The sequence below is a fragment of the Anomaloglossus baeobatrachus genome, chromosome 8 (assembly GCF_048569485.1).
Source record: "Anomaloglossus baeobatrachus isolate aAnoBae1 chromosome 8, aAnoBae1.hap1, whole genome shotgun sequence".
In the NCBI taxonomy this organism is placed as follows: domain Eukaryota; kingdom Metazoa; phylum Chordata; class Amphibia; order Anura; family Aromobatidae; genus Anomaloglossus; species Anomaloglossus baeobatrachus.
In genome coordinates, this window is record NC_134360.1 from 9,375,737 (window position 1) to 9,519,915 (window position 144,179).

The 144,179-nt window shown below is 48.4% G+C and overlaps 2 protein-coding genes across 3 annotated transcripts; one reads left to right on the top strand and one right to left on the bottom strand.

Annotated features, from left to right (window-relative positions):
* The first annotated feature begins 24,066 nt into the window (after positions 1-24,066).
* Positions 24,067-79,016, top strand: NINJ1 (ninjurin 1). Its single transcript, XM_075321294.1, has 4 exons — positions 24,067-24,233; positions 70,841-71,060; positions 72,645-72,825; positions 74,928-79,016. Exons 1-3 carry the CDS (start codon positions 24,165-24,167, stop codon positions 72,794-72,796), a joined length of 441 nt encoding a protein of 146 aa, XP_075177409.1. The 5' UTR covers positions 24,067-24,164; the 3' UTR covers positions 72,797-72,825; positions 74,928-79,016.
* Positions 79,017-83,675: 4,659 nt separating this feature from the next.
* Positions 83,676-101,814, bottom strand: CARD19 (caspase recruitment domain family member 19). 2 transcript variants are annotated; one of them, XM_075321295.1, is made up of 6 exons: positions 101,711-101,814; positions 88,211-88,353; positions 87,200-87,353; positions 86,914-86,973; positions 86,397-86,468; positions 83,676-84,303 (listed from the first exon to the last, which is right to left on the bottom strand). In XM_075321295.1, the coding sequence occupies exons 1-6, from the start codon at positions 101,730-101,732 to the stop codon at positions 84,191-84,193; spliced, it is 564 nt and encodes a 187-aa protein (XP_075177410.1). In that variant the 5' UTR covers positions 101,733-101,814; the 3' UTR covers positions 83,676-84,190. The 2 variants fall into 2 exon arrangements, with proteins under 2 accessions (XP_075177410.1, XP_075177411.1); XM_075321296.1 differs by lacking the exon at positions 101,711-101,814 and adding an exon at positions 97,998-98,139.
* Positions 101,815-144,179: the final 42,365 nt, after the last annotated feature.

Below are 144,179 nucleotides of genomic sequence, written 5' to 3' on the forward strand. Positions count from 1 at the left end.
AGCAAGTCTGACTGAAACCAATAACAGGTCGTGTCTGTGGGCCACTTTCGTAGTATAAAAAAACATAAAAAAAATTGGCGTATGGTCCCCATATATTATGATATCCAGCACATATAAAGCATTCGGCTAGAGGCTGTAGCCCCCAGCTGTGTGCCTATCTTGGCTATGTATCAAAATAGGAGGAACCACATGCGGCTTTTTAAAAAAGTATGTAGATAAATCATTTTTAAAAACTGCGTGCGGTCCCCCCCAATTTTTATAACCAGCCATGATAAAGCCGACAGCTGGGGATGGTATTTTCAGACTGGGGAGGCCCATGGTTATTGGGCTACCCCAGCCTAAAAATAGCAGTGTGCATCTGCTTAGAATTGTCACATCTATTAGATGTGACAGTCCCGGCATTTTACCAGGCTCTTCCTGATTGCCCTGATGCGGTGGCAATTGAGGTAACAATGGCAGCTTCACTGTTCTCAATAGTATGTTGTCTTGTGTAAATAGGGAATATGCAGACGAGAACAATGACCGTTTATGTGCACAGAACCATCCATTACTGATTATTCTTTGTGCATGTTGTCCGGTCTAAATAGGCTATTAAATCACAGCTAATTGGCAAGTATGAAACAAAACCATAAGTCGGATAATGTAAACCCGCCTTCACTGGAGTGCTTCCATGGATCTCCAGTATGTAGGAAGAACAATGTGCAAATTAAAGAACCGATTTACAAAATATCTACAATATTAAAACCACTGCAGTGATTCATAATGTGTACTCAAATTTTAAGAAAAGTACAAAATCCAAAAAGTTTATAATTTCAAGCAATAGACAAAGTGTATAAATGCTGGCGAGGTGGTGACCCTGTTACAGAGATTGATTTAAGAGACAGTTACTGAATGTTTACGTTGCAGAACTTGGAGCCGAAACTTCTAAATGTCAAGAATGACCAAATTTGTTGGGAATTCAGATTTGTCAGTGTGACGGGGCTCCTTCTCCCATATCACACAATCAACAGAGCGAGAGATGATGGAACAATCCAAAGAACATTTATTCCAAGCAAATCAAACGGTCCATAACATAATCCACAAAACAGAGGGTAAAATTAGTCCAGAAACACAAATATAGTCCAGTAAGGGATACATGTCCAGGTCTCTCTGAGAAGCCTCAGCTTCCCACAGACTGCCCCATTCTTCAGGTTAGCAGAGAGTTTAGGTGGACTCCAGGCCCCCTCTCCCACACCTAGGGACAGAAGCACTTCAAGGAGTTATAACCCTGCAGACAGGATAAACAATACATCAAATAAACAGCCCACCATGCCCAAAACATGAACCCACACAAAATGGTACATGACCCCACAATATCCCACCATCACAGTCCGGTTCACAGAATATTTCCCCAAAATTTTATTTGCAACAAATCACAAGGTCTCCTTGAAAAGACACGAACGGCATTCTGAGGTCTGCCGACGGTTTCATCCCTTATCAAGCTTTTTAATGCAAACACAGCCTTAGTAATGTCATCGTATATGGCTATGGCTGTCCTCTGACGTGCTGTCACTCATTATCTGTAACATTTATTGACATGGGTTGCGAGCTTGAGTATTTTAGCCAAATATACTACACTAGACAGCTGCCCCCCCTCCATTCCCCCATGTGAATGATCTGGTGAGTGAGTGGTTGTTTCATCAGTGTTTCGCACCTTTGCTGCTTCTGCCTTTGTCATGGGCTGCTGCGTTTTGAAGCACATTAGTGTTGTGACCTGATGCTGGTAAATACGGCTGACTCTTTCCTGTTACCTTTTATTGAATTTTATGTCCTATTTGGTGAGTTCGATGTGAACACAACTTGTAACAAATATAATACTTTTTTATTTTTTTATGCAGTTTTCATTTTTTTAGATGTATTTATGATATACATATATGATAAATAAGAGGTGGTAAGAGAGTTTAGATACATCCCTGAAGAAGCCAATGGTGGTGAAACTTGAGCCAGGCTTGATGCAATTGAAACGTTATACTGCTGCTTTTCTGATGAATCTTTTGTAAAGAAGCTTTATTCTTGTGGTTCTTCACTATTGTGGGCTATCGGATTACGCATTGTTCATTTTCCACAAGAAGATGAGAAGTGTAGACCGGCTTTCTTCCCACAGATGAAGTTTGACAAGTTAATGAGTAACCTATGCTGAGTTTTGCAACATCGGAAAGTGAACTTGCTAAATAAGTGCACCCTGTGTGCTAAGCTTGCATATTACCCTAAAGCACATTGCTGATTTGGAGTGTGATCAAATCTATCACGTTATTGCTGCTGCTTGGAAATATGTTTGAAGTAACTCACAGTTTAGAGCAAAAGGGTAACAACGTTTTGAACTTTTGACTTTCAGACTCTTTGAGTATGCGACGATCTTCATTTTATAGACAATCATCTCGGCTTCTCATACAGAAATGTGACTGCAGATATTTAGCAGATGATTAGTTCTGCAGATTCTTATCATGCCACTGCATTGTTACTGTTTTGTTCCTAAAAAAACTGAATTAAAACTTTTTTATTATTTTGTTAGTATTCTGTAAATCCACATTTGGCTTTCATCTCTGCCTGAATCCTTCTGGGTTCTCCATCAAATTGAAGCATGTATCAACCGAACTCTGACCCCAGGTCTCTTCTCCCCGTTCCCAGTGTTGGTGTATACTGGTCAGGTCTCTTCTCCACGTTCCCAGTGTTGGTGTATACTGGTCAGGTCTTTTCTCCCCGTTCCCAGTGTTGGTGTATACTGGTCAGGTCTCTTCTCCATGTTCCCAGTGTTGGTATATACTGGTCAGGTTTCTTCTCCATGTTCCCAGTGTTGGTGTATACTGGTCAGGTCTCTTCTCCATGTTCCCAGTGTTGGTGTATACTGGTCAGGTCTCTTCTCCATGTTCCCAGTGTTGGTGTATACTGGTCAGGTCTCTTCTCCATGTTCTTAGTGTTGGTGTATACTGGTCAGGTCTTTTCTCCCCGTTCCCAGTGTTGGTGTATGCTGGTCAGGTCTCTTCTCCATGTTCCCAGTGTTGGTGTATACTGGTCAGGTCTCTTCTCCACGTTCCCAGTGTTGGTGTATACTGGTCAGCTCTCTTCTCCATGTTCCCAGTGTTGGTGTATACTGGTCAGGTCTCTTCTCCACATTCCCAGTGTTGGTGTATACTGGTCAGGTCTCTTCTCCATGTTCCCAGTGTTGGTGTATACTGGTCAGGTCTCTTCTCCACGTTCCCAGTGTTGGTGTGTACTGGTTAGATCTCTTCTCCACGTTCCCAGTGTTGGTGTATACTGGTCAGGTCTCTTCTCCATGTTCCCAGTGTTGGTGTATACTGGTCAGGTCTCTTCTCCACGTTCCCAGTGTTGGTGTATACTGGTCAGGTCTCTTCTCCACGTTCCCAGTGTTGGTGTATACTGTTCAGGTCTCTTTTACACGTTCCCAGTGTTGGTGTATACTGGTCAGGTCTCTTCTCCACGTTCCCAGTGTTGGTGTATACTGGTCAGGTCTCTTCTCCATGTTCCCAGTGTTGGTGTATACTGGTCAGGTCTCTTCTCCACGTTCCCAGTGTTGGTGTATACTGGTCAGGTCTCTTCTCCACGTTCCCAGTGTTGGTGTATACTGCTCAGGTCTCTTCTCCATGTTCCCAGTGTTGGTGTATACTGGTCAGGTCTCTTCTGCACGTTCCCAGTGTTGGTGTATACTGGTCAGGTCTCTTCTCCACGTTCCCAGTGTTGGTGTATACTGGTCAGGTCTCTTCTCCACGTTCCCAGTGTTGGTGTATACTGGTCAGGTCTCTTCTCCATGTTCCCAGTGTTGGTGTTTACTGGTCTGGTGTCTTCTACACGTTTCCAGTGTTGGTGTATACTGGTCAGGTCTCTTCTCCACGTTCCCAGTTTTGGTGTATACTGCTCAGGTCTCTTCTCCACGTTCCCAGTGTTGGTGTATACTGGTCAGGTCTCTTCTGCACGTTCCCAGTGTTGGTGTATACTGGTCAGGTCTCTTCTCCATGTTCCCAGTGTTGGTGTTTACTGGTCTGGTGTCTTCTACACGTTTCCAGTGTTGGTGTATACTGGTCAGGTCTCTTCTCCACGTTCCCAGTGTTGGTGTATACTGCTCAGGTCTCTTCTCCACGTTCCCAGTGTTGGTGTATACTGGTCAGGTCTCTTCTGCACGTTCCCAGTGTTGGTGTATACTGGTCAGATCTCTTCTGCACGTTCCCAGTGTTGGTGTATACTGGTCAGGTCTCTTCTCCATGTTCCCAGTGTTGGTGTTTACTGGTCAGGTCTCTTCTCCATGTTTCCAGTGTTGGTATATACTGGTCAGGTCTCTTCTCCACGTTCCCAGTGTTGGTGTATACTGGTCAGATCTCTTCTCCACGTTCCCAGTGTTGGTGTATACTGGTCAGGTCTCTTCTCCATGTTCCCAGTGTTGGTGTTTACTGGTCTGGTGTCTTCTACACGTTCCCAGTGTTGATGTATACTGGTCACTCACTTGGGGATGTATACATCTTTATCTTCTCCCACAAGTGTTGGATTGGGTTGAGTAAGGACAATCCAGCTCCTCTACTTCATGATCATTGAGCCATTTCTTCTCCAATCTCGGTGTATGCTTCGGGCCGTTGTCCTGCTGGAACACTATGTCGTCCTTTTCATTCCTATAGTACTCGAGTGTATGAAGTAACTCATCTTGTAGGATCCTCACATATATCTCAGCATTGAGACCACCATCCATCCAAGTATCCAACGCCTTTGGCTGTAAACACCCCCATATCATCAGGCTTCCTCCACCCAACATAACTATTCCTTCAATTTCTCAATCCATTAGCCCCTTTTTCCCTTGTTTCTTTCAGACCCATTTCCCCCATCAGAGCCGTGTACTGACTTTTCTCCCATCGCTCCATATCACTTGCTTCCAATCTTCCACTTTTTGTATTTTTTTTTTTACATTTTGCCGATGCTTCTTATGATGATATTGAGATTGAGGCTTCTTCACCTTTTTTCGGGCCACCATTCCAGACTTGTGTAACGCGCGTCGCTCGGTGCTTGCATGGACGTCTGTGATCTCACTATTATGGAGCAGAAGAGCCGCCTCCACTGCCGGGTGTCACCAGAACTGATAGACCTTGTGATGAGCGACTTGTTGACTTGGATATTTTGCCTTGACATTACCTTTGTGTTTTGAATGAATGGACGGACTTCATGTCTTATTCTTCCACCTGTCATGGCCTCACATGATGCAGTTTGGCAATTTTTGTGGCCTAGAGACTACTATCGATGAGCTGGATTAGGCTGTCTCTCTTTTCTTTGGAAACTTCTTCATGGCGACTCCTTGATTTGAACCAGTGACTTTCACTTGAGAATCAGCCTAATAACACACTGAGCTATTAGGGAATGTGAGAACAGGGGGTTTCCCAGCACAGGTTCGAATCCTGTTCGTGATGCCAAGTTGTCGCGGGCTGGGAAGGACGCCGCTGCGCTCGCTAACGCTCGGGTCCGGCGCTGCTGCGATGGCTGCTCGGTGGCTCGAGCGGTGGGCCGGATCTGGGGACTCGAGCGGCGCTCCTCGCCCGTGAGTGAAAGGGGGGGTTAGTGTGGTTTGGGGGATTTGGTCCGTGACGCCACCCACGGTTCGTGGTGAGGTTGGAAAACCACCGCTATTGACGGGGCTCCCGGGAGCGATGGCAGGGAGCAGCTGGGATGTTTCTCTCCCCTCCGTGAGTAGGGGGGTTTGGTGGTCCCGGGGCCCGGATAGGTGACGGGGAGGCAGGGTTGGCAAGGTGCAGGGTCGCTTGGCTGCGCAGCGCGGTGCCGGATGGCATGGTGGTACTCACTCAGCCACAAATGGATGCAAGTCTCTGGTAAAACAAACGGCTGGATGGATGGGTCCCGCAGCCGGCTGCTGTGGTTTCTCCCAGACGGTTGGTGGTGGCTGCCTTTCCCTGCACCTTTTGTGTATCTTCGGTCCCAATGGCTTCCCACCGGTAACCCGCTCCCCAGCGTGTATATGGGCTGGAGGAGCCCTTTTGCCCTCAGGCTCTGGCCCTGGGAACTCTAGTTGTGGCGGTAGCTGTATTTCCCTTGTGCTGTTTGGACGGTTGCCTTCAATCGGGTCTTGGCTGTTTGGAAACCCCTGGGGTTCCGGTCACTAACGGATTTGATCTGTTTAACAGCGACTCCAAGCCTGGTCGGGGTCCACAGGCTCTGCCGGTTTGTGCTGGTTTCACTTCGCTCCGCGGTTCGGTACGGCGGGCCACCGCCTGTCCCCGGTCCTACGGTTCCGCGTCGATCTGCCACCACCGTCTGCCAACCTTGCTCTCGATGCCCGGGCCACGTACCCGGACACAGTTTTCTCCTCTACTACTCCTTCACTCCTTTTCACTTTCCTAACTCTTCTCAACTTCCTTCTGCTGCCTCCAGGACTGTGAACTCCTCAGTGGCTCTACCCCACCCGGTGTGAACATCAGCCCCTGGAGGGAGGCAACAAGGATTTGTGTCTGACTGATGTGCCTATCTCGGGGTGGGGGTGTTGTGCTGTAGTACCTGTGACGACCTGGCTAGTCCAGGGCGCCACATATACAGGAAGAAAAAGATTTATCCACCACCAGGAGCAAAACAGTAACAATGCAGTGACATGACGTGAATCTGCATAACTAATCATATGCTAAATAGCTGCAAGTTACATTTATATACGAGAGAGCCAAGATTGTCTATAAAATGAAGGTCGTCTCTCGCTCAGAGCTGTAGAAGGCGGTGAGATATAGAGCCTAACAGGCTCAAGTGCAAAACATTGTTACCCTTTTGCTCCCCAGTGTACTTTGCAGAGACAAACCCTTTATTAGTGAACAAGTATTCTGCTTGAGATTTCACAAAAACTTGTACACTATCTGTAGAGAAAATCAATAGCATAAATTGATCATCAGATCTACAATTGAAATCCCTATCATATTAATCTATGCTGCGGATATCATTATGTATTATACCCTGCAGCTTCTCCTTACTACGCAACTTTTCTAGCCAACTAGTCATATGCTGGTAGTTAGAAGATTTGCTGCGGTTGAGATTTCACAAATCTTGTGCTCCATCCGCAGGGAAAATCCGCAGCATCAGTTGACCAGGAATCGGGATGTGACCTCTCCAGTGTGTCGCCCGTACTGCAGATCACCGCGGATTTTACCAGCGATACAATGCATCATGTGGACAGGTGTCCATAATAGCAGGCAACGCCTGTCACCATCTTCTCATACCCATGCTGATTTAGGCTGCTTTCACACCTTTGGTTTTAGCAGTGCGGCTCAATCCTTCTGTGAAACCTATGCAACGGATGCGGTGAAAACACCGCATCCTTTGCATTAGTTTATTACATGCGGCCCGTCCGGTTTTTGCCACTTGCGGCATGCTACTGAGCATGCGCAGTGGCAAAAACCGCATGAGGCGGCCGGATGCGGTTTTGCCGCATCGCGCCGCATCCGGCATCCATAGGGATGCATTGGGAAAAGCGCCGCATCAGACGGATGTGGCGCGATGCGGTTTTATTTTGCCGCACAAAAAAAGTGCCAGGCAACGTTCCATCCGGCCGCCGCAGCGGCTAAATCTGCCGCATGCGGCAAAAACCGGACGGAACGCAAGCCCATGCGGCACAATGCGGCACTAATTAACCCCTTCAGCCCCGGGGCACTTTCCGTTTTTGCGTTTTTGTTTTTTGCTCCCCTTCTTCCGAGAGCCGTAACTTTTTTATTTTTCCGTCAATCTTGCCATATGAGGGCTTGTTTTTTGCGGGACAAGTTGTACTTTTAAATGAAACCATAAGTTTTACCATATGGTGTACTGGAAAGCAGCAAAAAAATTCCAAGTGTGGAAAAATTGCAAAAAAAGTGTGATGGCACAATAGTTTTTGGGATGTTTTATTCACGGTGTTCACTATATGGTAAAACTGATGTGTGGGTATGATACCTGAGGTCGGTGCGAGTTTGTAGACACCAAACATGTATAGGTTTACTTGTATCTAAGGGGTTAAAAAAAATTCACAAGTTTGTCCAATAAAAGTGGCGCACGTTTTGCGCCATTTTCCAAAACACGTAGCGTTCTTATTTTTTGGGATCTATGGCTCAGTGACGGCTTATTTTTTGCGTCTCGAGCTGATGTTTCTAATGGTAGCATTTTTGCGCAGATGCTACGTTTTGATCGCCTGTTATTGCATTTTGCGTAAAACTTGCGGCGACCAAAAAACGTAATTTTGGCGTTTGGAATTTTTTTGCCACTACGCCGTTTACCAATCAGATTAATTGATTTTATATTTTGATAGATCGGGCATTTCTGAACGCGGCGATACCAAATATGTGTATATTTATTTATTTTTTAACCCTTTAATTTTCAATGGGGGGAAAGGGGGGTGATTTGAACTTTTAGGTTTTTTGTTTTTTTTTTAATTTTTTAAAACTTTTTTTTTACTTTTTTTATTTTATTTTACTAGTCCCCCTAGGGGGCTATAGCGATCAGCAATCCGATTGCTGATCGCTATCTGCTGATCACAGCTATACCGCTGTAATCAGCAGATTCAGTCACTTTCTTTCTTCCTCTGCTCCGTGCCGAGGAAGAATGAAAGTGAAACTTCGTAGCACCAGGCGTCATCACATGACCCTGTGCTACGATGGCAACCCCCGAACGTCACGTGATCACTCACGTGACGTCCGGAGGGGGCGGCGGTAAGAAAAAAAGATGGCCGCGCGCATATAGATCTCGCTGCCAGACTTTGGCAGCGAGATCTAAGGGGTTAATGTTCCGGGTGGAATGCGATTCCACTCGGAACATGTAGGCACACATGTCAGCTGTTGAAAACAGCTGATATGTGTGCCGATCCACGCCGCCTGCCCGCGGCAGGGGGCGGGGATTACCGGGACACGATCCATGACGGAAAGATCCGTCCATGGTCGTGAAGGGGTTAAAGTCTATGCAGGAAAAATGCAACCGGCAGCAAAAAAAACGGTTGCGTTTTTCCTGTAAAGTGCCGGATTGTGCCGCATTGCAGAAACCGGAGGTGTGAAAGCAGCCTTAGGGTCTAAGCATTTTTAAGTGTTGCAATTATTTTCCTGGAAAGTTTGGTCACTGGTAATGTGGGGTTTTCTTTTTAACGTTTCTTCCTTTTTTGGTGTAAGGTAATTCTCAGAATTTCTTACATTGGCTCCAAATTGGGACATAACAAATGTGAAAAATCTCTAATAATAAAGGATATACAAAAATGAGGTCATATAATTATTGCACTTTAAATCTTAAAAAATAGAGCGATATCGGGTCTAATAATATATGGAGAAAAGTATTTAGAGAATAATAAATATTGTTACGCAGACGGTACTTTGTGATTGAATGCCCCTAGTGATGAGAGGGCTCTGCCAGATTTTCAGGGTTACCTTCCCTGATGGCCCTATCTATATTCCAGGCAGGCGGAGTCGAGGGTTAGCCAATGAGGAGTCGGGGTGCCACTGAACTTAGGGCTCAATCCTCCGATGTCAGGCAGGGACAGAGGTGTTTTGTTCTATCCGTTCCCTCTGTCCTGTGTGTATAATTGATTTCTGTATGACCTCCCTCTCCCCATAGCACTGCGCACTTCACATTAGCTGCGTCAGCCACCGGGTGATGTCTATCTGTATAACACATTGCACGCTTTCTTGTCTCAGGCCCCTTTCAGACGTCAGTGATTCTGGTACGTTTGTGCTTTTTTTTTTTTTTTTTTATACGTACCAGAATCTCTGACATAAGCAGACATATTATAATGAGTGGGCCTGCACATATATCAGTGATTTTTCCCTGACTGTGTCTCCGTGTGGCGTACACGCGTGTCCGTGATTGCCGCACGGAGACATGTCCGTTTTTTTCTGGCATCACTGATGTCCCACGGACCACACTATGGTGTGATCTGTGAAACATAGGCACATAGGCGTTTTTTACAAATCAGTGAAGAACATCTATGTTTTTTACTGACGTTTGAAACAGGCCTTATTGTGGTTTTCTAGTTTTGGAATTTTAGTAATTGATAAAATAAATTGTTTTTAAGGGTTATGCGTTGTTCACCTGTTTGAGAGATTTTTTATTTAACCCATTAATATTGTATTTTCTGTAATAAAGATTATGACGGTAGATCCACATGAATCCACAGGCTCAATTTCTATACCGCAATCACAGTTACTTTCCAGGGTAGTCATGTGTTTCTACATCAGACACAGGGATTACTCAGCTTCTCTTCTGCTGCTGTGCACAATCCTCACCACACAATTACCTGCAGCTGAGGCCCTGATATATACAGGAGCTATGGCTGCTCTCCTACCTTCCCCCTCAGCTTCTCTTCTGCTGCTGTATACAATCCTCACCACACAATTACCTGCAGCTGAGACTCTGATATATACAGGAGCTATGGCTGCTCTCCTGCCTTCACCCTCAGCTTCTCTTCTGCTGCTGTGCACAATCCTAACCACACAATTACCTGCAGCTGAGGCTCTGATATATACAGGAGCTATGGCTGCTCACCTACCTTCCCCCTCAGCTTCTCTTCTGCTGCTGTGCACAATCCTCACCACACAATTACCTGCAGCTGAGGCTCTGATATATACAGGAGCTATGGCTGCTCACCTACCTTCCCCCTCAGCTTCTCTTCTGCTGCTGTATACAATCCTCACCACACAATTACCTGCAGCTGAGGCTCTGATATATACAGGAGCTATGGCTGCTGTCCTGCCTTCCCCCTCAGCTTCTCTTCTGCTGCTGTGCACAATCCTCACCACACAATTACCTGCAGCTGAGGCTCTGATATATACAGGAGCTATGGCTGCTCACCTACCTTCCCCCTCAGCTTCTCTTCTGCTGCTGTGCACAATCCTCACCACACAATTACCTGCAGCTGAGGCTCTGATATATACAGGAGCTATGGCTGCTCACCTACCTTCCCCCTCAGCTTCTCTTCTGCTGCTGTATACAATCCTCACCACACAATTACCTGCAGCTGAGGCTCTGATATATACAGGAGCTATGGCTGCTCTCCTGCCTTCACCCTCAGCTTCTCTTCTGCTGCTGTGCACAATCCTAACCACACAATTACCTGCAGCTGAGGCTCTGATATATACAGGAGATATGGCTGCTCTTCTACCTTCCCCCTCAGCTTCTCTTCTGCTGCTGTGCACAGTCCTAACCACACAATTACCTGCAGCTGAGGCTCTGATATATACAGGAGCTATGGCTGCTCACCTACCTTCCCCCTCAGCTTCTCTTCTGCTGCTGTATACAATCCTCACCACACAATTACCTGCAGCTGAGGCTCTGATATATACAGGAGCTATGGCTGCTCACCTACCTTCCCCCTCAGCTTCTCTTCTGCTGCTGTGCACAATCCTCACCACACAATTACCTGCAGCTGAGCCTCTGATATATACAGGAGCTATGGCTGCTGTCCTACCTTCCCCCTCAGCTTCTCTTCTGCTGCTGTGCACAGTCCTCACCACATAATTACCTGCAGCTGAGGCTCTGATATATATACAGGAGCTATGGCTGCTCTCCTACCTCCTCCCTCAGCTTCTCTTCTGCTGCTGTACACAATCCTCACCACACAATTACCTGCAGCTGAGCCTCTGATATATACAGGAGCTATGGATGCTCACCTACCTTCCCGCTCAGCTTCTCTTCTGCTGCTGTGCACAATCCTCACCACACAATTACCTGCAGCTGAGGCTCTGATATATATACAGGAGCTATGGCTGCTCTCCTACCTCCTCCCTCAGCTTCTCTTCTGCTGCTGTACACAATCCTCACCACACAATTACCTGCAGCTGAGCCTCTGATATATACAGGAGCTATGGCTGCTCTTCTACCTTCCCCCTCAGCTTCTCTTCTGCTGCTGTGCACAATCCTAACCACACAGTTACCTGCAGCTGAGGCTCTGATATATATACAGGAGCTATGGCTGCTCTCCTACCTCCTCCCTCAGCTTCTCTTCTGCTGCTGTGCACAATCCTCACCACACAATTACCTGCAGCTGAGGCTCTGATATATATACAGGAGCTATGGCTGCTCTCCTACCTTCACCCTCAGCTTCTCTTCTGCTGCTGTGCACAATCCTCACCACACAATTACCTGCAGCTGAGGCTCTGATATATACAGGAGCTATGGCTGCTCTCCTACCTTCCCCCTCAGCTTCTCTTCTGCTGCTGTGCACAGTGCTAACCACACAATCACCTGCAGCTGAGCCTCTGATATATACAGGAGCTATGGCTGCTCTCCTACCTTCACCCTCAGCTTCTCTTCTGCTGCTGTGCACAGTCCTCACCACACAATTACCTGCAGCTGAGGCTCTGATATATACAGGAGCTATGGCTGCTCTCCTACCTCCTCCCTCAGCTTCTCTTCTGCTGCTGTGCACAATCCTAACCTCACAATTACCTGCAGCTGAGGCTCTGATATATACAGGAGCTATGGCTGCTCTCCTACCTTCCCCCTCAGCTTCTCTTCTGCTGCTGTGCACAATCCTAACCTCACAATTACCTGCAGCTGAGGCTCTGATATATACAGGAGCTATGGCTGCTCTCCTGCCTTCCCCCTCAGATTCTCTTCTGCTGCTGTGCACAATCCTAACCACACAATTACCTGCAGCTGAGGCTCTGCTATATATACAGGAGCTATGGCTGCTCTCCTGCCTTCACCCTCAGCTTCTCTTCTGCTGCTGTGCACAATCCTTATTACTCACAGCAAGTTGGGCTGCAGTGTGTACATCGCCCTGGCCAAAAACTGATGCTCTAGCAGGATACAGCTAAACCCCCACTAAGTGAAGGCATCACAGGTGCAGGAGAAGCAGATCACACACACACCTTCATGGAATGGAGGGGAGGTGACTGCTAGATGATAAAACTGCACACAAGTGGCTTGCATAGAGCGCTGTTCACATGCAGATGACACAGTCACAAACCCGCAGCCTATTAGGTAACGCCCTTCTATTAGATCAGGCGGGCTGCCAAGCCGTACTCCACTGTATATCATGCACGGACAGACACTCTACAGTGCAAGGCCCAACAGAAAGGGGCCTGGCTGTATCCTGTACAAACAAAAAAATATGAGGTTTTTGTTGGTATTTATGGCCATAAAACGTAAGCCTACACCCTCGTCAAGGGACCTCATGTCTGTAGGTCCCTACACTAAATATAAAAAAAGCAACAATAAGAGGATAATGTCCTCCAAAAATCAAGTATTACTCACAGCAAGTTGGGCTGCAGTGTGTACATCGCCCTGGCCAAAAACTGATGCTCTAGCAGGATACAGCTAAACCCCCACTAAGTGAAGGCATCACAGGTGCAGGAGAAGCAGATCACACACACACCTTCATGGAATGGAGGGGAGGTGACTGCTAGATGATAAAACTGCACACAAGTGGCTTGCATAGAGCGCTGTTCACATGCAGATGACACAGTCACAAACCCGCAGCCTATTAGGTAACGCCCTTCTATTAGATCAGGCGGGCTGCCAAGCCGTACTCCACTGTATATCATGCACGGACAGACACTCTACAGTGCAAGGCCCAACAGAAAGGGGCCTGGCTGTATCCTGTACAAACAAAAAAATATGAGGTTTTTGTTGGTATTTATGGCCATAAAACGTAAGCCTACACCCTCGTCAAGGGACCTCATGTCTGTAGGTCCCTACACTAAATATAAAAAAAGCAACAATAAGAGGATAATGTCCTCCAAAAATCAAGTATTACTCACAGCAAGTTGGGCTGCAGTGTGTACATCGCCCTGGCCAAAAACTGATGCTCTAGCAGGATACAGCCCTGATACAGTTAGGTCCAGAAATATTTGGACAGTGACACAATTTTCGCGAGTTGGGCTCTGCATGCCACCACATTGGATTTGAAATGAAACCTCTACAACAGAATTCAAGTGCAGATTGTAACGTTTAATTTGAAGGTTTGAACAAAAATATCTGATAGAAATTGTAGGAATTGTACACATTTCTTTACAAACACTCCACATTTTAGGAGGTCAAAAGTAATTGGACAAATAAACCAAACCCAAACAAAATATTTTTATTTTCAATATTTTGTTGCGAATCCTTTGGAGGCAATCACTGCCTTAAGTCTGGAAGCCATGGACATCACCAAACGCTGGGTTTCCTCCTTCTTAATGCTTTGCCAGGCCTTTACAGCCGCAGCCTTCAGGTCTTGCTTGTTTGTGGGTCTTTCCGTCTTAAGTCTGGATTTGAGCAAGTGAAATGCATGCTCAATTGGGTTAAGATCTGGTGATTGACTTGGCCATTGCAGAATGTTCCACTTTTTTGCACTCATGAACTCCTGGGTAGCTTTGGCTGTATGCTTGGGGTCATTGTCCATCTGTACTATGAAGCGCCGTCCGATCAACTTTGCGGCATTTGGCTGAATCTGGGCTGAAAGTATATCCCGGTACACTTCAGAATTCATCCGGCTACTCTTGTCTGCTGTTATGTCATCAATAAACACAAGTGACCCAGTGCCATTGAAAGCCATGCATGCCCATGCCATCACGTTGCCTCCACCATGTTTTACAGAGGATGTGGTGTGCCTTGGATCATGTGCCGTTCCCTTTCTTCTCCAAACTTTTTTCTTCCCATCATTCTGGTACAGGTTGATCTTTGTCTCATCTGTCCATAGAATACTTTTCCAGAACTGAGCCGGCTTCATGAGGTGTTTTTCAGCAAATGTAACTCTGGCCTGTCTATTTTTGGAATTGATGAATGGTTTGCATCTAGATGTGAACCCTTTGTATTTACTTTCATGGAGTCTTCTCTTTACTGTTGACTTAGAGACAGATACACCTACTTCACTGAGAGTGTTCTGGACTTCAGTTGATGTTGTGAACGGGTTCTTCTTCACCAAAGAAAGTATGCGGCGATCATCCACCACTGTTGTCATCCGTGGACGCCCAGGCCTTTTTGAGTTCCCAGCTCACCAGTCAATTCCTTTTTTCTCAGAATGTACCCGACTGTTGATTTTGCTACTCCAAGCATGTCTGCTATCTCTCTGATGGATTTTTTCTTTTTTTTCAGCCTCAGGATGTTCTGCTTCACCTCAATTGAGAGTTCCTTAGACCGCATGTTGTCTGGTCACAGCAACAGCTTCCAAATGCAAAACCACACACCTGTAATCAACCCCAGACCTTTTAACTACTTCATTGATTACAGGTTAACGAGGGAGACGCCTTCAGAGTTAATTGCAGCCCTTAGAGTCCCTTGTCCAATTACTTTTGGTCCCTTGAAAAAGAGGAGGCTATGCATTACAGAGCTATGATTCCTAAACCCTTTCTCCGATTTGGATGTGAAAACTCTCATATTGCAGCTGGGAGTGTGCACTTTCAGCCCATATTATATATATAATTGTATTTCTGAACATGTTTTTGTAAACAGCTAAAATATCAAAACTTGTGTCACTGTCCAAATATTTCTGGACCTAACTGTATATATATACAGGAGCTATGGCTGCTGTCCTGCCTTCACCTCAGCTTCTCTTCTGCTGCTGTGCACAGTCCTAACCACACAATTACCTGCAGCTGAGGCTCTGATATATATATACAGGAGCTATTGCTGCTGTCCTGCCTTCACCCTCAGCTTCTCTTCTGCTGCTGTGCACAATCCTAACCTCACAATTACCTGCAGCTGAGGCTCTGATATATACAGGCGCTATGGCTGCTCTCCTACCTTCCCCCTCAGCTTCTCTTCTGCTGCTGTGCACAGTCCTAACCACACAATTACCTGCAGCTGAGGCTCTGATATATACAGGAGCTATGGCTGCTCTTCTACCTTCACCCTCAGCTTCTCTTCTGCTGCTGTGCACAATCCTAACCACACAATTACCTGCAGCTGAGGCTCTGATATATACAGGAGCTATGGCTGCTCTTCTACCTTCACCCTCAGCTTCTCTGCTGCTGCTGTGCACAATCCTAACTTCACAATTACCTGCAGCTGAGCCTCTGATATATACAGGAGCTATGGCTGCTGTCCTGCCTTCCCCCTCAGCTTCTCTTTTGCTGCTGTGCACAATCCTCACCACACAATTACCTGCAGCTGAGGCTCTGATATATACAGGAGCTATGGCTGCTGTCCTGCCTTCCCCCTCAGCTTCTCTTCTGCTGCTGTGCACAATCCTCACCACACAATTACCTGCAGCTGCGCCTCTGATATATACAGGAGCTATGGCTGCTGTCCTGCCTTCCCCCTCAGCTTCTCTTCTGCTGCTGTGCACAATCCTCACCACACAATTACCTGCAGCTGAGCCTCTGATATATACAGGAGCTATGGCTGCTCTCCTACCTTCACCCTCAGCTTCTCTTCTGCTGCTGTGCACAATCCTAACCACACAATTACCTGCAGCTGAGCCTCTGATATATACAGGAGCTATGGCTGCTCTCCTACCTTCCCCCTCAGCTTCTCTTCTGCTGCTGTGCAGAATCCTAACCACACAATTACCTGCAGCTGAGGCTCTGATATATACAGGAGCTATGGCTGCTCTCCTACCTTCCCCCTCAGCTTCTCTTCTGCTGCTGTGCACAATCCTAACCACACAATTACCTGCAGCTGAGCCTCTGATATATACAGGAGCTATGGCTGCTCTCCTACCTTCACCCTCAGCTTCTCTTCTGCTGCTGTGCACAATCCTAACCACACAATTACCTGCAGCTGAGGCTCTGATATATACAGGAGCTATGGCTGCTCTCCTACCTTCCCCTCAGCTTCTCTTCTGCTGCTGTGCACAATCCTAACCACACAATTACCTGCAGCTGAGCCTCTGATATATACAGGAGCTATGGCTGATCTCCTACCTTCCCCCTCAGCTTCTCTTCTGCTGCTGTGCACAATCCTAACCTCACAATTACCTGCAGCTGAGGCTCTGATATATACAGGAGCTATGGCTGATCTCCTACCTTCCCCCTCAGCTTCTCTTCTGCTGCTGTGCACAATCCTAACCTCACAATTACCTGCAGCTGAGGCTCTGATATATACAGGAGCTATGGCTGCTCTCCTACCTTCCCCTCAGCTTCTCTTCTGCTGCTGTGCACAATCCTAACCACACAATTACCTGCAGCTGAGGCTCTGATATATACAGGCGCTATGGCTGCTCTCCTACCTTCCCCCTCAGCTTCTCTTCTGCTGCTGTGCACAATCCTAACCTCACAATTACCTGCAGCTGAGGCTCTGATATATACAGGAGCTATGGCTGCTCTCCTACCTTCCCCCTCAGCTTCTCTTCTGCTGCTGTGCACAATCCTCACCACACAATTACCTGCAGCTGAGCCTCTGATATATACAGGAGCTATGGCTGCTCTCCTACCTTCCCCCTCAGCTTCTCTTCTGCTGCTGTGCACAATCCTAACCACACAATTACCTGCAGCTGAGGCCCTGATATATATATACAGGAGCTATGGCTGCTGTCCTGCCTTCACCCTCAGCTTCTCTTCTGCTGCTGTGCACAATCCTAACCACACAATTACCTGCAGCTGAGGCTCTGATATATACAGGAGCTATGGCTGCTCTTCTATTTTCACCCTCAGCTTCTCTGCTGCTGCTGTGCACAATCCTAACCTCACAATTACCTGCAGCTGAGGCTCTGATATATACAGGAGCTATGGCTGCTCTTCTACCTTCCCCCTCAGCTTCTCTTCTGCTGCTGTGCACAGTCCTCACCACACAATCACCTGCAGCTGAGGCTCTGATATATACAGGAGCTATGGCTGCTCTCCTACCTTCCCCCTCAGCTTCTCTTCTGCTGCTGTGCACAATCCTCACCACACAATTACCTGCAGTTGAGGCTCTGATATATACAGGAGATATGGCTGCTCTTCTACCTTCCCCCTCAGCTTCTTTTCTGCTGCTGTGCACAATCCTCACCACACAATTACCTGCAGCTGAGCCTCTGATATATACAGGAGCTATGGCTGCTGTCCTACCTTCCCCCTCAGCTTCTCTTCTGCTGCTGTGCACAATCCTAACCACACAATTACCTGCAGCTGAGCCTCTGATATATACAGGCGCTATGGCTGCTCTCCTACCTTCCCCCTCAGCTTCTCTTCTGCTGCTGTGCACAATCCTAACCTCACAATTACCTGCAGCTGAGGCTCTGATATATACAGGAGCTATGGCTGCTCTTCTACCTTCCCCCTCAGCTTCTCTTCTGCTGCTGTGCACAATCCTAACCACACAATTACCTGCAGCTGAGCCTCTGATATATACAGGAGCTATGGCTGCTCTCCTACCTTCACCCTCAGCTTCTCTTCTGCTGCTGTGCACAGTCCTAACCACACAATTACCTGCAGCTGAGGCTCTGATATATACAGGAGCTATGGCTGCTCTCCTGCCTTCCCCCTCAGCTTCTTTTCTGCTGCTGTGCACAATCCTCACCACACAATTACCTGCAGCTGAGGCTCTGATATGTACAGGAGCTATGGCTGCTCTCCTACCTTCACCCTCAGCTTCTCTTCTGCTGCTGTGCACAGTCCTAACCACACAATTACCTGCAGCTGAGGCTCTGATATGTACAGGAGCTATGGCTGCTCTTCTACCTTCACCCTCAGCTTCTCTTCTGCTGCTGTGCACAATCCTAACCACACAATTACCTGCAGCTGAGCCTCTGATATATACAGGCGCTATGGCTGCTCTCCTACCTTCACCCTCAGCTTCTCTTCTGCTGCTGTGCACAGTCCTAACCACACAATTACCTGCAGCTGAGGCTCTGATATATACAGGAGCTATGGCTGCTCTCCTGCCTTCCCCCTCAGCTTCTTTTCTGCTGCTGTGCACAATCCTCACCACACAATTACCTGCAGCTGAGCCTCTGATATATACAGGAGCTATGGCTGCTCTCCTACCTTCACCCTCAGCTTCTCTTCTGCTGCTGTGCACAATCCTAACCACACAATTACCTGCAGCTGAGGCTCTGATATGTACAGGAGCTATGGCTGCTCTCCTACCTCCTCCCTCAGCTTCTTTTCTGCTGCTGTGCACAATCCTAACCACACAATTACCTGCAGCTGAGGCTCTGATATATACAGGAGCTATGGCTGCTCTCCTACCTCCTCCCTCAGCTTCTCATCTGCTGCTGTGCACAATCCTCACCACACAATTACCTGCAGCTGAGGCTCTGATATATACAGGAGCTATGGCAGCACACATCGCTGTGTATGAAGCCGCAGGAGCGAGGACCATCTCCTACCTGCGTCCTGGCTGCAATGAGAAGGAGGAGGTGGGTGGGATGTTTACGTCCCGCTCATCTCCACCCCTCTGCTTCTATTGGCCGCCTGTCGTGTGACGTCGCTGTGACGCTGCGCGACCTTCCCCCTTAGGAAGGAGGCGGGTCGCCGGCCAGAGCGACGTCGCAGGGCAGGTGCGTGTATGTGAAGCTTCTGTAGCGATAATGTTCGCTACGGCAGCTATCACAAGATATCGCAGCTGCGACGGGGGCAGGGACTATCGCGCTCGGCATCGCTACCATCGGCTTGCGATGTCGTAGTGTGCAAAGTACCATCGGCTAGCGATGCCGAGCGTGATAGCTCCCGCCCCCGTCGCACATGCGATATGTGGTGATTGCTGCCATAGCGAACATTATCACTACGGCAGCTTCACACGCACCTACCTGATCGGCGACGTCGCTGTGACTGACGAACTATCCCTCCTTCAAGGGGGAGGTGCGTTCGGCATCACAGCGACGTCACCACGACGTCACTAATCGACCGGCCAATAGAAGCGGAGGGGTGGAGATGAGCGGGACGTAACATCTCACCCACCTTCTCCCTTTCTCATTGCTCTCGGGACGCAGGTAAGGAGATGTTCGTCGCTACAGGAACGACAAACAATATCGTACCTGCGGTTGACCCGACATTATGAAAATGTCTGACGCTACACAGATCACCGATTTTCAACGCTTTTGCTATCGTTTATCGGCACATCTAGGCTTTACACGTTGCGATGTCGTTACTGGCACCGGATGTGCGTCACTAACGACGTGACCCCAACGATATTCAGGATGCGATGTTGCAACGTGCAAAGTGCCCCTTACAACCGCCTAATAGCAGGACATGACGGGTACATCACTTTGTGGAGATATAAACCACGTCTGTGCACAATTCACCTGTACGTTATCCTAAAGGCAGATACACAACTACTTTGGGGCATTACACCTCTCCCCATATCACCTCCCCGCCACTTACAAGAAAATCTATACGTAGATAATTGCAGATACCACTGTTACTAACACTAAAACACACTATACAAAACCAATATTGCTACTATACAAGGCCAAAATAATACCGCTACACAATGTCCACTACCATTATCACTACATAGTGAGTACATAATATTATAATATGACCATTATCGCTACATAACAACACATATTATACAGAGATCAATAATACCACTATACACCTGCCACTACATAACAATGGAAATGCATTAGACTGTTATTAAAGAAAAAAAAAAAAAAAAGAAAGAAAGAAAGAAAAAGTGCTATTAAAAAGACTGATATTACCATCCAAGCGCAGATTAAGAGTTATCGGGTCCGGGCAGTTGAGAATGCGCTGTACATAACACAGCACTATACATAAATAGGGGAAATAAAGACCAAAAGACTGAAATTTATTCTGCGTAATATTAACACATTAATTAGAATTCATATTAATATAAAATAATAATTCTATCACTTACTATTGAGCAGAAATATGTATGCTGACATCTCTACAGCCCCCTATATACTGTATAATGGTCTCTACAGCCCCCTATATACTGTATGATGGTCCCTACAGCCCCCTATATGCTGTATAATGGTCTCTACAGCCCCCTATATACTGTATAATGGTCTCTACAGCCCCCTATATACTGTATAATGGTCTCTACAGCCCCCTATATACTGTATAATGGTCTCTACAGCCCCCTATATACTGTATGATGGTCCCTACAGCCCCCTATATACTGTATAATGGTCTCTACAGCCCCCTATATACTGTATAATGGTCTCTACAGCCCCCTATATACTGTATAATGGTCTCTACAGCCCCCTATATACTGTATGATGGTCCCTACAGCCTCCTATGCACTGTATGATGGTCCCTACTGCCCCCTATATACTGTATGATGGTCTTTACAGCCCCCTATATACTGTATGATGGTCCCTACAGCCTCCTATGCACTGTATGATGGTCCCTACTGCCCCCTATATACTGTATAATGGTCTCTACAGCCCTCTATATACTGTATAATGGTCTCTACAGCCCCATATATACTGTATAATGGTCTCTACAGCCCCCTATATACTGTATAATGGTCTCTACAGCCCCCTATATACTGTATAATGGTCTCTACAGCCCCCTATATACTGTATAATGGTCTCTACAGCCCCCTATATACTGTATAATGGTCTCTACAGCCCCATATATACTGTATAATGGTCTCTACAGCCCCATATATACTGTATAATGGTCTCTACAGCCCCATATATATTGTATAATGGTCTCTACAGCCCCATATATACTGTATAATGGTCTCTACAGCCCCCTATATACTGTATAATGGTCTCTACAGCCCCCTATATACTGTATAATGGTCTCTACAGCCCCCTATATACTGTATAATGGTCTCTACAGCCCCCTATATACTGTATAATGGTCTCTACAGCCCCATATATACTGTATAATGGTCTCTACAGCCCCATATATATTGTATAATGGTCTCTACAGCCCCATATATACTGTATAATGGTCTCTACAGCCCCATATATACTGTATGATGGTCCCTAGAGTTCCCTCTATACATATATCCTTTTTTTTTCTCATTACGCCGTTTACCAATCAGATTACTTTGTCATATTTTGATAGATCAAACTTCTATGAAGGCAGTGATAGCAAATGTGTTTGGTTTTTTTGTTCTTTTTATGGGGTAAAGGAGGTAATTTGAACTTGTTTTTTGTTTTGTTTTTTTTTTATTTTTTTTTTATTTTTTTCACTTTTTATTGTATTTTATAGTTCCTCTAGTGCAGTTAAAGCTGCAATGCTCTGATCGCCTGTGCTATATAGAGCAGTATATCCAGTATATCATCGTCACTGTCAGCATCAGCACCACTGTACAGCAGAAATCATAATCCCCTGCAACTGTTAAAGTCACATGATGGGTGATTAAGTCAGCCATTATCTGCCGGGAAGATGTGCGCTTGGCACGGGAGTCGGCATCAAAGGCAGGGACACGACTTTTGACATCTGGTGAATCTCTGCCTTAAGGCCCCGTTATGCACAACGACGTATCTAACAATATATCGCCGGGGTCACGGATTCTGTGACGCACATCCGGCATCGTTAGCGACGTCGTTGCGTGTGACAGTTAGGAGTGACCGTTAACGATGGAAAATACTCACCTTATCGTCCATCGTTGACACGTCGTTCGTTTTCAAAAAATCGTTGATTGTTGAGGATGCCGGTTGTTCATCATTCCCGAGGCAGCACACATTGCTACGTGTGACACCTCGGGAACGACGAACACAGCTTACCTGTGACCGCCGGCAATGCAGAAGGAAGGAGGTGGGCGGGATGTTACGGCCGCTCATCTCCGCCCTTCTGCTTCTATTGGGCGGCCGCTTAGTGACGTCGCTGTGTCGCTGCACGACCCGCCCCCTTAGAAAGGAGGCAGATCGCCGGACATAGCGACGTCGCCGGGAGGTAAGTAGTGTGACGGGGACTAACGATATTGTGCGCCACGGGCCGCGATTTGCCTGTCACGCACAAATGACGGGGGCGGGTCTTTTCACCAGCGACATCGCTGCGTGTAACACCCAATTAAGCGAGAGACATTGGTTGCAAGATTTTGGACATATTTTTCTGGTTTAGGGAAGGTTAATTTTGAAGTGAAAAAAGAAAAGACTATATTTTTTCAATGCATAGAAGCCATACCTGGCCCCCTTCTGTCTTTCCTAAGATGCCTTTATAACCAGCCAAAAAGGCCGCCAGGGAAGACCAGAGAGCACCATGGACGCTCTGCCTGACCTCCCTCCGCTGAGCTGTGTAAGGCTGCTTTCACACATCCGGCTTGAGCAGTGCGGCTCAATCCGGCTGTGAAGCCTATGCAACGGATGCGGTGAAAACACCGCATCCTTTGCATAAGTTTTTTACATGCGGCCGGTCCGGTTTTTGCCGCTTGCGGCATGCTACTGAGCATGCGCAGTGGCAAAAACCGCATGCGGCGGCCGGATGCAGTTTTTGCCGCATCGCGCCGCATCCAACCTCCATAGGGATGCATTGGGAAAAGCGCCGCATCGGCCGGATGCGGCGCGATGCAGTTTTTTTTTGCCGGAGCAAAAAACGTGCCAGGGAACGTTCCATCCGGCCGCCGCATCGGCTAAATCTGCCGCATGCGGCAAAAACCGGACCGAACGCAAGCCCATGTGGCACAATACGGCACTAATTAAAGTCTATGCAGGAAAAACGCAACCGGCAGCAAAAAAAAACGGTTGCGGTTTTCCTGCAAAGTGCCGGATTGTGCCGCATTGCAAAAGCCGGATGTGTGAAAGCAGCCTAAGGATCTGTTGGATCCAAAACGCGTCATCTGTTTCCCTTTTAATGGAATCCTAAACATGGAATTTTAAAATGTGAAATAAAGTTTTGGAATTGTTTATCGTTTGGGATTGCTGGATTTTTCTTGGACTCCTTGTATCATGATTGATAACAACTGATAATAATTGATTATGATAATTGATAATGATTATTGATGTTGAATGATGTGGTGGTAATGATGGTGCTGATGTTGGTAATGATGATGATGGATGATGGATGATGATGATGGATGATGATGTGATGCTGCTGCTGATGATGATGATGTGATGCTGATGATGATGGATGATGATGATGGATGATGATGTGATGCTGATGATGATGGATGATGATGTGATGCTGCTGATGATGGATGATGATGTGATGCTGATGATGATGGTAATCCCTCTTGACATTGTGCAATGTTGGCTCCTCCTGTCGCTCCCAGTCCCGGCCACCAGAGGGCGCAGCTTCCTCCCGTTATCTGCGGCGCCGTCGCTCCCGGCTCAGTCACTTCCAGGAGGAGAAGCAGCGACAACATCCGACCTGCATCGTCCAGCGGCTCGTCCGATCCCGGCGCATGGTGCATCCACAATCATGGGGACCCGATCTGAGGAGATAGAGCTGAACGGCGGCCTCCGAGAGCACCCAGACGAGGAGGAGGAGGTAGGAGGGGAGGAGATGGCAGATGTCTGCCCCGTACCCAGTGGTGCTGTGCCCCCGTACCCAGTGGTGCTGTGCCCCCGTACCCAGTGGTGCTGTGCCCCCGTACCCAGTGCTGTGCCTCCCCGTACCCAGTGGTGCTGTGCCTCCCCGTACCCAGTGCTGTGCCTCCCCGTACCCAGTGCTGTGCCTCCCCGTACCCAGTGGTGCTGTGCCTCCCCGTACCCAGTGCTGTGCCTCCCCGTACCCAGAGCCACTGTGCCCCCATACACAGTGCTGTGCCCCCGCACCCAGAGCCACTGTGCCCCCGCACCCAGAGCCACTGTGCCCCCGCACCCAGTGCTGTGCCCCCTCACGCAGTACCCAGTGGTGCTGTGCCCCGTACCCAGTGGTGCTGTGCCCCGTACCCAGTGGTGCTGTGCCCCGTACCCAGTGGTGCTGTGCCCCGTACCCAGTGGTGCTGTGCCCCGTACCCAGTGGTGCTGTGCCCCGTACCCAGTGGTGCTGTGCCCCGTACCCAGTGGTGCTGTGCCCCGTACCCAGTGGTGCTGTGCCCCGTACCCAGTGGTGCTGTGCCCCGTACCCAGTGGTGCTGTGCCCCGTACCCAGTGGTGCTGTGCCCCCGCACCCAGTGCCCCTGTGCCCCGTACCCAGTGGTGCTGTGCCCCCGTACCCAGTGCTGTGCCCCCGTACCCAGGGCGGCCCCAGTACAGACTGTTTGCAGGCGCTGATCTCTACCTGCTGCAGACACTTTCTGCCATTGTCAGTTCTCATCCACTTGTCGCCTGTTCACACTGAGCGGCTCCAGAGCGCCATCAGCAGGTTATCAACGAGCCTCCCCCCGGGTCCAGTGTGCAGCACCCAGTGATGTGGTTCCCCGCTGATGTAATTCTGCCACAATAGTTTTGGTCCCAATTTAAAAATTTAGAACTTTTTCTTTGGTAAAATCTTTATTTTTCTGGACTGTGAGAATACGATGGTGATAAACATGCTGCGCCCCGCTCTGTCCTGCGCACCGCTCTATCCTGCGCCCCGCTCTGTCCTGCGCCCCGCTCTGTCCTGCGCCCCGCTCTGTCCTGCGCCCCGCACTGTCCTGCCCCCCGCTCTGTCCTGCCCCCCGCTCTGTCCTGCGCCCCGCTCTGTTTTTTACTTTTCAGCGCTGCTGTATTTTTGCTGTTTTTGCGTTGTCTGGAGAGCGCTACTGTCTGTTTTCTTCTTGCACTTTTGCTTTTTGTGCCGTCCGGTGGATTTCTGGACCTTCTCTGCAGATGATAATGTGATCGTGTGTTTACAGCTGCAGTTAGAACTTATTATTGGTGCAACGTCTGCAGCCGCCGGGGGCCAAGATCAGCGCCAAAGCTTCTGTCATTATGAGGAGATATTGGTCTGCACAGGGCCCAGAAACTTTGGATGTGGCCCCCTGACCTCTGGGCCCCTGTGCGGCTGCTGCGGTTGCACCATTGATCTGTCCGCCCCTGGGCCGGGGTCCCCACACATCGCTGCCCATTCCGCTGCCTTCATTTCTCCTTCCCACATTGCATGAGCTGCCTATCTTGGCTCAGGCAATTCAGTAGATTAGTTATTGGCATTAATCATTTACCACTAATAATATGGTGAATTTTCCCTGTGGACTCTGCACAGATCAGCGGCTCATGCACTGACCGGAAGCTGTGTATGTCCGTCCTGTGCACAGAACATCCCGATATTTGCAGCACAGATCCTGACTGCAGCGGCCAATGTGCTGCCGAGAGCGGCCGATGTGCTGCCGAGAGCGGCCGATGTGCTGCCGAGAGCGGATGATGTGCTGCCGAGAGCGGACGACGTGCTGCCAAAAGCGGTGATGTGCTGCCGAGAGCGGCCGACGTGCTGCCGAGAGCGGACAATGTGCTGCCGAGAGCGGACGATGTGCTGCCGAGAGCGGACGATGTGCTGCCGAGAGCGGATGATGTGCTGCCGAAAACTTCACCCAATGGACGAGCATTTGCTGGTTTGTTCGGTGATCGTCAGTTTAGGCCAATTCCTAAGAAACACTCATTATCTTCCAGTGCAGATCCCCTCTTAGACCATGTTCACACGTCCTAGTGTCGTCCGTTTATTTTTCTTTGACTACACACGGCCTATATGTATAATTGATCCATGTAAACATTAATAAAAAAACAGCAACAAATACATAAAAAAAATGAATGCAACAGGATGATACTAGAGATAAAACATTGTTTTGTTTCTCTGACGGTAACGCAGGGACGTGTGGATACCGTGTTCTTCCGAAAATAAGACGGCGTCACATATTATTATTTTTTCACAGAAATTGCCCTAGGACTTATTTTTAGGGTAGAACTTATTTTTGGGGAAACACAGGTTTGGGGTAAGGTCACCCCCCCCCCCCCCAAAAAAAAAGGCAGCCCCCCTCCCAGGAGAATCCCCCCCTCCTCCTCCCCAGGTCTGGACAAATGCATGGAAAAAGCAATTGTGCTAAGAATACTTCCAGTCATTCTGCATTAAAAAGAAATCCATAAAAAAGTCTGCAAAAAATGGCGTCATGTGATGGAATTGCAGATTTTGATGCAGATTTCTGCTAAATCACCATTTTGCTTTTCATGCTGTTTTTTTTTTGTACGTTGAGCCTTGGACTTATTTCCCCCCCTTGATTAGAGATTGAAACGCATAGCGTGACGAAAAATGTCCTTTCCCAGTCATAGTGCCCTGTCTCCAGCCCCCGGTGATGCTCCACTGATGGGTCATTTCTTCCAGAAGATATAAGATGTAATTCACTGAGCGCCACATACGTCATAGGTAATATACTGATTATTACACAGGGGCCTGCAGAGGGTGCGCACGGGGGGCATGCAGAGGGTGCGCGCGGGGGGCCTGCAGAGGGTGCGCGCGGGGGGGCCTGCAGAGGGTGTGCGCGGGGGGGCCTGCAGAGGGTGTGCGCGGGGGGAGCCGCAGAGGGTGTGCGCGGGGGGGCCTGCAGAGGGTGTGCGCGGGGGGGCCTGCAGAGGGTGTGCGCGGGGGGGGCCTGCAGAGGGTGCGCGTGGGGGGGCCTGCAGAGGGTGCGCGGGGGGGGCCTGCAGAGGGTGCGCGCGGGGGGGGGGGCCTGCAGAGGGTGCGCGGGGGGGGGCCTGCAGAGGGTGCGCGCGGGGGGGCCTAAAGAGGGTGCGCGCGGGGGGGGCTGCAGAGGGTGCGCGGGGGGGGGGGCCTGCAGAGGGTGCGCGCGGGGGGGGAGCCGCAGAGGGTGTGCGCACTATTTCTTTTTTGTCCATATTACTCATTATACACAGATGTGAAATTAATTCATAGATCCCTATGGAAAAACCCGTGATCCGCCCTGATTAGGTAATGGAGCAGCTGTGCCGTGTGCGGGAAGTGTCCAAATATGACACCGGCCGTGTGACATCGCGCATCATCCTACAAGCAATACAAGAAATTAGATAACTTTCACACATCCAGTTTTTGCTCTGCGGCACAATACAGCGCTCTGCAGAAAAAACGCAACCGTTTTTTTTACCGCCGGTTGCGTTTTTTTTGGCATAGACTTACATTAGTGCCATATTGTGCCGCAGGGGCTTGCGTTCGGTCCGTTTTTTGCCGCATGCGACAGATTTAGCCGATGACGCGGCCGGATGGAACGTTGCCTGCAACGTTTTTTGCGCCGGCAAAAAAAACGCATCGCGCCACATCCGGCCGCTGCGGCGCATTTTTCAATGCATGCCTATGGACGCTGGATGCGGCGCGATGCGGAAAAAACGCATGTGGTTTGTTCCACTCAGTAGCGTGCCGCAACCGGAAAAAAACGGACGGGCTGCTTATAAAAACTTATGCAAAGGATGCGGTGTTTTCGCCGCATCCGTTGCATAGGTTTCAGAGCCGGATTGAGCTGCACTGCTCAAACCGGATGTGTGAAAGTAGCCATAAAGTGAGAAACCTTTTCGGCAACAATTATGTTTTTGTCTTTTGCGGTTTGGAAATGCCAGAAGATCAGATTGGTGCCGTACATGTACTCGATTATGGCTGCAGCCATCTTGGCGGAGCTTTCCTACCAGCATTTACACATCTTCCATAAGAATAGTCCGGAGATGTTCTTTGTCCTCTGTATTTTCTGGGCATGCTCAGTGACCTGTGCAGAGGTCCTTGTGCAGGGAGAGAGAGGAATTGAGCTGTGACCATCATCTATTGTGAATGGTGGATCCTGCTTTACCTGTGCCTATGATGATAATGAGACTGCTGAAAAGTGCTGTGCACAGACCTGGACTTCTGTCTATTACAATGCTTAGTGTCTAGAGCATAAACAACATTTGAGGGGGTTTTTTAACAGCAATTTGACAAACTGCAATGAAAACAAACAAAAAATCTTTATAAATAAAACCTATATTTAGCATAAAAACTTTATTTATAGAAGGTAATTTTCTGATGACACTGTTATTTGTTATTTTTATATAATTTTCTGATCACTGTGGAAATGTGGTGAGCTGCAATACCAGACGCCTCCTGTGGACGAGGGGGGCGCTGTGGGAAAAATTATCATTCTGTTATTTTTCTTAGTTCTGTGGTTGATCATTTCCCTGTAACTAACATTTAAAAGATCTGTGCAGTAGTGTGTGTTATTGTACAAGTGGGCGGTGCCCAGAGAGAGTGAGGAAGAGACTGTCGGGGGACACAGGCTGTCATTGGGGACTCATCTGTGGTTATTAGGTTTTTTAAGGACCTTCATGGGCCTCTGAAATCTGTTTTCCCTTCTGTAATGTCGTCTGTGGCTCTTGGTTGCTGGACTTTTTTTCTCTGCAGAATTCCAGACGCCCCTTGTGTTATGTGATGAAACGGCAGGTTTGGGCTCTGTGCACACAGCCTAGAGGGGATTTCTGTGTTCGGTGGTCCATCGTCACATTCCCCAAATTCCTCACAATCAGACTGCGGCATCCAGAGCGTTCATAAGTGAAGAACTTGTACTCGGTGCGGAAATGAGTGATGATGGCACCGGCGGGAACAGACAGAAGAGGCCCCTGTGCAAGGACAGTATATGGGCCCCTGTGCAAGGACAGTATATGGGCCCCTGTGCAAGGACAATATATGGGCCCCTGTGCAAGGACAATATATGGGCCCCTGTGCAAGAACAATATATGGGCCCCTGTGCAAGTACAATATATGGGCCCCTGTGCAAGAACAATATATGGGCCCCTGTGCAAGGACAGTATATGGGCCCCTGTGCAAGAACAATATATGGGCCCCTGTGCAAGTACAATATATGGGCCCCTGTGCAAGAACAATATATGGGCCCCTGTGCAAGTACAATATATGGGCCCCTGTGCAAGGACAATATATGGGCTCCTGTGCAAGAACAATATATGGGCCCCTGTGCAAGGACAATATATGGGCCCCTGTGCAAGAACAATATATGGGCCCCTGTGCAAGTACAATATATGGGCCCCTGTGCAAGAACAATATATGGGCCCCTGTGCAAGGACAATATATGGGCCCCTGTGCAAGAACAATATATGGGCCCCTGTGCAAGTACAATATATGGGCCCCTGTGCAAGTACAATATATGGGCCCCTGTGCAAGAACAATATATGGGCCCCTGTGCAAGGACAATATATGGGCCCCTGTGCAAGAACAATATATGGGCCCCTGTGCAAGGACAATATATGGGCCCCTGTGCAAGAACAATATATGGGCCCCTGTGCAAGTACAATATATGGGCCCCTGTGCAAGAACAATATATGGGCCCCTGTGCAAGTACAATATATGGGCCCCTGTGCAAGAACAATATATGGGCCCCTGTGCAAGGACAATATATGGGCCCCTGTGCAAGAACAATATATGGGCCCCTGTGCAAGGACAATATATGGGCCCCTGTGCAAGAGCAATATATGGGCCCCTGTGCAAGGACAATATATGGGCTCTTGTGCAAGGACAATATATGGGCTCCTGTGCAAGAGCAATATATGGGCCCCTGTGCAAGAACAATATATGGGCTCCTGTGCAAGAACAATATATGGGCCTCTGTGCAAGTACAATATATGGGCTCCTGTGCAAGTACAATATATGGGCCCCTGTGCAAGGACAATATATGGGCCCCTGTGCAAGGACAGCATATGGGCCCCTGTGCAAGGACAGCATATAGGCCCCTGTGCAAGGACAGCATATAGGCCCCTGTGCAAGGACAGTATATGGCCCCTGTGCAAGGACAATATATGGCCCCTGTGCAAGAGCAATATATGGGCCCCTGTGCAAGGACAATATATGGGCCTCTGTGCAAGGACAATATATGGGCCCCTGTGCAAGTACAATATATGGGCCCCTGTGCAAGAACAATATATGGGCCCCTGTGTAAGGACAATATATGGGCCCCTGTGCAAGAGCAATATATGGGCCCCTGTGCAAGAGCAATATATGGGCCCCTGTGCAAGAGCAATATATGGGCCCCTGTGCAAGAGCAATATATGGGCCCCTGTGCAAGTACAATATATGGGCCCCTGTGCAAGGACAATATATGGGCTCCTGTGCAAGGACAATATATGGGCCCCTGTGCAAGTACAATATATGGGCCCCTGTGCAAGGACAATATATGGGCCCCTGTGCAAGTACAATATATGGGCCCCTGTGCAAGGACAATATATGGGCCCCTGTGCAAGAACAATATATGGGCCCCTGTGCAAGGACAATATATGGGCCCCTGTGCAAGGACAATATATGGGCTCCTGTGCAAGGACAATATATGGGCCCCTGTGCAAGGACAATATATGGGCCCCTGTGCAAGGACAGTATATGGGCCCCTGTGCAAGGACAATATATGGGCCCCTGTGCAAGGACAGTATATGGGCCCCTGTGCAAGAACAATATATGGGCCTGTGCAAGAACAATATATGGGCTCCTGTGCAAGGACAATATATGGGCCCTTTACAGCCCAAGAGATCATAAAAATGCACATTCCACCTGCTTTGGAGGCAGAAGCGGCCCCTGACCTCCGGGGTCCCGGTGCGGCTGCGCAGGTTGCTTGGATGACGGATTGATGTAGCAAGTGCATTAAGGCTGTGTTCACACTACCTTTTATAATGTGTTTAGCTCATGTTCCAGCCGCGTCCCAGATGTAAACCCCAAATGTGCGTATTAGGATAAATCACTGCAATCTGGGCAGGAGAGGGGACCTCGGCTTCCATTTGGCCAGTGGACCAGTGTGTGAAATCCACAGACTAATCTTATCCCTGTAGAAGTGCATTCCCCCCCCAATGCACCCGCACATTTGTCACAATCGCTCGTGGCCTTTTTTCTTTGCACGTGGTGATGTTTCTAACACCAATGTGATAAATGTATAAAGTAATTGTGGGGGGTTCTCTCTGTGCCCCCCGCCGCCCCCGCTGCTTCTGCTCTTACGTGGTGCCGGGTTTATAACACTTCTATTTTGGAGATCTGGGAGCAGGAATTGAAGCGATGGCTCCTGGTGGTCCTCGGCCTGACCTCACCCCGCCGCTTGGATTTTCCATTTTCCTGGAGATTTGCGCAGTTGCCAGTATCATCAGAATTTCCAGCAGCGAAATACTACTGGGACGTTCCCTGCTGGAGAGTAAACGGTGAGGAATATGTCACCGGCCGCCAGGAGAACGGGGCTCAGAGATTAGAGGGTTTATATATATATACAGTTAGGTCCAGAAATCTTTGGCCAGTGACACAATTTTGGCGAGTCGGGCTCTGCATGCCACCACATTGGATTTGAAATGAAACCTCTACAACAGAATTCAAGTGCAGATTGTAACGTTTAATTTGAAGGTTTGAACAAAAATATCTGATAGAAATTGTAGGAATTGTCACATTTCTTTACAAACACTCCACATTTTAGGAGGTCAAAAGTAATTGGACAAATAAACCAAACCCAAACAAAATATTTTTATTTTCAATATTTTGTTGCAAATCCTTTGGAGGCAATCACTGCCTTAAGTCTGGAACCCATGGACATCACCAAACGCTGGGTTTCCTCCTTCTTAATGCTTTGCCAGGCCTTTACAGCCGCAGCCTTCAGGTCTTGCTTGTTTGTGGGTCTTTCCGTCTTAAGTCTGGATTTGAGCAAGTGAAATGCATGCTCAATTGGGTTAAGATCTGGTGATTGACTTGGCCATTGCAGAATGTTCCACTTTTTTGCACTCATGAACTCCTGGGTAGCTTTGGCTGTATGCTTGGGGTCATTGTCCATCTGTACTATGAAGCGCCGTCCGATCAACTTTGCGGCATTTGGCTGAATCTGGGCTGAAAGTATATCCCGGTACACTTCAGAATTCATCCGGCTACTCTTGTCTGCTGTTATGTCATCAATAAACACAAGTGACCCAGTGCCATTGAAAGCCATGCATGCCCATGCCATCACGTTGCCTCCACCATGTTTTACAGAGGATGTGGTGTGCCTTGGATCATGTGCCGTTCCCTTTCTTCTCCAAACTTTTTTCTTCCCATCATTCTGGTACAGGTTGATCTTGGTCTCATCTGTCCATAGAATACTTTTCCAGAACTGAGCTGGCTTCATGAGGTGTTTTTCAGCAAATGTAACTCTGGCCTGTCTATTTTTGGAATTGATGAATGGTTTGCATCTAGATGTGAACCCTTTGTATTTACTTTCATGGAGTCTTCTCTTTACTGGTGACTTAGAGACAGATACACCTACTTCACTGAGAGTGTTCTGGACTTCAGTTGATGTTGTGAACGGGTTCTTCTTCACCAAAGAAAGTATGCGGCGATCATCCACCACTGTTGTCATCCGTGGACGCCCAGGCCTTTTTGAGTTCCCAAGCTCACCAGTCAATTCCTTTTTTCTCAGAATGTACCCAACTGTTGATTTTGCTACTCCAAGCATGTCTGCTATCTCTCTGATGGATTTTTTCTTTTTTTTCAGCCTCAGGATGTTCTGCTTCACCTCAATTGAGAGTTCCTTAGACCGCATGTTGTCTGGTCACAGCAACAGCTTCCAAATGCAAAACCACACACCTGTAATCAACCCCAGACCTTTTAACTACTTCATTGATTACAGGTTAACGAGGGAGACGCCTTCAGAGTTAATTGCAGCCCTTAGAGTCCCTTGTCCAATTACTTTTGGTCCCTTGAAAAAGAGGAGGCTTTGCATTACAGAGCTATGATTCCTAAACCCTTTCTCCGATTTGGATGTGAAAACTCTCATATTGCAGCTGGGAGTGTGCACTTTCAGCCCATATTATATATAGAATTGTATTTCTGAACATGTTTTTGTAAACAGCTAAAATAACAAAACTTGTGTCACTGTCCAAATATTTCTGGCCCTGACTGTATGTATGTGTATATATATATATATATATATATATATATAAACAAAAAATGATATTCCATCACCCACTGACCAATGGGCAACTGTAAGACAATGTAGCATTGTTCTGGGGTTTTTCTGCAGGTCCTGTAACAGCGCCAACCCTTTTTTTCCTTGTATTTTTCTTTTTAGCCTTACACCATAACTTTCTCTGGCTAAAACCCCCTTTTTAAAAAAAATATATTTTCCTGCTAAAATGTTCCATCCTCCGGCGCCTCCGGCTGTGATTGTGTCTTTCGAGTAGAACGAGGGGTTCCATAATATTTTAAAGGGGTTATTGAGATTGGGAGGTTTTTATTAATATTGTCACAAAGTATGAAATATGGTGAAATGTTAAAACAAAAATAACCTGGTAAATAAGTTGCCTTTCCGTTGGTCCTAATTCTACCGACACGTGACCGCTGCAGCCAATCACTGCTCTCAGCGGGAATATTGGGCAGATGACGCTAAAGCCAGCTTTACACCTTACAATTAGGGATGCGATCTCGTATGCGATGTGACACGCCCAGGTCGCATATGCGATTGAATGAGATTGCACGTAGGTCGTTCATTTGCTGTCACACGTGCGTTAGTAGCCTATGTTAAATTGATCAATTTTGTGTGCGATCCTTTAGATCATGTGATCCGTGACGTATGCATCGGGCACCCTTTTTTTTTTATTTATTGACTTGCCAAGCGTGTGTAATGTGTAGGGATGCGTTTTTACTATGTCATCTGCCGTTCAGCTCTGCTACATGGCCGCTAACAGCAGACACAGACAGCCATGTAGCAGAGCTGAATGGCAGATGACAGCAGACACAGACAGCCATGTAGCAGAGCTGAATGGCAGATGACAGCAGCCACAGACAGCCATGTAGCAGAGCTGAATGGCAGATGACAGCAGCCACAGACAGCCATGTAGCAGAGCTGAATGGCCGCTAACAGCAGACACAGACAGCCATGTAGCAGAGCTAAATGGCAGATGACAGCAGACACAGACAGCTATGCAGCAGAGCTGAATGGCAGATGACAGCAGCCACAGACAGCCATGTAGCAGAGCTGAATGGCAGATGACAGCAGCCACAGACAGCCATGTAGCAGCGGTGAATGGCAGATGACAGCAGACACAGACAGCCATGTAGCAGAGCTGAATGGCCGCTAACAGCAGACACAGACAGCCATGTAGCAGAGCTGAATGGCCGCTGACAGCAGGCACAGACAGCCATGTAGCAGAGGTGAATGGCAGATGACAGCAGACACAGACAGCCATGTAGCAGCGGTGAATGGCAGATGACAGCAGACACAGACAGCCATGTAGCAGAGCTGAATGGCCGCTGACAGCAGGCACAGACAGCCATGTAGCAGAGGTGAATGGCCGCTGACAGCAGACACAGACAGCCATGTAGCAGCGGTGAATGGCAGATGACAGCAGACACAGACAGCCATGTAGCAGCGGTGAATGGCAGATGACAGCAGACACAGACAGCCATGTAGCAGAGCTGAATGGCCGCTGACAGCAGGCACAGACAGCCATGTAGCAGAGCTGAATGGCAGATGACAGCAGACACAGACAGCCATGTAGCAGCGGTGAATGGCAGATGACAGCAGACACAGACAGCCATGTAGCAGAGCTGAATGGCAGATGACAGCAGACACAGACAGCCATGTAGCAGAGGTGAATGGCCGCTGACAGCAGACACAGACAGCCATGTAGCAGAGCTGAATGGCAGATGGCAGCAGACACAGACAGCCATGTAGCAGAGCTGAATGGCAGATGACAGCAGACACAGACAGCCATGTAGCAGAGGTGAATGGCCGCTGACAGCAGACACAGACAGCCATGTAGCAGAGCTGAATGGCAGATGACAGCAGACACAGACAGCCATGTAGCAGCGGTGAATGGCAGATGACAGCAGACACAGACAGCCATGTAGCAGAGCTGAATGGCAGATGACAGCAGACACAGACAGCCATGTAGCAGAGCTGAATGGCAGATGGCAGCAGACACAGACAGAGCCGCACTGTCAGAATGAACTCGGGTGAACCTCACCCGACTTCATTGTCATGCTGCGGCTGTGTCTGTGTCGCGCCCTGATTAGCGGTCACCTGTGAAGGACTCACCGGTGACCGCTAAACTCCTGAGTGACTGAATTGAGCAGCCCTCTCTCATACTCACCGATCCCCGTTCCCCGGCGCTGCACGGCGTTCACACTGCTCCGGCGGCTTTTACTGTTTTGAAAAAGCCGGCCGCCCATTAAACAATCTGGTATTCCCTGCTTACCCCGCCCACCGGCGCCTATGATTGGTTACAGTGAGACACGCCCCCCACGCTGAGTGACAGGTGTCACACTGCACCCAATCACAGCAGCTGGTGGGCGTGTCTATACTGTGTATTGAAATAAATAATTAAATAATTAAAAAAAACGGCGTGCGGTCCCCCCCAATTTTAAAACCAGCCAGATAAAGCCATACGGCTGAAGGCTGGTATTCTCAGGATGGGGAGCTCCACGTTATGGGGGGCCCCCCAGCCTAACAATATCAGCCAACAGCCGCCCAGAATTGCCGCATACATTAGATGCGACAGTTCTGGGACTCTACCCGGCTCTTCCCGATTTGCCCTGGTGCGTTGGCAAATCGGGGTAATAAGGAGTTATTGGCAGCCCATAGCTGCCAATAAGTCCTAGATTAATCGTGTCAGGCGTCTATGAGACACCCTCCATGATTAATCTGTAAATGACAGTAAAAAAACACAGACACATGAAAAAATCCTTTATTAGAAATAAAAAACACAAACACATTCCCTCATTACCAATTTATTAACCCCCGACAAACCCTCCATGTCCGGCGTACTCCACAGTCCTCCAGCGTCGCGTCCAGCTCTGCTGCATGGAGGTGACAGGAGCAGCAGAAGACACCGCCGCTCCGGTCACCTCCACGCAGCTAATGAAGACAGCCGGCGATCAGCTGAGCTGTCACTGAGGTTACCCGCGGCCACCGCTGTATCCAGTGACAGCGGGTAACCTCAGTGACAGCAGCTGATCACGCGGCTGTCTTCATTACCTGCGTGGAGGTGACCGGAGCGGCGGTGTCTTCTGCTGCTCCTGTCACCTCCATGCAGCAGAGCTGGACGCGACGCTGGAGGACTGTGGAGTACGCCGGACATGGAGGGTTTGTCGGGGGTTAATAAATTGGTAATGAGGGAATGTGTTTGTGTTTTTTATTTCTAATAAAGGATTTTTCAGGTGTGTGTGTTTATTTACTGTAACTTACAGATTAATCATAGAAGGTGTCTCATAGACGCCTGACATGATTAATCTAGGACTTATTGGCAGCTATGGGCTGCCAATAACTCCTTATTACCCCGATTTGCCAACGCACCAGGGCAAATCGGGAAGAGCCGGGTACAGCCCCAGAACTGTCGCATCTAATGTATGCGGCAATTCTGGGCGGCTGTTGGCTGATATTGTTAGGCTGGGGGGCCCCCCATAACGTGGAGCTCCCCATCCTGAGAATACCAGCCTTCAGCCGTATGGCTTTATCTGGCTGGTATTAAAATTGGGGGGGACCGCACGCCGTTTTTTTTTAATTATTTAATTATTTATTTCAATACACAGTATAGACACGCCCACCGGCTGCTGTGATTGGGTGCAGTGTGACACCTGTCACTCAGCGTGGGGGCGTGTCTCACTGTAACCAATCATAGGCGCCGGTGGGCGGGGAAAGCAGGGAATACGAGATTGTTTAATGGGCGGCCGGCTTTTTCAAAAAAGTAAAAGCCGCCGGAGCAGTGTGAACGCCGTGCAGCGCCGGTGATCGGGGATCGGTGAGTATATGAGAGAGGGGGTAAGAGGGATAGACTGACATGGACAGAGAGTGAGGGACAGAGATAGTGACGGACTGACAGAGATTAGTGCATGACAAGCTGCGCTCTGAAGCGGACCTTTTTTAAGCTGCGGTGCAGAGCGCACACCTGCGCACATAGCCTCAGACACCAAAATCGTATGAGGGATGTCACACGTTACAATTCACTAGTTTCGTACTACCAAACGTCCAATGTATGAGGAATAAACGACGTGTATGCCATCACCGTATTTTCGTTCAATATCGATCGCATGTAGGTTTCACACGCAAACACGTCACGAACGATGCCGGATGTGCGTCACTTACAACTTGACCCCGACGACGGATTGAAGGATTTATTGAAGTGTGTAAAGCAGGCTTTAGTGCAGTGATGTTGGCATCAGTAGTTGCTGTGGAATCACCGGATGTTTTGAATTTTTTTTGTCTTTAGGTTGCAACATAATCTCCATTGTTGCCCCCTGTATAGACCATAAAAAATGATCATTAGATAAAAAGGCCGCACCTCTGGAGCCATGCGGGGTGGGGGTGGGGGGGTGTATAGAAACAAAACCCCAGGAGAGCAGTGAAATAACCAAAACCAGCAGCTCCTGTGAGCGCTGCACATGCTCAGTGTAATGTCGAGGCCGCGTGTATTCAGTGCGGACAATGTGCACAGTAAGCGGAAGAAGTCATTTATTCCATATAATAATGATCCCTCCATAAAAACTATTAAATATAAAAAAAAATCCCAAGGAAGAGTCAGTGCATTCCTCTGTATTCACATGTTGCGATTTTGCAACATTTTTTTTACTTGTAGTCAAATTAAAAACTACATTGTACAGAACTAGCAAATATCCATTACATAGAAATCTCTCGCTCGCGCTGCTCTTTACACTTTATTATTAGTTTTGGGAACCTGGCGTACCTCAATCCTTGCAGTGTTTTTGTTGCTTTTTTTTCACCCCAGGAGAGCAGTGACACCGGGCAAACAACACAAACGTGTACTTTTCAAGCATAAAACTTATTTTTTTAAACATGCACCAAAAACGCAGCAAACCTGCTATTTATGAGCTGCCATAGAGAAATGGAAAAACGCATCGTGTGAACAAAGGCCTAGGATTGTGTGAAGCCTGAAGTCGTTGCTGCCCCTGGAGGCCATATCTGGTATTGCAACATTGGAATAAAAGCCTCGTCTGTGATCCAGATACTGTCCTCATGTCGCTATTTTATAACTCTTCTTATGTCTTTTTTTATTTTGCACTTTCTGATTTTGTGAACATTCAGCAATAGTCATATTTGCTCGGTGGTGAGTGACGGCGGGTGGTTTGTTGGGCCCATGCTGTGATGTGGCCCCCGGTGTCACTGCTCTGGTATTATCTATACATTGTTTTGTGTCTCTGATCCCAGGACGAGGGGTTTTAGGCTCCTGTTTCTGATTTATTTTATTCCATTCCTTGGTCCCGTGTAGTTTTATACAAGTCGCGGCACATCCTCTCCGCACGTGTGTCCACGATGTTCCCATCATCATTCCTTCCAGGTCCAACTTCATTTTTAAAGAAATTGAGCCTCTCTGAATGAAATACCAGATTGGTTTGGTCTTAGGCTGCGGCCAACATCCCGGTTCACAGAGGTTTGGCTGCAGTTTGTTTCTGCTGCGTCCAAAACGCGTTGTCAGTGCAGGCGCAGTGGAGGGATTTCCAGCCTCTCCGGCCTCTGGGCTTCTTCTCTCTGTAGTGTAACCTGACCTGCGGTGCCGATTCCCGAGCCCCAACATGTCATTTCTATGGGGCGGAGACGCGAGTGTTCTCTACAGGGAGAACAGAGATGAAGACCGCAGCGCTACAAACCCTGATTGTAGGTGCAAGCCACTGCGGAGTCCTGCAGAAAGCACTCGCATGTCCGCAGGGGAAGACATGCTGCGTCCAGGACCCTGATCATGTGCACAGATGCTGCGGTCCCCTGCGGAGAGCACTCGCGGCCCCTCAGGAGAGGACATGCTGTGTCCAGGACCCTGATCATGTGCACAGATGCTGCGGTCCCCTGCGGAGAGCACTTGCGGCCCCTCAGGAGAGGACATGCTGTGTCCAGGACCCTGATCATGTGCACAGATGCTGCGGTCCCCTGCGGAGAGCACTCGCGGAGCCTCAGGAGAGGACATGCTGCATCCAGGACCCTGATCATGTGCACAGATGCTGCGGTCCCCTGCGGAGAGCACTCGCGGCCCCTCAGGAGAGGACATGCTGCATCCCGGACCCTGATCATGTGCACAGATGCTGCAGTCCCCTGCGGAGAGCACTCGCGGCCCCTCAGGAGAGGACATGCTGTGTCCAGGACCCTGATCATGTGCACAGATGCTGCGGTCCCCTGCGGAGAGCACTCGCGGAGCCTCAGGAGAGGACATGCTGCATCCAGGACCCTGATCATGTGCACAGATGCTGCGGTCCCCTGCGGAGAGCACTCGCGGCCCCTCAGGAGAGGACATGCTGCATCCAGGACCCTGATCATGTGCACAGATGCTGCGGTCCCCTGCGGAGAGCACTCGCGGCCCCTCAGGAGAGGACATGCTGTGTCCAGGACCCTGATCATGTGCACAGATGCTGCGGTCCCCTGCGGAGAGCACTCGCGGAGCCTCAGGAGAGGACATGCTGCATCCAGGACCCTGATCATGTGCACAGATGCTGCGGTCCCCTGCGGAGAGCACTCGCGGCCCCTCAGGAGAGGACATGCTGCATCCCGGACCCTGATCATGTGCACAGATGCTGCGGTCCCCTGCGGAGAGCACTCGCGGCCCCTCAGGAGAGGACATGCTGTGTCCAGGACCCTGATCATGTGCACAGATGCTGCGGTCCCCTGCGGAGAGCACTTGCGGCCCCTCAGGAGAGGACATGCTGCATCCAGGACCCTGATCATGTGCACAGATGCTGCGGTCTCCTGCGGAGAGCACTCGCGGCCCCTCAGGAGAGGACATGCTGTGTCCAGGACCCTGATCATGTGCACAGATGCTGCGGTCCCCTGCGGAGAGCACTCGCGGAGCCTCAGGAGAGGACATGCTGCATCCAGGACCCTGATCATGTGCACAGATGCTGCGGTCCCCTGCGGAGAGCACTCGCGGAGCCTCAGGAGAGGACATGCTGCATCCCGGACCCTGATCATGTGCACAGATGCTGCAGTCCCCTGCGGAGAGCACTCGCGGAGCCTCAGGAGAGGACATGCTGCATCCAGGACCCTGATCATGTGCACAGATGCTGCGGTCCCCTGCGGAGAGCACTCGCGGCCCCTCAGGAGAGGACATGCTGCATCCAGGACCCTGATCATGTGCACAGATGCTGCGGTCCCCTGCGGAGAGCACTCGCGGCCCCTCAGGAGAGGACATGCTGCATCCAGGACCCTGATCATGTGCACAGATGCTGCGGTCCCCTGCGGAGAGCACTCGCGGCCCCTCAGGAGAGGACATGCTGTGTCCAGGACCCTGATCATGTGCACAGATGTTGCGGTCCCCTGCGGAGAGCACTCGCGGAGCCTCAGGAGAGGACATGCTGCATCCAGGACCCTGATCATGTGCACAGATGCTGCGGTCCCCTGCGGAGAGCACTCGCGGCCCCTCAGGAGAGGACATGCTGCGTCCAGGACCCTGATCATGTGCACAGATGCTGCGGTCCCCTGCGGAGAGCACTCGCGGCCCCTCAGGAGAGGACATGCTGCGTCCAGGACCTTGATCATGTGCACGGATGCTGCGGTCCCCTGCAGAGAGCACTCGCGGCCCCTCAGGAGAGGACATGCTGCATCCAGGACCCTGATCATGTGCACAGATGCTGCGGTCCCCTGCGGAGAGCACTCGCGGCCCCTCAGGAGAAGACATGCCTCGTCCAGGACCCTGATCATGTGCACAAATGCTGCGGTCCCCTGCAGAGAGCACTCGTGACCCCTCAGGAGAGGACATGCTGTGTCCAGGACACAGCATGTCCGGATTGTGTGCACCCTCTTAAGATCTGGTTGACAAAATGAATAATTGCGGTTTAACAACTCGTCTCAGATGTTTTGCCACGGGTGACATTTATCATCTACCCCTGGGAGGATACATAGCGGGGGCCACTGCTAGGACCCCACTGGAGCTGTATCCAGCAGAGCGCACGTGCTCCGCCGCCACTCACTTTCTCACTGGACATACAGGGGAAAAAAAGGGACTTAAGACCCCGGCACGAGTGGTCATTGCGGCCGTTTCACACCAGATCCAAAGAGTCCAAGGTAGCAATAAAAAACCTCCTTCACAAAAAGTTATTGATCCCAGTATAAAAAGATGCAGAAAATGTAACGTTTCGGCCGCGTAGGGCCTTTTTCAGCCATGCAGGGTCTTTCCAGGACATTATAAAGATGTGCATCATTTTAATGGTTGAAGAAGCCCCTGCGCTGCCGAAACGTTACATTTCCTTGGAATTGCTCTGGTTCTGTATCCGTGTGGGGGGTTCTGCCAAATAGCGTGAATCGTGGACGGTGCGCGGAGGAGATCGCGATAGACTTATATCATCTTCTTGCCTCGCTGAGTATAGTCACAGAATGGGATTAATATTGTTCCTGTTTTTGGGACTTACATAATTGTATCACCTCGGATGACTTCCTCTTGTGAAAACTATTTCCACATAACCTGACACATGAGAGAAAAACATTTATTTTTATTTATTTTTCTTCATTTCCCTTTTTACTTTTTTTGTGTGTATTTGTATCTCCTCTCTATACGGAGGAGCTGCGGATTCCAGGATTGGAGCTCGGTGCAGAAACCTATTACTTATAGCGTATGATTTCTCATATTTGGGCTGGGCCATAAAGAGAGAGAGAATGCCGTGTGTTCTGTGCGGCACCACTGCGAAAAACTCTGCCGAAAGATTTTTTTTCTTTTGCAGGCTGTGCACACAGCGCGTTTTTATCTTGTATTTTTATGCGTTTTTCAGTGCAGATTTGTCACAAAACCTGAAGGAATCCTGATAAAGCAAAGTCAGTGACAATCGAGAAGTCTCCGGCTCACGGGAGGATTTTTCACTTTGGTACAGAAATAATCTGCAGCTTAAGGCTAGGAACGCACTTTGCGTTTTAGGTGCTTTTTATGTCCGTTTTGGGAAGCACCTTTTTCTTGCTATAAGGCATGTGTTTTGATTTTCCAGCAAAGTCTTTGGAAAAATTGGATTGTTTGACCCCACTTTGCGTTTCTTAACGCTGCGTTTAATTTGCATATTTTGTGGCAAAAACCATGCGTTCAAAGAAGCAGCATGTCAATTGTTTTTGCCATTTTAGGTGCGTTTTGCTAACATTGGAGTCAATGAGAAATGGCAAAAACCAACATTCCTTCAAATTCCTGCGTTTTACCTGCTTTTACAGTGCAGAAAACATGCGTTTTGGACTTACAAAACGCATGCTTTTTGATCAATAAAATAATGATTTCATAAGTTCCTTTACACACACACACATAGTCCGACAATTTAAATTAAGGAAAATAATACTTTTATTGCAATTTTTCCATAACATATCATATTACCGCAATAATTTAATGAACATAATTTAATTTCATGATTTTTTCTATGATTATAGATTTGATTTTTTTTTTACCATTTTTTCTCAGATTTTGACTATTTAAACTTTATTAAACAGTATCTTTATGTTCAAAACGCAACTATCAGAACGCAGGTGGAAACGCAGATAAAAAGCGCTGAAAACGCATCAAATACGCGGCAAAAACGCATGCAGAAGTTTCTGCAGCCAAACACTCAACATGTGTAGAAATCTTTAGGCTATGTGCCCATGGGACTATGTATACACGGATATGTCCGCAGGTTTCCCACAGCAGCTCCCCGGAATCCACAGCTACAGTTAGGTCCAGAAATATTTGGACAGTGACACAAGTTTTGTTATTTTAGCTGTTTACAAAAACATGTTCAGAAATACAATTATATATATATAATATGGGCTGAAAGTGCACACTCCCAGCTGCAATATGAGAGTTTTCACATCCAAATCGGAGAAAGGGTTTAGGAATCATAGCTCTGTAATGCATAGCCTCCTCTTTTTCAAGGGACCAAAAGTAATTGGACAAGGGACTCTAAGGGCTGTAATTAACTCTGAAGGCGTCTCCCTCGTTAACCTGTAATCAATGAAGTAGTTAAAAGGTCTGGGGTTGATTACAGGTGTGTGGTTTTGCATTTGGAAGCTGTTGCTGTGACCAGACAACATGCAGTCTAAGGAACTCTCAATTGAGGTGAAGCAGAACATCCTGAGGCTGAAAAAAAGAAAAAATCCATCAGAGAGATAGCAGACATGCTTGGAGTAGCAAAATCAACAGTCGGGTACATTCTGAGAAAAAAGGAATTGACTGGTGAGCTTGGGAACTCAAAAAGGCCTGGGCGTCCACGGATGACAACAGTGGTGGATGATCGCCGCATACTTTCTTTGGTGAAGAAGAACCCGTTCACAACATCAACTGAAGTCCAGAACACTCTCAGTGAAGTAGGTGTATCTGTCTCTAAGTCACCAGTAAAGAGAAGACTCCATGAAAGTAAATACAAAGGGTTCACATCTAGATGCAAACCATTCATCAATTCCAAAAATAGACAGGCCAGAGTTACATTTGCTGAAAAACACCTCATGAAGCCAGCTCAGTTCTGGAAAAGTATTCTATGGACAGATGAGACCAAGGTCAACCTGTACCAGAATGATGGGAAGAAAAAAGTGTGGAGAAGAAAGGGAACGGCACATGATCCAAGGCACACCACACCCTCTGTAAAACATGGTGGAGGCAACGTGATGGCATGGGTATGCATGGCTTTCAATGGCACTGGGTCACTTGTGTTTATTGATGACATAACAGCAGACAAGAGTAGCCGGATGAATTCTGAAGTGTACCGGGATATACTTTCAGCCCAGATTCAGCCAAATGCCGCAAAGTTGATCGGACGGCGCTTCATAGTACAGATGGACAATGACCCCAAGCATACAGCCAAAGCTACCCAGGAGTTCATGAGTGCAAAAAAGTGGAACATTCTGCAATGGCCAAGTCAATCACCAGATCTTAACCCAATTGAGCATGCATTTCACTTGCTCAAATCCAGACTTAAGACGGAAAGACCCACAAACAAGCAAGACCTGAAGGCTGCGGCTGTAAAGGCCTGGCAAAGCATTAAGAAGGAGGAAACCCAGCGTTTGGTGATGTCCATGGGTTCCAGACTTAAGGCAGTGATTGCCTCCAAAGGATTCGCAACAAAATATTGAAAATAAAAATATTTTGTTTGGGTTTGGTTTATTTGTCCAATTACTTTTGACCTCCTAAAATGTGGAGTGTTTGTAAAGAAATGTGACAATTCCTACAATTTCTATCAGATATTTGTGTTCAAACCTTCAAATTAAACGTTACAATCTGCACTTGAATTCTGTTGTAGAGATTTCATTTCAAATCCAATGTGGTGGCATGCAGAGCCCAACTCGCCAAAATTGTGTCACTGGCCAAAGATTTCTGGACCTAACTGTATACATATCTGTGGGATTCCAGAGAAATATCTGCGGTAAACCTGCGGATATTCATGCGATTTACCTGCAGAAGTCCTGGCCTCTATCTCCATAGTGGAGGGCAGAGATTTCCACAGGTATTTCTGCAGGAATAATTGCCATGCAGTTACGTGCGGCTGCGGGACATCCACAGCCGCACTTTCCGCAGCGTGGACACAGCACTCCCTATGTCCCGTAGGATAACATGGGGAGTGTCTGTACATGCTAAAACCTGCGGATTTATCTGGAAAATCCAGATGAATCCGTATGTTTTCCGCTGCAAAATCCGCAGATGCAAGCTCCTATGGGCACGTAGCCCAAGAGTCTGTGCACATGTTGCAGACTTGGTTGCTTAAATTTCGGCACTATTTCTGCATCTCTTGGCAGGAAAATCGTGGCTGCAAAAACTTACATTTTTCAATGCGTTTTTCACTTTCTTTTTTTATTGCATTCAGTGTTGAAAAAAGCTGCAAAAATTGCAGAAAGAATTGACCTGCAGATTACTTTCTACACCAAATCTGCAAGGAGAAAATACTCAACTTTGACTTTGATGCATTAGGATTTTCTTGCAGTTTTGCGACAAATCTGCACTAAAAAAATGCATGAAAACCACAACGTGTGTAGAAAGTTTAAGGCTATGTCCGCATTTTGCCTTGTCCTAGTTGCATTTCTAAACGCACGTTTTGGAATTAATTGATTTAGCCAAAGTTGCCTTTTTCCGTAAATTAGCGCTAAAAACGCATGCATATTTACCGCGTTTTAGATGCGTTTTTAGCGCTTTTTACATGCTTTTTCCCTTGCGTTTTGACAGATGCGTTTTGAATATCAAGACACTACTAAATAAAGATTAAATAGTCAAACACAATGAAAAAAAGAGAAACAAAAGCAAAACATATATAATTTTTGAATTAATAAAGAAAATAGTTATATTTCATGAAATTATAGCGGTTTTATAATATTTAATGCTAAAATAGCAATAAAATCCTAATTTTCATTAATTTAATTGTCGGATTATGTGTGTGTGTTAGGCTATGTGCGCACGTTGCGTACTGTCAGTGCAGAAATTTCTGCAGCGATCTGGAGAGCACACGTGCGCTTCAAATCGCTGCAGAAAATGTCCGTAGAGAAAAAAAAAAAGCCGATTCCATGCGCTCTGCCTACAGCTCCTCCCATTGACAGAGCAGGGACTGCCGGCAAAGCACAGGAAAGAAGTGGCATGTCACTTCTTAGAATGCGCGCTTCGGGCAGCAGCTAAAGCGCTGCGCTCTAAGACGCTACGTGCGCACGGCTCCTGCATAATCTTCATAGACTGTGCTGGGGACGCAGGACGCATGCAGTTACGCTGCGCTACAAAGTGCAGCATAACTGCATGGAATTACGCAACGTGCGCACATAGCCTAAGGCTATGTGCCCACGCTGCGGAAAATGCGCGGATTTTGCCGCGGATTTCTCGCAGAAAAGCCGCGGATTTCCCGAAAATCTGCAGCACAGGTACTTCCCAGCCATTTCTATGGTATTTTGGAAATGCTGTGCCCACGCTGCGGATTTTTCCGCAGCGGATTTCGTGCGGATTTTGGTCCGGAAAAATCTGCAACATGTCAATTATTGTTGCGGATTTTCATCCGGATTTTGGCTTTAAAATTGGGGAAAAAAAATAAAAAATCCGCACCAAAATCCGCGGCAAATCCGCACCTTTGAAAAGGTGCGGATTTTGCGGGAAAGCTGCGGATTTTGATGCAGAAAAATCCGCAGCTACATTCTCCCGTGGACACATAGCCTAAAGGGACATATTATTCCATTATTTTAACCCCTTCACGACCAGGGACGGATCTTTCCGTCATGGAGCGTGTCCCGGTAAGCCCCGCCCCCTGCCGCGGGCAGGCGGCGTGGATCGGCACACATATCAGCTGTTTTCAACAGCTGACATGTGTGCCTACATGTTCCGAGTGGAATCGCATTCCACCCGGAACATTAACCCCTTAGATCTCGGTGCCAAAGTCTGGCAGCGAGATCTATATGCGCGCGGCCATGTTTTCTACTTACCGCCGCCCCCTCCGGACGTCACGTGAGTGATCACGTGACGTTCGGTGGTTGCCATCGTAGCACAGGGTCATGTGATGACGCCTGCTGCTAAGAAGTTTCACTTTCGTTTTTCCTCGGCACGGAGCAGAGGAAAAAAGAAAGTGACTATTTCTGCTGTGATCAGCAGATAGCGATCAGCAATCGGATTGCTGATCACTATAGCCCCCTAGGGGGACTAGTAAAATAAAATAAAAAAAGTAAAAAAAAGTTTTAAAAAATTAAAAAAAAAAACAAAAAACCTAAAAGTTCAAATCACCCCCCTTTACCCCCATTGAAAATTAAAGGGTTAAAAAATAAATAAATATACACATATTTGGTATCGCCGCGTTCAGAAATGCCCGATCTATCAAAATATAAAATCAATTAATCTGATTGGAATTTTTTTGCCACTACGCCCTTTACCAAACGCCAAAATTACGTTTTTTGGTCGCTGCAAGTTTTACGCAAAATGCAATAACAGGCGATCAAAACGTAGCATCTGCGCAAAAATGCTACCATTAGAAACATCAGCTCGAGATGCAAAAAATAAGCCGTCACTGAGCCATAGATCCCAAAAAATGAGAACTCTACGTGTTTCGGAAAATGGCGCAAAACGTATGCCACTTTTATTGGACAAGCTTGTGAATTTTTTTTAACCCCTTAGATACAAGTAAATCTATACATGTTTGGTGTCTACAAACTCGCACCGACCTCAGGCATCACATAGATACATCAGTTTTACCATATAGTGAACACCGTGAATAAAAAATCCCAAAAACTATTGTGCCATCACACTTTTTTTGCAATTTTTCCACACTTGGAATTTTTTTGCTGCTTTCCAGTACACCATATGGTAAAACTTATGGTTTCATTTAAAAGTACAACTTGTCCCGCAAAAAACAAGCCCTCATATGGCAAGATTGACGGAAAAATAAAAAAGTTACGGCTCTCGGAAGAAGGGGAGCAAAAAACAAAAACGCAAAAAAGAAAAGTGCCCCGGGGCTGAAGGGGTTAATGTGTGAAAAGCATGCGTTTTTGAAGTAAAAAACGCTGTGTTTCTACAGCTAAAAAGCAGGTAAAACGCTGGAATTTTGATATTTCTTGCTTTTTCCAACTTCTCATTGACTTCAATGTTATCAAAATGCTGCAGAAATGGCAAAAACAATTGACACGCTGCTTCTTTGAACGCATGTTTTTTTGCCACAAAATCTGCAAATTAAATGCAGCGTTTTAAAACGCAAAGTGCAGACAAGAAATCTACATTTTCCACAGACTGCTGGAAAACCAAAACGCATGCATTTTGACATGAAAAAGGTGCTTCCCAAAACGGACCTAAAAAGCAGCTGAAGCGCAAAGTGGGGTCTGAGCCTAAGGCCATGTGCACACGCTGAGTATTTGGTTTCAGAAATGTCTGCATCTTTTGTCAGGAAAAATACAGAGCAAAGGCACGCGTCTTATGTTGCTGATCAGATGACAAATGAGCAAAACGTTTTCGCTGACAATATCGTTATCGGCCGTACATTACCGCGAGCAAACGGGACGCCCTGCACCGGACAACATACAAGCTGTAAAGGAAGCGATAAAAGGAGCCGTGCTGGTCCGGGGTATGTCCACATCACATCTTTAAGACACCGGCAGATCCGCCGAGGAAAAAGCCGCTACACTGGTGGCTTTGCCTTAGTTTTTTTCTGGTGCCTTCGCTGTCGTCATCTCCTCAGTATCCTCTGATCTATAAAGAGCAGGCGGCTTTATTGGAATGAACACGCTGCTTCTTTTTACCGCTCCAAGGCTTTCAACCTCTGAGGCCCTGTGCGCACGCTGCGGATTTACCGCTGATTTTGCCGCGGATTTGCTGCAGGAAATGTGTCAAACATTGCTGCAGTCATTCCCCAGCAAAACCTATGGGTTTTAAAAAATGCTGTGCACACACTGCGTTTTTTTTATACCCGTGGATTTTTCCGCTGCGGAATTAATGAGCATGTCACTTCTTTTCCGCAGGTACCTGCGGTTTTTGCCATAGATAATAGCAAAAATCCACGGGGACCAACTTGCAGAAAATCTGCGGTAAATCCTCGGCAAACCGCAGCAAAACCTCGGCAAATCGCGGCCAAAAATGCGGGTGCGGTTTTACCGCGGATTTTACCGCAGGTGCAGGATTCTTTCAGAGGGTCCGTTTTTTTCTTAAGAAAAAGGCACTTTCTAGTGCGCACAGGGCCTGAAGCAGTAAGAAGAAGAAACTAAAGCCTGGACCCGTGCACAGCAGAGTCGTTTCTACATTGCTGTGCAGTAGATTCCAGGCAGAAGCCACTTGAAAAAGACGTTTACTTCACATACCCAACAGAAGAAACAAGCTACAAATAATTATCGATCTGCTCTTGTTTCGAGCTCATATTGTCCCTCCTAAGCGGTCCTGTAGGCGTTTCGAGCTGGCGGACCGAGGTGGTTTGGACATTGCGCGGCTCTACGGCTGATGAATATGTTTAGGTGACAAACTTTGACGGATGTATCAGGGCCGGTCCTGCTGCCACGTGGCCTCTAACGTCTCCATTACATCTCAGGGTTAGTTATATTCCTGGAAGGAGCCGGTGTCGGTCCGTGGAGCTGACGCGGCTGCGGTGGCTCTTGTGGTTGTGTTTCCCGTGTAGATAATTATGTTTGTGGCTTAAAGAATTGAAGAAACAACATTATCCTAATATTCTTGGTCCATTACATCTAAAATGAAGAACGAAGCAACAAAACAGACCGCCTGCTGCTGATATTCACACAGTGGAAAGAGGCAGAGGAGGGCGCTGTGCACACTGAGTTGGGTTGGAGAATTTTCTGCACCAAATCTGCATTTCTTAGCAGAAAAAAATGCTTTTTTTTTTGCTCCATTTTCAGTGCGTTTTTGATGTTTTTTTTTTTTTTGCATGCATTTTTCATGCATTTGCGGTGGAAAAATGCTGAAAGAATTGACATTGTGCAGATTATCATATTATCTGCACGGGAAAGATTAAGCAATGTGTCCACAAAACTTCACCACTCTCGTTGACTTTGCTGCATCAGGATTTGCATTCAGATTCGTGACAACTGCACCCAAAAATGCATAAAAAACACATTGTGTGCACGTGGCCTAACACCTGGCGGAAGAAGTGATTGCAAACAGATTCATGTGTTCTCTATAATCTCAGATGCACATTGTTTGCACCGAAACCCAGAAGTTCCTTATCTTTTCTTTTTAATATCCCTTGGCGCAGCACAAGTGGTGCCCGGACAGCGCGTCCTCCACATTTCATCTGGACGTTGTGTTGTGTATATGTTTCTTCACGGTCATACGTCTTCACAAATTAGCAACATCAAAAATAGGAAGTTTATTACTAACAAATTATTGCCCAATAATGCCAAATATTGGAGGTCTCACAGCAAGGGTAAATGTACATATCACCGATTCCCGCTAATGGAACATATATATACCTAATTCTACACAACAATAATCCCGCTGCCACCACCGGACGTTTCACAGGCAGTCCGGACGCCCGTTACAGATAGCATAAGGCCCTTTTGGGTTTTGGATTCATAAATATAGAGCATGAGGAAAGAAACTATTGCATTTTATATATTTAATCCGAAAATAGGCAGTGTTTACAAAAATATACATGAATTTACAAAAGGGAACAATACAAATACAATATAGACAGTTACATAAAATAAAAAGGAAAAAAAAATGAAAGATTATTACACCTGGTCACAGATTATGGCTCAGATATAGGGGGAGAGGCAGCCCCTTGGAAATGGACAATCCTATACACAGAATGTACGGTATATCCTCTGGCATTATTATTATTATTATTATTTATATTATTATCTCTACTTCTCTGCAATCCTTTACACCGAGCTCAGGTTCACCTCCATATGACCCTGATTTATGGACCGGCCGCCGGTCTCCTGACCTGACGTTGATAGACTTATATAGTCATGTGAAGTGGTTATATAGGTTGGCCACTGCTAGGATAGGCCATCCACATGTATTCGGTGGGGGGCCACACTTGTGGACCTAGCTGTGGCCATCATAGTTTTGGTGAAGTGGTTGAGTTACAGCAGTCTGAGATCTTCCGTCTGCCGATGACGTATTGGCCAAGTTCTGTTCTGGTCGGTCCAGACATCGCGGGGTGTTCTCGGACCATGATGGTCAGACGTGATAAACTGATCTACTAAGGTGTAATGTGTATGGGGGTCTCCTGACTCTTCTCTGACAGATGATGTCGGGGGAGATAAGAATCCGGCACGTCTGATTTCTGACCACTGCTCCATTTATTCTTGGTTGGACAAGAGGCAGCCGGAGGATTCTCATAGTGGGGTGAACTCCGTGTCCGATCATACGGCTGATTCCAATCCATTAGTTATAGGGGCTTTACACGTGGCCTTATGCATATAATACAGTGTGTAATTGCCAATAACTAATTTTGAGATGGCGGCTGCTGGGGAAGGGGCGTGTTTTTTGCTTTTCAATCCATGGGAAATGCGTGACAAAGCCCCGGAGGCCGGATGTCGAGAGATAAACAAACTCCTGTAACTTTGTCTTAGAGCGAAAACTCAAGGAACATTTGTTTCCAGAGAAGAAAAACTTAAAAAAAAAAAAAAAGTGCAAAAAGAAAAAAAAAACCCCAAGCTTAAATAGTTGTACATGGTAATAAACTTCCACTTGTCTTCATGGCACCTGTGGTTTATCTGTAGGGCTGTGTGCACACGATGCGCTTTTAGCTCTTTCTTTTATGCGTTTTTTTGGTGAAGTTTTGTCACAAATCTGCAAGAAAACCCTGATGCAGCAAAGTCAATGAGAATCCTGAGGTTTTGTGCACACGTTCAGTTTTTTTCCTTGCACATTTGATCAATCTTTTTGAGTGTTTTTGTCTGTGTTTTGCAACATTGAAAGCAAGAAAAACTGCTTGCAAAAAAGTGTAAAAAATGCAGCAAAATGTGCGTTTTTGCGCTCTGTTTTTTCTGCCACGAGATGCAAAACTTTTTGCAACCAAATACTCAACGTGTGCACATAGCCTTAGATAGAAAATGTCTGAAGTTTCTGCAGCTCCAGGACCTGAACACTTGCGACCATCGGTGTTTGGTCGGGGTCCGGCTGATCAGCGCAATGACGTTTTCATTTAGTAGCTTGATAGACGGCCGACTGCGCAGAGCGATCAGTAATAACTCGGCAGCACGTTACCTTTCTACACAGGACGATTTGCTGCCGAGAAAAATGAGTTTTAAAAATGGTTTCATCTAACAAATGAGCGTTCTCGTTTGTCGGGGGATGGGCGGCCGCTTAGGCTGCTTTCACACATCCGGTTTTTCCTGTGCGGCACAATTCGGCACTTTTCAGAAAAAATGCAACCATTTTTTTTTGCTGCCGGTTGCGGTTTTTTTGCATAGACTTACATTAGTGCCGTATTGTGCCGCATGGGCTTGCGTTCCATCCGGTTTTTGCCGCATGCGGCAGATTTAGCCGATGCAGCGGCCGGATGGAACATTGCCTGGCACATTTTTTTGTCCGGCAAAACCGCATCGCGCCGCATCCGGCCGATGCGGCGCGATTTGCAATGCATGCCTATGGACGCCGCATGCGTTTTTTTTCCACTGTGCATGCTCAGTAGCCTGCCACAAGCGGCAAAAACCGGACAGGCCGCATGTAAAAAACTTATGCAAAGGATGCGGTTTTCTCGCCGTATCCGTTGCATAGGTTTTAGAGTCGGATTGGCCGACTCTGGTGTGAAAGCAGCCTGCACAATTTATTTACAATGACATTTATTTTTTTCGATTCCGGAGACCCCCTTTAATTCTGGTATCTCCGTGCCATTAATGGTTTATACAAAAGTGATGTAACATTAGAACGACTGAACCCCGAAATGATTCCTCTGGGTTCTGTTACAGGAAATCTCAGCTGGAGGCCGGGGTGCAGGAGGGGAGCACGGATATTAGCGGTATTGCGAGCTCCACCCAGGACGTGTTTATTTCTAGTTGGCGGGAACAAGTGTCCTGATGTCATACGTGAGTGATGTCAGCGGAGAACAAGGCTCCTTTTGTGTTTTATTTCACATTTCCTCCAAGGACGACCTCACTTTACAATGTTTCCTTTTTACAAAAAAAAATTAGCAATGTAGTATCTGGCGGCTCGCGGTCCCTGCACTTTGTTTCTTTACTTTTTTGTATGAGTTATAATTGTTTTCTGATATTTATATAACAGAAATAATGACTAGTGCCTCATATTGTTCTCCTCTACCGGCATTTTCGGGGGCGAGTCCACATCTAATGTTAAAACACTAGTATCATCCGACATGGCGATTACACGGGGAAAATGTTACACAGATTGTCCAGAATAGATGCAGGCCCCGTAATTTATCTCTAGAGTAGATGGGAAAAGTCCCCATTAAATGTACAGGTTTTTGCATGTAAAAAGAAAAATCATAGAAGAGGAATTTCAGAACTTTTTTTTTTTCCATCTTTTAACATTTACCATAAACTGAAATAATTTGAGATTTAAATTAAAAATAATACTAAATATTGCAGTTGCATAAGTGTGAACACCCTCTTGTAACTGGGGATATCTTCAGAATTAGAATAGTGGTCCGTGCTCGGCCGCCGTCATTTACAGCAATTCTGATTTACCCCGTATATAAAGTTTTGCTGTTAGAGTAGGATTTTCCTGATAGTTTGTGGTCCATAAACAGCTGACAACACAGCAAAGGGTTTGATTGTGAAAAGTGATCAGTCAGATGAAGGGAGCAACAAGATTTCCAAGGTGTTAGATCAAGTGTGAACCCTGGGAAGACGTCATCAAGAAGCACTTCCGTACTCAAACGTACCTAGAACTTGATGTCCCTGAAAAATTAAACAACGAGACACCGTATTTTTCGGATTATAAGACACTTTTCCTCCCAAAAATTGGGAGGAAAATGGAGGGTGCTTCTTATAATCCGATAGTAGCTTATGGAGGGGAGCTGGTGGAGTAGGGCGGTGCTGCGGGTCTCCCAGCTATGCTCACTGCGGGCGTTGTGAGGCAGGAGCCATCCAGAAAATGTGGGTGGTGCGGGCTTCAAAGAAATGGCGCCCAGACTTGTGCAAATTGAGCTCTCAGCTCAATGACTAGCTCAGAATCCATCTGTGCATGCGCTGCCTCCGGCCCATTGATCTCCCATTAGCTGTCTTGAGGAAAATGGCGCCCACATGCGCCGACTCTGGGTGCCTTTTTTTATTAATCCCGTGCAGCCGACATTTTCTGGATTGCTCCTGCATCACAGCGCCCGCAGAAAGCATAGCTGGAGAACATACCACCCACAACATCGCCCTACTTCACCACTGCCCCTGCTTCTCCATCCCAACACCCCCAGCCACCCGTAAGGTACAACCTGACCCCATTTTCACCCAATTTTATTTATTTTTTTCCTTTTTTCTGTCTCTAATATTGTGGTGTGTCTTATAAAACGAAAAATACATTAATTGTTCTGGAAGGCATACAAGGGGCCACAGTAACATTAAAGGAGCTGCAGGAATTTCTGACCAGTTCTGGTTGTGTGTTGACAACAATCTCCCATAGTCTTCATTTGTCCGGCCTGTGTAGTAGGGTGGCAAGATTTAAGACTTTCTTTACAAAGAAAATTATGCAGCCCTGCTATGTTTTGCCAAAACACTCATTACGACTGCCAAAAGCATGTGGAGAAAACGAGTTGTGGTCTGATGATACCACCGTTGAACTTTCTGGTCATGATTTCCAAAAGGTATGTTTGGTGCAAAGACAACACTGCACATCACCGAAAGATCACCATCCCCTCAGTGAGGCATAGTGGAGGCAGCATTGTGCTTTGGGGCTGTTTTTGGCATCTAGAACTATGTTGGTCAATTTTGCAACAAAAAATTCAGGTTTGTGCTAAAAAGCTGAAGATAAATTTCACTTTTCCGTGTAACAATGACCCTATGCATACCTCCAAGATCAGAAGAGTTTCACCAGAAAAAGATGGAAGGAGCCAGCCTGAGTCCGGGAGCTGAATCCTATAGAAAATCTGTGAGACCTGAAGAAGGCGCTGTACACTGGAGACACCACCGCAATCCAACAGAGGTGCTGCGACTGCAAGGAGGAGGGGGCAAAGATCACCAATTCTATATGTGACAGACCAGACCCAAAAAACTGAATGCTCTTACAAGGTCAAAGAATATTTTGACAAAGTATTAGTTTAAGGGTGTGCATATTTATGCAACCACATAATTATTTTTCACCCAAAATTTTTTTTTTTCTTCAATAGATTTGTACAGATTATAGTGATGTTAAAGATGGAAAAAGATCTGAAATTATTCTTCTTGGTATGATTTTTTTTTTTATATGACACAGGGGGTGTGTAGACTTTTTATATCTACTCTACTTTAAGTTTCTTATAATTTGATTACAGCAAACAGAGATTTATCAAAAACAAAGTTAATAAACAGAGTTCAGAACTTTTTACATCGAGCCGCTCTGCGGTCATTAGGATTTCTGTATGATTGAGGCGGTAATATGCTGACATCTCACGAAAACTGGCGGTGACTATTTCCTGACCTGAAACGCGCACACACTGTCTGCGTGATTCATACACAAGTGATTTCAGCAGATTGGATCAGAGTCTATTCTATCTTCTCGTACTTAGAGAGTAAAAGTTCAGATTGAAAGTTTTCAGGAAACCCCCCACCCCCCACCCACCAAACCTAATAGAGGAACTGCGGAGTCATGAAATAAAACCTCCCTGTAGCAATGAGGACATTGTTCCTGAGCTACATGTTAAAGGCTTGCACCAAAAAATAACCTATTGTTTAAATCAGATTTTTGTTTTAAATGTAGTTTTGAAACTGACACAAATTTCATTTTTCACAGTCTGCTGCTTCCGTTTTTTTTTTTTTACATTTTTTATGCCGAAGGTGCCGCTTCATTTAGTGCTGTAATCGAAACTATTGTCTAATATACTTGCATTCAAATTCCCTTTCCTTTCCAAACTACACTATCTAACCGCTATTGCATTGTTTTTCTACATTTCCTCTCTGGTGGCGCTTTGTTTGATATTCTCAAACAAAGCGCCATCAGGAGGCAGAGGCAGCCTCTGCCCCCTCCCAGAAATTAGGCGTCATTAGTTTGTTTCAGGGGTTGTGCTCATCTCTGCTGTGTCCCTGCGCACTGTGTGATATGCATGATGACAGCGCACTCTCTGTTGTTGGCTCACATCAGCAGTAACGACTTGGTAATGGAGCAGAGTGCACTGTCCCTATGCATTGTCAGGGTAGCTGGGGTGAAAAGACCCGAAACCTCCTCTGCAAGTGTCATCACTGGTCTCTGCCCACCAGGTTTCCTGACAACGCACACTGACAGTGCACTTTGTTTTGTTGCCGACTCGTTATTACTGATCTGAGCTGGCAACAGTAAGTGCACTGTCATTGTGCACATCATGCAGGGACGAGCCCAGCCCCTGAAACAGAGGTCACTAATGACGCTTTGTGTCAGTGACCGCAGCTTCCTCCCCCTGATGATGCTTTGTTTGATTATCCCAGCATCCACCGGGGGCTCTCAAATGAAGCGTCAACAAAAAGGAAGTAGTGAAAAATACATTAGCAGTTAGATTATGTGGTTTGGGAGCAGAGAGAGTTTTTTATGCAAGTTTATTAGAAAATAGTTTATATTATGTCACTAATAGGGATTTAGATGAAAATTTCTTCAGACTCCACCATTAACTAAGGATTGTTATAAAGAGTGATAAAAAGTGCAAAGTTTTGTTTAGGCATGAATTTCAACTTAATCCCCCCAAATATTTTCCACTGAATTTCAGCTTCACCTCACAGTGGCCGCTTGTATCGTTTCAGTAATCTGCTCGTTAGCTCGGGAGAGTTAGATTCGATGCAGACGTCCGTGGTTCACAGACCGCAGCGCACAGACTGAGCGCAACTCTCCCGGCCAGGGAGTGGTGGTTTCATATATTTCTATCAGGCTGTCATGCTCTCGTCAGGAGACCCGCGCTCAGTCTGTGCACTGCGGTCTGTGATTAGACGGAGATCCCACATCATAGGCGTAGCAGGCCACCAGGCGAAGCTGTCCACCAGGCGAAGCTGTCCACCAGGCGAAGCTGTCCACCAGGCGAAGCTGTCCACCAGGCGAAACCGTCAACCAGGCGAAACCGTCAACCAGGCGAAACCGTCCACCAGGCGAAGCAGGCCACCAGGCAAAACCGTCCACCAGGCGAAGCAGTCCACCAAACAAAGCAGGCCACCAGGCGAAGCCATCAATCAGGCGAAACCGTCCACCAGGTGTAGAGGACATGATAGAATTTCACAGAATTGATGCAAGGCTCCATGGTGAGTGGTGGAAGGATGGTGTTGTGCTATTCTGTGCCACCTACATGTGTCGCTATACTCCTACCATACAGTCCGGCTTCATGAGACTCTGGCCGGACAGGAAAGCCCCGGTATCCAGCTGTCTAGACAAGTTATTCTAGTAAACGAGGCTTTCAAATACAAAGGGCCAGTCACAAGCCCAGCTCCCTCCTGCCACTGCCAGCTCCGGTACTCCCCGGGCATTGGGCTGAGCAGGACACTCACATTTCCCAGGCAGGGATTATTTACTCCAGGCCTGAGTATAGAGAATCTGTCTGTGCGGCCGGCCGCTGAGCACATGAAGAACTGGAAAAAATGATGTAAAGAATAAGAGCTGCACCACGTAATCTACGGAAACCGCCTGTTTACATAGGAAGAGCGCCGCGTCTCCGGTTTCGCCTGTTCACGGAGGAAGAGCACAGTATATCCGGTACTGTCTGTTCACAGAGGAAGAGTATAGTGTCTCCGGCGCCACCTGTTCACGGAGGAAGAGCGCAGCGTCTCCGGTGCCACCTGTTCACGGAGGAAGAGCACAGCGTCTCCAGTGCCACCTGTTCACGGAGGAAGAGTGCAGCGTCTCCGGTGCCACCTGTTCACGGAGGAAGAGCGCAGCGTCTCCAGTGCCACCTGTTCATGGAGGAAGAGCGCAGCGTCTCCAGTGCCACCTGTTCACGGAGGAAGAGCACAGCGTCTCCAGTGCCACCTGTTCACGGAGGAAGAGTGCAGCGTCTCCGGTGCCACCTGTTCACGGAGGAAGAGTGCAGCGTCTCCGGTGCCACCTGTTCACGGAGGAAGAGTGCAGCGTCTCCGGTGCCACCTGTTCACGGAGGAAGAGTGCAGCGTCTACGGTGCCACCTGTTCACGGAGGAAGAGTGCAGCGTCTCCAGTGCCACCTGTTCACGGAGGAAGAGTGCAGCGTCTACGGTGCCACCTATTTACACAGGAAGAGTGCAGCGTCTCCGGTGCCACCTGTTCACGGAGGAAGAGTGCAGCGTCTACGGTGCCACCTATTTACACAGGAAGAGTGCAGCGTCTCCAGTGCCACCTGTTCACGGAGGAAGAGTGCAGCGTCTACGGTGCCACCTATTTACACAGGAAGAGTGCAGCGTCTCCAGTGCCACCTGTTCACGGAGGAAGAGTGCAGCGTCTACGGTGCCACCTATTTACACAGGAAGAGTATAGTGTCTCCGGTGCCACCTGTTCACGGAGGAAGAGCGCAGCGTCTCCAGTGCCACCTGTTCACGGAGGAAGAGCACAGCGTCTCCAGTGCCACCTGTTCACGGAGGAAGAGTGCAGCGTCTACGGTGCCACCTATTTACACAGGAAGAGTGCAGCGTCTCCGGTGCCACCTGTTCACGGAGGAAGAGTGCAGCGTCTACGGTGCCACCTATTTACACAGGAAGAGTGCAGCGTCTCCAGTGCCACCTGTTCACGGAGGAAGAGTGCAGCGTCTACGGTGCCACCTATTTACACAGGAAGAGTGCAGCGTCTCCGGTGCCACCTGTTCACGGAGGAAGAGTGCAGCGTCTACGGTGCCACCTATTTACACAGGAAGAGTGCAGCGTCTCCGGTGCCACCTGTTCACGGAGGAAGAGCGCAGCGTCACCGGTGTCACCTGTTCACGGAGGAAGAGCGCAGCGTCTCCGGTGCCACCTGTTCACGGAGGAAGAGCGCAGCGTCTCCAGTGCCACCTGTTCACGGAGGAAGAGCGCAGCGTCTCCGGTGCCACCTGTTCACGGAGGAAGAGCGCAGCGTCTCCAGTGCCACCTGTTCACGGAGGAAGAGCGCAGCGTCTCCGGTGCCACCTGTTCACGGAGGAAGAGCGCAGCGTCTCCAGTGTCACCTGTTCACGGAGGAAGAGCGCAGTGTCTCCAGTGCCACCTGTTCACGGAGGAAGAGCGCAGCGTCTCCGGTGCCACCTGTTCACGGAGGAAGAGCGCAGCGTCTCCGGTGTCACCTGTTCACGGAGAAAGAGCGCAGCGTCTCCAGTGCCACCTGTTCACGGAGGAAGAGCGCAGCGTCTCCGGTGCCACCTGTTCACGGAGGAAGAGCGCAGCGTCTCCAGTGTCACCTGTTCACGGAGGAAGAGCGCAGTGTCTCCAGTGCCACCTGTTCACGGAGGAAGAGCGCAGCGTCTCCGGTGCCACCTGTTCACGGAGGAAGAGCGCAGCGTCTCCGGTGCCACCTGTTCACGGAGGAAGAGCGCAGCGTCTCCAGTGTCACCTGTTCACGGAGGAAGAGCGCAGCGTCTCCGGTGCCACCTGTTCACGGAGGAAGAGCGCAGCGTCTCCAGTGCCACCTGTTCACGGAGGAAGAGCGCAGCGTCTCCGGTGCCACCTGTTCACGGAGGAAGAGCGCAGCGTCTCCAGTGCCACCTGTTTACGGAGGAAGAGCGCAGCGTCTCCAGTGCCACCTGTTCACGGTGGAAGAGCGCAGCGTCTGGAAGAGCGCAGCGTCTCCGGTGCCACCTGTTCACGGAGGAAGAGCGCAGCGTCTCCAGTGCCACCTGTTCACGGAGGAAGAGCGCAGCGTCTCCAGTGCCACCTGTTCACGGAGGAAGAGCGCAGCGTCTCCGGTGCCACCTGTTCACGGAGGAAGAGCGCAGCGTCTCCGGTGCCACCTGTTCACGGAGGAAGAGCGCAGCGTCTCCGGTGCCACCTGTTCACGGAGGAAGAGCGCAGCGTCTCCGGTGCCACCTGTTCACGGAGGAAGAGTGCAGCGTCTACGGTGCCACCTATTTACACAGGAAGAGTGCAGCGTCTCCGGTGCCACCTGTTCACGGAGGAAGAGCGCAGCGTCACCGGTGTCACCTGTTCACGGAGGAAGAGCGCAGCGTCTCCGGTGCCACCTGTTCACGGAGGAAGAGCGCAGCGTCTCCAGTGCCACCTGTTCACGGAGGAAGAGCGCAGCGTCTCCGGTGCCACCTGTTCACGGAGGAAGAGCGCAGCGTCTCCAGTGCCACCTGTTCACGGAGGAAGAGCGCAGCGTCTCCGGTGTCACCTGTTCACGGAGAAAGAGCGCAGCGTCTCCAGTGCCACCTGTTCACGGAGGAAGAGCGCAGCGTCTCCGGTGCCACCTGTTCACGGAGGAAGAGCGCAGCGTCTCCGGTGTCACCTGTTCACGGAGGAAGAGCGCAGTGTCTCCAGTGCCACCTGTTCACGGAGGAAGAGCGCAGCGTCTCCGGTGCCACCTGTTCACGGAGGAAGAGCGCAGCGTCTCCGGTGCCACCTGTTCACGGAGGAAGAGCGCAGCGTCTCCGGTGCCACCTGTTCACGGAGGAAGAGCGCAGCGTCTCCAGTGCCACCTGTTCACGGAGGAAGAGCGCAGCGTCTCCAGTGCCACCTGTTTACGGAGGAAGAGCGCAGCGTCTCCGGTGCCACCTGTTCACGGAGGAAGAGCGCAGCGTCACCGGTGTCACCTGTTCACGGAGGAAGAGCGCAGCGTCTCCGGTGCCACCTGTTCACGGAGGAAGAGCGCAGCGTCTCCGGTGCCACCTGTTCACGGAGGAAGAGCGCAGCGTCTCCGGTGCCACCTGTTTACGGAGGAAGAGCGCAGCGTCTCCGGTGCCACCTGTTCACGGAGGAAGAGCGCAGCGTCTCCGGTGCCACCTGTTTACGGAGGAAGAGCGCAGCGTCTCCGGTGCCGCCTGTTCACGGTGGAAGAGCGCAGCGTCTCCGGTGCCACCTGTTTACGGAGGAAGAGCGCAGCGTCTCCAGTGCCACCTGTTTACGGAGGAAGAGCGCAGCGTCTCCGGTGCCACCTGTTCATGGAGGAAGAGCGCAGCGTCTCCAGTGCCACCTGTTTACGGAGGAAGAGCGCAGCGTCTCCGGTGCCACCTGTTCACGGAGGAAGAGCGCAGCGTCTCCGGTGCCACCTGTTCACGGAGGAAGAGCGCAGTGTCTCCGGTGCCGCCTGTTCACGGTGGAAGAGCGCAGCGTCTCCGGTGCCGCCTGTTCACGGAGGAAGAGCGCAGCGTCTCCAGTGCCACCTGTTCACGGAGGAAGAGCGCAGCGTCTCCAGTGCCACCTGTTCACGGAGGAAGAGCGCAGTGTCTCCGGTGCCGCCTGTTCACGGTGGAAGAGCGCAGCGTCTCCGGAGCCACCTGTTCACAAAGGGGACTAAAAAAATAAAACAAAAAATGGATAAAAAGTTTGTAATCTCCTTAACATATGTCAAAAAGAAAAATTGCCAAAGTATTATTTATCTTCTTTCAGAAATTCTCTATGTACAAGTCTTCTGTAAAGTAGACATTTGTTGTACGAGCGGTCGCTTTTCTCCTTTTTACATGTTTCGGGTTTTTGTGCTTTCCGGCGTGCGACTTTGTATTTCCTCCTCTCGGGCTTCTTGTAACATGAGCCTCGCTTTGTGTTGCGTCTTGTGGAGGGGCCTCCGGAGCCTAACAATGTGTGCACTGATAGCAGAGACCGCGGCCTTGCATCTATAAATATTCACATGTGCGGAGATCCAGTGACCTGTTAATATTTCACCAGCGCTGTGCCTGGCGAGCGTACGGTTACATTATGTCTGCCTATACATTATATATACCTGAATCAGACCCAATATAGTTTATATGGGCAGGCAATGCCCTAAATATCCACAGTAGGAGATAAGCCTTAGCCAACTATCTAATATCTATGGTGGCTTCTCACATATGAAATTTAATGGGGTTGTCCGGCCTTTTGTTAAAATCTTTAGAGCGTGCAGTGTGCACACTGTCAGGATTCACCAGTATTGCTGGTGAGAACAGGCAGTCACATGACTGCATGTATACGATTTACATAAATGCGGTCACATGCCGACTAGACGTGCGCTGCCTCTTTCAATTTACAAGAACGAGTATGTCTAGTCTGACTGTGACTGGGAGAAAGCAAATAGCACAATTATAGTCATGTGACTGCCCGCTCTTATCAGCAATACTGGTGGATCCTGACAGTGTGCACGGCATGCTATAAGGATTAGAAGTGTCACACACAGTGATTGCACTATTATCATGAGGCCGGACAATTCCTTAAAATACATGGCACAGGATTGATCGATTTGCTTTTTGTTTGTGTTTTCTTTTTTCTTCTTTTCAGTCACTTTTCTTTCTTAGCCTTATGTCTCAGTTGATATCTTTTTGCTGCAAACTCTACAAAATGTTGCGTGCGGTTCATGAGTTTTGCATCAAATAAAAAAAGATTAGTGTTCAGTTTTGGTTTTTTTTGCCTCTTGTGTGAGCAGAAAGGTGAATGTTCTGCTAAAAAGTCACAAAATAAAATTTCACGTCTATATAAAATCATCATCCGCGCGGAATTTATTTGCTCACAAATGTTGCGAATTTTAAGGTTACATGAGTCAGCTGAAAGTTGGAAACCTCGAACCCACAAAAGCGAAAATGGCATACTTTCACACTTGTGTTTAGTGCAGTCCGTCACTATGGAGAATAGCGCAGTCCGTTAATGCACTCCGCTATTCTCCATAGACTTGTATGGATGACGCACTGTAACGCAAGTGTCAGCGTTGCATCCACCGGACGACGCAGCATCGTTATTTTGACGCTGCGTTGGGCGGAAGGAACGCAGCACGTAACGTTTTTTTGAGCAGCGGAATCCTTTGGATTTCACTGCGCATGCTCTCTCTGGCTCCCTGCACTCGAAACCAGGGTACACATCGGGTAACCAAGCAAAGCACTTTGCTTGGTTACCTGATATGTACCCTGGTTACGTGTGCCGGGAGCCCGACACTTCCCCGCTCGGCTCCGCCCCCTCCCGCACTCCGTATGTATACACACACACACACACTCTCACACACTCTCACACTTACTCACCTGTCCCCCATCGTTGCAGTCCCCGTGGCACTGACGTTCTCCGCCATGGCTCCGCTCGGCTCCACCCACTTCGCACTCCGCTCCCGCCCCCCGCACACATTGTCGGCGGCCGAACGATCAGCTGATCACCCGGCGGCCGGCTACTGTGAGTGATCAGCTGAGCGGCCGGCTACTGTGAGTGATCAGCTGAGCGCCCGGCGGCCGGCTACTGTGAGTGATCAGCTGAGCGGCCGGCTACTGTGAGTGATCAGCTGAGCGCCCGGCGGCCGGCTACTGTGAGTGATCAGCTGAGCGGCCGGCTACTGTGAGTGATCAGCTGAGCGCCCGGCGGCCGGCTACTGTGAGTGATCAGCTGATTGTTCACAATAGTCTGCCGACGGTAAAACTATAAAAAAAAACAAAAAAACCCAACAAAACGGATTGTGTTGTTTTGCAGCATCCGTCACACAACGTAATGCAACGGATACCGTTCAACGCAAGTGTGAAAGTAGCCTAAAGCAGGGAAAACATATAAAATAGATTTTAAAATAGAATAATTAAAAGAAGAATAAGGTGGAGATGAAAAGTGTCAAAAGTCACCAAAACCCAGAGCAAAAATAGGTGAAAATGCAAAGATGAATTGGTGATCCTTTGTTTGCAGGTAAGATCGGCCGCTAATAGAGTAATCTGGGATCGGCGACGTCCCCCCGACCCAATAAAGACACAGGAATCCGTGTCTTCATGGGTATTGTGGAAAAAAGAACTGTTTCCCAGTTTGGCAACAGCAGATTCCCGGCTTTCTGTGGCTTAAAACGTGGCCAGAAACTTTTTGTACTTTTTTTTTCAATATTTAGTTGGAAGATCTGCACCAAACTCCATTTACTAAGGGTCGGTCCGTCTTGTGATATCGTCATTGTGACCGCTCCTTAGATAAGGAAACTCGCCTCCTTGGTGACTCCTCTGTGTGGGGCGGATAATAACAGATTTTAATTTATAATTTGCATTATTCTGATGATTGGGTTCAGTCGCGGTCAGATGTTCCGTACTTTCCTGTAGACGCCTCGGTCCTTGAGATGATGATGCGGATAATGGATTGTAGGGCTTGATATCGGATATAGATATTTACATCACTGGTCTATGATACGACTTTATATATCCACACAATATGCCATGAATGTGCGTTTAGGTGTTTTCATGTCCCGTCTCCAGCAAAACAGGGGTCTCTTTTGCAAACTTCTCTATAGCTATTTATGATGGGAATAAGTAAAAGGTGTTGCCCAGCATTAGGAAACTCTTTCAGAAATAGCGCCACCCCTGACTATGGCTGGTGTGGGGTATTACAGCTCCGCTCCATGTACACAATCCCCTGATCAGGAGGGACATTGCTTCTGAACAAAAAAAGCCATATTTTTTGCAATCATGGAATCCTATAATCAAATTCTTGCTGCCCAAACCCAGGAATCAAACAGTGGATACAATATTGCAGCCCGGTGTGTTCTACTGTGAAGACCTGCATGTGGGACTACAAGGCTGGCCGGACTAGTCCAAGCTAAGTCCCTGATGGCGCCACTCCAGACATAGGTCCCTATGTGTGTACACAGCTTCTCCCAGCCCCAGTCCCATTGGCTGACAGATCGATCCCTATGTATATATATATATATATATATATACAGTAAGAACTGTGAGTTAAAGGGTCCGCGGCTGGGAGAAGCTGTCGGGGTCCTACCTTACACTAGTCAGCCAAGACGTAAGGTGCTTTACACGCTGCGACATCGCTAGCGATCTCATTAGCGATGTGACACGCCAGATCGCAGATGTGATCTGCCGAGATCGCACATTGGTCGTTTTTATAGCGCCGGTCACATCTGCGATCTGGCGTGTCACATCGCTAGCGATGTCGCAGCGTGTAAAGCACCCTTTAGTCCCTGCCGTCTTCTCAGACTTTGCTTCCCTGGACATGTGCGGACACTTAATCATCCAAGAGAAAAATCCCCATAAATCTGAACTTTCAGTCCCTTGTGGAATTTCCCTTCTATAAATTGGAGACGGGACAGATCTACTTCAATGTTCCTAAGGCCCCCTTCACACGTCCGTGATACACGTGCGTGTTTGGTCCGTTTCCGTATATACCGGAGACACGGCCAAACGTGCACCAATGTTAATCTATGATTGTGGTCACACGTCCGTTATTTCATTATGTCCGTGTGTGCGTGTCCGTGATCCGTATGTGTTTGCGTTTGGCACGGATGCATGTCCGTTATCTGCACGGAGCACGCACACGTGGACACAATGAAAGTCTATGGGTATGTGCACACACGTTAGTAAACACGTATGCATATACCTATAGTCCGTGTCCGTTTGGTGTTTTTATTTCTAGTGATGTCGGCTATTCTTTCTATTTCTGTGTATGTCCGTCAATCTCCCTGAGTCCGTCGGTCAGTCTCTCTGTCTCTCTGTCGGTCTCTCTGTCTGTCTGTCCCTCTCTCACAGTCTGTCGGTCAGTTTCCCCCCCTCTCTCATACTTACCGTTCCCCGATCTCCGGCGCAGCGCTGCACGGCATTCACACTGCTGCGGCGGCTTTTACTATTTTGAAAAAGCCGGCCGCCCATTAAACAATCTCGTATTCCCTGCTTTCCCCGCCCACCGGCGCCTATGATTGGTTACAGTGAGACACGCCCCCACGCTGAGTGACAGGTGTCACACTGCACCCAATCACAGCAGCCGGTGGGCGTGTCTATACTGTGCAGTAAAATAAATAAATAAATAATTAAAAAAAAACGGCGTGCGGTCCCCCCCAATTTAAAAGCCAGCCAGATAAAGCCATACGGCTGAAGGCTGGTATTCTCAGGATGGGGAGCTCCACGTTATGGGGAGCCCCCCACCCTAACAATATCAGTCAGCAGCCGCCCAGAATTGCCGCATACATTATATGCGACAGTTCTGGGGCTGTACCCGGCTCTTCCCGATTTACCCTGGTGCGTTGGCAAATCGGGGTAATAAGGAGTTATTGGCAGCCCATAGCTGCCAATAAGTCCTAGATTAATCATGTCAGGCGTCTATGAGACACCCTCCATAATTAATCTGTAAATTACAGTAAATAAACACACACACCCGAAAAAATCCTTTATTTGAAATAAAAAACACACACAAATTCCCTCATTACCAATTTATTAACCCCGACAAACCCTCCATGTCCGGCGTACTCCACGGACCTCCAGCGTCGCGTCCAGCTCTGCTGCATGGAGGTGACAGGAGCAGCAGAAGACACCGCCGCTCCAGTCACCTCCACACAGCAAATGAGATGAGTAGCGCGATCAGCTGCTGTCACTGAGGTTACCCGCGGCCACCGCTGGATCCAGCGGTGGCCGCGAGTTACCTGACTGACAGCAGCTGATCGCGCTACTCATCTCATTAGCTGCGTGGAGGTGACCGGAGCGGCGGTGTCTTCTGCTGCTCCTGTCACCTCCATGCAGCAGAGCTGGACGCGACGCTGGAGGTCCGTGGAGTACGCCGGACATGGAGGGTTTGTCGGGGTTAATAAATTGGTAATGAGGGAATTTGTGTGTGTTTTTTATTTCAAATAAAGGATTTTTTCGGGTGTGTGTGTTTATTTACTGTAATTTACAGATTAATCATGGAGGGTGTCTCATAGACGCCTGACATGATTAATCTAGGACTTATTGGCAGCTATGGGCTGCCAATAACTCCTTATTACCCCGATTTGCCAACGCACCAGGGCAAATCGGGAAGAGCCGGGTACAGTCCCAGAACTGTCGCATATAATGTATGCGGCAATTCTGGGCGGCTGCTGACTGATATTGTTAGGGTGGGGGGCTCCCCATAACGTGGAGCTCCCCATCCTGAGAATACCAGCCTTCAGCCGTATGGCTTTATCTGGCTGGCTTTTAAATTGGGGGGAACCGCACGCCGTTTTTTTTTAATTATTTATTTATTTATTTTACTGCACAGTATAGACACGCCCACCGGCTGCTGTGATTGGGTGCAGTGTGACACCTGTCACTCAGCGTGGGGGCGTGTCTCACTGTAACCAATCATAGGCACCGGTGGGCGGGGAAAGCAGGGAATACGAGATTGTTTAATGGGCGGCCGGCTTTTTCAAAATAGTAAAAGCCGCCGCAGCCGTGTGAATGCCGTGCAGCGCCGGGGATCGGGGATCGGTGAGTATGAGAGAGGGGGGGACACTTCAGTCAATCGGGGGATTAGCGGTCACCGGTGAATCCTTCACAGGTGACCGCTAATCAGTACTCGACACAGACAGAGCCGCGGTATGAGGATGAAGTCGGGTGAAGTTCACCCGAGTTCATTCTCATCGCGCAACTCTGTCTGCTGTCAGCCGACATTTATAAACGACATTGTGCATCACACACACGGACATTACACACGGACATTACACGTACACATACACGTTAATTCCACACGCACACACGGACGTTCTGCACACAAACACGGCTAGCATACGCAATTCACACAGGTGCCACACGGACCATAAAAACGGACACAAAAACGGGACACGGACCCGAAAAACGGCCCGTAACACACGTGCGTGTTTTTCACGGACGTGTGAAGGGGGCCTAAGACAAATACTTCTTTACTTAAAGGGGTTTTCCAGGACAAGTGCAAATGTTCTGCAATCACCGCAGCAGCAGAAACGTAGCCCTCTTCCAGGATCTGGCTCTGCTCCCGGTCCCAGCCGTCAGGACCGGACTTTGCTTTCCAGACTCGTGGTCACCGGCTGATACGTTTCCCGCTCAGTAATGCTCAGCAGAGATTCTCTACACAGATCGGCCTCAGAAATCCCTTTATGAACGAACCCTTTAAGCCGATAATCTGACACTTGAGCTCCCAGAATGCAAATCTCTGCAGATTTCTGAATAGAGAAGAAAATATTGTGGATTTTCACATAATTTACACAGAAATATTGAGCAGCTGTCATCTGTGACCATGTATCATCTCGTGTATAATATTGGAAACCCCACACACAATGTAACATTTTACAGCGGCAGGTTCTGTGCAATGTGTCAGCAGCGCCACCTTCTGCTACTTGTCGCATTGTCTATACTGTATATTCTCTCCTTATATGCAGTAAGGTCCCAAAATCTTTGGCTCTTGACCGAATCTTCGTGATTTCAGCTCTGAAGGTCTCTATTTTTTATTTAATATGAAACAACTGAAATACAATAGAAGTGGAGACTTTCATATTTTATTAAAGGGCATGAACTAAAATCTCCTGTGAAACGATTAGAAATTGCAGCCTTTTTTCTACAAATCCTCCTAATTTTAAGGTGGGGTTCAGAAGTGATTGGACAGATTTACTTTCCCATCAGTAAAATGCTCATTTTTAACCCTTTGTAGCAATGACGTGAGGCTTCCAGCCCTGAACGTCTCCATCGCTGGTCTCCTCAGGTGTGTAGCTTCCAATCCATGGATGTCTCCATCGCTGGTGTCCTCCGGTGTGAGGCTTCCAGACGTGAATGTCTCTATCACTGGTCTCCTCCAGTGTGAGGCTTCCAGCCCATGAACTTCTCCATCACTGGTCTTCTCCGGTGTGAGGCTTCCGGCCATGGACGTCTCCATCACTCGCCTCCCCTCGGGTTTGAGGCTTCCGGCCCTGGACGTCTCCATCGCTGGTCTCCTCCAGTGTGAGGAATCTGACCATGGATGTCTCCATTACTGGTCTCCTCCGATGTGAAGCTTCTGGCCATAGACTTGTCCATCGCTGGTTTCCTCAGGTGTGAGGCTTCCGGCCGTGGACGTCTCCATCACTGTTGTCCTCTGGTGAGGGTCTTCTGGCCATAGACGTTTCCATCGCTGATCTCTTCTGGTGAGAGGCTTCCAGCTGTGGACGTCTCCATCACTGTTCTCCTCCGGTGTGAGGCTTCTAGACGTGGACGTGTCTATCGCTGGTCTCCTCTTGGGTGAGGCTTTCAGACATGTATGTTTCCATCACTGGTCGTCTCCGGTGTGAGGCTTTGCCGCCTTTACTGCAGTGACCTCAGTTGTTTCTTGTTTATTGCTCTTTCTGCATTAGGCTGAGGTCACACGACCTGATATTTCTCTTATCCAAGAGCATTGGGTTGATTATGCTAATGACATTCCGATCACACCCTGATCAGAGTGACCACGCAGTGCAGGGGTGCACCAGAGCCAGTCTCCGTAAAAGAATGCAGCACCAAAACGACTATCAGTACAGGAATACATCACAAGCTTAGTGGACAATGATATGGACAAACCCTTTAACATAAGCAGGTGTGGTCTAGAATCTTCGATTTAAATGGAACGTCCCCCAATCATGCTCCCGGACAGGGGTGTACGTTCATGTCCTCCAGCTTCTTCAGCCTTTATCCCACAAACCATGTCCATTTTTTCATGATACCTTGGTTTGTCCGGTGTTCCTCGTTGTGTTTCACAATACCAGAAGCTTTTTACGCAATTAGGACGCGGTCTCAAAAAGAGAAGAAGTGAAAAAAGGAAAGGGAACCTAGGAATCTGGGCTAATTGCAGAAACGTGTGAGAATGAATCCCCGCTGTTGCATAGTAGGGCAGTGGAGTTTCCGTTCTTGGTTTGCGGTGTCCAGCACGTTCCGGACTGGCTTCTATTTCGGGCTTTAATTACTGGTCAGGTTTATGTTTTGCAGCTTCTCCTACGGGCGTCGGTCAGACATGGCCCTGTGCACTGTTCTTGAAAAGTGCAAAGATTACACAAAGTAACTCAAAGCAGTGAAACCAGGGACCCATCTGCGGACAGTGCTGTTTCAGGTTTTTTGCCCCTCATCAGTACAGAGGATGGCACTGCTTGACTGACTGATCGGTATGAGCTTCTTTGTATATATTTTTTTTGGTTTTCAGTGAGGTCCTTATTCCCCTCTGCTTCATCTAAGGCTTTTCATTCCATCAACTACTACCCTGCTGATGAGGGGCAAAACCCCCGAAACAATGCTTTGTAAGGTTTGCATTATGGTTTTTCTTTTCTTTACCATGGAGTTTTGTCTTGAAATTAAGTCTCCATACTGAGTTACATCTCTTCAGTGAGGCCCAGCATTCCCCCTAAAGTATTAACCCCTTCCTACCATAAAATGTACCAGTAGTCGGGTACATGTGTGCCCCAATATGTCACCAACCACAGCTCGCCACACAGAAATCAGGCTCTCGTACAGCTCCTTCAATAATGTATGGAAAAAGGAAACGTAAACCACATTTTTGTTTTAACAAGTTTTATATTTCTACCAAAAGGTTGGTAAAACCCCCCCCCCCCAAAACTATACAAGTTTGTTCTGTCCGGACCTTTACTGACCAGAGGATCAGGAGATAGGTCGTTCGGACATTGCTGTGCACCGTGTTCATATTACGGGGCTTTTGCAGCATTTTTCATGCGGAATCTGAGCGGAATCTGCCTGAAAAGTCGCTGTGTGCACAGACGCTTAGTGATGGAGGCCTCCTCCGCAGCGTCTCCGCGATCCCTGGAGAGGTTTCTTGTAACGCTTTCTTGTGTTGATTATGAGAATTTGGGTTTCTTGTAAGATCACATTGAAGATTCTTATTGATTGTAAAGCTGAGATTCTGAAGATTGAGGAATTGATACAAAGTTTATTATTTTGGAGAATTGTAACTTTTTATATCTTTTTCATAATCTGAAGAATAATGGTTATTTTTGGACGGGAATATCCCTATAAGACGCACATTATATGTTTCAATAAACCTTTCTATAATCTTCTCTACAGAATGTCCGGGGCAGAAAGAAGCTGAATATCAACCATTACGCCAATAAGAAGAGCGCGGCGGAGAGTATGCTGGATATCGCCCTGCTGATGGCCAACTCCTCGCAGCTGAAGGCCGTCATTGACCAGGGACCCTCGTTCTCCTACTACATCCCCCTCGTCATCCTCATCTCCATATCGCTGCTCCTCCAGGTCGTGGTCGGCGTGCTCCTCATCTTCATCGGTTTGTATGATCCGGATTTGCTCCTTTTCTTCTCCGTTTTTATCTGCACAGTCCTCGGAATTCCTTTCTTTTTGGTTATTACTCAGATATGTCCTTTTTTTTCCTCCTAATATCTGCAATACCCTTCCATTTTCTGCTCGTGCATCGGGTGCTGCATTGTGCGGTGCAGCGGCTGGGACACAAAAAAAAATCCCACCTGGTTATTGATTGCTATGTGCCAGTCGCGGTATTCGAGGTGTGAGAATACAGCACCAGTCACTTGTATTCTGCCGCCATGCCAGTCTGCACGGGACAGGTTAGCATTACTCAATGGGAGTGTGAACGTGGTAGATCCGGTGCCTCCCGGGAGCCTCTAATGCCGGCGTCACACGGTACGATCTATCGGGCGATTGCACGAGCGTACCCGGCCCCGTTACGCACAAAGTCGTTAAACCCCCGTCACACGCACTTACCTCCCAGACGACCTTGCTGTGGGCGGCGAACATCCACTTTCTGAAGGGGAAGGGACGTTTGGCGCCACAGCGACGTCACACAGCAGCCGGCCAATAGAAGCAGAGGGGCGGAGATGAGCGGGACATAACATCCCGCCCACCTCCTTCCTTCCGCATAGCCGGCGGGAGCCGCGGGACGCAGGTACGCTGAGTTCATCGTTCCTGGGGTGTCACACGGAGCGATGTGTGCTATGCCGGGTATGATGAAAAACCGGCGCAAAGTAGAATAAACGATTTTTTAAAAATGAGCGACGTGTAAACAATTTGCGATTCGTAACCGATTCGCGATCGTTTACAGACGCTCGTAGGTGTCACACGGGATGACGTCGCAAGCGATGCCGGATGTGCGTCACGAAAACCGTGACCCCAGCGACATATCTCACGACAGATCGTCTCGTGTGACGCCCACATAAGTCCCAGTGACATCTCTGTGAGGCCAGATGAGTGACCAATAGGAAACTAACCGCTTAAATGCTGCTGATGTGACTGATGCGGCATCTGAGTGGTTAACCGGTAGATTAGCACCCACATGTACAGCGCAGGCTCAACTCCTGAGCCCCCTCCATATATCCCCTGTACAGACTGGTCCGCCATGGTGAAATCTTGCATTCCTCACACTAGGACTCGATTTGCTGACACTCGGGGTCTGTTCACACAGGGCGGACGGATGATTTGCTCTGAACATCTGCATCCTATGACTTTTCCTATCGGTTTGCAGTGCATTAAGGTGAAAGCTGCAGCATCTTTTTTTTCTCATTGGATATGTCCCATGTAAGTGGCCACGTGGGTAATTTGTGGATGGGAGACCGAGAACCGCCTCCAACTTACCAGTATTCGTGGCTCTTCTTTTGATTGGCCGCCCTGGTATGACCTCATGTGCGCCACGCCACAAACATGAAATCAAAGAGCCACTGATGCCGGCGGGTGCAGGCGGCTCTCAATTAGTCCGTCCTGTGGCCGCGGATCACCGACGCATGAAATCGATCCGTAACGACTCCAGCTGCTGCAGAACTGATTTGTTTTCGAACTTCTGATAAATTTAGAAATTAACCGCAAGGTTTTTTTTTTTTTTTTTTCTTTTTTTTTTCTGCAGTAAAGTACGACCTTAATAATCGAGAGAAACACGCCAAACTGGACAACCTGAATAACGCGGCTACTGGGCTGGTGTTCATCATCGTGGTGGTCAACGTGTTCATTACGTCGTTCGGGGTGCAGAAGCCGGTGGCGGAACCTACAAGTGTATAGGACTAAAAAAAGAGGTCCGCGCATTAGAGGTACGCGTCTCCAGGAGGAGCAACAGAGGAACTGCACTCCCCGGGTTCTAGGCTAAGACGCTAAAGGGTTTTTTAAAGAATAACTAAACTTTAATTTTTTCACATAATTGTGTCCTGCGTGGAACGTTATGAGTCTTTGCAAATCACTTTATTAGGGGAGTTTTCTTTATCTGATTAAAAAATTGCATGTAAACAACTTTCAAACCCCAGACTATTCGCCTTCAGCTATATTGATATCAGAAGTGATAGGTCAGCTTCTGTCTCCTCCTCTATCAGTACATACTCATATGGAGTAGAGATGATGGCAGTGATGGGTCAGCTTCTGTCTCCTCCTCTATCAGTACATACTCATGTGGAGTACAGATGATGGCAGTGATGGGTCAGCTCCTGTCTTCTCCTCTGATATCAGTACATACTCATGTGGAGTACAGATGATGGCAGTGAAGGGTCAGCTCCTGTCTTCTCTGATATCAATATGTACTCATGTGAAGTACAGATGATGGCAGTGATGGGTCAGCACCTGTCTCCTCCTCTGATATCAGTACATACTCATGTGGAGTACAGATGATGGCAGTGAAGGGTCAGCTCCTGTCTTCTCTGATATCAATATGTACTCATGTGAAGTACAGATGATGGCAGTGATGGGTCAGCTCTTGTCTCCTCCTCTGATATCAGTACATATTCATGTGAAGTACAGATGATGGCAGTGATGGGTCAGCACCTATGTCACTATGTGGATAAAAGTCTGCAGGAGATTGTTCTGATAAGCAGAACACTCAGAAGAGACAGGAGCTGACCCATCACTGTCATCATCTGTACTCCACATGAGTATGTACTGATATCACAGGAGACAGGAGCTGACCCATCACTGCCATTATCTGTACTCCACATGAGCATGTTCTGATATTAGAGGAGACAGGAGCTGACCCATCACTGCCATCATCTGTACTCCACATGAGCATGTACTGATATTAGAGGAGACAGGAGCTGACCCATCAATGCCATCATCTGGACTCCACATTAGTATGGTCTGATATCGGTGCAGCGGAAGGTGAATAGACTGGGGATAAGCCGGGGTTTGGAAGCCACTTACATGCAATATCTTTACAGGAATGATGACAAATCCTCTAAGGCTGGTTTCACACTACGTCTTTTTAACATCCGTTGAAAACGTTTTTTTAGCGGAAGTACGGATCCTGCTTTTACAGCAAATAACGTATGCAAACGCATCTGTTATTTTGCAGGATCCTGCACTGGATGTTTAGGGGCGGGCATTGGAGTCATGTGATCGGGAGTGAGGGGAACTAGACTGGGAGCCGGCTTCTGACAGCTGCAGACGCTGGTAACCAAGGTAAACATCGGGCTTGGATATCCGATATTTATCTTGGTTACGAGTGTCTGCAGCTGCTAGGAGCAGGGCTGCCTGCACACGTAACCAACGTAAACATCGGGTAACTAAGAGAAGTGGTTACGCGATATTTACCTTGGTTACGAGTGTCCGCAGCTCTCAGGTGGGAGAGAGGGAGGGGAGGAAGGGGGAAAGACAGAGATAGAGAGAGAGAGGGTGAGGGAGGGAGGAGGAGAGAGACAGATCACGCGAGACTGGTTCTGGGCATGCTCAGTACAAAAGCAGGATCCTGTCTATCAGCACGCCAGCGTTCACATGCGTTTGCGTGCTGCTTAGTCAGGATCCGGTGACTTGCAGTATTTGGACGCAGCTCAAAAACGCTACAAGTAGCGTTTTTGAAACATGTTAAAAAACTGCAAGTCGCTGGATCCTCACTATAACGCACGCAAACGCAGGTGAACGCATATTAACGCGAGTCCATTGCAAATGCATTGAAATGAAAACGCATTTGCACTGGATCCGTACTTCCGCTAAAAAAACGTTTTCAACGGATGTTAAATAAACGTAGTGTGAAACCAGCCTAACAAAGTGAAACATGAAGTTTTATATCTTACAATACTGAAAAAAATACAAAAAATGACAGCAGTTCTCTTTGATTGTGGTGAATTGGCAAAACTGGAAAAAATGTGTTGTTCTGATACTTTTTGGCTGTTTTGACGCCTCCATTTATCACCGTTCATCCTTCTGTTTCCAGATATGTAAAGGATAAAAAGAGGAGATTTATTTATTGCCCCCGCACTGCAGATGATTGGAATGAAGATTTCGCTGAGACGTTCACTTTTCCCTTCACCTTCTTCCCTGGATACATAATGTGGATACAATTCTACAGTTCTAGAAGCTTTTGATGCTCCTCGTCTAAACTGTTGGACAAGTGGAAAGTCTTTAGCTTTTGCTGTCGGCTTCACGTCTGATGTTTCGTGGAATCTAAGACGCTGGAGCATAGATCAGGAGGGATCAAAACTGAACCCGTCACCTCTGCGTCCGGAGCAGCGGCTCCTCCTCGCGTCTTCTCCTCCGCTAATATTGGGCATTCTGAAGATGGACAAACTGGAGCGAGATGTGAGTCCTGCACGGTCCCGTCTGTGACTGCGGAGCGTCTGACCCCAAATACTGCAATGCCCCCGGGACCGGGGACGCTCTGCCCTGTGCTGTACACAGTTACCCGCGGGATGGAAATATGGCACTTTGAGGTTTTCTTTTTAATCTATTTTTTAATGATTTTTTTAATCATTTTCTGCTGTTTTTGAGACGTTTAATTCAGGTAAAGAAGCAAATATGCAAAATTGACATCGCTATTCGGGTACAAGGTGCAGAAAATCATCTGAATCCAGAACATGAGCCAATCAGCAACAAAATAACTGCTGCAAACTTCACAATTTCATCAATTTGCAAATTAAGTTTTACATCCAGAATGCACGCTGAATCTGCGGCGCGGATCCTGTATGAGGTGCATAGGACCTCGCTCGTCTTTTCAGACCCCTGGAGACAGATCGTGCGGTTTCTTTGGTGCAGATCACATCGGCGTCTTCCTTACCTTAATGGTTACTGAGGATTTCTTCAAAAATCCCCTCCTGAGCGGCCCGACCTGACTCGCTGAGCGGCCGACCTGACTCGCTGAGCGGCCCGACCTGACTCGCTGAGCGGCCCGACCTGACTCGCTGAGCGGCCCGACCTGACTCGCTGAGCGGCCGACCTGACTCGCTGAGCGGCCCGACCTGACTCGCTGAGCGGCCCGACCTGACTCGCTGAGCGGCCCGACCTGACTCGCTGAGCGGCCGACCTGACTCGCTGAGCGGCCCGACCTGACTCGCTGAGCGGCCGACCTGACTCGCTGACCGGCCGACCTGACTCGCTGACCGGCCGACCTGACTCGTTTGTCCTCATCGGCTTCCACATTTCTAGGTCAGGGTTTTCATGGTTTACACATCACCTTATCAATCATTAACCGCAAACTTTTAAACTTATCCTTCATTAACCAAATATCCTTTTACCCCTCTTCGCCCGGCCGCTCATGATCTGATACAAATAATATCCCCCGAATAATCTTCATTTCAACAATTTACTATTGTAAATGTCATTTATTTTTGTCTTTATAGAGAAACTTTGGGAGAATTTCCTTTTATTTTCTGATGCTTTTTAGTTCCCTTTATATTTCCGTGCTGAGATTGGGCAATAAGGGGTTTATGAGTCTTTACAACCCAAAAACGCTTTTGTCTGATTTTGGTGAAGTTACCCCACTTTGGATATAAAAGGTCTGATGCTATAGAAACATTAGGTCACATTTCGTGATAGTCACTTTATGAATATATTTATAGAAAATTTATCTTAAAAGTATAATTATTTTTTTTTACAATTTTCCATATCGCTATCTATATAAAAAATGATGCACAAATGTTGCACTTTTTCCACAGTAGCTACTAAGCCAAATACTAGACTCATGGGACCCAATGCTTTAATACTCTCATTCTGTCTGCCAGTCTCAAGGAGGGAATGCAGGAATGAGACGTGCAGGAATGAGACGTGCAGGAATGAGACGTGCAGGAATGAGACGTGCAGGAATGAGACGTGCAGGGACAAGACATGCAGAAATAAAACATACAGGGAGGAGACGTGCAGGCACGAGATGTGCAGGAATAAGACGTGCAGGAATAAGACGTGCAGGGACGAGACATGCAGAAATAAGACGTGCAGGGAGAAGATGACATACATGGACGAGACGAACAGGGAGGAGATGTGCAGGGACAAGACGACATACATAAATAAGACATGCAGGGAGGAGACGTGCTTAGTTCATTAACAGATGCACGACACTGTCATCCATGTTTCCCTCTTATAATATCTATTCCACCTCCAGTGCTGGTGCTGTTCCATTGTGCCATCGCTGGAGCTCGTGTGATATTTATCATGCGGCTTCTTCTCAGATACCACCTTTATCTTATATGTGAAAGTTAAAAAAAAATGGTGGTGGTAAAACCACTGCAAAAATATGACAAAAAAGACAACACAAAGATGTTTCAGTAAAAACTGCCGTTATTGAAAAACGTGTGCACAGAGCCTGAGACTGACGCTCTTGACCCTCGGGGGCTCCTTGGTGCTGTGTTGCTAAGTGTCTTTATATCTTCCCATTTACAGAGGAATCCAGGACAATTGTTTCGCAAGGAATTTTTTAAACCTTGGCGTCACTTTATGGGGCATTTCAGTCCAGGGGGGTCACGGTGAGGAAATGTGCAGAGAAGAAAGAAGATGAAATGTAGAGTCAATCTGTGAAAACCAAACACCAAGGAAATGTGTCCACCGGCCCCTGAGAAATGTCTCCACTACACAAGTGCCTGCTATGGATGGATTAAGATCTGGACCCCTCCACCACCTAAAATATCACTAGAATGGGGTTTCTCCAGGACTCGGCGATTCATTGGGTGCAGACTCAGTGCTCTCCATCTGGCAAGGCTGCGGTGTCCCTCGTCCGTACAGGCTGCGGTGTCCCTCGTCTGTACAGGCTGCGGTGTCCCTCGTCCGTACAGGCTGCGGTGAACCCCGTTTGCAAGGCTGCAGTGCCCCCCGTCCAGACAAGCGGCGGTGTCCCCAGTGTGGACAGGCTGCGGTGTCCCCAGTGTGGACAGGCTGCGGTGTCCCCAGTGCGGACAGGCTGCGGTGTCCCCAGTGCGGACAGGCTGCGGTGTCCCCAGTCTGGACAGGCTGCGGTGTCCCCAGTGCGGACAGGCTGCGGTGACCCCAGTGCGGACAGGCTGCGGTGACTCCAGTGCGGACAGGCTGCGGTGTCCCCAGTGCGGACAGGCTGCGGTGCCTTTATTCTGTAGATTGGGGGGATCAGGACGGGTTCCTCTGGCCAGAATAGACTGACAATCTACTGAACGCCCCCAGGAGGCCGCTGGACCCTCATCTGTTGTGTAACTTTAGTTAAGTGGATAAAATGTTATATTTTGCTCTTTTTAACACATCACTGGGATCAGGGTCTCTGCCCCTACATCATGCTGCTCTCAGATTCCATACCAAAAACCTGCTGATAGATTCTATTTCAATATTCAGCAGGTTTTTTTCAGCGTTATATATTATGTTTATGTCCATTCTTGCTGTATTTAAGTGACTGGAGCGCCTCTACAATTCCAGATGTAATCTATGCAAAAAAAAAAAGTTGCTATTTTTGGAGGTGAGCGGCCATGTTTTCTACAGTCGTGTTCAGCACTTACTTTTCCCCTTGGTTGCAGCACTCGGTGCGGGGGGCTCAGGACTCGCAGCCCCCGATCGTCCGCGCCTCCGTCATGTTATAAAATAGCAGAATATTTTTTTGAGTTCAGTTCCAATATAAAGTGTAAGTGTCGCTGCTCCTGTCTGTATCGGAGGTGCCGGACCGGTAACACCGGCGGAAACGCCGCACCTAAGCCGCCAACAGTGCGAGCGTCTCATCCGCAGCAGCAGCGCCCCCCGCAGGATTATCACATTTAATTCCACGTCCTCGTCTCCAGCGCACGAGGCCGGATAATCCAGAGTCTGTAGGGTTCTGGCACTTTATTGGGGCGCAGCTGCAGGTCGCCCCCATCTCTGCTGAATAATCCAGATTAATCTGACCCCTGTGCGGATATTCTGTATTGTTCGTGGTGTGTGTGCGGTCATATATGCGTGCATATGTAACCTAACGACGTCATCATCCACAGATTCAAAAACATCGTATGTTATGTACAAATGTGCAAAAAAAATCCGCTCTTCCAAACACCCGATGTCTGTAACCACTGTTACCTGATAAAGTTTTATATTGTTTGACATTTATCGTGCTCAGGTCTTTTCTTTATTCAGATCTGTCGTATTTATTAGATGTGACACCAGGCCGCGCCGGCATTTTCTAACCGGTAAGATGGCGGCTGCCGACAGCGCCGCGGACTACAGAACGTGCAGTGTGTGTGCGCCCTCTAGTGGCAGAATGCGGGTAGTGTCACGGCTGCAATACTGTCATTTTCAGGAAGGAAATGGAGAAGACTGCAAAGAGAGGACTCAGTAATCCGAGAGGGAGGTAAAATCAGACCCGAGGCACTCAGAACCCTGCGGTTTATTTACTCAGGTATGTAGTGAAATTAATTCTGCAGCACTTTACAGACATCGTCTCTGTCCCCATTGGGGCTCACAACCTAAATTAGTTATTATCTCTATGGAGTGTGGGAGGAAATAGAAAATCCCGGAGGAAAATCATGAAAACATGGGGAGAACATAACTCTTTACAAATATTCTTGGCACCATGCTGCCCTATACACAGTGTGTCCACCCATATCCTGTATACACCGCACCTATATACAGTGCGTCCACCCGTATCCTGTATACACCGCACCTATATACAGTGCGTCCACCCGTATCCTGTATACACCGCACCTATATACAGTGCGTCCACCCATATCCTGTATACACCGCACCTATATACAGTGCGTCCACCCGTATCCTGTATACACCGCACCTATATACAGTGCGTCCACCCGTATCCTGTATACACCGCACCTATACACAGTGCGTCCACCCGTATCCTGTATACACCGCACCTATACACAGTGCGTCCACCCGTATCCTGTATACACCGCACCTATATACAGCGCGTCCACCCATATCCTGTATACACCGCACCTCTACACAGCGCGTCCACCCATATCCTGTATACACCGCACCTCTACACAGTGCATCCGCCCATATCCTGTATACACCGCACCTATACAGTGCGTCCGCCCATATCCTGTATACACCGCACCTATATACAGTGTGTCCGCCCATATCCTGTATACACCGCACCTATATACAGTGTGTCCACCCATATCCTGTATACACCGCACCTATATACAGTGTGTCCGCCCATATCCTGTATACACCGCACCTATATACAGTGTGTCCGCCCATATCCTGTATACACCGCACCTATATACAGTGTGTCCGCCCATATCCTGTATACACCGCACCTATATACAGTGTGTCCACCCATATCCTGTATACACCGCACCTATACACAGTGCGTCCACCCATATCCTGTATACACCGCACCTATATACAGTGCGTCCACCCATATCCTGTATACACCGCACCTATATACAGTGCGTCCACCCATATCCTGTATACACCGCACCTATATACAGTGTGTCCACCCATATCCTGTCCTCCGCCATTAACATAAGAACGGCGGCAGCTATAGGCATAGAAGTGGTGTCTAGGTATAGTAAAGTAGCCATGCGCTACGCAGTAAAACCACCTATAGCGCCACCTGGTGGAAAATAACTAAGTTAGCATTTTTATCTCAAAAACGGAACGAGATAGAGAAAAAAAAAGTGAATTACAAAGTTTTGGGCCTCATCAATTCAATAATGAATCGACACCTTGCACAGAAATGCTATGATTAGAAGGTGTAAAGCTCACAAGGCTGCGGACGTGAAGCGACACCTCATGGAGACCTCCTACAAGTCATTGGGTATGGAGCTGTGTGGAGTGGCCTCCACTCACCTGACCCCATTGGACTTCTTTCTGTGAGGTCACATCACACAGCAGGTGTATGCGACCCCTCCACCAACATTGCAGGACCTACGACCACGTATCACAGATGCTTGTGCAAACGTGTCACCTACCATATTGCACCGTGCAGCAAGATACAGTATGCTGTGCAGAGTCCAGATGTGCATTGCAGCAAGATACAGTATGCTGTGCAGAGGCCAGATGTGCATTGCAGCAAGATACAGTATGCTGTGCAGAGTCCAGATGTGCATTGCAGCAAGATACAGTATGCTGTGCAGAGGCCAGATGTGCATTGCAGCAAGATACAGTATGCTGTGCAGGGGCCAGATGTGCATTGCAGCAAGATACAGTATGCTGTGCAGAGGCCAGATGTGCATTGCAGCAAGATACAGTATGCTGTGCAGAGGCCAGATGTGCATTGCAGCCAGATACAGTATGCTGTGCAGGGGCCAGATGTGCATTGCAGCCAGATACAGTATGCTGTGCAGAGTCCAGATGTGCATGGCAGCTGACGGGGGCCACTAATGAGCGCCATATGCGTGACCAGCATTCAGTGTTTTGGGGGGTCATGGGTTTCATATCATAGCATTTCTGTATGCAAGGTGTCGATTTGTATTCAATTAATGATGCCCTACAACTTTGTAATTCACTTTTTTCTCGTTCCATTTGTTTATTTATTTTATCTCGTTCCATTTTCGAGATAAAAATGCTAACTCTGTTGTTTTCCAGCAGGTGGCGCTATAGGTGGTTTCATTGCGTAGCGCATGGCTACTTTACTATACCTAGACACCACTTTTATGCCTATAGCTGCCGCCGTTCTCAAGTTAATGGCGGTGGACAGGATATGGGTGGACACACTGTATATAGGTGAGGTGTATACAGGAGATGGGTGGACATACTGTATATAGGTGCGGTGTATACAGGATACGGGTGAACACACTGTATATAGGTGCGGTGTATACAGGATATGGGTGGACACACTGTATATAGGTGCGGTGTATACAGGATATGGGTGGACACACTGTATATAGGTGAGGTGTATACAGGATATGGGTGCGGTGTATACAGGATATGGGTGGACACACTGTATATAGGTGCGGTGTATACAGGATATGGGTGGACACACTGTATATAGGTGCAGTGTATACAGGATATGGGTGCGGTGTATACAGGATATGGGTGGACACACTGTATATAGGTGTGGTGTATACAGGATATGGGTGGACACACTGTATATAGGTGCGGTGTATACAGGATATGGGTGGACATACTGTATATAGGTGCGGTGTATACAGGATACGGGTGAACACACTGTATATAGGTGCGGTGTATACAGGATATGGGTGCGGTGTATACAGGATATGGGTGGACACACTGTATATAGGTGCGGTGTATACAGGATATGGGTGGACACACTGTATATAGGTGCGGTGTATACAGGATATGGGTGGACACACTGTATATACTATAGTGTGAACATATGTAGCACAGTGAGCCAATGTGCTGCTCTATAGCCTCAGACCTATACGGGTCGGGCAAGTTCAGGCAGGCGGTCCATGGCTGCTCCATGCATCACGGCACTTACACATAGATGTGAATTTGGCCTTAAATTGAGGTCAAAATGTCATGGTGAAGTTTTGAGTAGAGTTGAGCGAGGACCTGACTATTCGCACTCTCTATACTTAACGCGTCGTGTCTGATACTTGCATATTCATTCCGAATAGCGTGTGCAATGCAAGTCAATGGGGAAACTTGCAAAGTAATAAGTAACCCAAATGCTGCACTATTCGTGCGAGTAGCAAATAGTGCGGAATTCGGGTTACTTATTATATTGTGAGTTTCCCTCATTGACTTGCATTGCATACACTATTCGGAATGAATATGCGAGTATTAGACAGGACTTGTTATGCGGATAGTTGGTGCGTGTAGTGGTGCGGGAGACACGGCTGTCGCTGACAATCGCAGCAGGATGCCACTTTTCTCTCATCTAGAATCTGTACGAGAAATAAACGGACCCTCTGCTCTGCCTCATCGACTAACATTGGTCAGAGGGCAGTGAGAGATTCTCACATTGCAGTCCTGAGAGTCATACGAGCCTTTAAATTGAGAAAATGTCCCCAGCCACGTGGAAGATGTCTGGGCTCACGGGTCAGAACTGTGGCTACATGGAGCAGAAAGTCCCGGAATGGTGCTGGAAACAGAGGAAGGCAATGACTCCCACAACTCTGGGTGCAGCGGACGCGGCTCCCACCTCTGCATGTGCAGCGGACGCGGCTCCCACCTCTGCATGTGCAGCGGACGCGGCTCCCACCTCTGCATGTGCAGCGGACGCGGCTCCCACCTCTGCATGTGCAGCGGACGCGGCTCCCACCTCTGCATGTGCAGCGGACGCGGCTCCCACCTCTGCATGTGCAGCGGACGCGGCTCCCACCTCTGCATGTGCAGCGGACGCGGCTCCCACCTCTGCATGTGCAGCGGACGCGGCTCCCACCTCTGCATGTGCAGCGGACGCGGCTCCCACCTCTGCATGTGCAGCGGACGCGGCTCCCACCTCTGCATGTGCAGCGGACGCGGCTCCCACCTCTGCATGTGCAGCGGACGCGGCTCCCACCTCTGCATGTGCAGCGGACGCGGCTCCCACCTCTGCATGTGCAGCGGACGCGGCTCCCACCTCTGCATGTGCAGCGGACGCGGCTCCCACCTCTTCGGGCGCAGCGGACGCGGCTCCCACCTCTGCATGTGCAGCGGACGCGGCTCCCACCTCTGCATGCGCAGGGGACGCGGCTCTTATAGAGAACACTTTCTTGGATCATGGTCACACAGTGCCTGATTGTCCGTGTAGTGCACCGGCTCGGCAGGGTGTAATATTGCCCTGTTGTATTAATGTTGCACCCAGACTAGACCCAGAGATAAACTGCTCCTGGGAGGAACAAGACAAAACAGCAAATGTAGAGTAAAATATTTATAACATAAAACACATGCAGCGATGGACGCCGCGGACAGACGAGGACAGGCAGAATATACCGTAAAGTGAGAACAGTTTCATAAAAGTCAAAAATGGAGAAACATTTTTTTTTAAAATTAAAGAAAAAACAGATAAGTAGAAGACGAGGCGCTTGTGACACTTCAAGGAGGTAACTGAGATTGACCCATTGAGCACGTCGGTGATTTGTCCAGTAACGCTTCTTGTTCGGATACATAGTAACGGGTTGTATCCGCCTTTGGTCCACAGGAAATCTCTGGACAGTAACATTTTTGGAAATCTCTGCACAGAATCCATCTCCTCCATAGAATCCGCGCCGTTCTGTTCCATGGTGGACGGTGAGCGGAGGACGCCGCGGACAGAGGAGCTTTGGTAAATGTGAGCGGTGACGGCGGATTCTTCAGACCGGCGGATCCTTCAGACCGGTGGATCCTTCAGACCGGTGGATCCTTCAGATCGGCACTTAGTGACCGACATCTTCACAGATTCGACGTTTCCTCCAGAAAAGATATCAGGATGTTTCTGATCTGTCGCCCAAATCCAACAGCAGAAAAGCCGAGGACTTTCTTGGCCGAATCCGGAGACTTCACCTCTGCAAATAAACACACGACAAAAAGATTGGAGCACGGCGAGAACTAAAAATACACGAAAAGCAAATAACCCGGAATCTGATCCCTTGTGCCAGGAATACGGCCTCTGTCTACAGTGATCGGAGGTGCAGATTTCTAGAGGCCCCCCGTAGACACCCATGGTCTGCCGCCCCCGTCCCCCACAAGAGACCACGCACCGATGCAAGACAATATTAAATAATAAAATCGCTGAGCTCCTCTTTGGTGTGAACGGGTGCAGGAGCCGCTCGTCATCAGACGCTCCTCTCCGGTAACATGGCTGGGGATCGGTGCACGCCTCCTGATATTCATGTGGTCACTCACAGACACCGGTATACGGACTACCCAGGGTCATCGTGTAGACTGTTACAGGCCTGACCAAAAATAAGCTCCTCCGAACCCGGCCACAGCAGGAAAAAAAAAATAAATAAAAAATGGAAAATGTATCAGTCCGGTTTCCTTCCGTTCATCTTTAACGTATGAATCCCCATTTTGCATGAAGTGGAGCTTCCATCTACCGCTGCTCCATTCATTGTCTATGGGACTGGAGCAGATACAGTGCAGCGTCCTGCAATTCCCGTCTGCCCCATATACAATGAGTGAGCGAAGGTTGAGCCTCACATAAGACGGGGCTCCACATAGCCTCATATAAAACAAAACAATCACTGATCTCGGGGAGACCAGCCAGAGAAAGTACTGCCGGCAGCCAACGAGGGCGCTCAACACCGTGAAATCCTAGGTATATTGCCCCCTGGGAAATATGCAAATCAAAAAAGTCTGTGAAGCCTCTGTTAGGAGTCTCAACACAGAAACCAGCCAGATATCCCTCCGGGAAGGGCCCAGCCAAGGGGCGGCTCTTTTTAGGAGACCACCATAACCACCATATTAAGTGGCCCTTTTAGTCAATATCCAGCTTTTTGACAAGTTTAAAGATATGACAAGGGAAATACCCTAGGATTTCACGGTGTTGAGCGCCCTTGTTGGCTGCCGGCAGTGTTTTCTCTGGCTGGTCTCCCCGAGATCAGTGATTGTTTTGTTTTGTTGGTCTACTAGGCATTGCTCCCACCCGGCCAGAATCCAACTCCACACTGATGAGGGGCAATACCCCGAAACAGCTGTCTGTGGATGGATACCTGGCCTTGGTATTTCCCTTGTCATATCTTTAAACTTGTCAAAAAGTTGGATATTGACTAAAAGTGCCACTTAATATGGTGGTCTCCTAAAAAGAGTCACCCCCTTGGCTGGGCCCTTCCCGGAGGGATATCTGGCTAGTTTCTGTGTTGCGACTCCTAACAGAGGCTCCACGGACCTTTTTGATTAGCCTCACGTTAGACGGACCTCCGCAGAGCCTCACGTTAGACGGACCTCCGCAGAGCCTCACGTAAGACGGACCTCCGCAGAGCCTCACGTAAGACGGACCTCCGCACAGCCTCACGTAAGACGGACCTCCGCACAGCCTCACGTTAGACGGACCTCCGCACAGCCTCACGTTAGACGGACCTCCGCACAGCCTCACGTTAGACGGACCTCCGCACAGCCTCACGTTAGACGGACCTCCGCACAGCCTCACGTTAGACGGACCTCCGCACAGCCTCACGTTAGACGGACCTCCGCACAGCCTCACGTTAGACGGACCTCCGCACAGCCTCACGTTAGACGGACCTCCGCACAGCCTCACGTTAGACGGACCTCCGCACAGCCTCACGTTAGACGGACCTCCGCACAGCCTCACGTTAGACGGACCTCCGCACAGCCTCACGTTAGACGGACCTCCGCACAGCCTCACGTTAGACGGACCTCCGCACAGCCTCACGTTAGACGGACCTCCGCACAGCCTCACGTTAGACGGACCTCCGCACAGCCTCACGTTAGACGGACCTCCGCACAGCCTCACGTTAGACGGACCTCCGCACAGCCTCACGTTAGACGGACCTCCGCACAGCCTCATTCTTGGTCTCAGTGGCTGACCCCCCGGCAATCAATACGCTGCCCCATTTAAATTCTTGAAATGCCTCTTTATGCAATAATCCTTGGACTCACTCATCCATGACACCCGAGGTGCGAGAGCGTGACTTACCTGGGTGATTGTAATACATTATTAGCGCCAGTCCGGCTGCAACACTGAAGCACGCCAGGAAGAAGACGGGTCCTGCGAGGGGAAGACAAGCGTCAGAAACCTTCACAGGGATAACGGGCTGGGGGGGGCCATCGCTGGGACCCCACCATAGCCCAGAATGATCGAGGGGCAATCACCCCGAAACACCGTGTCTGCAAATTGGGCTTCTGATCTGGCAATAAATCCTAAGTCTTAGGAAAAGGCTGGTTTAAAAATCCACTTTTGACTTTTCGGATTGCTGCTTCCAATAGGTGGCGCTAGACTGTCTCCTTCCTCCCTTTAGAAGATGATTTGAACAGTGTTTGATGAAGTTTCTTACCAGGTTCTCCGGGCTGGGATCACACACCATGGGGCAATGTGAGTACTCCCTGGAGATGGAGTATGTCTGGAGTACCAGCACTGCAGTCACGCTCTGTATATGTGCTATGTAATTGGCACGGGGCCGTGCAACCACAGACTGCACCTGCTGGTTACGTACCGCGGTCATTGAGGATCATTTTCTCCAGGTCGGGGCTGATTTCCAGGGGATCTGATGAATCTGCGATTAAAAAAGGCATCTAACGATGAGGAAAACGCACAATTCTGTAACAGCGTTTCTTATAACTTTATACTGAGCCGCTCCTCTGTTATTACTCCTGGATCTGAATGAATACATTATACATTAGTAATATTCCCTGCACAGTCACCATGATCTGATGATGATGGTGGAGGTCATTACTTGCTGATGGGCTGCAGCGGTGATGGAGCTGCTGGCGGTCACTTACTCCGGTGGCGTCGGCTGGGCAGCGTAGAGTACACAGTGTCCGCGTTGTTCCGCAGCGCTCTGTAGAACTCCTGACATTCCCGCTCCCCCTTTCTCTGTAGATGCTTCAGTAGATCAGCCAGACGGGCGCGCACCGGGGTCTTCAGATTCCTAAACTGTGAAGAATGGAGGTTATGTTCGGACGTGAAGCTGCTGACACTCCCATCCGGCTTCCCGAATGACCGGAGACGACGCGCCCTCACGCCGGAGAGACGACGCGCCCTCACGCCGGAGAGACGACGCGCCCTCACGCCGGAGAGACACGACGCGCCCTCACGCCGGAGAGACACGACGCGCCCTCACCCCGGAGAGACACGACGCGCCCTCACCCCGGAGAGACACGACGCCCCCTCACCCCGGAGAGACACGACGCCCCCTCACCCCGGAGAGACACGACGCGCCCTCACCCCGGAGAGACACGACGCGCCCTCACCCCGGAGAGACACGACGCGCCCTCACCCCGGAGAGACACGACGCCCCCTCACCCCGGAGAGACACGACGCCCCCTCACCCCGGAGAGACACGACGCCCCCTCACCCCGGAGAGACACGACGCCCCCTCACCCCGGAGAGACACGACGCCCCCTCACCCCGGAGAGACACGACGCCCCCTCACCCCGGAGAGACACGACGCCCCCTCACCCCGGAGAGACACGACGCCCCCTCACCCCGGAGAGACACGACGCCCCCTCACCCCGGAGAGACACGACGCCCCCTCACCCCGGAGAGACACGACGCCCCCTCACCCCGGAGAGACACGACGCCCCCTCACCCCGGAGAGACGACGCAGAACCTATATACGAGTCCTTACACCGGAGACTATGCGTCCTTAGACCGGAGAGACGACGCGCCCTCACTCCGGAGAGACGACGCGCCCTCACCCCGGAGACGACGCAGAACCTATATACGAGTCCTTACACCGGAGACGATGCGTCCTTAGACCGGAGACGCAGAATGCATACACGAGTCGTTACCTTTTCAGCCTCTTTATTGGACAGGACCTGCGGATAGACGCGGTTCAGCTGCAGGATGATTTTGTCCACGATCCTTTCGGTGAGATTCCGGTTGTTCTTCAGGTGCGGCACATCCTGCAGCAGCCGCTCCGAGTACGTGTGGTCTGAAAGCAGAAAAGACAAGTGTGAACGATGCTAGAAGACTCGGCATCATCTCATGCACACGACGATGTTCTCTTCAGAGCGCTGGCCGTGGATTTCACAGAGCGCGCTCGCACCTATGATAGTCTATGGGGCTGTGCACGTCCGATTATACTCCAAGTGCTGGATCAGAATCAGAAACACAAATTATGGATCCATGTAAAACATTGGATGGCACCGGGATGATACCCGAGCTCCGTACGATTTTCACGGATTGTCGGGATGGAGAAACCTCTTTTTTTTTTCTCTCCATCTCTGATCGAATAATCGGAGCGTTTCTCTGGATGTGCCGGATACAGTTGTGTGGTCATACCCGGACAGTGACGCAATACAAAGTATTTTTTTTGTTTAGATGCTACTCATCGATATAGAGACCCTCCAGGCTGCGGTGACGCTCGGTGCAGCGGTGACGCTCGGTGCAGCGGTGACGCTCGGTGCAGCGGTGACGCTCGGTGCAGCGGTGACGCTCGGTGCAGCGGTGACGCTCGGTGCAGCGGTGACGCTCGGTGCAGCGGTGACGCTCCAGGCTGCGGTGACGCTCGGTGCAGCGGTGACGCTCGGTGCAGCGGCGTCCGGCGGGGTCCAGTTCAGTAGCCGCTTCCTAAATGTCTCAGTTGCTTCCTGCTACATGATTAGAGATAATGGAGCTGCGGTGCGAGGCGGCTTCACGTGAATTCAGTGTTCAGAAGAAAAAAACAATTGATCAAAGTGCACGACGCCATTAACCCACAATGAGCCGCAATAAATGTATATAAAGTGGCGCTCAGCAGTAATGGGGTGAAATCACTTGTTGCAATATTTTTTTTTTACATAATTGACTGCGCCTCGCTCCGTCTTAATCACTCTTTCAATCTTCCCAAAGGAAATCCCACGTTCTCCGATATTTTCACAGACAATCAAAATCCTTTTACGACACTCGGGAGACTCAGGAATCAATTAGCCGCTGCCACATGCGCTCAGGCGAGACACTGACAAATGACAGCCATTGTGCTACAAATCTGGATTAAATGTGGCAATTACCGGCTCCTTTGTGGCGACGTCTCCTCCTGGCACCCGGGCACTGAGAATGTGGCACAGGAGCGCGCGTTAGTCCATGTTCACACGTCCAGTCATCTTCTGTTAGAACGGATCCAGCAGTGATCTCCATTCTGGAAACACAACTTTCTGGTCTATTTTGAAAAAAAAATATTTTTGCAGGATCCGTTTTTTTTTTTTTAACATTGGAGTCTATGGAAAACGGATCCATTACCTGATCGCTATTCAGCCTCCATTTTTCTTGCATTTGTAAAGTATCCATTTTTTTTTTCTTACTGGATCAGCTTCATATGGAAGATAAAGAGCGATCAGGTAACAGATCCATTTTCAATGTTAAAAATTACATCCTGCAAGAATCAATTTTTTTAAAATGGACAAGAAAGTTGTGTTTGCAGATCGGAGATCACTGCTGGATCCAATCTAACGGATGATTACTGGAGGCGTGAACACGGCCTTACAGAAACATTAGTAAGAGAATCGATGTTTTATGAAAGGATTCCCATAGATCCTGCACGGACCAGGCAGTCGTAGACATTTTCTCATTTTCCTGTAAAGGACATTTAAGGGGAACCCCAGCAGTGTTCTGGGTGCGGACCCCTAGATGAGCTACAAGAGACCATACGAGGCACAATCTATAAGACACAGTCCCGGTAATATGGAACCATTAATCTTCTCTCCTTGGGAATATCCTATAAGGGTCCTCGCACTGTTTCTCTCTCCGGCAATATATTTGTTTTGGTTTAGACTTGAGGGATTTTTTGGACACAGCAATGGCTTAAAGTGGGTTACTAGTAGTTCAGCGAGAATGCCTCTCAGTGCCCCCCCCTTGAGTCCCTTGAGTGCCCCGTTTAGAAAGTATTAGTGCCCCCATAAAAAGTAATGATGCCTACTGGGTGCCCCTCTTCAAATTAATATTGCCGCCCCCCCCCACTTGCCCAATCCAAGCGGCTGAGTAATCTCTGCACACGACGGCCGGCACAGGCGGCTCAATACGGTAACAATCGTGCCACCTGGTCGGAGGTGAACAGCCGCCTGTGACTTACACAACGTAGCGCTCTACCATGGAGATTCAGGCCACCTGAGCACAGCGGGGTCGTGCACCGCCCCGGATCTTTGGCGCTACCGACACTACTTTTAAGAGCAAAAAAATTCATAGAATAAAAATAAATAAAGAGAACACCCCCAAGAATTTTCTTGTGGTTCATTCACACTAAGCCACGGCCAGACAGATATGCAACCACTCAGACCAATCACTGGCTACAATGAAGACATTTTGGTGACCGCTGCAGTCAGTGATTGGTTGCAGCAGTTACATGTCCATTCAGATGGAGGAATATAAAGATTGTCAGAATGTGCTGGAATTCATGGACAACCCCTTTAAACATTTCCTTTGAAAACATTTGAATCAGTTCAAGATGTCAGGTTCCTTACAACTTTTTCTGGCAAAAGACGGAAGGAAGCGACCGTAAACGATCCACAGGGAGGAAGCGACCGTAAACGATCCACAGGGAGGAAGCGACCGTAAACGATCCACAGGGAGGAAGCGACCGTAAACGATCCACAGGGAGGAAGCGACCGTAAACGATCCACAGGGAGGAACCGACCGTAAACAATCCACAAGGAGGAACCGACCGTAAACAATCCACAAGGAGGAACCGACCGTAAACAATCCACAAGGAGGAACCGACCGTAAACAATCCACAGGGAGGAACCGACCGTAAACGATCCACAGGGAGGAACCGACCGTAAACGATCCACAGGGAGGAACCGACCGTAAACGATCCACAGGGAGGAACCGACCGTAAACGATCCACAGGGAGTAACCGACCGTAAACAATCCACAGGGAGGAAGCGACCGTAAACGATCCACAGGGAGGAAGCGACCGTAAACAATCCACAGGGAGGAAGCGACCGTAAACAATCCACAGGGAGGAAGCGACCGTAAACAATCCACAGGGAGGAAGCGACCGTAAACAATCCACAGGGAGGAAGCGACCGTAAACAATCCACAGGGAGGAAGCGACCGTAAACAATCCACAGGGAGGAAGCGACCGTAAACAATCCACAGGGAGGAAGCGACCGTAAACAATCCACAGGGAGGAACCGACCGTAAACGATCCACAGGGAGGAACCGACCGTAAACGATCCACAAGGAGGAACCGACCGTAATCCAAGCAATTTGTTAACTCTCAGTTGGTGTCGCCAGAATACTTATACTATTAGTGGCGTTTGGTTGATGTGGCGTGAGTAGTTGATGCCGCGTTTTGCGAGAAAGGGGCCCTGAGCTGGGAAGCTACAGACACGGGCATTACCTAGCTGCCATACTGGCGGAAATATCATGAATCAGACTCACAGAGGACCCAGGTGACCAATTAAAGGGTAAGGCTATGTGTCCACGGTAGAATATACCTGCGGATTTTTCTGCATGAAAATCCGCAACTTTTGCGGCAAATCCGCACCCGCGGATTTTTTTTTTTTTTTTTTTTCCCCCATTCTATATCCAAAATCCGCACCAAAATCCGCAACAAATAATTGACATGCTGCAGATTTTTCTGCATCAAAATCCGCGGCAAATCTGCAGCGGAAAAATCCGCAGCATGGACACAGCATTTCCAAAATGCCATTGAAATGGCTTGGAAGTGCCGCTGCTGCAGATTTTCGGGAAATCCGCGGTAAATCCGCGGCAAAATCCGCAGCGTGGGCACATAGCCTTAATTGTAAAGATCACTGGCGTAAATGGGGAACAGAGAGGGACGCACTGATGAAGGACGTTCTCTCCGGCCCCATTACTATATACATCCCCGTGTGGGGAAAGCTTCAGATACAGGTTTTATTCTCCTATATAGAGTTTCTGGCGTCAGTTTTAGGCCTTTATGGATCCTCTACATGTAATAAAGTATAATTACTGTATGGCCTGCTGTTTATAACCCTATTGCACATACACCGGCCGTCTCCGCTATACAACTCATCTCAAGGCCATAAATGGCTCGAGAAGGTTTATGGTCAGAATCCAACATCTTTACAAGTGAAATCGGCCTTTACAAAGAAGAGGCCACATTAACCCGAACCACGCCGACCGTCAGAGAGTTAGGCTATGTGCGCACGTTGCGTACAGTCACTGCAGAAATTTCTGCAGCGATCTGAAGAGCACATGTGCGCTTTAAATCGCTGCAGAAATGTCCGTAGTGAAGCCGATTCCATGCGCTCTGCCTGCAGCTCCTTCCATAGACAGAGCAGGAGCTGCCGGCAAAGCGCACGGAAGAAGTGGCATGTCACTTCTTAGAACGCAGTGATTCGGCGATAGCCGAAGCGCTGCGCTCTTAAACGCCACTTGCGCACGGCCCCTGCACAATCTCCATAGACTGTGCAGGGGACGCAGGACGCATGCAGTTACGCTGCGCTACAAAGCCTTATAGTGGGATTAATACTATAGCTGGGATGGTACAGATGGTAGCAAGGAAGGGGAGAGTGGGGTTCAATCTGATAAACCCAATGCTCCTTTATCTTGGATGATGTGCTGCAGGAGAGGCCAGACGCCCCCATAAACATCATCCTGTCAGCTGGCTCGTCCAACCTATATAGACAGTATATATGTATAGCCTTAAAAAAGGATATAGCCTTGCAAAAACAAAAAACAAACTTGTAAACATCACTGCGCTCCCGTGATTCTGCCGCTGTTTTCCGTTTTGCTCTGCGGCGCTCTGTTGCAGAGATATTCACCTTTGTTTTGCTGGAGCGCGGTATGTGAAATCTCTGCTTGCAGAACATTCAGGTGTTTATTCACAGCCTTCCTAGGGCTATTTGCTTTCATCTCTCTTTCCCACACACTGTCATTCATAGCCCAACAGCTGACCTCATAATCTAGAAGTCTCATCTATAAGTGTTAAGGAAGGAGGGGTGAAAGCAAATACCCCCAGAGAAGACTGAAGAAACATCTGAAGATCAGCGATAAGTCTATGATATACTAATGCCTGTCCTCACTCACACTAGAGTCTCAGTGTATCCTATTTGATGCTGCCTGGCTCCCTGCCTTCTGCTTGTGATAGGTTTCACCTTTGCAGCTCTGACAAGCAGGGGCAGACTCAGACTGACCCAGAAGAAAGCAGTGTGCAGGAATAGCCGCCAACACACCTACAAGCCATGCTTACAGTGCACTATATACAGAGCATGCAGCACCTCAATATTTAAAGGGAATCTTTCATATAAGAAACTGCATTTACCAATAACCATAGCGCTAATCTGCATCTGGGGGTAAATACTGTTTTAATTTTAAGTGACGGTGTAACTTGAAGTTTGGAGGCAGAGAGAAAATGAAGCTAAATTCTCCCTGCAGCCGCTGCAGCCGTCAGGGCGGTGCCAGGGCTGTGAACAGTCAGCGCTCAGTATAGAGAGAGCTCGCGGTCATCACTCCCTGCCCCTTGGTAGACATTACACGCTGCAGAACAGGAGGTCAGACCAGGAGCCGGCTCTGCCAGCAAGGACGTCCAATTGTGTCATTGTAAACGGCTCCGTCAAGGGCAGAGACCTCATGAATGCACGGCGGCCGCCAACACTGGAGCCGGCTCCAAGCACGAGGCCAAGTGTGTTATTTCCAGGGGGAACTGCTGACCCCTTACGTTTTACATCTAGACACCTCCGCGACCTTGATACAAGTCACATTAATGTTTTCGTAAACAATTAGTTCTCGGCAGAAAAATGCAAAACAAATCCGAGAGGAACTTCAGGACATTACAAGACACTGCGAGAACCCTGAAGAAGAGCACTGTAGCTCTGGTATATACATAACATTAACCCTTTATGCACAGGAGCACAGATTACGTCCATGCATCATCTATCTATCTGTAGAATAGAACAAGGGCCTGTTATAGTCTATGGGGCTGTTATGTCTCCAAAGGTTATGTGGACCAAAAAAGGCCGAAACCTGTCTGGATTTCATATGGTTTGCAGCAAATCAAACTCTCCCATTAAGTGAATTAGGATACCCCCCCCCCCCCAAAAAAAAAAAAAAAAAAAAAAAAAAAAAATTATGAAGCCGTCCTTATGTCACCTGTTAGTCCATATTTTTTTTTTTTTTTTAACTGTTTAACGTTTAGGAGAATTTTGGACATTTTTATTTTTCATGCAAGAAAAATCGGATGCTACGCTGATGGTAAAAACAACCACGGATCAAAAATGGATGAAAATTGCATCCAGAAAACTGATGAAAAAGTGTAATTTTTCTTGAATGCAAAAAATAAAAAAAACTGCCTAATTTAAATGAGGCCTTAGAATAGGATAATAAGAAGTGAACAAGTAAAAACACTGAAGAAAATTATGATTCCCACCACATTTCACTGAGTAAAAAGTGATAAATGTTAGTAAACAAAAAACAGATATATAATAACAATAATAATAATAATAATAATAATAATAATAATAATATACAGACAGATGTGGAAGTCGCGTTATCCTGCCACTGATCACTGTGGAGCGGAGCATGGATTCATCCTCTGCCATTTCACTACAATCAAAGTCATCTTGTAAACCTCAGGCGGACTCGCGCTGACAACTGACGAGCTCAAAAAGACCCTTTAAAAATGCAAAACCTTCAGGCTCCTCTTCCAAAACACTGAGATTTGCAAATAATACATGATTCTCCTTGCTTTGTAAATGTCTAAGTGGTAAATACGTTACATTTCCTTCTCCATCACTGCACAAGCAGCAAAAATTGCAACTTAAGAGTCTGGAAATGCCGAGTGTGACAGATGAGGGGGGCAATTTAAAGGGAACCTGTTGGGGGGGGTGTTTATCCATGATCTCCATCCACAGTGGAGACGGTTGCATAATTGCAGATTTTATTTTCATGTCTCTGAAACATATTGGTGTTTTGGAAGAAAGAAAAAACAAAACAAAAAACAAAACATATATGTGAGGCTGCTGAGCTTGGGTGGGGAGACCTGTGGCCGGTCCGTGCATTGCAGTCTGTGCTTCCATGATGTCTGAATTCAGCCCAAGACAAGTCCTAATACTTTTATCCATACAGTGTATGATACAATGAGGGGCACCGCACAGGGGGGCCCAAGAGGTAAAGGGGGTCATTGCTACCTCCCAAACAGGCTAGTTTATGAGCTGCAAACATCCCATATATTGCTCTTGCACAGGGGCCCATATACGGTCCTTGCACAGGGGCCCATATACTGTCCTTGCACAGGATCCCATATATTGTTCTTGCACAGGGGCCCATATATTGCTCTTGCACAGGAGCCCATATATTGCTCTTGCACAGGAGCCCATATATTGCTCTTGCACAGGAGCCCATATATTGCTCTTGCACAGGAGCCCATATATTGCTCTTGCACAGGAGCCCATATACTGCTCTTGCACAGGAGCCCATATACTGCTCTTGCACAGGAGCCCATATACTGCTCTTGCACAGGAGCCCATATACTGCTCTTGCACAGGAGCCCATATATTGCTCTTGCACAGGAGCCCATATATTGCTCTTGCACAGGAGCCCATATATTGCTCTTGCACAGGAGCCCATATACTGCTCTTGCACAGGAGCCCATATACTGCTCTTGCACAGGAGCCCATATACTGCTCTTGCACAGGAGCCCATATACTGCTCTTGCACAGGAGCCCATATACTGCTCTTGCACAGGAGCCCATATATTGCTCTTGCACAGGGGCCCATATACTGTCCTTGCACAGGGGCCCATATACTGTCCTTGCACAGGAGCCCATATACTTTCCTTGCACAGGAGCCCATATACTTTCCTTGCACAGGGGCCCATATATTGCTCTTGCACAGGAGCCCATATACTGTCCTTGCACAGGAGCCCATATACTGTCCTTGCACAGGAGCCCATATACTGTCCTTGCACAGGAGCCCATATACTGTCCTTGCACAGGAGCCCATATACTGTCCTTGCACAGGAGCCCATATACTGTCCTTGCACAGGGGCCCATATACTGTCCTTGCACAGGGGCCCATATACTGTCCTTGCACAGGGGCCCATATACTGTCCTTGCACAGGGGCCCATATACTGTCCTTGCACAGGGGCCCATATACTGTCCTTGCACAGGAGCCCATATAATGCTCTTGCACAGGGGCCCATTATACTGTCCTTGCACAGGGGCCCATTATACTGTCCTTGCACAGGGGCCCATTATACTGTCCTTGCACAGGGGCCCATTATACTGGTCTTGCACAGGGGCCCATTATACTGTCTATGTCCACCCTCTGCATGCAAGTCTATGGGAGCCCCAAAACAAATTTGTTATAAATCTGCTCCATTATCTTTACCTTCTTCAGATGTCAGTGGTTAGTGCAGTTCTCTGCTCTGCTGCAAAATGACAACTCTCAGAATACGCTCACTGCTGGGTGTTGTAGTTCTAACAATCAGAGACCACAAACGCTCTGTTCATATTCACATTAGAATTATAATTTTTCTGTTTCACTACATTAAATGAAATTGGAGCTTGCTCGTCCCCTGACAGACCCCTCTGACTATAAAGGAGAAACATTTTCCTGACACATTCTGTGACCGCGGCTCCAGAGCACCTGTGGCCAAAATGTCCAAGGCTGTGTGCACGCAATGCGTTTTTGTCGAGTTTTTTCTAGCAGATTTTCACTAATCTGTAAGGATATCCTTATGCCAGCAAAGTCAATGAGAATCCTGAAGTGGGCGGCATGGTGGCTCAGTGGTTAGCACCGCAGTCTTGTGGTGGCTCAGTGGTTAGCACTGCAGTCTTGTGGTGGCTCAGTGGTTAGCACTGCAGTCTTGCAGCGCTGGGGTCCTTGGTTCAAATCCCACCAAGGACACTATCTGCAAGGAGTTTGCATGTTCTCCCTGTGTTTGCGTGGGTTTCCTCTGGTTTCCTCCCACACTCCAAAAACATACTTATAGGGACTGTAGATTTTGAGCCCCAATGGGGACAGTGTTGCCAATGTATGTAAAGTGCTGTGGAATTAATAGTGCTATATATATATATATATATATATATATATATATATATATATATATATAAATAAATAGTCTCATGCACATGTTCAGGACTTTTTTTCGTTGCAGAAATCAGAATCAGCCACATGTCAGTTTTTTTTGTCTGTTTTTTTCCTGCAATTTCACAATTGAAAGCAATGGAAAAAAATGCATTAAAAACATGGCAAATTGAGGCAAAAAAAAAAAAATGTAGCAAACACGTGTTTGCTGTAGTGTTTTTCCTGCCAGGAGATGCAGATTTGGTTGCAGAAAGTCTACAACCAAAGCTTCACCGTGTGCACATCGCCTGATAATATTATTATTATTAATAATAGGTGCAACAATGTAAATATTGACAAGTCTGGGTTTGCGGGACAGATCCGTATCGGACGCGGTTCTGGGAGCGGATTTCTGGACACGGACCCGGTGAAGCGATGACAGTTGATCCGCGGGGATCTCCGCTCCGGATTCGTCCTCACATCGCCGCTGGTGACGGAGCAGCTTTCCTTTTCCACATATATTTACACTCCATTGATACAATGTTTCTGCCTCGGACGTTACACAGTTGCTGGATGTCACTTCCCTGCAGAGTAACTTTGTCACTGACCTGCCATGGTGAGGGGGAACTGTGCAGCCTGTGCTGGCGGGATCAGGCCTTCCTCGTCTGTCCATCCGCCTGTCACTCTGTCCGTCCCTCCTCCATGCTGATGAGTGTCAGTAGAGCCCAGCCCTGCACGGCTACACCCAGAGCCCTCCCTCGCTGCCTCCTGCTGAGGTGGAGCTTTCCCTCCTCTCCTCTGCCAAAATATGGGCCGGTTAACCCTTTGTGTGCGCACAGCTCCACTTCACAGTTTTCTGTCCGGATACATTTGTGAGCGGTTTCTCTACAGACTGGAGAATCAGGAATGGCTTTCCCCAACCTCCAGACACTCTGCAGGGCAGACACTATGGCTTCCCCTGTCACCCAGCATTCCCAGACCCCTGAATGGCAAATCTACCTAGCTATTCCAAAGTATAAGGGGGGATGTACAACTGCCATTCAGGAGCCCGGGAAAGCTGTGCACAAATCCTACAGAAGTGGCAATTGTGGCCATTAGCCTGCAAGGAATGAAATCATTTGCCACATACACAGCAGTGGACACCGCCTCATACCCCGCTACACCGCTTGCCAGGTTGCTTTACCTTCTGAGGACCTCTGCACTGATGAGGGTCTTTGACCGAAACGTCTGTGCTTCTGCTGCTCCTACAAGTTCTTCTCAATAAAAGACCACTATTCACATTGATCTTCAGTGGAAGTTTCTACAAATACTTGAGACGGTTTTGTACCCTACTTGTGCCCCCCCAGAAGTGCCATGTATCAACTCACACAGTACTGTTTCGGGGGCTGCTGTGGATATGGCATGGCTTGGGGGCTGCTGTGGATACGGCGTGGTTCGGGGGCTGCTGTGGATAGGCATGGTTCGGGGGCTGTTGCGGATATGGCATGGTTTGGGGGCTGCTGTGGATAGGCATGGTTTGGGGGCTGCTGTGGATACGGCGTGGCTTAGGGACTGCTGTGGATACGGCGTGGTTTGGGGGCTGCTGTGGCTACGGCATGGCTTGGGGGCTGTTGTGGATACGGCATGGCTTGAGAGCTGCTGTGGATAGGCATGGTTCGGGGACTGCTGCGGATACGGCGTGGCTTGGGGGCTGCTGTGGATACGGCATGGTTTGGGGGCTGCTGCGGATACGGCATGGTTTGGGGGCTGCTGTGGATAGGCATGGTTCGGGGGCTGCTGTGGATACGGCGTGGTTTGGGGGCTGCTGTGGATACGGCGTGGCTTGGGGACTGCTGTGGATACGGCGTGGCTTGGGGGCTGCTGTGGATACGGCGTGGTTTGGGGGCTGCTGTGGATACGGCGTGGCTTGGGGGCTGCTGTGGATACGGCGTGGCTTGGGGGCTGCTGTGGATACGGCGTGGCTTGGGGGCTGCTGTGGATACGGCGTGGCTTGGGGGCTGCTGTGGATACGGCGTGGCTTGGGGGCTGCTGTGGATACGGCGTGGTTTGGGGGCTGCTGTGGATACGGCGTGGCTTGGGGACTGCTGTGGATACGGCGTGGTTTGGGGGCTGCTCTGGATATGGCGTGGCTTGGGGACTGCTGTGGATACGGCGTGGCTTGGGGGCTGCTGTGGATACGGAGTGGCTTGGGGGCTGCTGTGGATACGGCGTGGTTTGGGGGTTGCTGTGGATACGGCGTGGTTTGGGGGCTGCTGTGGCTACGGCATGGCTTGGGGGCTGTTGTGGATACGGCATGGCTTGAGAGCTGCTGTGGATAGGCATGGTTCGGGGGCTGCTGCGGATACGGCGTGGTTTAGGGGCTGCTGCGGATACGGCATGGTTTGGGGGCTGCTGCGGATACGGCATGGTTCGGGGGCTGCTGTGGATAGGCATGGTTCGGGGGCTGCTGTGGATACGGCGTGGCTTGGGGACTGCTGTGGATACGGCGTGGCTTGGGGGCTGCTGTGGATACGGCGTGGTTTGGGGGCTGCTGTGGATACGGCGTGGCTTGGGGGCTGCTGTGGATACGGCGTGGCTTGGGGGCTGCTGTGGATACGGCGTGGCTTGGGGGCTGCTGTGGATACGGCGTGGTTTGGGGGCTGCTGTGGATACGGCGTGGCTTGGGGGCTGCTGTGGATACGGCGTGGTTTGGGGGCTGCTCTGGATATGGCATGGCTTGGGGACTGCTGTGGATACGGCGTGGCTTGGGGGCTGCTGTGGATACGGAGTGGCTTGGGGGCTGCTGTGGATACGGCGTGGTTTGGGGGCTGCTGTGGATACGGCGTGGCTTGGGGGCTGCTGTGGATACGGCGTGGTTTGGGGGCTGCTGTGGATACGGCGTGGCTTGGGGGCTGCTGTGGATACGGCGTGGCTTGGGGGCTGCTGTGGATATGGAGTGGCTTGGGGGCTGCTGTGGATACGGAGTGGCTTGGGGGCTGCTGTGGATACGGCGTGGTTTGGGGGCTGCTGTGGATACGGAGTGGTTTGGGGGCTGCTGTGGATACGGCGTGGTTTGGGGGCTGCTGTGGATACGGCGTGGCTTGGGGGCTGCTGTGGATACGGCGTGGTTTGGGGGCTGCTGTGGATACGGCGTGGTTTGGGGGCTGCTGTGGATACGGCGTGGCTTGGAGGCTGCTGTGGATACGGCGTGGTTTGGGGGCTGCTGTGGATACGGCGTGGTTTGGGGGCTGCTGTGGATACGGCGTGGTTTGGGGGCTGCTGTGGATACGGCGTGGTTTGGGGGCTGCTGTGGATACGGCGTGGTTTGGGGGCTGCTGTGGATACGGCGTGGTTTGGGGGCTGCTGTGGATACGGCGTGGTTTGGGGGCTGCTGTGGATACGGCGTGGTTTGGGGGCTGCTGTGGATACGGCGTGGTTTGGGGGCTGCTGTGGATACGGCGTGGTTTGGGGGCTGCTGTGGATACGGCGTGGTTTGGGGGCTGCTGTGGATACGGCGTGGTTTGGGGGCTGCTGTGGATACGGCGTGGTTTGGGGGCTGCTGTGGATACGGCGTGGTTTGGGGGCTGCTGTGGATACGGCGTGGTTTGGGGGCTGCTGTGGATACGGCGTGGTTTGGGGGCTGCTGCTGATACAGCTGTCCATCTCCCATAAACTTCCTGAAAACACAGGAGATATGAGGCTAAACAATCCCCAGTGACCAATGTGACAAATTCAAGATAAACCATTTTGTCTTTTAATAAAGATTGTGATATTGAAAAAGCAACAAACAAATAATTCCGGGGATATTCACTGACTGCAGTAATGAGCAGTGCAGATAATAATGATAATAAAATAATAATAATAATAATAATAATATAACATTACACGGGGGGTCGTGCATTAATGCAGCCTCAGGCGTTTTCTCCCCTTTGGATGGTTTGGCCCCCGGTGCAGGGATGGGGCCCCCACATTTGATCCCTCTTTATCTGGAGAACGGACACCTCTTTATTATTTTCCATCTTTCTCCATCCATAAAAATAAATCTTCCGCAACTCAAACGTATTTTATATATTTTTTAAAAACTTATTAGTAAACACCTGACACGTGTCCTGAGACCGGCTGCTGCATGAACCAATCAGGACGCGCTATTGTTTCTACACTTTTAGTAGCTGAAGTTGATTGGCTGCCAGGAGGAACATCAGAGCAGTCCTCCCGGCATCAGAAGAGAGGGGGAATTAGCAGATCTGTGACCCCAACTGTAAGATACTCGGCAATGCCCCCGATATTATGCCACAGACCCCGGAGCACTGTGTGAATAGGAGCAGACACATCGTATACTCACATGGTCGGCATCGGGGGAACATCTCACAGATCCTGGGATCGGCCGACAGCTCATCACAGTGGACAGATCCTGCGGCCAAACAAAGTGAAACTGTGACGTCACAGCCGAGGTAATACCGCCTGTGTCCAGCAGAGGGAGCGAAGGAGGGAGCGATCCGGACACGTGGGAGCCATATCCTGTGTATACAGTGTCACTATGCTGTGTATACAGTATGTACTGCCTGTATATACACTGTCTGTTCTATATACTCTGTGCTATATACACTGACTGTATACCCTGTGCTATACTCTGTACTGTACACTCTGTGCTTTATACACTGCACTATATATACTTTTCTATATTCCCTGTGCTATATCCACTGTTCTATAGACTCTGTACTGTATACTCTGCTTTATACACTGCACTATATATACTTTTCTATATTCCTTGTGCTATATCCACTGTTCTATATACTCTGTGCTATATCCACTGTTCTATATACTCTGTACTGTATACTCTGTGCTTTATACACTGCACTATATATACTTTTCTATATTCCCTGTGCTATATCCACTGTTCTATATACTCTGTGCTATATCCACTGTTCTATATACTCTGTACTGTATACTCTGTGCTTTATACACTGTACTATATACACTTTTCTATATTCCCTGTGCTATATACCCTGACTATATATCCTGTGCTATATATACACTGTTCTAAATTCTCTGTGCTATATACACTCTATATACACTGTGCTATATACACTGCCTGTATACTCTGTACTATATATACATTTCTATATTCCCTGTGCTATATACACTGTGCTTTATACACTGTACTATATACACTTTTCTATATTCCCTGTGCTATATACCCTGACTATATACCCTGTGCTATATATACACTGTTCTATATTCTCTGTGCTATATTCACTCTATATACACTGTGCTATATACACTGCCTGTATACTCTGTGCTATATACACTGGGCTATATATACTATATATACTGCTGTATGCACTGTGCTATATACATTGTGCTACAGTACAATACGTCACAAAAGTGAGTACACCCTTGACATTTTTGTACATATTTTATTTTATCACTGGCACTGCACATTGTATCAGTGTCAGATCTGCAGTTTTGTCCCTTGAAAAAATTATAATAAAATATTTACAAAAATGTGAGGGGTGTACTCAATTTTGTGATATACTGTATATACACCCCTGTATACATTGTGCTATATACACTATGGTCCTAGTTTACATTTATGACACAATCTGTTAGAAACATGGCTTCATCACAATTTGGAAATGATCAATAAGCTAACACTCCACCGACCATTGCTCAGCTATGACCCCCTGATGTGGACAGGTAATTGTATGTGTATATCTGCTGGAAAGCCGACACAAAGTCCGGATTCAGTGCACCGGCCCCAATTATGAATATTTGGGGTGTTGTGACAGGTGTAGGTACTACAGTTATGGGAGACACATTTTCAGCATCGTGATCCCAAGGGGTCAGACATGAACGCTCTTACATAACTGTGCGATCTGTGCATTAGCCCCAAATTAATATCGATCCAATAGATGGGGTTGAATAGGACATATTTCCCATCTGTGGAAAGCTAAAATCATGTTGGGAAATATAGTATTAATACCAGGGGCGTAACGACCGCGGTCGCAGCGGTCGCCACTGCGACCGGGCCCGCAGGGTTTTAGGGGCCCGGCAGCCGCTCTGCACAGCCGGCTCCTCTCTGTAACAGAGGAGATGCGCTGTGTAGTGGCCGACTACGCGACCGCCAGGGGGCCGGCCTGTGAGTCAGGGGGCCCGGTGTCAGCAGGGGGCAGAGGGGCCCCCTGACCTGGAGAGACCCACCAGGCGTTTCTGAGCTGCGGCAGAGCAGAAGCGCTCCTGCACAGCAGACGAAATCCATCCTTCCAGGACCTGCGATGATGTCACGCCCATGTGACTGTGTGGGAGGAGACACAGGATTGCCGGGCAGAAAGCATCAGAAGATACGGATTCCTGAAGGAGACATGGACACATGATGACTGGTAATGAGAAAAGAGGGGGCACGAGGGGGAGGGGAGTGCAGGGTGAGTGGCATATGAGGGAAGATGGAGCTGCAGGGTGAGTGCATATGAGGGCTGCAGACTGTGACAGAAGCATGTGAAGGGGTGCAGAGTGTTTGAGAGGGGTAAGTTGGGGTACAGGCAGGGTGAGATATGTGGGGCAGGGTGTGTGACATATGGGGGTGTAGTGTGTGTGCTATGGGGGGTGCAGGCTGTATGGGGAGCAGTGTGTGTGACATATGGGGGCAGGGTCATAACTACCGTGGTTGCAGGGGTCAAAAGGAGAAGAGAGGTACTTGTTTTTTTATTTTGCTGGCTCCATGACACATGGAGGCCTGGAGGGGCCTTGCTGCATGACACATGGAGGCCTGGAGGGGCCTGGCTGCATGACACATGGAGGCCTGGAGGGGCCTTGCTGCATGACACATGGAGGCCTGGAGGGGCCTGGCTGCATGACACATGGAAGCCTGGAGGGGCCTTGCTTCATGACACATGGAGGCCTGGAGGGGCCTGGCTGCATGACATGGAGGCCTGGGGGCCTGGCTGCATGACACATGGAGGGCCTGGGGGGGCTGGCTGCATGACATGGAGGCCTGGGGGCCTGGCTGCATGACACATGGAGGGCCTGGGGTGGCTGGCTGCATGACACATGGAGGCCCTGGGGTGGCTGGCTGCATGACACATGGAGGCCTGGAGGGGCCTGGCTGCATGACACATGGAGGCCTGGAGGGGCCTGGCTGCATGACACATGGAGGCCTGGAGGGGCCTGGCTGCATGACACATGGAGGCCTGGAGGGGCCTGGCTGCATGACACATGGAGGCCTGGAGGGGCCTGGCTGCATGACACATGGAGGCCTGGAGGGGCCTGGCTGCATTACACATGGATGCCTGGAGGGTCCTGGCTGCATGACATGGAGGCCTGAGGGCCTGGCTGCATGACACATGGAGGCCCTGGAGGGGCCTGGCTGCATGACACATGGAGGCCCTGGGGTGGCTGGCTGCATGACACATGGAGGTCTATGGGACTGCATAAAAAACATGAAGGACACCTTATACATGGACTAGGGGTACATTATACATGGAGGAGTATGGGGCTGCATAATACAATATGAAAATTGATGGGGCTGGATTATAATACATATAGGACTATGGGGGCTGCATTATAATATATGGAGGACTATGGAGGCTACCTTATACATGGACTATGGAAGTGCATTATAAAACATGGAGGACTATGTGGTGCAGTATAATATATGGAGAACTATGGGGTGAATTTTAATACATGGAGAACTATGGGAAATGCATTATAATTGAAGGGCTACTTTATACATGGAGGATTATGGGGGTGCATTATAATATATGGAGGGCTATGTATCTGCATTCTAATATATGAAGGGTTATGTGAGACCCTTTATACAATTATTTGGAAGGCTATGTGGGGGCTGTTATAGTATTTTGAGAACTTTATACAGGGGGGACAAAGATACAAGTATGGGATGGAAATGTTTTGTGCTGAGGGAAAAAGGCTCTTTCCCTCAGCAGCCAACTTTCCCATGCTCTGCTATACATCTCTCAGCACCCAGCTTTCCCATGCTCTGCTATACATCTCTCAGCACCCAGCTTTCCCATGTTCTGATATACATCTCTCAGCACCCAGCTTTCTCATGCTCTGATATGGGAAAGCTGGGTGCTGAGGACAAGATAAATATCAGAACATAGGAAAGCTGGGTGCTGATAGAGGGATTTCAGGGTGCTGTGGGTGAGAGCCAAGTGTCAGCGTCATTATCCTGTACCCCGAGTGTCAGTGTCATTATCCCTTACCCCATACCTCCCAACCGTCCCGGATACAGCGGGACTTTCACGCTTTACGTTGTTTGTCCCGTTGCCACGATCGGGACGGCCGGCTCCCGGGCTCCGCCCACCCACTCTCTCTCCGCCTCCCTGCTTTTCCCTCCTACCATCCCAGTAGACGTGGCATAACAGAGAGGAGCGCTGCCTGTGCTGCTGCTGGTACAGTAAAATCTCCCCAGCGCTGATTTCCCTCCCTCCCCCCCCCTCACCCCCGGCCGGAGCCTCTCTGTGCGGTCGGCCGGCCGCCTGTCTGTGCGGTCGGCCGGCCGCCTTTCTGTGCGGGCGCCCCCCGGCCGCCTGTCTGTGCGGGCGCCCCCCGGCCGCCTGTCTGTGTGGGCGCCCCCCGGCCGCCTGTCTGTGCGGGCGCCCCCCTGCCGCCTGTCTGTGCGGGCGCCCCCCTGCCGCCTGTCTGTGCGGGCGCCCCCCTGCCGCCTGTCTGTGAAGGCGACCGGCCACCTCACTGTGTGGGCGACCGGCCGCCTCACTGTGGCTCCCTGCGTGTCCATGCTGGAGGCCCGCCGGCTGCCTGCGTGTCCATGCTGGAGGCCCGCCGGCTGCCTGCGTGTCCATGCTGGAGGCCCGCCGGCTGCCTGCGTGTCCATGCTGAATGGGTGTGGATGGGGAGTGGATATGGGCGTGACTGTGAAATGGGTGTGGTTAGGGGGCGTGGCCTAAAAATTTGCCGCGGCGCGCTACGCGCGCCGCAAACTTTGTCCTTCTTTTCCTTCTTTAAAAGTTGGGAGGTATGCCTTACCCCAAGTGTCTGTGTATGTGGAGGGGGGGCCCAGGTCTAAACTTTGCACCGGGGCCCATCCAACTCTAGTTACGCCACTGATTAATACCTTCCATCTGGGGCCTCCAGGGAAGCAGATGTCCTGAAGAATTTGTAGCCTATTATTTTTTTGACCAGCTCCCATCTGAGGTCACAAAGGGGAAATATGTGGGACTCTAATAAATACAGATTCTTAGTTGACATAGTTACATACAGGGGCGTAACGACCGCGGTCGCAGCGGTCGCCACTGCGACCGGGCCCGCAGGGTTTTAGGGGCCCGGCAGCCGCTCTGCACAGCCGGCTCCTCTCTGTAACAGAGGAGATGCGCTGTGTAGTGGCCGACTACGCGACCGCCAGGGGGCCGGCCTGTGAGTCAGGGGGCCCGGTGTCAGCAGGGGGCAGAGGGGCCCCCTGACCTGGAGAGACCCACCAGGCGTTTCTGAGCTGCGGCAGAGCAGAAGCGCTCCTGCACAGCAGACGAAATCCATCCTTCCAGGACCTGCGATGATGTCACGCCCATGTGACTGTGTGGGAGGAGACACAGGATTGCCGGGCAGAAAGCATCAGAAGATACGGATTCCTGAAGGAGACATGGACACATGATGACTGGTAATGAGAAAAGAGGGGGCACGAGGGGGAGGGGAGTGCAGGGTGAGTGGCATATGAGGGAAGATGGAGCTGCAGGGTGAGTGCATATGAGGGCTGCAGACTGTGACAGAAGCATGTGAAGGGGTGCAGAGTGTTTGAGAGGGGTAAGTTGGGGTACAGGCAGGGTGAGATATGTGGGGCAGGGTGTGTGACATATGGGGGTGTAGTGTGTGTGCTATGGGGGGTGCAGGCTGTATGGGGAGCAGTGTGTGTGACATATGGGGGCAGGGTCATAACTACCGTGGTTGCAGGGGTCAAAAGGAGAAGAGAGGTACTTGTTTTTTTATTTTGCTGGCTCCATGACACATGGAGGCCTGGAGGGGCCTTGCTGCATGACACATGGAGGCCTGGAGGGGCCTGGCTGCATGACACATGGAGGCCTGGAGGGGCCTTGCTGCATGACACATGGAGGCCTGGAGGGGCCTGGCTGCATGACACATGGAAGCCTGGAGGGGCCTTGCTTCATGACACATGGAGGCCTGGAGGGGCCTGGCTGCATGACACATGGAAGCCTGGAGGGGCCTTGCTTCATGACACATGGAGGCCTGGAGGGGCCTGGCTGCATGACATGGAGGCCTGGGGGCCTGGCTGCATGACACATGGAGGGCCTGGGGGGGCTGGCTGCATGACATGGAGGCCTGGGGGCCTGGCTGCATGACACATGGAGGGCCTGGGGTGGCTGGCTGCATGACACATGGAGGCCCTGGGGTGGCTGGCTGCATGACACATGGAGGCCTGGAGGGGCCTGGCTGCATGACACATGGAGGCCTGGAGGGGCCTGGCTGCATGACACATGGAGGCCTGGAGGGGCCTGGCTGCATGACACATGGAGGCCTGGAGGGGCCTGGCTGCATGACACATGGAGGCCTGGAGGGGCCTGGCTGCATGACACATGGAGGCCTGGAGGGGCCTGGCTGCATTACACATGGATGCCTGGAGGGTCCTGGCTGCATGACATGGAGGCCTGAGGGCCTGGCTGCATGACACATGGAGGCCCTGGAGGGGCCTGGCTGCATGACACATGGAGGCCCTGGGGTGGCTGGCTGCATGACACATGGAGGTCTATGGGACTGCATAAAAAACATGAAGGACACCTTATACATGGACTAGGGGTACATTATACATGGAGGAGTATGGGGCTGCATAATACAATATGAAAATTGATGGGGCTGGATTATAATACATATAGGACTATGGGGGCTGCATTATAATATATGGAGGACTATGGAGGCTACCTTATACATGGACTATGGAAGTGCATTATAAAACATGGAGGACTATGTGGTGCAGTATAATATATGGAGAACTATGGGGTGAATTTTAATACATGGAGAACTATGGGAAATGCATTATAATTGAAGGGCTACTTTATACATGGAGGATTATGGGGGTGCATTATAATATATGGAGGGCTATGTATCTGCATTCTAATATATGAAGGGTTATGTGAGACCCTTTATACAATTATTTGGAAGGCTATGTGGGGGCTGTTATAGTATTTTGAGAACTTTATACAGGGGGGACAAAGATACAAGTATGGGATGGAAATGTTTTGTGCTGAGGGAAAAAGGCTCTTTCCCTCAGCAGCCAACTTTCCCATGCTCTGCTATACATCTCTCAGCACCCAGCTTTCCCATGCTCTGCTATACATCTCTCAGCACCCAGCTTTCCCATGTTCTGATATACATCTCTCAGCACCCAGCTTTCTCATGCTCTGATATGGGAAAGCTGGGTGCTGAGGACAAGATAAATATCAGAACATAGGAAAGCTGGGTGCTGATAGAGGGATTTCAGGGTGCTGTGGGTGAGAGCCAAGTGTCAGCGTCATTATCCTGTACCCCGAGTGTCAGTGTCATTATCCCTTACCCCATACCTCCCAACCGTCCCGGATACAGCGGGACTTTCACGCTTTACGTTGTTTGTCCCGTTGCCACGATCGGGACGGCCGGCTCCCGGGCTCCGCCCACCCACTCTCTCTCCGCCTCCCTGCTTTTCCCTCCTACCATCCCAGTAGACGTGGCATAACAGAGAGGAGCGCTGCCTGTGCTGCTGCTGGTACAGTAAAATCTCCCCAGCGCTGATTTCCCTCCCTCCCCCCCCCTCACCCCCGGCCGGAGCCTCTCTGTGCGGTCGGCCGGCCGCCTGTCTGTGCGGTCGGCCGGCCGCCTTTCTGTGCGGGCGCCCCCCGGCCGCCTGTCTGTGCGGGCGCCCCCCGGCCGCCTGTCTGTGTGGGCGCCCCCCGGCCGCCTGTCTGTGCGGGCGCCCCCCTGCCGCCTGTCTGTGCGGGCGCCCCCCTGCCGCCTGTCTGTGCGGGCGCCCCCCTGCCGCCTGTCTGTGAAGGCGACCGGCCACCTCACTGTGTGGGCGACCGGCCGCCTCACTGTGGCTCCCTGCGTGTCCATGCTGGAGGCCCGCCGGCTGCCTGCGTGTCCATGCTGGAGGCCCGCCGGCTGCCTGCGTGTCCATGCTGGAGGCCCGCCGGCTGCCTGCGTGTCCATGCTGAATGGGTGTGGATGGGGAGTGGATATGGGCGTGACTGTGAAATGGGTGTGGTTAGGGGGCGTGGCCTAAAAATTTGCCGCGGCGCGCTACGCGCGCCGCAAACTTTGTCCTTCTTTTCCTTCTTTAAAAGTTGGGAGGTATGCCTTACCCCAAGTGTCTGTGTATGTGGAGGGGGGGCCCAGGTCTAAACTTTGCACCGGGGCCCATCCAACTCTAGTTACGCCACTGGTTACATAGTTACATAGTTACTTAGGTTGAAAAAAGACCTAGGTCCATCTAGTTCAACCTTCCTCCACCAGGTCTACATTTAGTCACTAAGTCATTTATAACCAACAATGTTTTGTGTACTGAGGAAATCATCCAGCCCTTTTTTAAAAGCTGTTCTAGTATCTGCCATTACTACCTCTTGTGGTAGGGCATTCCACAGTCTGACTGCTCTAACTGTAAAGAACCCTTTCCTATTTAGGTTTCGGAATCGCTTTTCTTCCACTCGCAGTGAGTGCCCCCTGGTCCTTAGTACTGTCTTTGGAAGAAATAAGTCATGTGCCAGTCCTTTATATTGACCACACATGTATTTATACATATAAATGAGATCTCCTCTGAGACGTCTTTTTTCTAAGCTAAACATATCTAACTTTTTCAACCTGTCATCATATGGGCGGCCTCCATTACTCATCATACGGGTGGCCTCCATTACTCATCATACGGGCGGCCTCCATTACTCATCATACGGGCGGCCTCCATTACTCATCATACGGGCGGCCTCCATTCCTCATCATATGGCGGCCTCCATTACTCATCATACGGGCGGCCTCCATTCCTCATCATACGGGCGGCCTTCCATTCCTTGTAATAGTCTAGTTGCCCGCCTTTGAACTGACTCTAACTTCTGAATGTCCTTTTTAAAATGTGGAGCCCAAAACAGGATCCCGTATTCCAGATGTGGCCTTACAAGTGATTTATAGAGGGGTAACAATACGTTGGGATCACGGGATCTAATCTCTCTTTTTATACACCCTAGAATCTTGTTTGCTTTAGCAGCTGCTGCTTGACATTGAGTGCTGCTGCTCAGCTTATTTGTAATGAGAATACCCAAGTCCTTCTCCTGTTCTGTAGTCCCGAGTTTACTTCCATTTAATGTATATGCAGCTATAGGATTACTCCGTCCTAGGTGCATTACTTTACATTTATCACCATTACATCTCATTTGCCAAGTATCTGCCCATTCTGACATCTTATCCAGATCTTTTTGTAATATTGTACTATCCAGGTCAGTTTTTAATATCCTACATAGTTTGGTGTCATCGGCAAAGGCTGACACTGTACTATCAATCCCATCCACAAGGTCATTAATAAAGAGAGTAAAAAGAATCGGTCCAAGCACAGATCCCTGCGGCACCCCACTGCTGACTATTGCCCATTTAGAGAATGTACCATTTATGACTACTCTTTGTTTCCTATCTTTTAGCCAATTCCTTACCCAGTTGCATATTGTGTCCCCTAGTCCTTGCTTCTGGAGCTTTAGTATAAGGCTATTATGTGGTACAGTATCAAATGCCTTTGCAAAGTCCAAATAAATCACATCAGCTGCATTACCAATATCCAGGTTTGCACTTACCCCCTCATAGAACCCCAACAGGTTGGTTAGACACGACTTATCTTTCATGAATCCATGCTGTTTGTCAGTTATCATATTATTTTCTGCAATATATTTTTGCATGTCATCCCTTAAAATGCCCTCAAAAACTTTGCATACTACTGATGTCAGGCTTACTGGACGGTAGTTGCCTGGATCTACCCTCTTACCTTTCTTAAATATCGGTACCACATCAGCAATCCTCCAATCCTGAGGCACCAACCCTGTTACAAGTGAGTCTAAAAAGATGAGATACAGCGGTCTGTCAATTACGGAGCTCAATTCCCTCAATATTCGTGGATGAATGCCATCTGGCCCTGGGGATTTGTCAATGTTTAATTTACTCAGACGTAGGCGTACTTCATCTTGTGTTAAATTAATTATATCGGGTGGTGGACTTTGATTTTTCACTTGTTGAATGATCCCTGGTACAGTCAGTTCCTTGGTGAATACAGATGAGAAATGCCTATTTAATATCTCAGTCTTTTGTTTGTCCTCTATAACTAACTTGTTATTATATTTTAAGGGGCCGATACTATCCTTTGTTTTCCTTTTGGCATTAATGTATTTATAAAAGATTTTGGGATTTATTTTAATGTCATTGGCGATTTTTGTTTCAGTAGCTAGTTTTGCTTGTTTGATTTCTTTTTTACATTTCCTATTGATATCTTTATACTCCTGCAATGCTATTTCTGTATTCTCAGCCTTTAAGATTTTAAATGCCCTTTGTTTTTGTTTTATTATACTTTGTACAGTCTTATTTATCCATAGTGGTTTCTTTTTATTCCTGGACATTTTATTACCACTGGGTATACGTTTTTTACAGGACTCTAGCAGTATATCCTTAAACTTACCCCATTTATGTTCGGTATCCCCAGTTACCATGACTTTGTCCCAATCTACACATTTAAGCTCTTCCCTTAATTTGTTGAAATCAGCTTTCCTAAAATTCCAGGTTTTAGCATTCCCCCTTTGAAATGTTCTATTGAATATTATGTTGAAGCTTACCATATTATGATCGCTGGTGCCCAAGTGCTCCCGGCCCTGATAAGTGCTCCCGGACCTGTAGATCTGAAATTGTATCCGGTCTATTTGACAGGACCAGATCTAGCAAATTATCTCCCCTGGTCGGTTCATCTACCATCTGAAAGAGGAAATGGTCTTGAATGGTAGATAAGAACTTACAGCTTTTAGCAGAACCAGAAGATTCTATGTCCCACTGTATGTCTGGATAGTTGAAATCCCCCATAATAAGAACCCGATTATTATTATTAGCTGCCTTTTCAATTTGTTCCAGCATTTCACCCTCTATTTGTTCAGGTATGTTAGGAGGCTTATAGCAAACTCCAATTAGCATTTTTCCATTATTCCCCTCCCCATGTACATTTACCCATACTGACTCTACATTGTTGCTGTTCCCCTCAATGTCATCATACAACACAGGTTTTAGGTTAGATTTAATAAATATACACACCCCACCACCTTTTTGGCCTTTCCTGTCCTTCCCAAATGTACTATAACCCTGTATGTTTGTCACCCAGTCATGGCTTTCATCCAGCCAGGTTTCCGTAATGCCCACCACATCATAATCCACGGTTGACATAAGAGTCTCTAATTCATTCATTTTGTTTGCAAGACTTCTTGCATTTGCCAGTAGACATTTCATCCTATTAACACCTTTATTACTCCTAGCCTCCCTACGTTCCTTGTATGTCCCATCCCCCCCTAATCCCCCCTGACATTTTAGTTCAGTCTGGAAGAAACAGTTCACTGTAGGATTGTTCCATATTTCAATCAGAGCTTTTCCCTCCTAAAGAATTATGCCATCCCTATGATCACAGGTCAAGCACTTTTTTCTTTTGTTTATCCTTTTTATTTTATGTAACTGTATATACCGTATTGTTTTGTCCCATTTGTAATAACTCTTGTATATTTTTTATAAACACTGCCTAATTTTCATATTTAATATATAAAATGTAATAGCTTTGTTCCTCTTGCTCTATATATCGCCCCCCCTGAACCCTGAAGCCTCATGTGGCGAAACGTTACCAGCAACAGGTGTCCAATGGGCCTGTATAAATTATAGGTGGTAGCAACGAGTAGTTATCTTGGGTTATTGTGGAGCTTGACGATGACTGTAACGAATTTGTGTACAATATATATATATATATACAGTTAGGTCCAGAAATATTTGGACAGTGACACAAGTTTTGTTATTTTAGCTGTTTACAAAAACATGTTCAGAAATACAATTCTATATATAATATGGGCTGAAAGTGCACACTCCCAGCTGCAATATGAGAGTTTTCACATCCAAATCGGAGAAAGGGTTTAGGAATCGTAGCTCTGTAATGCATAGCCTCCTCTTTTTCAACGGACCAAAAGTAATTGGACAAGGGACTCTAAGGGCTGCAATTAACTCTGAAGGTGTCTCCCTCGTTAACCTGTAATCAATGAAGTAGTTAAAAGGTCTGGGGTTGATTACAGGTGTGTGGTATTGCATTTGGAAGCTGTTGCTGTGACCAGACAACATGCGGTCTAAGGAACTCTCAATTGAGGTGAAGCAGAACATCCTGAGGCTGAAAAAAAAGAAAAAATCCATCAGAGAGATAGCAGACATGCCTGGAGTAGCAAAATCAACAGTCGGGTACATTCTGAGAAAAAAGGAATTGACTGGTGAGCTTGGGAACTCAAAAAGGCCTGGGCGTCCACGGATGACAACAGTGGTGGATGATCGCCGCATACTTTCTTTGGTGAAGAAGAACCCGTTCACAATATCAACTGAAGTCCAGAACACTCTCAGTGAAGTAGGTGTATCTGTCTCTAAGTCACCAGTAAAGAGAAGACTCCATGAAAGTAAATACAAAGGGTTCACATCTAGATGCAAACCATTCATCAATTCCAAAAATAGACAGGCCAGAGTTACATTTGCTGAAAAACACCTCATGAAGCCAGCTCAGTTCTGGAAAAGTATTCTATGGACAGATGAGACCAAGATCAACCTGTACCAGAATGACGGGAAGAAAAAAGTTTGGAGAAGAAAGGGAACGGCACATGATCCAAGGCACACCACATCCTCTGTAAAACATGGTGGAGGCAACGTGATGGCATGGGCATGCATGGCTTTCAATGGCACTGGGTCACTTGTGTTTATTGATGACATAACAGCAGACAAGAGTAGCCGGATGAATTCTGAAGTGTACCGGGATATACTTTCAGCCCAGATTCAGCCAAATGCTGCAAAGTTGATCGGACGGCGCTTCATAGTACAGATGGACAATGACCCCAAGCATACAGCCAAAGCTACCCAGGAGTTCATGAGTGCAAAAAAGTGGAACATTCTGCAATGGCCAAGTCAATCACCAGATCTTAACCCAATTGAGCATGCATTTCACTTGCTCAAATCCAGACTTAAGACGGAAAGACCCACAAACAAGCAAGACCTGAAGGCTGCGGCTGTAAAGGCCTGGCAAAGCATTAAGAAGGAGGAAACCCAGCGTTTGGTGATGTCCATGGGTTCCAGAATTAAGGCAGTGATTGCCTCCAAAGGATTCGCAACAAAATATTGAAAATAAAAATTTTTTTTTTGGGTTTGGTTTATTTGTCCAATTACTTTTGACCTCCTAAAATGTGGAGTGTTTGTAAAGAAATGTGACAATTCCTACAATTTCTATCAGATATTTTTGTTCAAACCTTCAAATTAAACGTTACAATCTGCACTTGAATTCTGTTGTAGAGGTTTCATTTCAAATCCAATGTGGTGGCATGCAGAGCCCAACTCGCCAAAATTGTGTCACTGTCCAAATATTTCTGGACCTAACTGTATATATACACAGTGGGGAAAAAAATAATTATTCATCCCCCAATTGTGCAAGTTCTCCCCCTTATAAAGATGAGATTTGCCTGTAATTGACATCAGAGGTGACCACAACTACGAGAGACAAAATGAGAAAAAAAATCCAGAAAATCACTGCGACTGATTTGGAAGAAATTTTTTTGCAAATTATGGTGGAAAATAAGTATTTGGTCAATAACAAAAGTTCATCTCTCAATATTTTGTTATATCCTTTGTTGGCAATGGCAGAGGTGAAATGTTTTCTATAAGTCTTCACAAGGTTAGCACACACTGTTGGTGGTATGTGGCCCATTCCTCCATGCAGATCTCCTTTAGAGCAGTGATGTTTTGGGCCTGTCACTGGGGAACATGGACTTTCAACTCCCTCCAAAGGTTTTCTATGGGATTGAGATCTGGAGACTGGCTAGGCCACTCCAGGCCATTCCACTCCTTTGTTGCCCTGGCAGTTTGCATGGGATCATTATCATGCTGAAAGACCCAGCAGTGTGTTTCATCTTCAATGCCCTTACTGAAGGAAGGAGGTTTGCACTCAAACTCTCACAATATATGGCCCCATTCATTCTTTCATGTACACGGATCAGTTGTCCTGGTTTTTTTGCAGAGAAACAGCCCCAAAGCATAATGTTGCTACCACCATGCTTCACAGTAGGTATGGTGTTCTTTGGATGCAACTCAGTATTCTGTCTCCTCCAAACACGACAAGTTGTATTTCTACCAAACAGCTTTATTTTGGTTTCATCAGACCTTATGACATTCTCCCAATACTCTTCTGGATAATCCAAATGCTCTCTAGCAAACTTCAGACGGGCCCGGACATGTACTGGCTTACGCAGGGGTCACGTCTGGCACTGCATCATCTGAGTCCTTGGTGGTGTAGTGTGTTTCTGACAGTAGCCTTTGTTACGATGGTCCCAGATCTATGCAGGTCATTCACTAGATCCCCCCGTGTGGTTCTGGGATTTTTGCTCATCGTTCTTGTGATCAGTTTGACTCCACAAGGTGAGATCTTGCATGGAACCGCAGATTGAGGGAGATTATCAGTGGTCTTGTATGTCTTCCATTTTCTTATTATTGCTCCCACAGTTGATTTCATCGTACCAAGCTGCTTGCCTATTGCAGATTCAGTCTTCCCAGCCTGGTGCAGGGCTACAGTTTTGTTTCTGGTGTCCTTCGACAGCTCCTTGGTCTTCAACATAGTGGAGTGTGACTGTTTGAGGTTGTGAACAGGTGTCTTTTATAAAGATAACAATTTCAAACAGGTGCAATTTCTACAGGTAATGAGTGGAGGACAGAGGAGCCTCTTACAGAAGAAGTCACAGGTTTGTGAGAGGCAGAAATCTTGCATGTTTTTAGATGACCAAAAACGTATTTTCAACCATAATTTGAAAATAAAATCTTGCCAAATCAGACGCGTTGATTTTCTGGATTTGTTTTCTCATTGTGTCTCTCATAGTTGTGGTCACCTCTGATGTAAAGTACAGGCAAATCTCATCTTTATAAGGGGGAGAACTTGCACAATTGGGGGCTGACTAAATACTTTTTCTCCCCACTATATATATATATATATATGTATATGACCAGAAATTTCCATCCGCTGTCTATAAAGACACATCTGCAGGTTTTTCCCTCCGCTCTCTATAAAGACACATCTGCAGGTTTTTCCCTCCGCTCTCTATAAAGACACATCTGCAGGTTTTTCCCTCCACTCTCCAGTATAATGAGAGAGAATGTTTTCAGGCATTTTTCTTCCATTCTGCACAGTGACGTTTCCTCCATATCATTAGTATTTGGTGGCATTGCCCTTACACTGTGTGACTTGGGTGAAACGTTTTGGATCCTTCCAGAAGCTTCTCACAATAGTTGGTGGAATTTGGGCCGATTCCTCCTGACAGATCTGGTGTAGCTGAGCCATGTTTGGAGGTCACCGCTCGCTCAGGCCTTTTCAGCTTTGTCCATACATTTTCAATAGGATTGAGATCAGGGCATTGTGATGGCCACTCCAAAACATTAACTTTGTTCTCCTTAAGCCACTGTGTAACCAGTTTAGCAGTAGCTTCGGGACATTGTCCATTTGGAAGACCCATTTCTGCCCAAGCTTTAAGTTCCTGGCTGATGTCTTGAGATGTTCTTCAGTATGGCCACATAATCTTCTTTCCTCAGGATGCCATCTATTTTGTGAAGTCACCAGTCCCTCCTGCAGCAAAACAACCCCTCAACATGATGCTGCCCATTGTGTGTCACAGTTGGGATGGTGTCTTGGGCTTCAAAGCTTCTCCCTTTTTCCTCCAAACGTAACGATGGTCATTGAAGCCAAACAATTCAATTTTAGTTTTGTCAGACCACAGGACGTGTCTCCACATATTAAGGTCTTTGTTCCCGTGTGTCTTTGCAAACATTAATGTGGCTTTTTCTGTTTCTTTTGGAGTAATGGCTTCTTCCTGGCAGAGTGGCCGTTCAGTCCATGTTGATACAGTTCTCGTTTTACTGTGGATAATGACACAATCTTACCAGCTTCCTCCAGCATCTTCACAAGGTCTTTTGCTTTTGTTCTTGGGTTGATCTGCACATGTCTGACCAAAGCACGTTCATCTTTGGTACACAGAACCCGTCTCCTTCCTGAGTGGCATGATGTCCGGACATTCCCATCTTGTTTGTACTTGCGTATAATTGTTTGTACAGATGAATGAGGCTCCTTCAGGAATCTGGAAATTGCACCCAAGGATGAACCAGACTTGTGCAAGTCCACAATTCTTTTCCTCAGATCTGGGCTGATTTCTTTTGACTTTCACATGATGCTCCACAGAGAATCAGTGTGTTTCAGGTGTGCATTACAATACATCCACAGGTGTTTCTCTAATTAATTTAGATGTTACCAATAAACCTATCAGAAGCTTCCAAAGACATGACATCATCATATGGGCTGTCCCAGATTCTTTAAAGACACAGTACTCTTAGTGTATGGAAACTTTTCGTTTTGCAAAAAGTAATAAAAATGCCTGAAAACATTCTCGCTCTCTCATTATTCTGGAATTTGGCAAATATAAATAAATTTGGTTCCTAATTGACCGAAAACAGAAGAAAAACCTGCAGATGTGTCTGTATAGAGAGCGGAGGGAAAAACCTGCAGAAGTGTCTGTATAGAGAGCGGAGGGAAAAACCTGCAGATGTGTCTGTATAGAGAGTGGAGGGAAAAACCTGCAGATGTGTCTGTATAGAGAGCGGAGGGAAACACCTGCAGATCTGTCTGTATAGAGAGCGGAGGGAAAAACCTGCAGATGTGTCTGTATAGAGAGGAGGGAAAAACCTGTAGATGTGTCTGTATAGAGAGCGGAGGGAAAAACCTGCAGATGTGTCTGTATAGAGAGCGGAGGGAAAAACCTGCAGATGTGTCTGTATAGAGAGCGGAGGGAAAAACCTGCAGGTGTGTCTTTATAGAGAGCGGAGGGAAAAACCTGCAGGTGTGTCTTTATAGAGAGCGGAGGGAAACTAAGGGTTTCAACTGTATATATTATGCTATATACATGGTGCCATAAACACTACTATATACAGTTAGGTCCAGAAATCTTTGTACAGTGACACAATTTTGGCGAGTTGGGCTCTGCAGGCCACCACATTGGATTTGAAATGAAATCTCTACAACAGAATTCAAGTGCAGATTGTAACGTTTAATTTGAAGGTTTGAACAAAAATATCTGATAGAAATTGTAGGAATTGTCACATTTCTTTACAAACACTCCACATTTTAGGAGGTCAAAAGTAATTGGACAAATAAACCAAACCCAAAAAAATATTTTTATTTTCAATATTTTGTTGCGAATCCTTTGGAGGCAATCACTGCCTTAAGTCTGGAACCCATGGACATCACCAAACGCTGGGTTTCCTCCTTCTTAATGCTTTGCCAGGCCTTTACAGCCGCAGCCTTCAGGTCTTGCTTGTTTGTGGGTCTTTCCGTCTTAAGTCTAGATTTGAGCAAGTGAAATGCATGCTCAATTGGGTTAAGATCTGGTGATTGACTTGGCCATTGCAGAATGTTCCACTTTTTTGCACTCATGAACTCCTGGGTAGCTTTGGCTGTATGCTTGGGGTCATTGTCCATCTGTACTATGAAGCGCCGTCCGATCAACTTTGCGGCATTTGGCTGAATCTGGGCTGAAAGTATATCCCGGTACACTTCAGAATTCATCCGGCTACTCTTGTCTGCTGTTATGTCATCAATAAACACAAGTGACCAGTGCCATTGAAAGCCATGCATGCCCATGCCATCACGTTGCCTCCACCATGTTTTACAGAGGATGTGGTGTGCCTTGGATCATGTGCCGTTCCCTTTCTTCTCCAAACTTTTTTCTTCCCATCATTCTGGTACAGGTTGATCTTTGTCTCATCTGTCCATAGAATACTTTTCCAGAACTGAGCTGGCTTCATGAGGTGTTTTTCAGCAAATGTAACTCTGGCCTGTCTATTTTTGGAATTGATGAATGGTTTGCATCTAGATGTGAACCCTTTGTATTTACTTTCATGGAGTCTTCTCTTTACTGTTGACTTAGAGACAGATACACCTACTTCACTGAGAGTGCTCTGGACTTCAGTTGATGTTGTGAACGGGTTCTTCTTCACCAAAGAAAGTATGCGGCGATCATCCACCACTGTTGTCATCCGTGGACGCCCAGGCCTTTTTGAGTTCCCAAGCTCACCAGTCAATTCATTTTTTCTCAGAATGTACCCGACTGTTGATTTTGCTACTCCAAGCATGTCCGCTATCTCTCTGATGGATTTTTCTTTTTTTTCAGCCTCAGGATGTTCTGCTTCACCTCAATTGAGAGTTCCTTAGACCGCATGTTGTCTGGTCACAGCAACAGCTTCCAAATGCAAAACCACACACCTGTAATCAACCCCAGACCTTTTAACTACGTCATTGATTACAGGTTAACGAGGGAGACGCCTTCAGAGTTAATTGCAGCCCTTAGAGTCCCTTGTCCAATTACTTTTGGTCCCTTGAAAAAGAGGAGGCTATGCATTACAGAGCTATGATTCCTAAACCCTTTCTCCGATTTGGATGTGAAAACTCTCATATTGCAGCTGGGAGTGTGCACTTTCAGCCCATATTATATATAGAATTGTATTTCTGAACATGTTTTTGTAAACAGCTAAAATAACAAAACTTGTGTCACTGTCCAAATATTTATGGACCTAACTGTACACTGAGTGTATACACTCATATACACTGGCTGTCACAAAAAAAGACAGTTGCACTCTGAAATGCTAAAGCATGTAAACTATACATGTAAGAATATAGATATGCATTACTGCTTAAGGAAATCTAAGAAAATTTTTTAGATATTTAGCACAAAAATGGCAATTTCTATACCTGCCCAGTACCCACGTCAAGGTAATCTCCATAGTACTGGGAAACTGAACTGAAGTCGCTGTCTGGGTTAAAAACCTCCATGTGTTTGGGCGAGTAGGAACCTGCTATACAGAAAAAAGCAGCTTTGGGAGTGCAGTTAGTCTTTTTGTCTACATACACTGGCTGCTCACCCTGTGCTGTATACACTGTGCTATATACACTGTGCTATATACCCTGTGCTGTATACACTGTGCTATATACACTGTGCTATATACACTGTGCTGTATACCCTGTGCTGTATACACTGTGCTATATACACTGTGCTATATACACTGTGCTGTATACCCTGTGCTGTATACACTGTGCTATATACACTGTGCTATATACACTGTGCTATATACCCTGTGCTGTATACACTGTGCTATATACACTGTGCTGTATTCACTGTGCTGTATACCCTGTGCTGTATACACTGTGCTGTATACACTGTGCTGTATACCCTGTGCTGTATACACTGTGCTATATACACTGTGCTGTATACACTGTGCTATATACACTGTGCTATATACGCTGTGCTGTATACGCTGTGCTGTATACACTGTGCTATATACCCTGTGCTGTATACACTGTGCTATATACACTGTGCTGTGTACTCTGTGCTGTGTACTCTGTGCTGTGTACTCTGTGCTGTGTACTCTGTGTTGTATATACTGTGCTGTATACCCTGTGCTGTATACACTGTGCTATATACACTGTGCTGTATACACTGCTATATACACTGTGCTGTATACTCTGTGCTGTGTACTCTGTGCTGTATACACTGTGCTATATACACTGTGCTGTATACACTGTGCTGTATACACTGTGCTATATACACTGTGCTGTATACTCTGTGCTATATACACTGTGCTGTATACACTGTGCTGTATACACTGTGCTGTATACACTGTGCTGTATACACTGTGCTGTATACACTGTGCTATATACACTGTGCTGTATACTCTGTGCTGTATACACTGTGCTGTATACTCTGTGCTGTATACACTGTGCTGTATACACTGCTATATACACTGTGCTGTATACACTGTGCTATATACACTGTGCTATATACACTGTGCTATATACACTGTGCTATATACACTGTGCTATATACCCTGTGCTGTATACACTGTGCTATATACACTGTGCTGTATTCACTGTGCTGTATACCCTGTGCTGTATACCCTGTGCTGTATACACTGTGCTGTATACACTGTGCTGTATACACTGTGCTGTATACCCTGTGCTGTATACACTGTGCTATATACACTGTGCTGTATACACTGTGCTATATACACTGTGCTATATACGCTGTGCTGTATACGCTGTGCTGTATACACTGTGCTATATATCCTGTGCTGTATACACTGTGCTATATACACTGTGCTGTATACACTGTGCTATATACACTGTGCTGTGTACTCTGTGCTGTGTACTCTGTGCTGTGTACTCTGTGCTGTGTACTCTGTGCTATATACACTGTGTTGTATATACTGTGCTGTATACCCTGTGCTGTATACACTGTGCTGTATACACTGTGCTATATACACTGTGCTGTATACACTGTGCTATATACACTGTGCTGTATACTCTGTGCTGTATACACTGTGCTATATACACTGTGCTGTATACACTGTGCTATATACACTGTGCTGTATACTCTGTGCTGTATACACTGTGCTATATACACTGTGCTGTATACACTGTGCTGTATACACTGTGCTATATACACTGTGCTGTATACACTGTGCTATATACACTGTGCTGTATACTCTGTGCTGTATACACTGTGCTATATACACTGTGCTGTATACACTGTGCTGTATACACTGTGCTGTATACACTGTGCTATATACACTGTGCTGTATACACTGTGCTATATACACTGTGCTGTATACACTGTGCTGTATACACTGTGCTATATACACTGTGCTGTATACACTGTGCTATATACACTGTGCTGTATACACTGTGCTGTATACACTGTTCTGTATACACTGTGCTATATACACTGTGCTGTATACACTGTGCTGTATACACTGTGCTATATACACTGTGCTATATACACTGTGCTGTATACACTGTGCTGTATACACTGTGCTGTATACACTGTGCTATATACACTGTGCTGTATACACTGTGCTATATACACTGTGCTATATACACTGTGCTGTATACACTGTGCTATATACACTGTGCTGTATACACTGTGCTATATACACTGTGCTATATACACTGTGCTATATACACTGTGCTGTATACACTGTGCTGTATACACTGTGCTATATACACTGTGCTGTATACGCTGTGCTGTATACACTGTGCTATATACACTGTGCTGTATACACTGTGCTGTATACACTGTGCTATATACACTGTGCTGTATACACTGTGCTATATACACTGTGCTGTATACACTGTGCTGTATACACTGTTCTGTATACACTGTGCTATATACACTGTGCTGTATACACTGTGCTGTATACACTGTGCTGTATACACTGTGCTATATACACTGTGCTATATACACTGTGCTGTATACACTGTGCTGTATACACTGTGCTGTATACACTGTGCTATATACACTGTGCTGTATACACTGTGCTATATACACTGTGCTATATACACTGTGCTGTATACACTGTGCTATATACACTGTGCTGTATACACTGTGCTGTATACACTGTGCTATATACACTGTGCTGTATACACTGTGCTGTATACACTGTGCTATATACACTGTGCTATATACACTGTGCTGTATACACTGTGCTGTATACACTGTGCTATATACACTGTGCTGTATACGCTGTGCTGTATACACTGTGCTGTATACACTGTGCTATATACACTGTGCTATATACACTGTGCTATATACACTGTGCTGTATACACTGTGCTATATACACTGTGCTGTATACACTGTGCTGTATACACTGTGCTATATACACTGTGCTATATACACTGTGCTGTATACACTGTGCTGTATACACTGTGCTGTATACACTGTGCTATATACACTGTGCTGTATACGCTGTGCAGCTGTACAGGGGCTGAGGAGATGAAGGGGGTCACTTTTATCTCCTGCATTATAGTGCCCGTATATTGCCCGTGGCCCGTATTTTGTTCCTGCGCAGGGGCCTCTTCTGTCTGTGTCCGATACTGGTCCCAATAAACAGTTTTGGGCTCTGGGTCTTGTAGCCATTTTTCATGATTTTGTAGAACATTAGAGATGAGCGGATCTGGCACAATTCTAATTCCCGGACATTCTTTACATGAAATTTGATTTGCTGAGTTCTTCTTCTCTGCAGACCCCAGCGCATGATACACGTAATATTTTAAAAATACAATAATAATATAATAACAGAGAGGAGTAGAGAGGGGTGATTAAATGCCGCGCCAAATCATCACTGTTCAAATGTCAGATTAACGTGTCTTTATTGTTGGCATAGGTCTACGCGTTTCAGGAGCTCAGTTCCCTTCCTCAGGACCATCAAGCACAAAGAGAAACATCAAATTTTCAGATCTGATGTTTCCCTTTGTGCTTGACGGTCCTGAGGAAGGGAGCTGAGCTCCTGAAACGCGTAGACCTATGCCAACAATAAAGACACGTTAATCTGACATTTGAACAGTGATGATTTGGCGCGGCATTTAATCACCCCTCTCTACTCCTCTCTGTTATCTGCCGTTTGGGTGGCTGCAGCTGTGATCAAGTTGTACACGCGAGTAAAGTAGTTGTGACTGTCACAACTGCATCTGGTGAGTAAGGTTACTCCCCCCTCCTCACCCCGCACATATTGGGGTAATACCCTATCTGCGCTTTTATTTCCACAGCTTTTTTCTGAATAATAATATAATATTTATTCATTTATATAGCGCCATTAATTCCACAGCACTTTACATACATTGACAACACTGTCCCCATTGGGGCTCACAATCTAAGGTCCCTATCAGTATGTCTTTGGGGTGTGGGAGGAACTCGGAGGAACCCCACGCAAACACGGGGAGAACATACAAACTCCTTGCAGATGTTGTCCTTAGTGGGATTTGAACCCGGAACCCCAGCACTGCAAGACTGCTGTGCTAACCACTGAGCCACCATGCCACACTGCTCATGCTTGCTACACTCGCCCTCCGCTCACGTTTCCTCCGCTTTTCACCTCCACTGCTCTGGTCCTCATCTTGTCTTCTGATCCTCTGCCACTTATGACAGCATCATTGGGCCTTTCTTGTGCTGCATTGGACTTTTGGGGGTCGTGGCACCAGGTAGGGGTCTGCACAGACGTGCGCGAGGTCAGTGGCGTTGTGACGTCCCAGGCACCTCAACCCCTAAATATGCACTGCAGCTCCAGAGACCGAATGATTCCATCAGGAGTCAGCACCGGACGAGTGAGAAGCAGAGCGGCTGAAGAGGTGAGCGGAGAGGGGAGGATAACCATTGATTTTCAACCTTTGGATGGCCCGTTATGGTTCAGAAAAATGATGAGTAGAATTAATCTTCACTCATCCCATGTGGGCGGCACGGTGGCTCAGTGGTTAGCACTGCAGTCTTGTGGTGGCTCAGTGGTTAGCACTGCAGTCTTGTGGTGGCTCAGTGGTTAGCACTGCAGTCTTGTGGTTGCTCAGTGGTTAGCACTGCAGTCTTGTGGTGGCTCAGTGGTTAGCACTGCAGTCTTGTGGTGGCTCAGTGGTTAGCACTGCAGTCTTGTGGTGGCTCAGTGGTTAGCACTGCAGTCTTGTGGTGGCTCAGTGGTTAGCACTTTAGTCTTGTGGTGGCTCAGTGGTTAGCACTGCAGCCTTGCAGCGCTGAGGTCCTGGGTTCATATCAATATTCTCCCTCGTAGAGATGTATTTTGTGCGGCTTCCTGCGGTATCCAGGTGTGCACTAGATGGCGCCGCAGTCCTGTGAATTGCACTGACTCCATCCTCTGCAGATAAATGTATCTCATCAGTATTGCCCATTTCTATTAGTGACCTTCCCTCTCCGGCCGCTCACTCGTCTGCCTAATGATGGCCGGGCTATCATCCTGCACGATGACAGGTGCCGCTCTGTATTAGCACAGATAATTTGCCTAATAATTATGATAATGAGTCTTGTGAACCCCCCGAATGAATATAAATAATTCTGTCGCCCGTTGTTCAGCAGAACGTCATATTCTGTAACTCAGGAGCCGGCGTCTGGAAAGTAAATGGGAGGTTTGTGTGGCAGAATGCAGCGTAATGGCGCCGAACCGCGGGGGACAGCGTCATTGCATGGGATATTAGGAAAAAATGTAATGCGGAGCAAAATGGCAGCAAATACGTGGCGTGAGGGGGATAATCATCCCAGGAACTGAAATCGGAAATGGATTCAGGAAAAATGCAGACAATGTATAGAGTAGCTAATGGGGGGAGAGGAGTCAGAGGGGGCGGTCATCCTGGGCTCCGCCATCTCATGGCGCACTTGTATCCACCGCCACTATACACCATATGGGTGTGCACAGCGCCAGTACACTCTGCGTGCCCGGAGACATCACATTTTCTTTTGCTCGTGCAGGAAATACTGGAGGCCATATTACAGTGTGGGGGATACTGGGGTCCATATTACAGTGTGGGGGATACTGGGGTCCATATTACAGTGTGGGGGATACTGGGGTCCATATTACAGTGTGGGGGATACTGGGGTCCATATTACAGTATGCAAAACATACTGGGGACCATATTACAGTGTGGGGGATACTGGGGTCCATATTACAGTGTGGGAGATACTGGGGTCCATATTACAGTGTGGGGGATACTGGGGTCCATATTACAGTGTGGGGGATACTGGGGTCCATATTACAGTATGCAAAACATACTGGGGACCATATTACAGTGTGGGGGATACTGGGGTCCATATTACAGTGTGGGAGATACTGGGGTCCATATTACAGTGTGGGGGATACTGGGGTCCATATTACAGTGTGGGGGATACTGGGGTCCATATTACAGTGTGGGGGATACTGGGGTCCATATTACAGTATGCAAAACATACTGGGGTCCATATTACAGTGTGGGGGATACTGGGGTCCATATTAGTGTGGGAGATACTGGGGTCCATATTACAGTGTGGGGGATACTGGGGTCCATATTACAGTATGCAAAACATACTGGGGACCATATTATAGTGTGGGGGATACTGGGGTCCATATTACAGTATGCAAAACATACTGGGGTCCATATTACAGTGTGGGGGATACTGGGGTCCATATTACAGTATGCAAAACATACTGGGGACCATATTATAGTGTGGGGGATACTGGGGTCCATATTACAGTATGCAAAACATACTGGGGTCCATATTACAGTGTGGGGGATACTGGGGTCCATATTAGTGTGGGGGATACTGGGGTCCATATTACAGTGTGGGAGATACTGGGGTCCATATTACAATATGCAGAACATACTTATGGACCATATTACAATCTGGCGGAAACTGGGGGCCATATTACAGTGTGGGTGAAATATAGCCAATATTACAGGGTGGGGGATACTGGAGGCCATATTAGTGTGTGGCGCGATACTTGGGCCATATTATAATGTGGGGGTAATACTGGGAACCATGTTACAGTGTGGGGGGGGGAAATACTAGGACCATATTACAGTATTGGAGGATACTGGGGTCCATATTATAGTGTGTGTGTGGGAAATACTGGGGGCCATATTACAATGTGTAGGGATACTTAAGGCCACATTACAGTGTGGGTAGATACAGAGGCCATATTATAATGTTGGGGTGATACTGGGGACCATATTACAGTGTGTGGGGGGATACTGGGGACCATATTACAGTGTGTGGGGGGATACTGGGGCCATATTACAGTGTGTGGGGGGATACTGGGGACCATATTACAGTGTGTGGGGGGATACTGGGGACCATATTACAGTGTGTGGGGGGATACTGGGGACCATATTACAGTGTGTGGGGGGATACTGGGGCCATATTACAGTGTGTGGGGGGATACTGGGGCCATATTACAGTGTGTGGGGGGATACTGGGGACCATATTACAGTGTATGGGGGGATACTGGGGACCATATTACAGTGTGTGGGGGGATACTGGGGCCATATTACAGTGTGTGGGGGGATACTGGGGCCATATTACAGTGTGTGGGGGGATACTGGGGACCATATTACAGTGTATGGGGGGATACTGGGGCCATATTACAGTGTGGGGGGGTACTGAGGACCATATTACAGTGTGGGGGGGATACTGGGACCATATTACAGTGTGGGGGGGATACTGGGACCATATTACAGTGTGGGGGGGTACTGAGGACCATATTACAGTGTGTGGGGGGATGCTGGGACCATATTACAGTGTGGGAGGAATACTGGGGACCATATTACAGTGTGGTGGGATACTGGGGACCATATTACAGTGTGGTGGGATACTGGGGACATATTACAGTGTGGAGGGAATGCTTGGACCATATTACAGTGTGGGGGGGGTACTGAGGACCATATTACAGTGTGGGGGGGATACTGGGACCATATTACAGTGTGGTGGGATACTGGTCAGATCGGTCATCTGCTGAGATTCCCCTATACCCATGATTAGACTGCGCCACTGTAGATGTAACCATGGTTACCTTGTTCGGGGCCACTCAGATATTTTGTGCCCCCCTGAGCTGAGCCTTGAGCTACGCATCTGCAAACTCTTCAGACCACTGAGTCTTCTATTGGAGGATTTGTCTGGTGGTCTCATCACGCCCCGTCCCACCTCATCTCCACACACTTTGGCATATTTGGCTGGAACAGATGTAAAAACGCCAAAAGTCGCTACATTTTTGGGAAAAACATTTTGTGACACCAGAAATTTGGCAAAAAACCTGATGACTCCGGACCTTTATCCGTGTCATAGATTGGGAGAATTTCCTAACACAAATGTGAAAATTATTCCAAATGCTAAGTGGCCACAGGACGAGACATACAAGACCACATCATAAGGAACGGAGAGGAGCAGGAACAAAAGAAAAACCTCAACGCTGTCAAGAAAACAGCGGCATTTACACTAGAGAAAAAAAAATACAGAGTTATGGCAAGTGTTAAAGTGAGGAAGGAGTTAATGTCTTCAAGCCTGCCAAAAAAGTACTTAGGGTGTGAGCATTCACTTTTGTAACAAAGACTTGTTCAGGGACTGTGGCTTAGATGGGGATGCTGGGAGTGTCTGTACTTATTATACAGTTATGTATTCTACTATTTGCTTTCCTGTAAGGAACACCTACATTTTTGCATGGTACATGTGATGCTAGACACTATGAGCAGTATGAATAGAAGGGTAGTCAGACAAGCTGAGATCATAAGCCAGGAGGTAACGAATAAGGTTCAGGGAGCAGACAGACGTGGTCAGGAAAAGGTGTGAGGTCGGAAGCCAGGAGGTAACGTATAAGGTTCAGGCAGCAGACAGAGACGTGGTGCGGAAGAGGTGCGAGGTGGGAAGCCAGGAGGTAACGTATAAGGTTCAGGGAGAAGACAGAAAGGTGGTCAGAAAGAGGTCCAAGGTCAGAAGCGGGAGGTAACATATAAGGTTCAGGGAGCAGACAGCGACGTGGTCAGGAAGAAGTGTGAGGTCGGAAGCCAGGAGGTAACGTATAAGGTTCAGGGAGCAGACAGAGACGTGGTGCGGAAGAGGTGCGAGGTCGGAAGCCAGGAGGTAACGTATAAGGTTCAAGGAGAAGACAGAAAGTTGGTCAGAAAGAGGTCCGAGGTCAGAAGCGGGAGGTAACATATAAGGTTCAGGGAGCAGACAGAGACATGGTGCGGAAGAGGTGCGAGGTTGGAAGCCAAGAGGTAACGTATAAGGTTCAGTGAGAAGACAGAGAGGTGGTTAGAAAGAGGTCAGAGGTCAGAAGCCGGAGGTAACGTATAAGGTTCAGGGAACAGACAGAGATGTGGTCAGGAAGAGATCCAAGGTCAGAAGCTGGTAGGTAACGTTTATGGTTCAGGGAGCAGACAGAGACGTGATCAGGAAGAGGTCAGAAGCCGGGAGGTGACGTATAAGGTTCAGGGAGGAGACAGAGATATGGTCAGGAAGAGGTCCGAGGTCAGAAGCCAAGATCAGAACAGTTACACCAGACAGGAGCCAGGAGCACACTCAGCAAACAGGAAGTATGACTGGCAAAGTTCTGACAGAGCAAGCCCAGTAAAGAAACAGAGCATTCACTGGGAACGAGGTGCATCTGTGAAAGCACCTCCCAAAACCAGCGTGGACCCTAGTGCTGAAAGACAACCTGTCAGCAAGTGCACAAGACACATAGCAGAGCATTTTCAAATTCAAAATGCTCCGCACAGCGTAGCCGTGATGAAAGCATTCCAAATGCAAAATGCTCCGTACAGTGGAACCGTGACAGTACACCTATATTTCTGTGGACTATAAAAGATCTGATTCTCATTAAAATAATTTGGAGAGATTTGGAAATTACATGTCTGTATTTCTTTCATTCTAATCGGTGCCGTGGAATGAATCCCAGAAACTTGTAATAGGAGTAACAATTACTTCAACCCAAGGGACAGGTCCTCTTTCAGTGGGGTCATGCTTCTTCCTTAATTCTTGCTCATGTGGTCAGGATGACACGGCTGACATGGATGGACGTGACACAGCAGAAGCTGGAGACCTGGACGGTAATTAAGGGTTAGTGTAAAACGTGCAGGAATCAGAGAAGGATGCGACTGAATTGCATCTGTTATTTAGTAACACGGACATAATGTGATTTGATACATTTCATTCCCTGCGCTCGCCTCTTGATCATCTTAATGAATTCACAAATTACATTATTCTATTTCCTTAGAAGAATTCCGTTTTCTGTCCTCGGCTTTCCGGCTTCATTCATAATCTATGTATACTTTGTAAGACGCTGTAAAACAATGCTCAATTTACTATTTCAGGTCTCACCTATTATCACATTGGGATATTAATTCCGTCTTATGATTTATGCTTTAGTGGTGCGACGTCTTAGTAATAAGTTTTCACCAATTAGACGTTTTTACACGCGTCATATAAATGATATAGATATTTCTGTCTTATTATCTAGTTTATATACTTACGAGGAGTAATAATTCACCCCAATCTGCCATGTGGAGAGCTCCTCACAGCGTGATGTATCGCCGGATGCTCCAGAATCAGCGGGGGATCCCGGCTTGGAGGGCGGTGGTCTTTCTGGTGCACCGCTATGTAGCAGAGTATTGAATTGGTTAATACTGGATGTTATCATTTTAACTTCCTTATAGATTCAACCAACTACACAAAAGATCAAAGCACGGCTGGAGCAGCGCGGACATTTCTGAGGACCACCAATGATTTTTTTAATCTGCTTGATAAATCATCCCCTATGGCTGTGTGCACGAGGAGGTTTTTTTTTTTTTTTTGTCTTTTTTTAGGGTTTTGTACACAAGACTCTTTCTAGCCATCCATTTCTTTTGGAAAACCTGTTTTCTGGCACTGTCCAATCAGCTGCGAAAAAGGCTTCAAGACAAACTTCCTAAGCTCTTGAAGAAACAAAAACTACTCCAAAAACACTGCAAAGAATGAGTGTTCCCTGAATTGCTTTCTACTAGAAGACTCATCATTCTTCATCACCTCAAAAACTCTGTGTGCCCATACCCAAGGGTATAATGTTTTTCCAGCAGCTCCTGGATAGTGGCAGGAGGTCACAGAGGATGAATGCCCTGAGATCGGGTATGGATGACCAACACAAGCAATGTAGAATCAAAATAATGGGAGAGCTATGAAAAAGAAAGTCCATAGAGTCACTGTCATGCCCTGGATTTGATCCGGTAGGCTCCGGTACTCCTCTATCCATTTCCCTTTCCACTGAGCCACAGCTAGGTTCTGTTGCTGTCCTGGTTCTGAACACTTTGTCTCTGTGCGGACACTTTGTGTATTCATTGTCTTTCTGCCAAGAGGTGTTTCCTATGCTGTCATTTAGTCTGTACCCGGGTGTAACTATTTGAAGGTTTCCTGGGCTTGCATTTCTCACTGGTGGGATTTCTGAAGTGGACCCTGCTTGCTTGGAATTACAGCGTGTCTCCCAAGTGTTTCCTGGTGTTACTTTTGGTTTACCTAAGTTTTTATCTGCACCTTCCCCTGGATTCTTAAGGAGGTACATGATACTGTCGATTGCTGCTTTCGCAGCAAAGCCCGATGGTCATCTAGTTAGGCTTGTTTCAGTCTGCACAGGGGCCTTTAGGAACTGCGTAGCTGGGACCTCTAGTCTGTACAAGATTCAGGCGGGTCGGGTGTAGTAGTTTTGAGATAAATCATATTTTATCTTGTGTACTGCACCCCTGCATGCTCCCACTCCCTTACCTTACCTTGGCAGGGGCGCTGTTGTCACCAGTCCGGTGGTCCCAGACGTCCCATTCCTGCTCTGGGGCCTGCTGTGGCCTCCTCCTGCTTCCAGGCCACACCCAGGTCTTCTGTGAGTGCCCAAAAGATGCGCACGCGGTCACGTCCCTTTCTTAATGGGCTGGCATCTTATTACATGGATGTGACCCCTGAGGTCAGTAAACATTCTGTGGGTATTTAAGGCATTCTCTCTTTAGGAGAGATGCCTGAGCAACGTTGCCTATCCATAGTGCGTTGCTAGTTCTGAAGGTCCTGTACCCGCTACTGTGTCTAGTTCTGGGTGTCGTGTCCTAGTACCAGTTAATTGTACCCGCTATCCTGTGTCTCTTCCTGGAGCCTGTTTGCTACCGCCACCTCCATGCTGCCATGTCTCAGTCATCTCCACTGTGCCGCCATGTCTGAGTTTCCGCCTTCGTGCCACATCTGAGAAAATCCGTATCTGACTTCAGAGACTATCCTATCCATCTAAGGCGACGCCCACTAGCTCTGGCTGCCGTGCATTTAGGCCCCCTGGGGCTGTGCCTGACAATCTCTGTGTAGGGGTTAGCTCGAAGTTAGCTTCCCCAGGGGTCTACTCCCAGATGCTTGCCACTCCTCGGTGACCGTAACAGGTGCATTACTCCAGACATAAGAGTCCGGGTCCCATCTGACAATATGTGGGTTGTATATTTGTAATATTTCTCACTGTATACATTGTACAACACGTATATTTATGGAATACTTTTTCTCAACAACCCGGTCTTAGGACTGGCTATTACGTCCCCTCTTATATTAAGGACACTGGGGAATTTCTTAGGATTTTAGAGGGATTTGTCCGGCAGGCCAATTTTATTTTGACATTTATTGACGTTGAATACCTCTACACCAGGATTCCCCACACCTTGGGAATCCAGGCAGTAGAGGAGGTCTTGAAAAACGCAGGAAAAAGTGCGGAGTTTTGCAACTTTGCAGTGGAACGATTTTACTTTATATTATTCCATAATGTGGTCAAATTCATTGACAAGTGGTTTATTTAAAAAAAAAAAAAAAGGTACCGCGATGGGCCTTTCATAGTGCCCACCCCTACCACACAAAAAATCCCTCCCGTACAGTCAATTTTGGAGAGTAAAGAAAGTTAACACGAAAGAAAACAGCTTTTTTGAGCAAACTGAGGTCATGAAGGACCAGTTCAGCAAAGGAGACCCCCAAAAACTTGGTTGAAACAGCTTTTAAGAAATCTGTCTCGGTGTCCCGTGGTAAGTTATTAGAGGCTAAGACAGTTCTAAAAGATCGAGAAAACCCCCAAAAGATTAATCTTTAATTTCAAACATGGGCCAATGGATTCCATGATACGCTTAGCCCTTTATAGGAATTGGCATATTTTGGAAAATGATTGTGACCTGAAGGAAATGACAGCAGTGAAGGCTTTGGTTACTCACTGCAGGTGTAATCATCTAAAGGACCTTTTCAGTTAAAAATCGACTGAAAAAAGGATCAAGCTGGCTGGACTCTGTCACACTACGGGGAAGGTACTGGGAAGTACCAAGCACCCGGCAAAAGGGATGGGAAACTCTGTGCCTGTGGAAAGGGAAGATGGTGACTGAGAATGAGCCTACGGCTGGTCCCTTGGTCCATCACCACCCTAGATTGACTTAGCACATAAGTGCAGAACCTGATCTCTAACCCTAGGTATCCCCAGTACTGGGCCCTAAATAGGGAACAGATGGGATGAGCTCTTCATATGCCCCACTAAACAACTATAGAAGACAAGGAGGATGCACGGGGGAAAAGCATAAACTACTTCTCATTAGATGGCTCAGGTAGGAGTTCAGCAGAGCTTTCAGCAACAATACCACAGAGGAGTACAAGCCATCTGCTTGCAACTAGAGCTTGAAAGAACTGGAAAATATCACCAGCACCATTCCAAGGAAGGAAGGGATTATATGAGCACCAAGAGAATACTGATGGTCAGCAGCTGGGTGGAAGTCAAGCTCCTGCTGGGTCCAAAAGGGAAAAACATGAATGCAGCAGGAAAGCTACCTTACCAATGAATACTGACAGCAGGAACAATGGAAAGTCAGGGCGTATTCTGCGGAGCCAGACGCTGTGACCTTCTATGGCCAGAAATCACATGACTGTCATGTGGGAGCTGCGCTTTTTGTAGGCTGCACAGAACTGAAAAACCCATTGCAATAGGTGCCATTTTGCACAGAATTAATCAATACATCTCGTGTAAAATAAAAAATGTAGTATACATAGTGTTGTGTCCTTGGAAAATTCTACATCGGGAAAACAATTAGGCCCATGTATGTGAGGTTTAAAGAACACTAGAAATCCATAAATCTGGAAAGGGTCTTCCCATTTAATAGGTCATATGAGAGATGTGCATAATGGCAATCCACAGCTGTTATCCTGTGCAGGGTTAATAGGAGTGAAGTTGCCTCCACAGGGTGGGAATTTGCATAAATCCTTGCTGAGAATAGAAACAAAATTAATTATTAAATATAAAGCACAAGGACGACTAGGTCTGAATGAAAAACACAATATCGCTGTGTTTATATAACTGTTTTATGTATGTTAATAGAATTCACTTTTCTGTCTGGTTAATTGTCACTGGTGTGTCACGGTTGACAGACAGCCCTGTGGTGTCCGGCTATAGAAGGTCACAGTGTTTGCCTACACAAATTGCTCCCTGACCTTCTATTTTTCCTGAGGTGGTATAAATGGTATCCTATGTGTCTTTTCTGCTTGGGGTTAATCCCTTTCCTTTTAGGACCCTGCAGATATCCTCATCTTACAGCTGTTAATCATCATCACTTCCCCTTGTGTCCTTAGATACCTACTTTTTCCCCTTGGTGTTTGCTGGTGATAGTTATATTCCTATTCAGGCCTTGGATGCAAGCAGGTGGCTTGTAGTCATCTGAAGAAACGTTGTGTGTTGCTATGCCTCTCCGGAGTCTTCTTGTAGATCAATTATTCATTCACTTCCCCCTGTTTGTGCTCCATGTGACTTATTTAGAGCTTAGTGGGGTTGACTAAGTGCTCATCCCATCCGTTCCTTACCTAGGGCCCAGTTCAGGGTCAGTCAGGGCCAGGTATCCTGCTCAGCTTATAGGTGCAGTACCTATGTAGGGAGATCAGGGAAGCCAGGGGCCAGCGGCAGGTTGGATCAGGAGTCACCATATTCCCCTTTATTAGACACAGGGTTTCCCTTCCTTCCCTTTTTGCCGTTCACTTAGTATTTCTCCATACCTAGCATGAATTAATTAAATTTATTGATGATATCTGGCGATCCACCTCAAAAGGAAGTGGAATTTCATCACGCGGAGTAAGGACAGGATGAAGCGCCATGAGGTGCGAAGCTGCCATCGTCCACTTGGTGTCCGCACCCCCGGGCACCGACACCGCAGCTTGTAATATGAAGATTCAATAAAGAATAAGTGTTTTGCACTTTTCTGATTTCTTTCTTCTAGTGTCTTGGCCATAGTCGCCCCTTCCTCTTTCGGCACACTGTCGCCTATGAGGAGCCGGTGCTGTGTGCCCGTATCGCGCCCTCATCTCCCTCTTGATTCGGGGATTGACATTTCATTTCCACCGCGGGAGCCGGGCCACAAAACACTCCCAATAATTACATTTTTAGCCAATCTAAGATACAATGAAACTTTTCTTTCTGTAGTTCTGAGAGGGGTTTGATAACGCGTCGTTCCTACCAGTCACATTAGAGGAGCAGACTGTTTTGATTCAATCAGATAAAATGCGTGCGTTTTTCGCAGGGTGATCTGTGATTAACGAAGAGTGATGCTATTGAAATGCAAATGATTCATTTGTAAAGAGATGCAAAACAAGAGCCGCTTATCTGCGAATTTACGTTGCTTGTCATTTCTGCATTCTGATTGTAAAATCCTGCTCTAATTGAATGTTCTGCTCCTCCGCATCCAAAACCGGCTGTCACGCAGGTAATGGAACCCGGCAGATACGCAGAATACCGGCCCAGGGCCCACCTGCCTCCGGGTCCACTCCCGGGGGGCTACCATTAACCCCATTTATTACATGGATACACCTTGTATCATTCCAACAAGGTATAAATGGAATAAATAAAGTATTGTTATTCTTATGTTTAATCTTTCTTTATTAAAGTAAACAAGAGAATTTACAGGAAGAAAAAAAAAAGAAGATTGAAATACGTGATTACTTCATGTCAACTTACAGAGAAGAGTATAAGCCACGTCCTAACTAACACCCCTCTCTAACTATCATAAAGCACGCATAGGACATGTAACCACCTTTTATAATCATTGTTATTTTTAAGCACAAAACATAAAGAAGCCGATCATTCTGAATCATAAACGATGGTCTAGTGTAGACAAGTCATCTTCAAATACCCAATTAAGAAACTCTAAGGGGCCGTAATTCAATTCCCCCGTCTAAGGCTAGGTTCCCACTTCCGTTAAATTGTATCAGTCACAATCCGCGGCTCTGGTAATCAACGGAATCCGTTTGGCGGATTCTGTTGTTCCCATAGACTTGTATGAGCGGCGGATTGTGACTGATGATGCTGCGTTGCATCCTCCGCTCGACTGATCAGCCATGGAACGACTGACCGCCGGGCAGAAGGAACGCAGCCTGTAACGTTTTTGAGCAGCGCAATCCGTAGGATTTCGCTGCACATGACCACTCTGGCTCCCCGCACACGTAACCAGGATACACATTGGGTTACTAAGCAATGCGCTTTGGTTAGTTACCCGATATTTACACTGGTTACGTGTGCAGGGAGCCAGCGCTAAGCGGTGTAAGCTGGTAACCAAGGTAAATATCGGGTAACCAAGGAAAGTGCTTTGCTTACCCGATATTTAGCCTGGCTACACGTGTGCAGGGAGGCCGACACTTCCACGCTCGGCTCCGCCCCCTCCCGCACTCCACATGTACACACTCACACACACAACACACACCTGTCCCCAGCCATGCATACCGCGGCACTGACGTCCTCAGCTCCACTGCCCCGCTCAGCTCCACCCCCCTCGTGCTCCGTCCCCCACACACAACGGAGTCCGACAATACATTTTCTTCTTTGTCATCCGTTGTACAACGCATCAGTCACATGCGTCAAGCAACGCATGTGACTGATGCAAAACAACGGAAATGTGAACCTAGCCTAAGGCTAAGTTCACACTTCCGTTGTTTTAAGTCCGTCAGTGCGACTGAGTGACGGATGCGTCGTTTTTTAGATGTCAACTGACGCAACAGATGTGTTTTTCACAGGATTCCGTTCACAGGAATCCTGTGAAAAAAACTGATCCATTGCGTCCGTTACATCCGTTTTTTGACGGATCCATCGTGATCCGTTTGTTTTTGGGACAGCCCAGTGGGTGTGCCAGACATGCTGGGCATGCTCAGTAGAGCATGACGGAATCCAGCACCATGGACAAACATTACACGCTTGACAGATCGCGACAGATTCCTGCGCGGTGCGTTAATTTTTACGACCCAAAAAAAGTTACATTCTGCGTTGCTTCTGCCCGGTGGTCAGTCCAAAAATGACTGATGCGCCGCGCGGCAGATGCAACGCAGGGTCATCAGTCGCAACCCACCACTCATTCAAGTCAATGGGAAAAAACATAATCCGCCAAACAGATTGCGTTGTTTATCAGACCGGCAGATTGTGACTGATACAAAATAACGGAAATGTGAACCTAGCCTTAACTAGAGAGGAAAGCGGCTACAGAAAGCCTCTCATTACGAGGACTTCATCGTGTCTGCACATTGCATGGAAAGCCCATACATTTATATCAGTACTGGGTGATTCTTCACTCCTCCTGGAGCGGCGCTGCAGGAAAATTACCCAAGGGGTTGTCCACCCGTCTGCAGACCCTCTATGTGTCACTCTGTGACTGCAGACTTGTGCATGCTCACATCAGGTGCACTGTGCAGATTTGTGTCCGAGCCGGGAACGGCGGTCTCGGGGCCACAAGTATACGATATGCAGAATCCGACTACAGCGGCCTCGCTCAATGCACTAGAATTGGAAAGTGGGAAAAAAAGGAAAAAGTGGTCAGGTTCATGAGGGCAAACATAAAGGATAGGTGTGAAGGGCTATATGGCTGAATGTCATGTTGTGTCAGGCAGCGGGAATTGCAATATTATTTCTGGAGTATCCAAAGCTTCACAAATTAGATTTGTTTGTCTAATGCTGGACAATTTTTCCTTTCATCATTAGATCTGTCCATCCTAGTTCTAACTTTTTGTACCGGGACGGATCTTTTCCTTTGAATAGAAAGAAGACAACAGTCTAACAACAAGAACTAGGAAGATAAAACGTTGTGTACGGATGAGGTCCAGAACTCCGCCATGTTGGAGAGCAACCCAAAGATCACAGCGTAATATGGTGTTAAAGAAAGTTTGTAGATTCTGGTCCAAAATTTGGTTGGTAGGGCAGGTCCACCAGGTATGAAATGTGGCAGCCTCAGAGGAAGAGTAGACCGGTATGCAGGGGTTGTAAATGAATGGTAACGGCTCATTTGGAGGAATCTTGAAGCTGCAGGACAAGGGTGGTCAATGGACCGAAGGCGATGGCGGGCAGGACTTGGAACCGCAAGAAGGAAGCAGGAAGGCAAGCAAAGAATGGAAAACTGGAAGACACAGATCCATGAGTGACGCACAAGAAAGGAAGAAGCAGAGATCAGGAATTGCAGCAGTGTTAGTAGTGTGAACAAGGCCAGAGATGAGTTTTTTATGTGCCAACAGCAGATGAAAGTTGAATCAGCAGATACTGTACAGAGATTGCCATTGTCCACAATAGTGAACAAAATAACTTGTTTGTAAGCATAATACAGTCTGATGTGTGGCGCCCCTGACCTGGTCAGGCACCACTGAGTACTGCACCCATGCTGGGGACAGTACAATACAGGTAATCCAGAAGGCTGACAGGGGTGTGGTACACAGGCGCATAGTAATCAGCTCTCACACATGTACCCATGAGAGGACCCCTGGGGATCCCAGGAGGGGGAAAAGCCTTGACCTTCACTGGAATAGTGGAGGGGGCCAAAAGCCTCCATCTCCTCTCAAGGGGTGTGGTAAGAGAATCTGGTTGCTAGGTGGCGTAGGCAAGAACAGGAGAGGAGGAGCAGTGAGTCAGTTAGGGCAGAACTCCATAGGGCTCAGTGAGGAGCAGACCTGTGGGGCTGTTGCTGTCTAACAGCGCCCGCGCAGTGGCTACTGACGGGGGAGAACGGTCAACTAGGAGTGCTACCCGAAATCCATCTTCAGCTAAAGAGAGAGCACGGAGTGGGAAGTAAGGAGACTGCTAGAGAGTACCAGGCCCAAACGGGCGGCAGATCCCGAAGCGGAGATAGATCCAGCTTTCTTTTGCTAAACCTGCCGGTGTGGGGCTCTCAAAGCCCACGCCACAACACCACAAAAGCCGCAGCCACGTAGCCACAGTTAGGGCCCATAGGTCACAGGAGGCAAGCAGCTGGAGTGGCCTGGTCCGGGCAACAAGCACACGGCAAACGAAGGGGAGTGAGGCTTCAGCAACTTCCCTGGGTGACCCCCATAGGGACTAAAAGTCGGGGTCACCCCAAACCACCAAGGGCTAAGGAAGGCGAGTTAGTAGTCACCCTCACAAGTCAGCCTGAAGGACACCTGGTTCCCGCCTGGTTCATCCCAGCTACGCCCGGGTTACTCACCCTGCCACCTGAAGTGAGTAAAAACCCTGAAAGACATTCTGCGTGTGTGGAGTTATTCTGCGCCTTGTGGTACTACGCACCTACATCGGGCCCTGGGGCTTGCCTCACTCTCAGGAGGCTATTCCAACTAACTGCACATACCATCAGCCCCAGGCGACCCTCAACCTGCAGTGGCGGTCCCTACTGGCCGCAATACTGAGAGTGGCGTCACGACAAGAAGATCTCCTACCTGTGACCAGATCCAGCTGAGTGGAGTCCCTGAAGGTAATGCACCGACACTGCACTTGTGGGGCTTCACATCTGGCGTCACGAACAGGATAAGGACTAGACCTGTTCAGACAGGTGACCATGTGCCTGGGCGGTCCGCTTGAAAAATTGGAAGCGCCGCCATATTGCCACCATGAAAAGCGCGCCGAAAAACAACAGCAGCCCGCGCTGGGAGAAGTTACCGCCCACGAAGAGGTGTGGTTACCCAGAGATCCCCTGCAGAGTTCTGACCTCGCTTGTAAAGAGAGCGGAAGCGTCCAGAGACGGCGGAGCAGGAGAGAAGCCAGCAGCTTGCTAGAGAAAATGGCGTCTGAGTGCAGAGACCCAGAGCCAGGCTCCGCTGCCTGGTGGTGTCGGGAGCTCGCCGAGTTCTGCGATTAACTGGAAGCCAGGGTCGGAAGGCTGATCAGAGAGGGACGCGAGGAGTTTCTATGGATGACCGCGGCGGTTCGGGCCTACGAGGAAAGAGCCGCGCACCGAGTGCCAGACCGGGCGGTGACGACTCAGACCCCGATGCTGCTACCGATGGGTGAGTCCAGTGTTGCCCCTGCCGGCCCGGATGCCCCGACCCCTGCTGCCACGCCCGCGGTCCCTGAAGAGGCGCCCGGTGTGGCGACGCTGAGCCAGGCCGCAGCCATGCCAGGTGCGGCCCGCTAAGCCCAGCCCGCCGCAGCGATGCCCAGCTCGGCCCGCAAAGAACCGGCTGCCACCGCGACCCTCATCCGCGCCGCAGGCGTAACGCTGACCCAGGCCGCCGCCATGCTAGGCCCGGCCCGCCGAGACCCTACCGCAGCCGCAACGCTCGTCCGCGCCGCAAGTGAGGTGCTGATCCAGGCCGCCGCCATGCCAGGCGCGGCCCGCCAAGCCCAGACTGCTGCAGCGACGTCCAGCCCAGCCTGCACAGAGCCCCCTGCAACAGCGACGCTGATCCAGGCCGCCGCCATGCCAGGCGCGGCCCGCCAAGACCAGGCCGCCGCCATGCCGGGCGCGGCCCGCCAAGGAAAGATTGCATCACCATTTTCCCCGGCCTGCAAGGCCAGAGCAGACACCGCTCCCCAGTCCAAAGAGGTCCCTGCTAGGAAGCCCACGCTGGGGGAGGACCCCGCGTACTGGCAGCTGAAGGCTGACCTGGAGGCCAAGTTCCCACAGGAAATGGTGGATCAGTACATGCTCCCTCCGCACACCCCCAAGAGGATTCCAGCAACCCCTGCAGCAACCACGCCAAAGAGTCCCCTGCCTGGGCCTGCTGAAGAAAGCCCATCCCCAGCACTGCCACCGAAGGAGTGCTCAGAAGAACTAAGGGGGAGAGGAGGCCAGGAAGCTGAGGAGCTGACTCTGGAGCCACCAGCAGTGGATCCATACTCGGAGCCGGAGATGCTGCCATATTCCCGCTGGGATGAGGAAGACCTGACACTGTCCGCTGACGAAGATCTGCCTAAAAGTCTCACCTGGGAGCTTGCAAGCTGTACCACGCAGAGTTCAGGCCGCAGGACAAGGCGTCGCAACAGAACAACGCTGTCCCCTGCACCGCCATCCCCAGAGCAGAGGGAAGTCACGGCCAGAGACCTACAAGAAAAAAGGTTCCTGAGAAGAGCCAAAGCACAGGCCAGAGGACCCCTTTGTAGAGGAGTTGTGGAAGACTTTAACTTGAAAAGCGGATACGGCTTTATTGTGGCACCGGGTATGAAAGAGGGCATTTTCGTTAATAGGAGGGATGTGAGAGCCCACTTGCCCAGAGGACACCCTGGCAGAAACTTAAAAATGGGAGACACAGTGCAGTTCACCATGCACCAAGGAGAAAGAGGCTGGTATGCCTTAGATGTAGCACCATGTCCCAAAGAAGAAAGAAAAGACAGAGATAAAGAAACAGATGCAGCAAAGGAAACAGATGAAGATCAAGAAAGAAAAGACAAGGAACCTACAGATGAGACTACCTCAGACGACGACAAAGAGCAAGAAAGCAGCAGGTGCCGCAGCCCAACAGGCCAAAGCCCTGGTATGGAGGAGTAAAGGAAAGTAAGAAGTTCAGCAGTTAGAAAGTTAAAGTTTTGAAAAGTTTGTTTTGCAACGTTTACGTTTAAGCATGTGCCCACAAAAACTATTGTGAGAAAACCATAAACCTTAAGGCTATGAACTGGCTATAGCCACAAACTCTCGCAGTGTAAATAGTTACACCAGAGGGCACCACCACCACCAGAGTCAGCCTGTTTAGGGGCTTGGCTCGTCTGCAACCAGGAGGAGCCCGTCCGTATATAGGGCCTTGGCTCACCTGCGATCAGAGAGCATGCCTGTTTATGGGGCCTGGCTCTCCACCACAAAGAGGGTACCTGGTCAGCACCAACTGTGGAGGCCGCCTCTGCATCCTGCCGGAAGAGGCTGAAGGCGCGGATCCACCAAGCCAGGTATACCCTGAAACCACCAGCCCATGTAAGCCGCCTCTACATCCTGCCAGAAGTGGCTGAAGCCGCGGCCAACGTAAAAGGGTTTGGGTGGGTTAACGGACTTGTGGGTGGAGGGTGGTGATGTATGGTACCTGGTGCTTTTAAAAATGTTTTACATGTTTTAATGTTTTATGCATTTTAAAATGTTGTCTTGCAGCCCGAGGACGTGCTGGTGATAACTAAGGGGGAATGTGGCGCCCCTGACCTGGTCAGGCACCACTGAGTACTGAACCCATGCTGGGGACAGTACAATACAGGTAATCCAGAAGGCTGACAGGGGTGTGGTACACAGGCGCATAGTAATCAGCTCTCACACATGTACCCATGAGAGGACCCCTGGGGATCCCAGGAGGGGGAAAAGCCTTGACCTTCACTGGAATAGTGGAGGGGGCCAAAAGCCTCCATCTCCTCTCAAGGGGTGTGGTAAGAGAATCTGGTTGCTAGGTGGCGTAGGCAAGAACAGGAGAGGAGGGGCAGTGAGTCAGTTAGGGCAGAACTCCATAGGGCTCAGTGAGGAGCAGACCTGTGGGGCTGTTGCTGTCTAACAGCGCCCGCGCAGTGGCTACTGACGGGGGAGAACGGTCAACTAGGAGTGCTACCCGAAATCCATCTTCAGCTAAAGAGAGAGCACGGAGTGGGAAGTAAGGAGACTGCTAGAGAGTACCAGGCCCAAACGGGCGGCAGATCCCGAAGCGGAGATAGATCCAGCTTTCTTTTGCTAAACCTGCCGGTGTGGGGCTCTCAAAGCCCACGCCACAACACCACAAAAGCCGCAGCCACGTAGCCACAGTTAGGGCCCATAGGTCACAGGAGGCAAGCAGCTGGAGTGGCCTGGTCCGGGCAACAAGCACACGGCAAACGAAGGGGAGTGAGGCTTCAGCAACTTCCCTGGGTGACCCCCATAGGGACTAAAAGTCGGGGTCACCCCAAACCACCAAGGGCTAAGGAAGGCGAGTTAGTAGTCACCCTCACAAGTCAGCCTGAAGGACACCTGGTTCCCGCCTGGTTCATCCCAGCTACGCCCGGGTTACTCACCCTGCCACCTGAAGTGAGTAAAAACCCTGAAAGACATTCTGCGTGTGTGGAGTTATTCTGCGCCTTGTGGTACTACGCACCTACATCGGGCCCTGGGGCTTGCCTCACTCTCAGGAGGCTATTCCAACTAACTGCACTCACCATCAGCCCCAGGCGACCCTCAACCTGCAGTGGCGGTCCCTACTGGCCGCAATACTGAGAGTGGCGTCACGACAAGAAGAAGATCTCCTACCTGTGACCAGATCCAGCTGAGTGGAGTCCCTGAAGGTAATGCACCGACACTGCACTTGTGGGGCTTCACAGATGCAGCAGCTGTAGTGTGAACAAGCCCAGAGATGAGTTTATTATACTTACAGTAGAGAAAAGGCTAAATTACAGGTCTGAGCCAGGAAGCAAATGCAAATTGTAGAAACAAATGGGAGATTGGTGAAGCCAACTGTAACGACTCATGAGATAAACTCCAACGCAAAGCTACTTAATACTCAGACCCAGACCAGCATGTGTGTCAGCCTAAAAAGGCCAGGGGTGATGATGTCTCTGCTGTCTGTGTACAATTTGTGGAAACTGATGTAGAGAGCAGCAAAGGCAGTGACGATGGGGGAAGGAAACAGCGTCCGGGGCTGGAGCCAAGACTGGTGTAACCATACATTTTATATGAATCAGTTGAGTGTTGAGGCGTTCCACCAAAGTCCAAACTTTTCCTTCTTTCAGATTTGTTATGGGCACACTGGTGTTTTTTGATTCCCTCTAAGATGATCTAGACCAGAGGTCTCAAACACGCGGCCCCTCAGGCTGCTTTGTGTGGCCCGCAAGCCCGTGCCACTGTTCACTATCGCGGCCGGTGCAGGGGCTGTAGCCACTGTCTGCGCTTTATGTCAGATGAATGTTTTGCTGGCGCTGCGCTCAGAGTCCATAACATAAATCGCTGACAGGGGCTGCGGCCCCTGCACCGGCCGCGATAGTCACGGGGGGCACGGCCTGCAGACAGCAAGAAGC

Coding starts and splice junctions, on each gene's coding strand:
- CARD19 (XM_075321295.1), bottom strand. CDS start 101,732: ATGTTCCCCCGATGCCGACCAT. Junction 87,354..88,210: donor CCAATAAAGAGGCTGAAAAG/GTAACGACTCGT, acceptor CATTCTTCACAG/TTTAGGAATCTGAAGACCCC. Junction 86,974..87,199: donor GCCCAGCCGACGCCACCGGA/GTAAGTGACCGC, acceptor TTTTAATCGCAG/ATTCATCAGATCCCCTGGAA.
- NINJ1 (XM_075321294.1), top strand. CDS start 24,165: ATGGGGACCCGATCTGAGGAGATAGAGCTGAACGGCGGCCTCCGAGAG. Junction 24,234..70,840: donor ACCCAGACGAGGAGGAGGAG/GTAGGAGGGGAG, acceptor TCTTCTCTACAG/AATGTCCGGGGCAGAAAGAA. Junction 71,061..72,644: donor CGTGCTCCTCATCTTCATCG/GTTTGTATGATC, acceptor TTTTTTCTGCAG/TAAAGTACGACCTTAATAAT.